Genomic DNA, 121,896 nt, shown 5'->3' with positions numbered 1-121,896 from the left:
TGGAAGAAAACAAAATGTTTGAAGAAAACTTTTAGTTAATAACTAGTAGTTTTTTTTCTTAAGCTCATCTCACTTTATAATATAGGCCTAACGTATCATTAAAAATAGTGCTAGTAATTCATATAAGGATATTTTGTGTTATGTCTTGGGAATAATGATAATACATATACAGTTTCAATTTATATTGAACATTAGATGCCAAAGCTGGGGAGTAGGCAGAGATAAGTGGTTAGGATTTGGTTAAGTTTAGGTTAAATATCATAAAACACAACCGGTTAGGGTGAGAGTGATAGTTAGGCTCAGCTTAAGGTAAAGGGAAATAAATGTTTAGAGTAAAACTTACTTTACTTATTCTACAACCTACTCCCGAGTTTTGGGATCCAACGATAAACGCTGTGTTGCGTCTTAAACATAACAACCAATGAAAATCGCTGATGTAGGGACGTGAATGCTTCTGTCCAGTCATCTCGCGTGTTCTTCAAGCCGCGTCATGCTAAGGAAGTGCAGACGTGCTGAAACAGAGGCGTGTGGCCCCAGTCAGCTCTTCTAACACCATAAGTCAGGTCTCCTGGGACAAAAGTGGGTGTCGGTCTCACATTTTTCATGTAGGTAGACACCTGGACCACCTGCGGTCTGATAATGGGCGCGAACAACAGCACCCGGCGCGTGTCATTTGAGTCAGATGAGAACGAGAACATAACAGTGGTGAAGGGCATCCGGGTAAGTGACTTTATACAAACTTGCGCAGTGTTTAGTAAACAGGAGTTGATGCAATAAACTTTTGAACGTGCTTTTGGGAATGTTGACGTTGACGTCACCAGCCTCGTGCCCCTCTTGGAGTGAGTGAATGAATGAATGAATGAATGAAGACCTGAGGTGGGTTGGACAAGGCGCTTGTGTCTGCGGCTTTAGGTGATGCTATTCTGGGGAATTAGCGTTTAAACAAGGTGCAGACGTCAGTGACCTGTTATCGTATGGAGGGGTTGATCCCGCCTGAGGTACTGTCAGCTGATGGTAAATATAGACTGACAGGCTTTAGGCGATCAGATGAGACTTTAGTTGTCACAGCTATGTCTATTATTACTCAGCTGTCAAGCCGATCAGGTGAGGTAATGTTAACTTTCAGTCTGGTGTAATCTTGTTTATTCCAATGCTGAAATGTTTGTGTAAACAGATTGGAAATAAAGCTTTGACTTTTCTGGTTAAACACAACTGGGAAATGTTGAAAGCAGGGGGAGATCACTGTCTGTCGATCTGTACCTTTAAATCAACCAAAAGATACATTTGCACCTAAAAACTAGAAGTCCAGTTGCCAGGACTCAGCTTCTAGACCGACATACTGTAATGTGTTTATTATGTCAAACCCTTCCTTTAAATTTCAGTCATCTCTTATTCTCATAGTTTTGTTGAAGCTTGTCTTTCACGTTCCTTTGCAGCTTTCTGAGAATGTCATCAACCGTATGAGAGAATCTTCAGCTCCTCCTAAACACCAGAAGTCTCCCACTCAACTGCCTTCCACAGCACCTGCCCTAGCTCCTTCCTCTCCCTTGCGGACAGTGCCCCCCCTCTTCCATCCGATCACCTCCTTGCCTCCTCCCCCTCCTGTTGCACCTCCAGCTCCATTTGCCACAGATAATGTGGCTGCACCTCCGCGACCTCCCCCTCAACCTCCTACAGAACAGGTAGCAGCACCCACCATAGCTGAAATGGTGCTCCCATCCTCATTACCTCCATCCACTACTAATAATGTTGCTGCTCCTGCTTTTGAGGTTACCCCAGCACCTCCTTCTCATCCTCCTGCTGCTGATAACCCTGTAAATTTGCCTGTCTCTCTCCCTACTCCTCCTGCTGCTGATAACCCTGTAAATTTGCCTGTCTCTCTCCCTACTCCTCCTGCTGCTGATAACCCTGTAAATTTGCCTGTCTCTCTCACTACTCCTCCTGCTTCTGCTCATGTTGATCCCTTGATTCCTGCTCCCTTTAAAGCTGCAGCTGTGGTGGAAGACACCCCACTTGCTCCTTCCCCACTTGCAATCGAACCACCTGCTCCAACCACAAATCAACCCATTGCTCCATCATCTGTATCTGAACTGCTTCCACCACCTCTTTCTGTCAAGATTGAACCTAACCCCGCTCACCCTCTTCCTGAATCAGAACCCCTGTCTTCCCCACCTGTGTTCCTGCCAGCCCCTGTACATCCTTCAGGGGATACTCTGTCCCCGCAACCTGCTAAACCATTTGCTGCACCTCCTCTGCCTGAGTTTATTGCTCCTTGTGACCCAGTTGCACCTCATCCTCAGCCACCAGTGAAGCCAGTGTCCCCTGCTCCAGTCACTGAGTCAGTGTCACATCCAGTCCCACCACCTCCTGCTGCACCAACTGGTAAGTTTTATTCCAGGATGTTGAACATTAGTAACATTTATCATAAACAAATGGCAATGGAGGATGTTGTCGAAAAGAAAGCGTGCATTAGATTAATTGCTTTACGATATATATTGTGTAGTCATATTGTATTGATTGAGACTGCATTATATTGTGGTGGTTAAAGGTAGTTTAATCAATGTTGAAGAATAAATAATTTGAGCAAGATCTTTTTAAAGAAGTGAGGATGGAGGAACTATGGGGGTTTACTGAATGCTTTTTTGAGTTAATACTGTTTGAGACCAGACACATTTTCCATCTCTGAATTTCTGCTTAGTCTTAGAGACAGCAGTGAATGCTCATTTATAAAAGCTGAAAAAAAATGAATTGTTCTTGGTAATATCTCATTTTATCCTGAAAAGTATAGGCCGCTTCTTTTGAATAATTAGAAAGCAAAGGTTATGAGGGAATGAACTGTCCGAGGATTTAATTTTTAGTCCGGCTACATGAAATTTTAATGATGTTTATTGTGTGGGTGTTTACTTTAAGCCTCCTTAAGCTTTTTGTCCCCAACTTTTTGTGTAGATTGTAATTAGTCTTCATTTAAAAAGTGGGCCTCACTTTAGCCATGGTCATATTATGATTCATTGCCATGCCCTGACTGTTAATGAAATGATTAATTCTTTCTTGTTGTAGTATTAATAAATTGATGCTGTTAATTAGTGGACCTACATTCTGCTTCGTCACTGTTGAGCTGAAACTGTCATGATAACCCTTCTTCTTCCTGCAGTTGTGAGAGCACTCAAATAGTGAGACTAACCTCAGTAGTAGCCTTTGTTTTTTGGCTCATCTGAGAACATTTTTACTCAACCTTTTATAGTTTTTCTTTCAGTAAACTGGCGCTAATTAGTATTTTTTTTTTTTTTTTTTTACCAGTGGATTGTGGTGGTTTATACATGAAAGGAATCACTTGATGTGAGAAACCCATAGAGAATTATTACTTAATTCTGCAGCTTCTGGCAGCTTTACAGACCCTAACAACATTCTTTTGTTTTGGTTTTCTGCTCTGCAGCTTTACTGTTTCAGTTCACACTCTGCTCCACTTTCAGTCATCAGTTTTCACCAAACTCTTAAAAACACACTGCACATCTGTTGACTACCATACAACAGGTTGATTAAAATTAGCAACTAGCTTAGGACCCAGAGGTTCTCCTCAAGAGTTGAAGATCAAAAAGTGACCTCAAGAGAGCCTGAATATTGGATGCACATTCACCAGGTAAACAGATACATAATGCAAATGATGATGATTAAAGTACAAATTGCAGTGATATTGCAGTATTAATTGAATGGCATTGTTTTAGATGTGCATGGATGGATGCAAACATGCAGACAGACTCACTCTTTTCCCACATGGCTCTGTCAAAGTAAAGTTTTAGTGTTATTGTATCTTTAGTGTGGATCTAATTCCAATCCCTTGGCATATCTGGCAGAGGACATTTGAATGTTACCTGTTCATTACGTAGTGCTGAATGGGCCGCGGGTGCAGGTTCTTCAGACGCTGGCATCCAGTGGGTGAGCAGGGTTCCTCATCCTTGACTGTGCTCAATCAGTGAGGTAATTAAAAAAGGCCAACTTATGCCACGCCACGCTGACTCCAGTGATTAAAACGACACCTCTGCAGTTTCACACAACAAACCACCGGCCCCCATTAAGGAAGGGAGCTGGTGAGTGCGCATGTGTGTGTTTTCATGTGTTAAATATGTATTTGACCATAGCGCTTCCATGATATGACACTGACTTTTATATGAGTCACTTGCTTTTTTTATTTGAGCACATTAGTAACACAATTGGACAATAAATGGACATTACTCATGCAAATTCAACAAAAACACTTCTTTGTCAGTCAGTGTTTTCCATTTACTCTGGGGCCACTGTCAGAAAAGAGTTTCATTTTTCTCCTTGTTGAGTAAATTTATTTCTCCATTGTTTGCACTAATTGGTTTTCAGATGAAAAGATAAACACAACAATATCTCATTTAATTCGGTTACATGTGTGGAGTGTGTTGACTGTAGTTACAATAAGAAACTGTCGCTTTCACAGCACAAGTGACTTCGAAACATCACAAATCTATTCATCTATTTTCTCTTTAAGTGGTCAGTTGGGAGAGATGAAATTGTCATTTTATATCTTTTCATTTCCTTTCTTCACTCTTTGTCTTAAAACACTGATGCGGAAATTTAGAACAGGACAAAGGTCTTCGAGGACCAATAAAACAAAAAATGAAATTAAGGATGTTTTTTTCTCTACTCTGTATCATTTTGTGTGTATGGTATATCTGCAAGGTTCAGCAGTGAGTGTTTTTATGAAGTTTTTTTGTTTTTTTTGTTCACTATGCAGTCTCCACCTCAGTTTTCCATAAGGCTTTATTGCTATAAGTTTCCTTATAACTGTAAGTAAAAGGCTTTTCACGTCCTTATCTTTGTCTGCCCCAATGCATGTTAACATTTAGTAAGGTATTTTCAATGTACCCTTCTTGCAAGGTCACCTCACAGCTTAATATGTACCAAGCTCACCAACTATTATAAAGGAAAGGAAAAAAGCTCAGCAAAGACAATTGATCAAGCATGCTCTTTTTAAAGGACCATAAAACAAGGTACGATGAATGTGAATCTCGTTAAAAAGTTGCAAAGTTCAGCCCAATCCCAAAAGGGTATGCCCTTAATGAGGCTGACATTGATTATGTGTGTTCACGAGAGTTGTGTATTGAGTGAGCAGGTCGACTGTCTCTAAATCATGGCCTGAGATGGTATGTCTGCTGATTACACCATAGTCAAGGTTGAAACTCCTACACTTTCTCTAGTGTGTTATAAATATTCATATGCCAAAGCCCACACACTGTGCTGGACTAATAGTCTGCTTAAAGATGTCTCCCAGGTGCCACATGGAGAACAGGCAAATGGGAGAGACAAAGGAACCCAATGGGAGAAATGTGCATACATAAATCTGTTTGAAACTGACTTTGTTTTTTTGTTATCTTGTGAAAATGTGAAATGATTGGTTTGGTCCTTTTCCCTATTATGAGAATGAATTAACAGGAAAGAGTGTGAATAAAAGAGGAAATCAGAAAGGGCACCTGCCTGCCGGCGCTGAAAGCTTGTTGTTGGCGATTCTTTTTTTTTTTCCTATTTAAATGTAGTGAAAGGTGTGTGGTGACTGGCAAGCTAAAAACGTGAGGAAGTGGTAATGTTACAGATTATGCCCTCCACGCAGGTCATTGGGTTAATGAAACTTCTGATGAGAAACGCAATTTGCCTTCATCTATTATCTCCACCGCCAATAGCCTGTTCTCCACAGCTTCTCCTCCTCCTCTATGGGTTTTTCCACAGGGTTTAGTGCGTGGTGGAAATGGAAAGGAGAGGGACACGTCTAAAAAGATGATGAGTTTTTAATCTTTTTAACATTTACATGTTCCTACCTAGCATTGACAGTCTCTGTCGATCTGGAATTGTCTCTGACCCTAACCAGCCTCCCTGAAGGACCCCAGACAGTGTTTATCATATCAGAACCTGTTCTGTGGCTGACCCTGTGGGCCTACTAGCTATCTGAATCCTCTCTCTGCTGAGCTGGGGAGGATGTGCTTATAAATGAGGAGTTGCTTAGACTTGTCTGAACTTTTAGGACTTTTAAAATTTTACTTTTTATTGTACAGTGCTAAAGGGTATGTATCTTCAGTGTAAGTGTGTGATATCTGAAAGGCCATTTGATAATGAAATGTCAGTCTTACCTAATGGAAAAGGTTCATAATGACATGGCTTGACCTCCAGTACACAGTGAATTAATCTAGTGTAAGGATCTGTGAATAAATAGGAAATCAGAGGTTTCTATCATAGGAATTTTCCACTGTTATAAAGCTGGTTTGCAAACATTTGCAGTTACCTAATTACAAAGCAGAAATGCACCAACTCTAGCATTCATTTGAAATTTTGAAGTCATGTTTTAGGCTTTCTGATAGGTTTAAGTCAAATATGACCCTCATTTTATATGTGGTTTGGGTCCCACTAACCTCTGCGGGAATCTTCTAAACTGCTAAATGTTGTAGATGGCTCCTAATTTTGGCAATCTGCAGTTTAGTGCATAGTAATGTACATATAGTAGCTTTTTTCACGTTTTATCACTAGAAACAACTGCCTGCTGTGGCTGAAAATTACACTGATAAGAATGCTGGATGCACTAAAACAGGAATGTTGCAGGCCATTAGACCAAAATGTGTTGGCACTAAAAGAATCTGAAGAGCTTAAGTGGAAACTATGGTTTTGACACCTTGAGTGACCCTTTTACAAGACACCTAGTCACTCGTGATGAGTTTTATTTCTCTAGCTTAACTAGGAATACCAAGTTAGAAATAATTGAATTTGCTGGCACTGCATTGTAATTGCAAAATTTCCCTACTACATAGCTGCTATGATATCATGGAAACTAGTATAAGGGTCATATATATTGCTGAGCTCCCATGTAACTATAGTATGGCTTCCTATGACAGCAGTTTTTCCCCTGCCATTGTGCTGTAGTTATTAAGAGTTCTAATTAGAGTCTTTGCAGTGAGATCAGGGGTGTTTCTGAGTGCTGTCAAACATGACGGATATTATTTCTTCATTCTCCGGACAGTAGGTGACAGCAGTCTCTGTCTTTGAGGATACACAATGCAACAAAAAGTTGTCAACTGTCAGTCACCTCCTCTGTTTGTGCTAGTGTTTCTTCTGAAGCCCTGTCATACTAAACCTCCCTCTACTGGCGGCTTATTCATTCTCTTTATTGTACCAAATAGGTGTTGTACTGTGAGTCCTTGTTATGCGTCATTTGCTGCAAAGACAAAGGTATATTGTGGTTGGAAAATTGTAGGGAGGATGACATTAACTTTATTCTTGTTTTGTATGTTTAACCAGGGATGGCACTTGAGAGCATAGTATAAACAGTGGGTGTGACAAAGATGCTGAAGAAGACTAATGTGACAGGGTGAGGGAGAAGTTCTTTTATTTATTTATATGTACATATTATTGTTTAGGATGGGGGAAGGATGGCGGGGAAGGACAGGAGCCCCTGAGGACACCTGGTCCAGGAGTCAAACCAGTGCCACTGCGTTCATGGTTGGGCATGTTAACCACTACACCACGAATAGACCCCAGAGAAGTTTTTCTTAATAAGCAGAGATTATTTACCAGCCAGTGAGACTAGTTGCATTATCTTAAGGAAGGTCTTGGTAACTCGTGTTAACTCGTGGTGCCTCAGTGGTAACAACTGGATTTTTATTCACTCTTCACAAAAAGCAGAATCCATCGAATGCAGTGAGGTTCAGGTCAGTGCAAGCACCAGTTGAGACTATTCACTTCCCTAGAAAAAACATTTTCCTATGAGACTCGACAGTTGAGAATTTCTTTCACTTACAGGTTTTATGCAGATGGATTGTGGGGCTTATTAGACTTCATGAATCAGCAGTTTTTAAAGGATACTACCGCCACAGATAGAGGAAAGCACTTTGCAGCCAAGAACTCTGGGCCTAATTGTTTTTCCCCAACCTTTCTCTAAGAATGGTCTGTAGTTTGTAATTCTGTCTCTGTCCACAAAGTATTTCAGATGCCTTTAACTAGATTTCCAGGACAACTGGTGAACAGGCTTTAGGCCAAGTACCATTTAAAACATTTAATTAGACCATGATATTGATCTGTAATTGGGGGTTCTGTTTTTAGACAATTACCTCTTTTTTAGGTCCAAACAATGAAGCTAAAGTAGATAAACTTGAATTGAAATCTTAAGGGCATGTTATTAAAAAAAAAAAAAAATCAATTGAAATTCACATTGAAATAAAAGAGGCAAGTTGAGAAATTGTTTGTGTATTAATGCTTCTAGTTGTGAAATTGATGGAGCCTAATTAAGAAATGAAGCCACCACAAACACTACCAAGAGGGACGGTGAGTTTTTTTTGTTTGCTTTTTTTTTTCCCCTTTACCTGTATTTGTTTTACAACCTCAAAAATGGCTTTGCACATTTCATAGCATGTTGTAAATCTGATTTAGAGCTTTCATATTTCCATGTCTGCCTTTAAACTGGCCTGCTGTTACCACATATTCCCAAGTAATAAGTGACTGACAGTAGGTATTATACCTTCTAACTAATGCTGTCAGAGAGCGATCTTGACACGTTCAGACACTTCCCCCATCACTGCAGCGTTGCAGCACACCGCATGGCACTTAAGTCTTCAGAGCACGTTTTGGCCTGGTCACCGACTGGCATCTTTACTTTCATGCCTAATTATCTGCCAAGATAGACCAGTGCAGACATGGACTCATACATGTATGATGACATGTATATATGGAGATAGGGTGATGACTGTGGTGCTGTGGAGGAGGATAGAGGATGGGAAGTGTGCCCGTTTCTGTGTGTGTTTTGCGAGTTTATGTTTAAACGTTGAAATGTTATGGCTTAATAATGCAATTTCTTGCAAGTGTGTATTCTTGTTGTTCTTCACACACACATATGCGTACACACACCTCATATCCAGCTCCCCTAATTCATAAGCATATATATATATATATATATATGCTTATGAGTTATATATATATATATATGTGTATATATATATATATATATATATATATATATATATATATATATATATATAGCCAACTCAACAAACAATCCAGCAGATTTAGCTATACAGCAAATGTAACTCTCCTGCAAAACAAAAACTCCTGTTGCTCAGTCCTGATGGTCCAAATGTTTATTCTGAACTAAAGGTTTTTTGGTCAGTGCAGATTTTCCAACACCTGCTGGAATAACACCCACCATTATTCTGTGTCCTAACAAATGCAATATGCCTGTCAGAAAACAAATCTTCCTCTTTAACAATCTTCCTCTCTGGTTTTCTTTCTTTCTCCTATGTTTGTCCCCAGTTGATGAGGAGGCCCTGAGGAAGAAGATCACTGATGAGCTGTATAAAGGCTTGGAGCAGGAGCGGGCCAAGGCAGAGCAAGAGCTGCAAGCCTGGTTAGATACACGCACAGAAACACATACACACACTGTTTTAGTCTGAAATAGAAATCTTGTTTTTGTTTCAGACCTTGCACGTGTAGTCGTGTTATTTCAGATGTAAATTAATTTCTGTAATTTGTGCATTGGAGTTAAGGTTAACGTGTTTGAGGGTTTGCTGAAGGTCTGAATTTCTTGTTCCCTATGTGGTTTGCGTTTCTCTACCTTTCTCATTGCTTCTCTTCTTCTTCCCATCTCTTCCCTACCTTCCTGCTTTTGGATAATGATAAATTGAATTGGGGAACAATACAAGTGTCAATTCCTGTTCCAGGATTTCATTAGGAACCAGAGACACTTTCAGATGGGACAATCTTCTCGTTTCATTAATAGTCAAAAAGGTCACCAACGATCCCCACTGTTTCCAATCTCTCTCTCTTCTGAAGCAGATCAGCACTTTTTCCTCCCAATTTTTTCTTTGCTTCTCCTCACCTTCTCTTACTCTCTCTGGATCAATTAATCATGCCTAAGAAAGGAGGGCACCATGTTGAGGTAATTTCCTGGATGTTGAGTGGGCTATCCATTAGCCCTGCCTGATGAAGAAATACACTCTTCGTGTAAGGAGTATATTCTATTCTCTCTTCTTCTCTTCTTCTTGACCCTAAAGAAGCAGGTGCACATGCCATTATGTCTGATAATCACATTGCTCCCCCTCTTTAATGGGCTTGGATCAACTCTAGCAGATCCTAGTGAATGAACAACTGTGATTAGCCACTAAATGTGCCTTTGTACTGTATGGGCTAAAAAAAAATGCAACCTTTGTTAGTCTAGTGATTAGCCTCATTTTTGAGGCTCATTTAAGAAGAGAGAAATTACTCAGTAGTGTTGAGAAATCATTTGTCTATTGATTTATTATTTTTTTCCTAGGTATTTTTTATTTTTTTTATGTAACTGCTTCCTACAGCTTACTTATTGATGTCTGTTTAGAGGAGTAAGTGCTGCGAAATTACACCCTCTTTGCAATTAATTGAAATCATGGTGGCTTTCAAGACCTCAAATTTTGTTTTGTGTTCGGTACGGGCTGCGTTTTTACTTCAGAATAGTTAACCGAACATGGAATGGTAAATAAGCAATCGTCAGTTACCAGCAGTTATCAGTTTTTACTGTGGTCTTATTCGCCATTTTTCCTCATTTTTGGCACTTTTTTTTTTATGTGCATCTGTTTTCCTCACTGATCGGCAATAATACATGGAAAAGTCATTGGGATACACTGTGGGAACTGTAAAACTGTAATTAAGCTTCACTTAATATTTTAATCATTTCTACAAGTTGTGCTGAGACTATTGTCCAGACTCATCCAAAATCTGATGAAAATTAAAAATTTAATCACATCAATGTGTTTCTTAACTCATTACATTCTTTATCTTTTTAATTTAATCAAATCAAAAAATTTGTATATTCATGTTAACACACCACCGTCCTTCAAGATAGAAAATGTCCTTTTACTTCTTTTTTGCAATTATAGTTAAACATTTCTATTTAATTGTCATTATAATTGAAATAGACGAGAGGAACACGATGTCTTTTTCCCGTCGGGGCTGTTAAGCCATAATTAAATTGCGATGGCGTTTTGCCTTCCTGCAGTGCAGGCAGTAACTACAAAGAGTTTTTGGTTGTTGAAGACAAACAAGGTACAGTGCTTATGGCCTTTACTGCGACGGAAGGCTCAGTAAGAAGATTGGATAGGTTTTCTTGCAAAATTGGAGAAAGAAGTGAAATATTTTTTTTTTGTGTCTTCGTGAGTGTATCAAAGCTCAGCTAACAAGACTGCGTGGTGCCTCGGTACTTATAGAACCCTGCAGTGAAACTGCTGCACAGCTTGAGCCCAGAGAAATGGAAGAATATGTGAACTCCCAGGTCACCAGAAAAGATCATACTCACACACACATAAACTTATACACACAAGATACATAATAAAAGTTTCAAGGTCATGTTCAACCCCAGTAATTGCTCTGGTAGTTCGCTGGTTGTTTAAATGAAATGTCTGCTATTATAAATCATGCTGCTAAAATAAATAAATAACAGATAGTAGGTAATAATATAAAGTTCTGTTAAGGGGATAATTAACAGCAGGGAGTTGTGTCTTATTTTACCTTTTCAAATATTTTCAGTCTTTTAGCATTTAACTTGCAAATAATTGGCTGACAGAAAATGGGAACGAGAGATGTTTGGTGAAGGTTGCAGTACATGGTATATGCTATGCAGTAGGGTCCATAGATCTAGGGATTTTTTTGAGGAATAGTGGTGTCAAGATTAGGCAGTATTTCTTCTGTTTGGCTTTAAGGCCATAAATGAACTCAAGAGATCTGGCTTTGCATGTTTTCCTCTGCTAGGAGTGAAGTAAGTGCTCTGTAAGGAGTTCATTTGGGTGCAGCCTAAACTCATTTGTAGTTAGGAGTGGCTGCAGGGAGCAGATTTGCCTCTGCTACTTCTCTGTGAGGCATCAGAGCAGAACAACTCAGAGAAAAGGATGAGAGAGGAGGAGGAATCTGGGGGAGCGAACTCCTGCACCATTCCGTCTCTCCTCCCTCAACCTAATACATCCTGTGGCACCCTTCGATACAATTTTTTTTGTATTCTCTGAGGTTTTCCTTCACCGTGCCTCCCTTATCATATCTTTTTCCTTGCTTTTGCCCTTTGTTTCAGTTGTTCCATTTTTTCTGTATTCATCCAGACATCTTCTCTGTGTGATTTTCAATCTTCTCTTTCTTATTTTATTCTGTTTGCTCTTCATGACCTCTTCCTACCTCAAACTCCCATCCTGTGCATGAACTGCATGTGTAATAGGTCATCACAAACTGGTATTACCAATTTACACACACAACTTTCAACTCATTTTATGTCAGTTAAGAAACGGAAACTTCCTGACTCCAACCTGATTTAGGCAGGATTGTATCTGGGGAGTTGGGATTCTTCTTTAAAATGCGTCTGAATCAGCAGCATCAGCAACAGTCTTTGATCAGACTTCATTACTGCACTTGGATTTACTATTTCTGCATAGCATTCAGCACTGTAACTGCTGTTACACAGGAGCAACCGCCTGAAGACAACTAATTAAATCTGTCTATGCAAAAACAAACGACTGAACCACCTAACAACAGCATAGCAACCATATAGAACACCATACCTACCTGATAATGTCTTGATGCCTTAAATATTCTTGTAATCACTTACTGATCATCAATCCAGTGCCATCTTAGTAAATACATGCAAATGCTACAGCACCAAACACCCAGGTTAACTATCTACACCACCTGCAAAACACTCAGAACAGAAACCGTCTACCAGCAACCTATGGAATCTCTTAGAATAGTTAGCGACACAAATAAATGTTATTTCTTCGTACTTTTCTTTGTTGGGATGTATGTTTGTGTGTGATTTGATAATCTTTCACATCCTACATGAATAAATGGGATTTCACAAAGCACTTTCTTCCAGTTGAGGGTTCTTCAGGTTTGCTCTTGTAAACCAGGTCATATCATAGTGATTCCATTCCCAGTGTATGAGGCCATTTTAGTCATAAAAAGAACAGGCACTGAATTGTAAATACGCTGTTTTGGGCAGAAAACTATATTTCTCACTGCTGTAACCTGATGCCGGCCTATAACAGTTATGGTTATTGATTGTGTCCAATCCCTTAGCAAATCTACTCATTTTGCTTTTGTATTACTCATTCTGCTCTTGAATAGATAAAATCAGTTGGAGGGAGTTCAGTACAAACTTAAAATAAATTCTAATGTCATCCCAGTGTTTAAGCTCCATGAGACACCCTGGTAGTGACACAGAATAGTAACATAACCATCAGCACTCTGAACTTATTCCACATTGCTAATCAGAGGCACTGTTTGCTCTGTCACTTTCACTGTATTGAATGAATGGATGTTTAGAGTTTAAGCTTCAAGCATTAGATCTGATATTCAGTATTTAAATGCATCACTGAAGAAAACTGCGATTTTCTCTTTATAGTTGTGGGGATGTAGTAAATGTTCCTTCTGCAGTGTGGAGGCACCTCTATATGAATCTTCTCATTTTAATGCCCTTTGTTTCCCATACATTTAATTTTTCACTCTGTCGAATCATTTCATAACACTCACAGTCAAATGTGGTGTTTGTGCGAATTTATGTGCACACATGCTGCATGTGTGTATCAGGAAGAGTGTATAACTCCATAAAATATTCATAACCAGCATTCAGCAACATTATTCCTAACATCAATATTGCATTGGGCCTTTAAAGGCCTTTGTTTCAAGGCACTTTGGTCAAGTCTGCACTATTATGCAGGTCTGTCTGAATCAACCCTACCAGGCTGACTGCATTGAGACACATCTAGTGTAGACAACAGGAAGCATTAATGGGTGAAAAGCTGAAGAGAGAGACAGAAAGTAACTGATGGAGAGTTAAAAGGGGAAAAGCTAGGAGACATGAATTAATTATTTCTTTTGTTTTGATATTTGTGCAAGGGTAATATTTGATTCCCTGTTGAGTACTTGGTGATGTATTAGACTTTTCTGGTGCAGTACTGACCTTAGCACTTTAAAAAAAAAAAAAAAAAATTACCATTGGTATGGGAAAATGTGTATATGTATACATATACAGTACACACACATATAGCTTATCCAAACTATGTGAACTTAACCCCAAGTTGTATTATCTCCAGTGCTTCACCTTCAGATTTTATATATAAACTGCCACAGGTCTAATCTCTATCAGTTTTAGAAGTTGTGTCATAAAAGAAATGAAGTCTTCCCATGTATTTGTGTTGGTCAGAGTCAACTCCTGAAAATACTGGTACTTCTCTGCAGTGCAGTTACATCCACTTGCACGCCACTTCTCTTGAAATTAATGATACCTCAGTAGTTTTGTCTACATCTTTTTGTTTTCAAGACTTGATCCACTGATACATCAAAATACAGGTTACTGGACCAAGATCATCCTCTCTATCCCTCCAGTATGTGCACAAACATCATCCACTCATCATCTAAAAACATAATATTTTTCTTTTCCATACATAGGTGCTGTCTTCTTTCTGTCTTTGTCTGACTCAACCACTCTCTAGCCTCCCTTCCCGTACGCGGTGCCAATCTTCTGCAGTTGAATGAAAAATGCATCCAATATCCCAGGGAGAGGGCAATAATGACTGGAAAGCAATAGAGGTGAAGCAGACAGATAGCATCCAGCTAGTGATAGCAGTCTTTGCTTGGATTAGCACTAGTGAGGAAGTCAGGAGACACTTTTTTGCTAAGCTGTCTTTTTTCTTGGCCTCATTTCTCTCACTTGTCCATCTTGTGGCTTCTGGTCACTATAATCCTTGAAATGTTTCTGCTTACTTTTATGTAAGAAGTAGTTTTTTTTTTTTTTTCATTCTTTTGTTTATTTGAATCCCTAAGAACAAAAATCATAGTATTTTGGTATTAGGCTATTTTCTTGCCTAAAACCAAAATACAAAAATGCCTAAAGAAGACCTTGCTCAGTGGGCATAACTTGATTAGTCTGGTTTGGTTTCAGTTTTGCTTCACTGTCTGTCTTTTCTGTATTTTCTTATGAAACAAAAACGCAAATAGAAGTAGTTTTTGCACTCCTGAGCATTTTGCTGACGAGTGGCTGTGGGAATGTTCTTTAAAGATTTTCATCTGCACATTAAATATTGCATTGATAAGAGGTCGGCATATAAAGAAAATAAGGCAGTTATTTGTACTTTGACAGGACAATTTTATTTCATTTTAGTGTTTATTGTAGATTTTGCTTGTTTCCTATTAACAATGGTATTGCAGTTTAAGATAACTGAAGTAAACATACATTTGTCCAAAAGGTCAGGGGAACACATTCTTGTCATAGAGGTTGAATTTGTTGCTTTTGCTGGTCCAGAGTCCTTTTCTCAAAACTCTATACATCACCCATTCTTTGTCATAGAAGTAGCAATAGCACAAACCTAAGCTTCGTGAGTGAAGGTAGCTTCAGTGCATTAGTAGTGAAGGCAGGGAGGCGTGGATCGTGGGGAAATGGTGAATATAAATGGCCATTAGTAGGCTCCCTGTGTGTGTGTGTGTGTGTGTGTGTGTGTGTGTGTGTGTGTGTGTGTGTGTGTGTCTCTCTGTGTGTGAGAGAGAGAGAGAGTCGCAACCTGATGATGGATAGAGTGTGCTGACGTGTGCAGCCCGGTGGACTGTGAGACTGGACATGGCTGGTCTCTCTTCGTCTCCCTCCATCTCTTTCTCCCACTCTTTGCCTGACTCCCTCTTTGCTTCAATTCCTCAGGGCCAAACATGTCATATCGCAACTGCTCACACACGTTTCTTCCTCTCTCTTTTTTTTCGTGTCTTTTTGTCTGTCTCCTCATCTGATCTCAGCTCTCCCCCGCTCTCTGACATGCAGTGGTGTTGCAGAGCAAATGGCAGCTTTAAGACATCAGACATGTTTTTATTAGTCCTACCTGTCACCTGCTCAAAGCAAAAGTTGTGGGATGGTGATCGCTTCGACTAGTCTGTCCACCACACTTCATCACTGTCTAAATTATGGGTCTATTCACAAGTGAGAGAAAGGGTTAATTAGATATTTGCAGTGGAATAACAATTCAAAACTCTTCACATAATATATCTATGCCTGTTACAACAAACTTGAAAAGCAGGATGAGGCACTGAAATTATCATAATGAGCAATGCACAAGCCTGATGAGGCTGTAAATGAGTAATGCATTTAACTTTAGTGTTCATTAATATGAAAAGTCCTCACATCTTTTCAAGCACAACTTGAAAAATCTTCGAAACAAAAGAGAAATGTATTATTCTAATAAATCACTATTATAGCTGTTGTGGTTTAACAGTTTATCCACTATGAGCATCATGATAAATTAGCCCTCTAATAAATGATATATGGTGGCTGGGGAACATTCGTGTATGGAGCTATTTTCCTATCAGTAAAATACATACATCCTACAACATTCACCATCACTCTTAGGCAGCCTTCTTGTCATCAAGTCTATCTTTCAGGGCTCTCTTAGGATTTTTCTTTCGCTGAAGTTTATTAAGATCCTCGCCATCCCCATTCAGTGTGTCATAATTCACGAGGCCCTCTCTCTGTTCTGTTTATTTTACCTTGCCACCAATGTTTGATTCCTAGCAGTGAAAGACTTTCAGGGTTTCAGGGACGTTCCTCCTCATCTCCAATCAAGCACACTGTCGCCTAGTAGGGAGTGCGTTGCTAGGCAACTATGAGAACCCATTGACAGGGTTCAAATGGTGGTCTGTGTCTGCACACAGCATATTGCCTCTGTCTATATCTTTCCTTCATTTGACTGATGATTCATGTTTCAGGGAAATGGTAGTGTCTATTACATATTGATACTTAAATCACTCTTCAGTGTAAATTATTTGGAAATCATATGAATTGATCAGAACTGTTTGACAGATGTTAACTGGCTTTTTTCGACACTGGAGGAGTAAGTTCAATTAAGTATGACTTCTCAATGTTGCCCCCTCTTTGCAAGCTGTGGAATAGCAATGAGGTGTATGGATGAAACATGAGGATTTAAAATCAATAAACAAGTATACTGGCCTATATCCATGATTCATTGGCACTATAATTGCATTTGTGACCTTTTTAATTCTTTGCAAGACTGTGCAGCATGTAGTACAACAGATGTATATATGTGGCTGGTGCTAGCAACACTAAAAATAAATTTACTTTAAAAAACATACACATACTGTATTGTTATTCACTACCAGTGAACTACTAGGTAAAGTTTTTAAACATTGGATATATAGATCTGGGTTTGTTTTTAAGAAACACACAATAGAGAACATATGCAGAAAATACAAAAGGACATCATTTAAATCTATTGCTGATACTCCACAGGCTGGAGGCAGAGAAGGCCCGGGCTTCAGCGCAGGCTCATGCTGAGGCCCAGTCACAGGTCCAGGATGAAGTATCAGGGATCCTGTCTGCCCAGCGGGGCATGGCCCAGGAGAGCCTCCAGCAGGCCATCATCAGAGAGAGGATTGGCATGGAGCATGAGAGGCGCCGCGCACAACTCTATGTAAGTCTGTCCACAGACAGCCTTGATGTATGGTGGCTACTGCGAACTTTACCATCTCATTTTATCTCACCAAATAATTTAAAAGCCTACATTTTTAACATTTGGTTCAGATGTGCACTACGGTGTCAGACAGACATCGAACGTTATGTTAACTGTATGACATTGCAAGCACACACTCATTGATGAATGCCATTTTTACATAAAGACAGGTGCCATTTTGTGTGTATCTATTCCTGCTCTATCGCAGAGACACACAGAAGTGAGCCTATTTGCTCTAATCGACAGGTCATGCCTGGCACGGTAAGAAATGTCAAGGCTCTGCATGTATCGCATCACTGTGAGCAGTAATTCTTAGCACTGGCTTGACTGTGTCTACGCTCACTCCCAGAAACATAAACCCACACCTACAAAATAAATCACATTTCATTTTTTCGTGTTTTTTTTTTTTTTTTCAAGACTGTTTCTACATGATAGCCTTATCTATGTAATGCAAATTCATAGGACAATTTCAGTTCCTTTTAAACAACACACATTAAGTAAACCTGTCTTCGCTGTAGTTCGATATTTTTGTCCTCTTCCATATCTCTGCCTCTTCATCCTGCAGTATTATGAAAGCTATCTTCATTTTGGCCAGCCTGTGTCTTTATTTTCTGTAAATTGTCCTTGTAAACATTGTCAGATGAGCGTTTCTTACCACACATGGGCAGCGCTTTGTTTTTCGAAAAGAAAACACATTTTCCCTGGAGTGCCGCTGCTGTTTACAAACCTATGCTGTTGATTATATAGCTCATTTCACACGCTCATTGCCATAATAGAAAAATGAATCATTTCGTTGAGAAAGAGAGAAAGAGAAGAGCATTGACGTGATTCCTTGCCGCAGGACAAGTGTATGAGGGATCCCTCATTTGGAACGGCGATCAAATCGAAAGAAAAGAATGCAGGGAGATAGTAGGGAAACGCATGATATGTCGTTTTCCCTTCAGCATCTGTGCAGAAAACTGTTGCAGTCATAGGTTTTCTGTAGTTTGAATTCTGTTGTTTTTTCGTAGCAAGGGAGACAGGAAAAATGAGGAGAGGAGCTGTTTGGAGGGCAGGAAAGGCACAAATGTAACACCTGCTTTGTATTTATATACTGTATATTAAGCAGCAGCATAGGTGGTGGTGGGTCTTACTGAACTGTAACAGAGCAGAGTCCTTGTGCATGTCATTGCCTGCGTACTCCTAAACTACAAACTTTAGAGAACTTTTCCTGCTATGCACTATGAAGCTTTTGCTTGTAGCCCTAAGGCTAACCTGGGGCAATTAGCAACCTTTGAATCTTGGCTATGCATTCAGTAAGACACAGAGCATATACCACATTCATATATACAGTGTGTGTGTATATATATATATATATATATATATATATATATATGTGTGTATCTATATCTATATATATATATAAAACGCAAGTTATAGACATAACTATAACTTGCGTTTTCTGTATAAATTTGATATATTACTTTCACTCTACCTCATAAATAACACATATTGGAGAAAAAGGATCATTATCAGAGGCTTGTACTGCTTTAAAATCCTGTCTATGTTTGCCAGTGTGATTATTTCTTCCATTTTAGCTTTCCGTCCCAGTGCGGGTGTTTCAGTAGAATCTGACAGGTCTTTGGAGTGACAGTGAAGTGCCGTTCGCACCACTTATGTAATTTTCAAGTCAGGCGCTTCCACAGAGCCGCCGTTCTATTCAATTGGAACTGGACTTTTCCTCTTGAAATGACAGCCTTCACTTCACTCTTTGGGTAGTCCTGTAGTTTGACAAGAGACCTCATCTTTGATGATATATAAAACAAGTTATATTTTATACTTTTTGTGGTCCTTCTGTCTCACACGTCTCTTTCTTCCCCTCTGTGTTTTAGTTTTAGGCTTTATTTATTTATTTTTTTACCCAAGAAGAAAAAATAAAGTGAAAGACTAACATAAGGTTACTTTAGCTACTTTTGTCAGAGATACAGTACAAAACCTTTTTTGTGTAGTTAACCACTAAATTCATTTTCACTGGTGTAAAGCATATGTTGTAATTGTAAGGTGAAATTGATTGTGATTGCTGGGCAAAGTCAATATGTATATAGAGAAAGAGCTCCAGGGAGAAGTTAAGGTTTGCTGTACTAAGCACATAATCTGGTGGCTGATAAAGCTTTCAGAGAGCATTCATTCACTTCTTTTCCTCAGTAAACCTATTAACATCTCATGTATTATTTTATATCACTATATTAAAATCTGAATTATTTAGATAGCTATTTATGTATATAATATTAATTTGGTTTAAACCCACTTGTGAGTTGTGATATTCTTCAGTGGTGTTGAAGTTTAGAAACCCCCTTTAAAATTCATAATTTGTTTGTTCATTTGGTTTGATAACACACACCCACACACACACACACACACATATATTTATATGTGTGTGTGTGTGTGTGTGTGTGTGTGTATACTGTATATATACTGTTCAGATAAAGTTCTATGTTTTTTGGACATTGCTGCAACAAGTCTTTTGAAAACTGCTGGATTTATTTCAAGCCAGTGGCAGTTTTGAGAGAAATGACATTGTTTTTTTTTCCACCAATGTGGGAGGTGAAGAAGTTGGGAGAGCACTGACCCACTTGGTAGCTGTTACATCTGTCAACAATCAACATGGCCTTCCTGTACAATTGAAATAAGAGCTCTGACTGTAGCTCAGAATTCAAAGGCTGGAAGTGTTTCTTGTTGCTTTGTCTGTCTTATTAAGAAACAGGTCACATTGGGCAGCAGGACCCTGCACACACATCTACTTCACACACAATGAGGGAGGTGCTGTAAGCAGTTACGCCTCCCCAGCGGTCACTTATAATGGCCTTAACCTCTGCGACTATAGCTGCACCAATTAGACCAGAATTACCAAGTGCTGCAGGGTTGGCCATCTTTTAGATTTTATCGATTTTAGATTCTGCTTATAGATTTTTGTTCTTCCTGTATACGCTATGGTTCACATTCTTGCCATGAAATATAATTATTCTCTTCTGTCTGCACAAACAGGTCGAATGTGCTTGTACTCACTGTGTCTTTTCATATACACAGATGAGACTATTTTAGCAGTGTCTTTTTTTAAAGCATCAGGTATGTTTTAAAATATATCACTGTGTTGTCAAGTGTAGCCAGGGTCCTCGATGGTTCCTACCACCCCAGTGTGAGTCCAGCAGGCTTTGCCATCACCAGTCATTCCCCTCCCTGTCAGACTGACTGGCAGCAGCCAGCAAGTCTACCAGTAATTGAAACTTCGCAGCAGTCCAGGCAGGGGTGTGTGTTGTCATTGCCGCTGTTGTTGGGTTCCTGGGGTTCTGTTTTCTGAAGGGAATGTGTTCTGTGTCAGTGTTCACACATGTTCTGCCACTCAGGGGGGACTGCAGTAAACAAAGGGGAACATGGCTGCACTCGAGGGGTTTTTATTTTTTTGGTAGTTAGAAGCTCAGCAATGTATTTGAGTTTTCTCCTGTTGTTTTGTTTGTGTTGATTATCCCCACTAGTTCACAACCGGAGGAAAATAGTACTTTAGATCAAAAAGAACTGAAAATATTTGCAACAAATGTGTTTTCAACATGCTCAGCAATCTAAAAAGACTCTTTCCTCATCATGTTAATCTCTATAATTTCCTAATGAGTGTGATTCAGACACCCCATTGTGGCAAATCTCTGATTGGTGGTTTTCCTTGGTCAAGATGGTCTCATCAAGGAGTTCCTTAGTAGAATCATTACACACAAATAAACACTTAATTAGATAACAGGTCACTGCTTAATTACCCAGCAGAATCAATTAGGAATATGTGATTCTTTTAGTAGCTAGCAGCTGAAAGTCACTGTGGAAAAGACTGGTGTATGAATGAGCTCAATGCAGATATAATCTCGTCTTTATGTGCTGACAAATGAGGAGTTCTGACAGTGATAAACTAGCACATGGCATGAACCAGTCACGCGACCCTCTTATTCACAGTCTACATCTCTTTGTCAGTCCAATATATCTGCGTTTTAATGAAATCATAGACTTCCACCGTCCCCCTTTTGATTTTCAACAATTCTGCTCCCTGCAGCGCCAAACTGGCCCAGTGGCCAATCAATCACTGGCCGCTGCATCTCGCCCAGGCACAGGCTCTAACCCAGAGGCAGACTTTTCAATCAAAGCCTGAGTCATCAATCTTTCCAGGCTCAGAACAGTGGCCTGGGTGGGGGAATACCTGACGGCAAAGGCTTTGTCTACTGTTGGCAACTAGTCCAAAACACTCAGCTCTTACATTTACTTTTTTTTTCTTTTTTTTCACACTATAATCTGACACTGACGGAAACATGCAGCATTACACAGTCTATAAATATAAAACTGTTGAACTGTATTGAATTACACTGAGAGCTTTTTCTGTTATTTAGCCTCACCTCATTCATATAAATGGGGTGAACAATATAATAGAAACGCCTATAACATAACTCTGTAATACAGACCACAAAGTGACTGTATGTTTGAATAGTTGATAGTGCTTCTAGTAATAGTAGTAATAGTACTTCCCTTAAGATTCTCAAAAACCAAAATGTTAACCTTCATGCAGGTGTGGTTATTTCAGGGCTCTTGAATCAGACTTCATGTGTATCCCTTCCATACATTATTAAAAAGATTAAAAAAAAGTTTGAATTTTTGTGTTACACATAACACAGTTGAAAAATTCGGCTTGTTGTAAACCCATTTACAAAAATTACCAATGCAGTTTAACCTTTAAGAGCAATTGTTAGATTCCAATTTTAGTCCATGTATTTGTTTTTCACTTCAGTTTGAAGCTGTGTGCACAGTAGCTTCAATGTCAAAGCATAAATAAATAAATAAAATATATATTACAGATATGGAGATAAAGCACAGTAAGACTATAATACAGCATGTGCTCAAATCCAGAGCCTCGTTCCACCTATCAGCTTTGTTGTTGTTTATCATGCTTTTGTTGCTCCATCTTTATCTCTTTCTCTAATACACTCACACACACAGACTGACACCAGCCGCTAATGTGATGTTCCATGATTTTTCCACCAACTCTGCTTTCACAGCAAGGGATAATACGGTACACCAAGAATGTTTGTTTGCTCCCTATTCACACTCACACACACACACACACACACACACACACACACACACACACACACACACACACAGACGCAGCCACACGCACGCACAGGCACACGCACACTCACCGTGTCCATCCTGTCAGAGCTCTTGGAGAAAATCAGTACCTACTCTTTCCTTAAACTGTGTTCCATTTGATGCTTGGCTGGCTTGAAAATGACTTTGGTTAAAGCTTAACATTTTTAATGCAACAGGCCCCCCAGCCCCCTCTGCTCACACTGGTACTCCTCTCAGTTCCACCCCTCTAAAAACTGCAGTCTCCAGCAAATACTCTGCTTTTTTTGGTCAATCTTGCGTACTTCAGTTGTGCACTGTTGCGTCTTAGATACAGACGACTGGAACCGGCTGATAATGGGCTGACAATTTAATTTCCTAGGTATTAAAGGAGACTCGCTGAGTTTTGAATTGGTGCCCACTGGTGGTATTTTTCAAAAATAAAAAAAACATTTATTTTTCTTTCAACATTTTATTTTTTCTCTCCACATCAGAGTATAAGGAAGATTGAGGGGAGAAAAGGTCCTGATGTCTTTTACTTTTGAAGGAGATAAAGGAAGGTAGTGGTACACTGTGATTTACATATATTTTGGATTTGCTCAGCTCGCCAAGGACAAATTGCATCCTATCTTTGGCTACAGTTCTTTGAGCTGTTGTAAAAGAAACCCCTGCCAGACTTAATGGAACAGGATTTAAGATAATCGGCAGTCTGTTTGATTAATATGAAGTTAAAAATGTGTTTTGAGGTGTTTTTGCTCTATAGATGGATTAAGATTTGGGCTTAGGGTGATGTGGCACAGACCACAGGTTAGGTATAGACCCAAAACGAAAGGCATCATAAAGAAGTAAGAACACCAGCATGCCACAGAAGCAGAATCACTTTGTTTCTCTTGTTTATCAAGGACAACAACATTTTTCATCTCTGACAACACTGAGTAGATTCTGACAGGTTAAAAACTATGCTGCAACGTTGTCAGAATTTCAGTGATTCAGAGAGGGAGCTGCAGTTACAAACCTAACAAGCAGATGCTTATAGGTCTACATGTAGAGGAGAGACGTACTAGCCATGCGAAACTTTCATCCTTCAGCTTTGAAGATTTCACTGCCTGAGGAAGTGGCGTGTATTGTTTGTATTAGTATTTCTCAGTTTGCTCAAAGGATATTACATAAATAAATATTTGTATATTAGAGTTCATTATTTCTTACTGGCAGCAGTAAATGTCCTGTACATATCAGTGTTTATTTTTTCCCCTCACGCTCTCTCTCTCCTGCATTGTAATGCTCTCGCTCGTCCTGAGGTTGTCCACTCAACTGTCCTTTACATATGGGTGGCCGTACCTCACCCCTGCCCAGGGTGTGGCGCCCACACACCGTGCCAGAATTAGGGTTAGATGGGAGGTCAGGCTCTAATTGGCATGGCCCGTGGCTGGCACTCTGCACTAGGCCCTCACCTTGTCAGCTAATTGGCACTGTGAGTGGCCAGCAGCGGGGCTGGGGTACGGCAGCATTTCGATTGATGGATAGATACTAGTGTCAGGAAAGCTTCTTTCTGATTAGAAAGCTTGTGCAGCCAAATTACTGCTTCAGCCTCACTGGGCTGTGTATTTATTTGTGTGTTTTCATCCTCATTTGTTCTAAACAATGACCAGAGCTGAGTAGTTTTCTGCTTGTGCTGTGTGTTTTTTTTTTAAGTTTTGTCTGAGCAATGAATAGATTTGATTTGTAATTGAAGGTTACATTTTTAGGTACATGTTATTCCTACTAACACTGATATACTGTATGATTTAACTGTTTATAAAATGTGTTGAGCCTGTCATGCCCCATTTTTGAGTTGTAAAACTGTAATGTCAGGGGTACCATAGCTGGAATTTGTCACAACCTCTCTGCAGCCTGAAGTATTACTGAACAGTTCTACAATATTTTCTTATTATTTCTTTTCTCTCTTTCAGTTGGCTTAGCTGAGACTTAATTGGCCACATATTGAAGTGCAAAGGTTAGAAAACCGAGTGTCTGGAGTTAATTTTGCCGGAACATTGACTGTGTACAGTATGCGGGGCTCAGTGCAGTAGATATGTTGGATAGGTAATATGACAGGTATTTTCTTCAGAACTCGTCCTTTTCCCTTTTCTTGGTCGTATTCTATGTTTTCCCCTTTGGCTCTGACAGGAGAGAAGTATTAATGAGGTTCTATGGTAGTGAACATTGAGCTCAGCTAATGGTGCTAGAGGGAAAGCTTTTGATTGAACGGTGGAAAAAACTTAAACATATGGGTAGAACTAAGACAAGAGGGGAGTCAAGAAGCCCATGAATACAAGACAGTCTGGATAGGATACAGAAGCAGTTAGATAACGGTAGGCGGATAAAAGATAGGTGAATACATAGAGGTGCATGGAAAGAGCAGACACGAGAGAAAGATATTGATCGATTCACAAAGCAGTTTTCAAAATAGGCTAACAAATTCCTGTTAGGATACAAACAGATCAAAAACAGCACCTAATATAGTAAAAAAAAAAGTGTGTTTTGCGGTAGGAAACAGCTCTTTGGGACATGATGAATGTATGATATAAAATAGTAACTCCTCCGCATGCAGAATGAATTATTGCTCTTATTTGGTTGCAATTCTACTGGCATTTAAAAATAGATATGCAAATGGTGCTCCGATTGGTTTAAAAGGGTTAAGGCAATTGTGACGCACAGGTGGAAAGGATCATTACAAATCATATTATATAAAATCACAGTCTAATTTGTGGTTTGCGAGAATACTACATCAAAAGGTAGCTCTCGGTGACTACTAACAATAAGTTAAGTAAGGTATAAAAGCAAAGGGGAAAAGGTTGTATATTCAGCTGAAGAGATTAGAAGATTACAGGTGATCCTGAGTCTGCTGGCATGGGCCTGATAAACAGACAGGTGGACTGTTTCCCCCTGCCAGCTTAATCAAGCCTGGGAAAATCTTCTGCTGCTGGGTGGAATCAATATGCAATAACATGTTAAGCACATATCATTGAGAAATGCCCACGGCCATAATCACGCAAAAATGTTGTCACATATGCTAGGGTGTTCCTAAACATTGAACTCTGATTCAGGTAGAGTCACATGCTGCAGGCATGTGAAGCTCGAGTTGTCCAGAAGGTCCCATCTCAGTGACACATCCTGAGGCTGCCTCCTTTTCTCCGTGCATCTCTTTCCCGGTTGTCTGATCTTCAACATTCATCCACCTTTTTTCATTCTATACATTGTTCCTGTTTTCTTCTCTACCCCACCAACCATCTCTCTCTCATTCACTCTGCTCCCTAGGGACATCTGTTGTCCAAAGGCAGTATGCCTCACTCCACTATCGGGTCATTCAGTGTGTCCTCTGCCGTCAAGTAAAGGAATTTTATGCCTTTGGTTTTTGTGTCTGAGTAAATGCACGCTAGCATTCTCCACACTTGTTTTTGTCTGCCACCTTCTTCTCCCTGTATCCCATTACGTTCACTGCTGGCTGTTAGACAGGGATGTGGTCAGGAATTATAAATAAGTTGAGGTCCAAAAAAAGCATAATCCTGAACATAGAAAATACTAGCAGAAAATGCAGGTTCACAGCATAGTTAGTATGAATCCTTTCCAAATGAAATACATGAAAGACACTTTTTATATGTCAGTATATTTTGTATTTGTTGAGCGTGTTTGAACAGGATTTCGATCCTTTTTATTTTTTTTATTTTTTTATTTTTTTATCATGAGAACGTAGCTCCCAACTGTTTTCTTTCTGGAACAGTGTTGTTCTTGGCTTGGACATGCTCCTTCCTCCTCCTGCCTTCCTGTATATCTGTAGCTCTTTCTCTCTGTCTAAGCGCTAAAGCATCTTTTCCCTTCCTTTCATCTTCAGCCTCTTTGTCCCTATGTACCTGTTGTTGTCTCGACATGCCCCCTGTTCCCATCTTGGCTGAGACTTCCTCAATACATGCCCCCTGTGTCTCAGTAATGAACCTACAGCTTTTCATCCCTCCTCCATCTTCCCCTGTGTGTTGGACATGACAGATGACTGGAGACCTCCAGAGGTTTGCTCCCCAGGGCGCTAGATAAAGGCAGCTCCAACCACAAGATGATCAATCAATCAGTTTACACCGTAGGCGCCTGATCAGCCAATTAATCAATCTCTGAGCCAGCAGATGTTGTTGCTGTCCCTCAGCAAAGGGGGGAGCAGTGGAGTGGTGGAGGTGGTGTCTCCAACAAAGGCCAGGGGGCTTGAAGTGTCTGAGAATAGAAACGAAAGTAATTTTTTATGTTTCTACCAGGATTTCAACCTTCATGGGCTCACTAGTCCCATTTGTTTTCACTGAAGGATAATTTCTTTCCTAGTGTTTCCCATGTTATTCTGTCCCTTTCATTCCTGAGAGCATCTTACAGGATGCATGACGTAGTTATCTCTGACAAGCTAATGATTACCAGAAATGTCTGTAATCTAATCTAAAATATTATATTTTTGATGGAGACAAATTTCAGCGAAGTTTAAAAGATGTGTTAAAAAGAGGGTGGACACCCCTGACTAAGCATCATTAAAGCCACCTGCTCCAGATCAAGCCCTCTGTTGACCCCTGCTCACAGTCAATGAGCTACAGGCTCCAGAAGAACACTTCATTTTAATGTGCCTTTAAACAACCAGGAGTTAAGATATACGCAGAAACACTGGGAGACCCACACTCACCATCTACACTTCTTGGCCCCTTGGTCTCTGTTCTGGCCCCTTGGTCCCTGTCCTAGGCAGGTCAGCCCTTTGACCCACCAGGTCATTGCATCATTACTCACAGTGCTAAGAGATCCCCAAGGAGAATAACCCTGTCTGTGGCCTTGGCTTTGTTGTCTTTTCCTACCAGGATGGGCCATGCTTTGATTATTTGTTTGTCAAATCTTAGGATTCACCACAGGCTGTGATTACACTTAAAAGTGATGTTGTTTGAGTCATGCTAGTATCAGATGCAATTAACAAAAACCTATAATGACAACTAACATAGTCTAACAGGGTAAATAATTTACTGTACGTGGTCATTATATGCTAGTAGATGCCCCATAAGCAGCATCGGAGCACTGCTGTCATTGGTGACATATACACGTCACGCTACCTACCCAACAAAGATGGGCAAATCCTGATTACATAACACTCAGAAGGTAATGGCTTCAGTTAGAGCTTCTTGGCCACCACAAGATTGTTTTCAGTGATTAATGATACAGCTGTTTCTTTTGACTTCATTGTGACCATTTCAAGCTCCACTGACCTATGTTCCCAAGAAGAGGTTGTTTTCTTATGTTATGACACGGCGGCAGCGCTGTCAGGTTCACTGCAGGATGTCCTTGTTGTCCCGAGGACACATATAACTGATTTGAAAGCAAAAGTTATCCTTTTCTGTAAGATAAGCAAAACTCGCCACGGTCAGTGATGGTAGATCTTTTGAACTGCCTTTGTGTGTTCTGAGCTCTAAACACTTTTGCCTTCACACAAGTGATACAAACTAGTTTGTTTCAGTCAAATCTAGCCTTTATAAAACAGAGGGCAATGTCTTTATAGTGTCTTAGTCTCAACTTGGTTTAAATGTCAAGACATGCCTGTTAACATGAGTAGTTAATGAGAAGTTAATTACTAATATGTATGAGACAGTCAACTTAAATTTTAGTATGTTGAGGCACAACTTTCATTTTTAACATTTCAAAACTTCTAATAACTTCAAAATAATATTTCAATACCCCTGTAGTAGGATTGTTCCATTGTCCTCAGGTGTCAGTATGTGTATAAATACGCATTTGACAGTGTTTGTCCTTTAGTGTTATCAGTCAAGGTTAAACCCATTAACAGGCCGTACTATATCTGACACGATAACATCGCCTATAAGCCCTTTCATGGAGACTAAGAGGGAGCTTGAACCTGTTATGGCTGTTCAGTAAAACCTGATGATGCTAATTAACCAGCCAAAGTGAATGGTTTGGGGCTTTATATGTAGTGCTAGCAGGACTTATGTTTTATTAGTGACTAAAAGGGGTAATGCCTGATACTGCCAGTAAAGTCTGTATTAGGTGATATCATTTTACACTCCATCACTTAGATTTGATCTGCCTATGATAGCTTTTAAAAATAGAGTTGCAATGGTTTTAGAGGTTACAGGATGTGCAAGGATTTGCCTGAAACAGTTTTTTGGGCATATATTTGTCTATCGATGCACAAAAAGTAAGAAACTGTTTGTGTTTTTCATCAGATGTATTTTTTAAAAATATTCTCCTATCCCCAAGCTTGATATGACAGTTCTTCTAGCCACTGTCAAAACCCAATTCTCCTTCCAACTATCTTGTCATCCATATTCCATCCACACATTGACCCATCTCTCTCACACCCTTTCATGTTTTCGACCACATGAACTTCCCCTCCCCTCCTTTCCCTCAATCCATCTCTAACCTCCCACATGCCACCTACACCTCTGCTGTGCCAATTAACACTAGAGCACGGTCACATTGTGCTGCTCCTTTGACCCCCTCCCTGCCTGTCAGGGCACTCAGGACCCGAGGCCCATGGCTTCAGTATTAGTTTGTCACAGGGCCCTGTCGTGCAGGTCTGTGATAGATGGGTCCCTGTGAGCAGCTGTGACCCACTGTGCTGCAGCACTCACTTGGGATGGTGTGAGGGAGCATTGATTATGATGCTGTTTGTGACGGGGTGAATCAGGGCTGAGCTGATGGTGGCAGGACGAAGACAAAAGAGACCAAGGTTATAGATGAGGTGCTGTTAGTTAGTAAATGTGATGAGATTTGATTTGTGCTCTATCGATCATGGTGTCCCACAAGATTATTTTAATCTAGCATGACTTTCTAAGCCTGTAGCGGGCATACAGTGTAATGGTAAGTCACCTTTATATACAGTATTTAAATAAGGATGGCTTCCTTATTGATTTGTTAAAAATGTAATCTGTACAGAATTGCTAAAAACCATAACCTAATATTTATTCTTAAGCAGTAAGAAATAGTTTTTTTGTTGAATTATAAATTGAATTCTTTGTTGTTTAGGCTAATACAAATTGATCTTTTTTTTGAGTAGAATTCTTCATTTTAGAGGAAGTCCTCCAAATGACATGACAAAATATGTTCTTGATCTATGCCATCGACAGTGGCAAACCATTGTTTTATGATTAAGCAAATCTTGCAGTGGTTTAGGTTGAAAATGTCAGAGGAGAGTTTAAAGGAAAAAGGAGAGCAGAGTGTATCTGACTAAATTAGGGACAGTTCAGGCAATGTGTGGGAGACCTGATGCGGCAAAATCCACCTGTTTTCATCCCTGGTCCATCTTCCTCCATCTCTTCTCCTTCGCCCTCACTCCCAGCTCAAACTGCTGCACTTGGCTAATTAAAAAACATGACTGTTCTTAATTATTCAGCGGCTGGTTAATTGATATTCACAGAGGCGTTCACCTCGCCTAAACGATCCGTTTAATCTGACCACCACGGTCTCACTCTCAGTCGCTTGTCACCCTCACCCATTGTGCTACTGTACTTAATAAAAGACCGGGGGAGATGAGTACAAGAATGGAAATGTAAAAGTTTGCTCTTTATGTTAATATGGTTTAATAGCAGAGTGTGGACTTCTGGATGTTGTTGATGAGTGATATTGTGAATGTTTGTGTTTTTACTAAGCTATGTTTTTCCTGTACCAAGGGTATCCTGAGTGGGGCTGATTTAGAATTAGGTTAAATTCATTGCACCATCCTCTAGGCTTGTAAAAGTTTGAAATTGTTCATAGTATCAGGACAACCCCATGAGAGTCGTTAACAGTTATTTTGACTAAAGTAAATATTTTCTGAGAGATGTCTGGATTTCAAAGCTGGAAATCTTGGCCGTCCCCCCTTTTCCTTTTTTCTCTGTTTAAGTTTTCCCTTCTTTTCTGTACTTTGTAATCATTTTCTCCCTTTGAAGTCTTTCTGAAGTTATAGAGACACTTGACCCAGGCTCCATGTCTCATCTAACAGCCAGTTCTCCATTCTTGACACCTCCAGTGCTATATCACCTTTTATTGTCCTCTTCTATTTGTCTCTTATCTCTCTCTGTTTTTCACTCTCAAGTTAGCTTCCATTTTCTTGTCTAATTCTGCCCTTCTTGTCCTCTTCCTCCCCCCACCTTTAACCCCCAGCTCTCCGCCTCCATCCATGACCGCCTCTTCATTAGGGGAACAATAGGTGTATGGGCAGCAGTGAAGTCTGTCCCATTGTTTGGCCTTTAGTATGATTAGATTATCTTTTAGTTCTGCTGAATGGGGTTAATCATTTGGAAGTAATCCTGACATAGTGTGTTTGTCTGGTCCTGCGTGGTGCCTGTCGTCAAAGACGAGAGCCAACCTGCTCGCATGGAAATTGAACACATGCACAGTTGTATGTATGCATAAACATTCTCACACACACACACACACACACACACACACACACAGAAGTGCGCAAAAAAAAAAAGTAAATCCCTGGGTACACATTTCTGTCATAACCTCTCCTCCTTTAATGACCCCTTTAGTCTCGCCTTCAGCACACATTTATCTCACCACCCACTCTCTGTGGGTTCAGCTGCTCTGGCTGGTGTGTGTGTGTGTGTGTGTGTGTGTGTGTGTGTGTGTGTGTGTGTGTGTGTGTGTGTGTGTGTGTGTGTGTGTGTGTGTGTGTGTGTGTGTGTGTGTGTGTGTGTGTGTGTGTGTGTGTGTGTGCGTGTGTGTGTGCGTGTGCGTGTGCGTGCGTGCGTGTGTGCAATGTATGCATTTCAGATCACTGTCTGATCCGTTATTTGTGTCTCGGTGTCTGTGCGCATCTTTTGTCTTTCTTTGCAAAGCTGCAATTCTTTAGTCGCCACGTATCAGCATAACGTTGAACACACAAGAGCTTGAACACACTTGTGACAGTACACAACTCCCTGTCAGTCCTCTCCTCTGTGTTTCACTCCATCCCATCATGCCTCTCCTCTTTATGCTAAATTAAGCTGTTGGTGAAAGACAGTTTTTTGGCACTTCTGCCAACTTAATCCAGTCTCTTATAAACTTTGCCAGTGTATCCTAGAAGCAATGATTGCACACTTGGAATCAATAACACATTAAAGGTCATAACAGTGCTACTTGTGGTATACTTGGTGTGGTATGTATACTTCTAAGAGTGTAATTCAGGGTACATTCTTTTACTGGTTTCATTTCAACATGATCGCATCGTGACGTGGCCACACAATAATTGAGCTTTGTTAGAGGAAGCAGTGGAGATGAATGTCTGATCAGTAAGGCTGGGGAAAGTTAGGATCTACTGAGAGCAACAGGGACAGCAGCAACTTGGTCATGGTATTGCTGTACTGTGCACTGTCGGGAATGCGATGAAGTGGTGTGCTGGCATGGTGTTTGTCTGGTTCCGCAGATGATAATATGTGTGTGTACATATTTTGCCCATGTTTTCCAGTGTTGGTTAGTAGTTCTTGTGTAGTGAGTAAGCTTTGTCTTGAAACTGCCCCCAGTCATCTCTTGCGATGACAGCCCCTCTATGAGATTCTTCGCCGCTCCTCATCACAATGCATAGAGCACACAATTCCACCTGCAGTGCATTGAGTAGCCTAACACAGATGGCTATCAGTGTAGTAGAGATTGGATGTGCTACTGCAATTTTTTTTTCCTCTATATGTTGTACTTTCTTCATACTCCACCTTTTCGACATCCTATAGTACTTTAAGCGAAGGATTCAAGGCTCTATCTCTTAAAGCAAAGAGTTCAAGGCTGTATCTGCGTGGCTGCTTTGCATGGGACAGCCTTCTGCAGTATGATGTGTGTGTTTCTGAGTGTGAACTGTGTGTGCCATAAGTGTATTGTGTGTGCATATGCACCAGTGTGTATATGCCAGTGAGAGAAGAGATTGAGAGGATAAAAGTGTGAGTATTCAAGCAGAACAGTGTTGTAGCCAGTCACGCATAGACTCTGAATACTAAGCTTCTCCAAATGTCACTTTGAAGAAGTTCATGGATGAATCAGTGCCTCTTTACATTCTTTCTCTTTGTCTCTCTGGTTTTCTTTAAATGCTTCCCTTATTCAGGAGATTGGATGGAAGGTAAATCTAGAGGTCTTTACCTTCTCCAAGACTCTCCTACTCTTCCTGCATGATAGAGTGAAGGATTTCTTTTCCCTTCCAGTGTCTTTGACATGGTACATCTTTCTTTCTCCCAGGATCTCTTCCCTGCTCAGCTCTCTTGTTCCATATGCTTTATAGAATTATGGATGAGATGGTTGTTTCTGAAGACGTGTTAACAGAAAGGAACAACATGCTTTCAGTTGGATGCTAAGAATCACTGCATTTTAAATAATACAGCTCTGTGTCTCATTAAAAGATTTTTTAACTATATTATTTTATACAATATACTATACATACACTTGTTTACCTGAAATTCTCCAATGTAAACCTACTGTTTGCTTACCGATAGCCGACCAGGTTTAAGTAAAAGTAGGCCCAGTTCTTCTTAAATCATTGGCCTTCTGTCAAAGTATAAAGGTGTGTGTGTGTGTGTGTGTGTGTGTGTGTGTGTGTGTGTGTGTGTTTTATTTTCCTCTCTGAGAGTGGATACATCCAGGTCTTATCTGTCCTGTATATCAGTCAGAGAGTCAACCATACATTTAGTGAAGGTCACGGTAGAGGAGAGGACAGTGGAGATAGGTAGGCTAAATATATACACCAGACCATGGTGCTCGTTTAAACTGAGAACTGATCTTATCCTCTTGGCCCAGTAGTGGTTTGGCTGAAGACTGACAGCCAGAAGACAAAGAAGATCATATAGTACCTGCGAATACTTGAGCAGTCACACACACATAGACACACAGAATTTTCTGCATCTTAAGCAAAATGTGCACAGTGTGCACACAAATCTGCAACATGCAACACACATTCACATGGTGTCTCTTGTGTTATAATGTGTTTGATTTTATACACTGCCCTACAATGCCCTACACTTGTGTATGTGTTTTTATGGTTTTGTTAAAATTGGCAATGCTCCACAGAGCACATAAGTAATGTTTTTTTTTTTCTCCTCTTCTGTGTGTGCATGCTGCATGTGGTGCACGTACATGCGTGTATGTGTGTGTGTTTAGGCCAAGCAGCTGGAGGCCAGAGAGGCAGACCTAAAGAAGCAGGATGCTTTCTACAGAGAGCAGGTGGCCCGGCTGGAGGAGAGGGTAAGAAACTGTCTGCACCATAAGCCAATATGAAAAATGGACTTGGGTAATATAAATATGTAACCTAAAATGCAACTCGGCTTTTCAAGTCACTGAGGTGATGATATCTAATTTATCTTACAATAATGACTTGTTTTCATGGTGTCACTTATGATCAATATGGATTTTATAACCCTATAATTCTCAGCCAAAAATGGAGAGACCATTTTAATGGATTTTAAGCTTTAAGCATTTGATTCTTTATTCAAATGCCTTACATAACTACAAGGATAATATAAAAAGTCAAATAAATTATAGATAATAAGCACTAAACTAAAAGAATGAGAATATTTTAAGGTGTAGGATACATTATCCAAAGATGAATCCTATTCTAACTTGGATTTTACAACACAGACAAAGTGGTGCTTTATACAGACACTAAGCAAGATGACAACATTGTTATTTTCAAGAACGTACTTTGTTGATACAAAGCGTATACAGAATATGTACAGTATATACAGATGCATGCATGGTTCAGCCATCATACACAGTGAGCTTGGTTGCCCAGGGAGTCAGCCTAGGTGCAGTCACATTTATTCATTTTTCTTGATCCTATTGCCCCACTGTTTTTGTTATCATGCTTCAACTAAATCTCTGCATGTGTTTCCCAGTGTGGTATATTTCTCTCTGTCTTGTTCTGTGCCTTTCTGTAATTGTGTCTCTGCTGATCTTTTGCTCTTTTTTTTTGCTTTAATTTCCACACTCCTTTCCTCCAACTGAAGGATGTAGGGTTAAATCTCATTTATCCCTGTATGTGTCCTCCTGTATCTGACAATGACACTACCCTGATGTTCGTTGTCAAACCAGTGTCCTATGGAGTGGGGCAAGGGTCAGTTGCCGAGCTTTGCCACCTTCAAATGGCAGCTCCATGCTGGTCCCAGTGAGAGATGCCTGCAAAGCAGGGGACCAGGGTCAAATGCCCTGTTAGTCTGTTTAAAAGGACAACCTCATGCCGCTTTCAAATAGTAAGTGTATCTTAGGAAGGATACAATGCCCTATTTAATGGGCTTAAAATGACACCTTCATGCTGGGAGGGAGTTTTCTCACCTCTGGAGGGTGCAAAAAGTCAAATGCCCTCTATAGTGAAAGCCAAATGGAAATTTCACACTGTTGTAAAGACAGATATTCATTGTGATGAGGGAGGCACTCGTACAGTATGTTCTTATTCTTAAAAACCCATGAGTAGCAAAATACCAGACACTCATTGGGCACATTGTCTTCAAAAGAACCTGAGTCTGAAATGTTTTTTGTCTTTATCCACATGACTCAAATGTGATTTCTTGGTGAAAGGATGGTGTTTTATATTGTGCATGCATATTTATGCATGTGCATACATCATTATTAAGGAATCTGCATTAAATATACTTTTTATTTTTGCCATTTCTTAATTTTTAGCCAATTAAACAAACTGCACACTTGTAATAATTCACTGCTGCTATAACTGTTGCCTGTTTAATTTTTTTACTGTTTGTTTGTTACTTATCATCATGGACAAGACTTTCTCCCTTTGGGTCAATAATGCTTGCAAATTTTTCTTCCTTCACTGGCGATGAACTCTTAAGCCAAGCCAGTGGGTATTGAGTCATAGTGGACTTGTGTCAGTAATTGGAAGTGCATTGGTCTGTGTAGTTTTGGTTAGGGGAGAGGAGAGGAGACAATTTATTCCTTGCAAAAATAACAATAACCTTTTTTTTTTTTCTTTCTTTTTTTTAGGTTGATAGTTTAGCAAAATAATATGAGATGTAGATATTTGAACTTCCACAGATCCACTATACATACGAAATTCTGTCGTACTGTTCAGAGCAAATGCAAGTGTTGATGTCAGAAGTGATGAGTCACAACTAACACAAGCATTATCGACTCCCGGCACTGGCCATCCATCAGCCATGTTAGCCTCTGGTCAATATTCCTTAGATCAAAGTGTCAAAAAAAATCACCTTCATACCTCAGAGAGAGACAGAAGATTAAGAGAAGGATGGGGGAGAGAGAGATGGATAGACAACAAGAAGAGAGAGTGTATTGAAAATGGAAGCTAGAGGAAAAAAGGGAAAAAAGAAACCGAGATGCAGAACAGTATATAAAGGGAGATACAAATTGGAATTAAATAGATGTCCTAAGAAAATATGATGAAGTGATATTTGTACATGAGTGATAAAGGATACGAACAAGAAATAAAGGAAGAGGTAAACAGATTAAAAGCCACTGAATGACAAAGCACAGTAGTAAGGTAAAGTAGATTTAAAGCATCACTGGATAGAGAAAATAGGTCTGAGAAGATATGAATGTGAGAAAAACGAAGGGTTTGATTTATTTATTGATTTTATGTATATGAATTAATGACAAATTAATATTTCCATACCACATGATCCTAACAATCTGCAAACAAGAACATCATTTCAGTTTGGAAATGATTCTATTTGGACCTATCGCCTGTGGAGAGAAAACACACAACATAAGTAGCAACAATGTGTGTGTTTTATCTGATGGTGTGTGTGATCCTGTGTGTAACTGAGGATTAATGGTGGGCATATTGCACGTTGCCTTGCAGCACAGAAACGGCTTGGGACTCCATAGGGAGTGCAGTTTGTTTGGCCTGTGTTAATAATGCTCCTTTTTTTTTTTCGTGTTCTGGCCACAGTGCCCCATTTGGCACTCAGTCCATCCTCTCTTCACTCTTTGTTCCCTCACCCAATATAAACCCTGCAGCATAAAAAACAAAATCACTTTTGGCGTGTTCTGTTGCTGTGTACACTGTAACTCCCACTTGATTAATAGCGAAGGAGCTCAATACATAAAGGCAACACAGAGAACACATTTACAGGCAAATACAGTTATAGAGTTAAACGAAGATAATCAACGAATGGTTTACGTACAGGCATGTAGATTGAGAAAGTATAGTTATGAAACAGCTATACACCAAACATCCACATCCAGGTCAAAATGTTATTGTATGTTAAGGGGTTTGGTCTGACTGTTCCTGTGCTATCCAGTCAGTTCAAGACATGACAGTGTGAAGTATACTGGAATGAATAAATAGTTTGTGAGAAATTTAATAAGTTTATGTGCATCTATTGATGGAGACTATATTTACAGCAAGTGTTGTGTGCAAGACAAAAACAAATAGCAACCTTTGTGCGGCTCCAGCTTCTCAAAGAGAATTTGCTGCTTTTATTGGTTTAAATCAATGTAAATTGAATATCTTGTGGTTGTAGACTGTTGGTTGGACGAAACAAGACATTTGAAGACAATACGTTTGGATCTGAATAGTTGTCACGAAATAGTTTTTTCCATATTTTCTGACATTGGAGTCAAATAGTCAATTAATGGGGAAAAAATGTCGACGCTATTATAGATCATAAGAAATTGTTAATTGTAGCCCTGTTGTGCACAGTATCCCTGTGTTGCAGTCTAATATATTTGTGTGCGCTTCCTCTAACCAGTCTGTGCACAGTGCAGCCATCAAACCCCAATGCTGTATCTCGTTTTAGGTGCTAACCTGTCATTTTTCTAGCGTGAGCGCAGCAAATTTGATTTCAGTTGGATACCACCAGCTTAATATTATCTCCCATCGCATTCTTCACCTTCCCTCCATCTGCCCTCTGTTCCTCCCTTTACCTTCAGATTCTTGCAGCATCTTGCACACCAGCAGAAGGAGGCAGAGGAACCAAAAGATACAGAGAGAGAATATAAGTCTGATATATATTACATGTCTGTTCCAATCCAACATGGCCATTCATCAAAGTGGCTTCAAGTGACAGCCCATCACGATGCTCCCAGACAGCTCAGGCTGCTGCTGCTGTTCATTGGGGCCACAACTACCAAATAGCCTCTGAAAACAATATCTATATATTTATTACATTTTCACTCAATACCTGCCCTCCTGTAAAACAATCCCATATTTAACAATCAACTTGCCCATGTTGTTTTTTTCCTTTTTTTTTTCCTATCCTGTCAGGATCCAGCCCTCCCTCGCTTTCACATCTGTCTCTCTCTCTCTCTTTCTATCTCTCCTTCTTTGAGTGCTGTATTTTTTTCCTCTGCTTCAATTTCATTTTTTCTGAAGAGATTTTCCTCTTTTTTTCTATCTTTTTTTTTCCACCTTGTATATCGATGAAATTGGATTTTTCTGCTCTCCCATGGAGGACAATCACAGCAACAATTGCCATCTCATCGCAAAGTTCCACAGCACCATGAACGGAAGAAATACAGAGAAAAGAGCATTAAAAATCAGTAATGGCTTTTGTCTCTGTCTGTCTCTGCCACTGACTTGCTATCTTCATCTCTCCCTCTGTAATTCTGTATCTCCCTCCTTCTCAATCTTTGCCCTCTCTCTCTCTCTGGAGACTGAAGCGAAATTTCTAGGTGCATTTTCGCTGTTTGTGTGTTAATATTAAAAGTAGAAAGTTAAAACAGTTATTTGTGTTGTTGTCGTATTAGAAAAGTCAAGATATTTTAGAATTAATCCTGCACCATAAAGCGATCAGTGTAGGCTCTGCTAGTTGTATAACTAGAGAGACAGTAATCCAAAGTGAAGACATGACAGGGTTCTGCACTGTGGAATTATTGTTTGCTGTTATTGCTGCATGATGGGGTTCACAGGGATTTAGGAGGAACTCTTTTCATGGTGATTTCACAACAGAACAGCACATTCATTTATGTAAAAAAAAAGAAAAAAAAGTTCTACAGCAGTAATGCTCCACAGGCTAAAATAATGAATGTTGCAGCACAACTTTTGAAATGTCAGCTTGTAGGGCTCAGTTTTTGTTGAGCTAACTTTAAGTCACAGAGATGTTGACTAAAGTAATGCCAAATTTCACTGGGACACAGTTTAGAGTGGTGTTGTGTTGTACAGCAATTAATTTGAAAATCATTATTTTGTTGTGTCCTTAAAAAATGAAAGTGCACCCATTTCCACATTTTGTGCTTTTTATAGTTTTACATGTTCATGGAACAAGTGGACAGTTTGGAATGTCTACCCAAGGGCCAAAATGTGAAATGCTTAGTCACTTCATTTTAGGCAGAAAATGCTTCATACCAGTTGATCAGTCTTTTTGTTCCCCTTATGAGCAAGTTTCACTAAGTCGCACAGCAGAGGTCCCATTTTCTCTCGCTCTGCAGAACAGTAATGTTGGCCATGGTAAGGTTTCTCCCCATTTCAGCCCTCCTGCTCAGCAGCAGATAAGAAAAAGAAGCCATCAGTATGGGGAATTATTTGTTTTATTCATTAAAAATTGGAGGCTTTTCCTCTAAATTGAGCTGGAGTCTGTGTTGGGGTGCAGCCTCTATCTTCTCAATATCGCTGCAGCACATTAGCAGTAATGACTTAATTTGTCTGTGACACCCCCTGCCAGTATTTTGTTTGGCTCCAGATGAGCTGAAAACCTGGTGGAAAACAAGTAGAGTAAATAAGACAAAAATAAACAGAAACACCGTTTCATTCAACAGATGGTAGACATTTGATTGGGGATGGTGAAATACACAATACCAGATACTAAAAGCTTCACAGTTTTGTTCATCTATTGATTTGCAAAGAATTGCTTGGCAGTAACCAAAAACCATCTTTTAGTCAAGGTTGTGTTTTACAGCTGCTAAAAAGATTTCATTTTTATCAAGAAAGGAATGTTTTCAATCAAAAGGAGCATGGTCTCTCTTCTCAGGGCTAATACAAGGTCAGGGCAACTCTGTAAATCAGTTGGGGCAACAGCAGGAAAGCACAGTTTGAGACCTCTCAGTAATCACACAAATTGCACTCTTTCTGTCTTTTGGGGAGTATTTTGTTTGTTTCTTTCTTTCTAACTCTTTTGCGTGTGTGTCACTTTTTATATCTAACCACCAGAGCATATGTAGATGCTTTAGGCAGTGTTCATACACGTAACCATACCATGTGTGTCAGCACCATGTGTGCATGAGTATTTGTGAGTGCTCGTGCACTGTTTGTGTGCACATGTATTGTAAGTGATCTCGCACTCCTTGTCACACACGGCCTTTTGTCCTCCCAGGTGGACTAGTGTGCTGATTAGTGCCAGCTCTGCCATTTAGACAGGTATTATTACCTTGTACTTAATATTCCAGACATAGACCCAAACCCAGCTCTTTCTATCTCCCACTTTCTCTTCCAATGGCTCAATCTCAGCACCCAGGGAGAAGTCTTATTCTTGCCTCTTTAGCAGTTCCAAAAATCTCTTTTTGGTCTTTTTATCTGCAAAAAAAAAAAAATCTTTTTGAAATCCTTTTCCTTAGCTCTTGAAAGTTTCTTTGTCTACATTCATTCAATGCCAAAAGTGCAAAGATGCAGCATGAGCTGGCAACATAACTCTTAAAATTTGTGTACAAATTAATATATGCCCAAGAGACAAGAGAGTCAGTAAAGTATTGAGACGTCTTTGGTTTTAATAAAAATAATTCTCCTTAATAATCACCTATACCCTTCAGATAATTCATGCATGAGAAGGTAAAAATTATATATCGAGGGTTTCTTTGATTTTATAAATATAAATATCAGTCATTTCCAGTCTCGTTCTTGACACACATAGACACAAATAATCTTAAGAGCGATACAAAAGAAAACAAAATGTATTTATAGAAGAATGCTAGTGAAAAATGGAGTTGTATATTGTGTATGGTTTGCATATTAATGTCTAAAAATAAATTACTCTGCAGAATGTGAAAAATTAAATGACTGAATTCTTTGAGTGAACATCCAAACGAAGAGGACTCAAATCTGTATCAGACCTTTTGTCAGCGTTGTCATGTTTCATCATCTTTTAGCTTCACAACACATGACTATTGATCTTTTGACCAGGTGCAGTTCATTCCTATTGATCTTTTCTGAACTATGATGAATGTCTTCCCTGTAAGGAGGTTAAGTTGACGCAGATAGGACCAAGAAGATTACATTTATCACATTTAACTGTTATTATTTATGCAAGGCAATTTAAGTTTTTGTTTTAAGTTCAGTTGCATCACACAGTACTATATTGATTTGTTTTTTTACATTAACCTAACAGGGAATGGCCCATAACTTCTGCTTACACCAGTTAAAAAATCATTATTTGGTGAATTCTACTTTTTATGTGCAAGTATGACTGATGTCTTTTTAATCTGAAGTCAGTGGCTGTGATAGACATTTTCTAATATTTAACCCTGCATTCAGCCACACACAGCTCTCAATCAAGCTATCCATCACACTTTACAACCTCTCACTGTTTGATCATAAATGTGCACAACATTCACTGAGGACTGACAAAAAAACTCTTTCTAGAATAGTATAAATGGTGTAGGAGCTGGGTTATATGGCTGTGTTTGAGGAGGTAATTCAGGTTGAATGGTCCTGCTTAAAGGTTCATTTGCTATGAGTCACTGGGGGATTATGACCAGTGGTCTTGTACGATGTTGATTAGTGAGCCCCTGACCTTACAGGATTGCACCTTGTTATTACAGCAGTCTTTTGTGAGAGGATAAGCACAAACACACACAAATAACCATAATTCATACACCAACACAAAGAAAAAAAAAAAACATGCACTGTGTGTACATGCTCAAAATGACATAATATATAGAGTATAGATAAATGGAGTTACCTTTTATGTTGTGGAAACCATACTACTAACCCAACTACTAATAGACTTCTACCCTTAATGTTCCTCTCCATAAAGTTTTAATGAAGTTGAAGTGATGGTCAATTAGAGCGGTGTAGGCTCAGCTGTACTGTAGGTTGGTACAGTGGAGGAGTCACTCTGCTGAAATGTTATCTTTTGCCTAAATAAATTCAATTCAGTTGTGAATAAGTTGCATGGATTTTTTTTTTTTTTATACGAGATTGGAATCACTCTGATGCATTTCTGCCTATCTCTGTTTTTTTTTGCAGAGTGCTCAGTTCTACAAGGTCACCACAGAGAACTTCCATAATGCTGCAGACCAAGTAAATGCCAAGTTCAGGTAAGTTCAAATAGTTGATCCAAGGTCAGGCAAAGTGTTTAGATCATATATTAATCATTTATAACCAGTTTCTTAGAGTCTCCAGCATGAATAGGATTTTCATTATTGTTGTTTGTTTGCAAAAAGCATCTTTTTGTTGTGCACAGAAACTTCGTGAGCTTAGATCTTGATAAGCATCATGTGTACATGTCACATGAAGGAAGATGAATTTGCTGTGAATACACTATTGAATTATGCTAGCCACATTCTAACCTACGTCTTTCAATCAGAACCACATTAGCCCGCCCCATTAGCTGAAGCTGACGATGCAGTTCACTGATAAGCCTTGATCGCATGTTGGTGATAGCTTAATAGTGCTTTTCCTTGTGTTCTGTTAATATTTGTTTTAGTTTATTTTGTAAAACAACCAGACAACAGGATAATTAAGTCATGTGTGGCAGTATAATCACATGACTTGGCTTTCCTAAAACCCATCAGGACACAAAGGCAGGCTCTGTGCTACATATATTTCAGCACCTGTGGTCCTTACTGTCAGCACTTGGAGTGCAGTATGCTCTAAATCCTAGTTACAGCCATATCTTGCAGTGCAAAGAATGATTGCTTAATTCAGGCTGTTAGCAGAGGAGGTAGTTAAACATCCAAGCCATTGTGGATGTAGCACATATCCAACACATATATGTAACTCAAGAAGATGCGGAATCCATGTTCCATCTGTCTTTCTATTAAGGGGCCATTAGGCTCCATAGTAATGTAGCGAAAGTGGATGAGGAGCCCACAGGAGTTGGGGCAAGAATGGGCCCTGGCTCTGAGCTCTTCTCCAGGGACGCTAGGCTAATTGTGTTAGCTTGTCATTAGCCAGCGCTAACACTGGGATCATTGTCTCCCTCCAAAATGCTGGAAACTGATTAGCCTAGCCCACGGGGGATTTAGCGCTAGACTGGTGGAAGCTGGAGCTGAGACTTCCCAAATCACATTAAAGAAAAAAAAAAAAAACACTGGAATAACATTAGCCCCAAATGACGGTGCGAACTGCAAGTGAATGTTGGGCTAACTAGCGGGTAGTCATGTGACATAGGCCTTTGCACGAAGATCAGTGATTGGTGGATTGGATTATAGGGGGTGCATTAGCAAGGTTGTGACTGGATTACAATAGTGGAAAGGTAGGAGGGGGGGGGTATCTGTGTTTGTGTGCTAATGAAATAGCAGCAAGGTCTGGTGTTACAAGACAGGGCAAGGATGCATTGAGGGATCAGAGCAGAGGGTTAATTGGATTTAACAGGGCGTATTTGGCCCATCTTTGTTTATTTGTGGGAGTTCATGCGTGATATTGTATGTTTGAATGTCTGAGTGAGCTCGAATGTCGGACATGTTTTGTGGACATAATATATGTGCTTCTCCTCAAAGCTTTCTCTCTTATGACAGAGACCCTACTGAGATAAGATGCTATCTTTGGCCTCCATTGAATAATAAGAGGAAATATTTTTCGTCTAACACAGGCTTTTGATTTCCTCAAAGTTGAAAATGTCCTCCAGAGATACAAAGGCAGAGGTCTTATCCATACGTGATAGAATTAACATTTGATATGTTAATGTGAGGATGTTATAAAGTGTGGGAGATAACATCTTTCTTATTAGAATATCTTCATTTCCTCACTCAAGCTCATGTCAGTGCAGCTATAGAGAGAGTTATAGTACTCCAGGGATTGATTAGTGTTAGAGCTGATATTAGCCTATGGTTTATTATACTAGAGGAGAAGATGTGTGGGACCAGAGGAGGTTGTCTGTCGAGGGTTATAACATCTGTGTATTTGCTTTTCAAAGAGCTAATTAATTAATTTTGGTTGGTTTGAGTTTATTGTGTGCATATGATGTATCAGCAGGGAGTTTGTTGGATATCTGTATGATGAAGCTGTGATTACTTTGTGACATCAGGATTGGAACAAGATGGAAAAAGCAGGTCTCAAGTGGATGGGATTTGAGAGGAATTTATGTGTCAAAGGTATATGCAGCACCTGTTACCTTATACAGATTCTTCGGCTTGATGCTTTATAATAGTCAACTTGGGAAATAATGACTTTTTTTTGAAACAGGATTGGTAGTACGAGTGGTTGGATCGAGATAAGACGTTCTGTAATGAAAATTTCACTCCTGTATTTCTCCCTTGAATATGATTCTCTGGTGTCAGTAACAGTTGTGCCTTTTCAAATGAGTTTGGTTTGATTATTGCATATGATGTGCAGAAATTAACCATGTAATTCACACACAGAGGTCAGCAGGTAGCCAATGTGCATGTTTTGATCATACAGCAGCAATGGTACAGTGTGGTTGCTTCGCTTGAGGAAATAGCGTAATGTGTGACAGGTAAATATTTCAGGGAGGTGTGTGTGTGTGTGTGTGTGTGTGTGTGTGTGTGTGTGTGTGTGTGTGTGTGTGTGTGTGTGTGTGTGTGTGTGTGTGTGTGTGTGTAAGTGTAAAAGAAAATGCTATATGGGATTGTGTATGTGTGCAGTTGTTTGTGTAGGTGTGCAGTACAGGTGTTCCCTGCTGTTCTGCAGTATTCCCGTTGGAGTTTTCTGAGAATAATTGAGCTCTCCCAACTGCGCTACTGCATCACTGTGACCTCATTACATCCACACGTGTACAATCACAGTCATATAAAATTTATGTACCAGAAGACCTACATACTGTATTTATGTATTCTCTTTATATCATGGCTGTACATAGCAATATAAGTACTATTGTAAAGGGATTTTTTTTTTTTTGGCATTTCTCCATCATGCTTCAAAAACCACAAAATTGAATGATATTTTGTGACAGAAATATATGTAAGTATAAACAAACACTTCTAAAACTGTAAATAAAAACTACCCCTCTAATGTCTGAAAATGTTGCCAGAATCATAAACTGCAGGTTATCAACCTGCTCTCAAAGACCTAGACAAAAAACATTTGTTCTACACTTCTTTTACACATGCATAAACGCAATAGATAACTTAACACAGTATGTTATGCTTAAAGACATACAAATAAGAACAAAGCTTTTATTCACTCTTCCTCTGACACGACTGTAGATAAGAGTTCCCAGTTGCCTGTGGAGAAGGAGGCTATCTCTCTGCACATGATTTATATGCTGCCACATTAACCACTAGTTGTTTATCCAACTCTGATGCATTATCAAACCTTCCAGTTCAGAATGTGTGACCTTTACTGCACTACAGAGAGCCTCCGTATGTGTACTTTTTACTGTTAAAATGAAAGCACGTGAGTGCACTCACATACATGGATGTGTATGTTGACATCTGCATAGGACTCTAATATCTTGACAGGTTGCAGTGACCCAGTGGGGCTTTCATTTGAAATGGGAGCTGGCAGGCATGGAGGAAAATGATAGATGTGAGATTATGCGAAAAAGATGGAATGGGAAATGAAAGAACAGTAGCACAGTCCTAAGCCCTCCTGACTCTGCTAACCTTTGGTGGTGCTGTGGGCTTCTTTGTTGAAGCCAGTTATTCTGTTTTTGTCCAGGCTGCCTGTAAAAGTGAGATGAGACAGGAACATCACATATTGTTGAATGGGTGGTTCTGAGAAGACTGTGTAATACCGAAGGACTGAGACCATCATCTCTAATGTCCCCTCTCTGAAGTCTCAAAAACTTGGACTCCTCTAAAGTTTCTGCCTTGATGGTGACATTTGTCATAAGATCTGAAAAAGAGGTGGATTTTTGTGTGCATGTGTGTCTCTGAGCCAAGCGTTTTCAGTTCATCCCATACAGTTGGCCGTAGAGAATAAAATCTCATTTTGTCTGTCACTTCACTGTCACTCCTCTCCTCCCTCAGGCTGCAAACTCACTCCCTTTGTCTGCTGTTTATATTTTAGCTCTTTTGAATAAATCTTTTTTAATTTAATCCAGTTGACAATAACAGCAGCCGCAGTCCTCGCTTCGTCTCTTCGCGCGCACACAAAGGTGGAATGAGGAGGCGTGGAGCAAAACTTGTTGAATGTAAATGGCTCGTTGTTTTCCTTCATAACACTGGTGTACTGTACTGGCTTGGTTAAGAGACCACACCTGGCAGTCTGTCTTCTCCTCCATGCCATATGGAAGAAAGTAGTGCCCACTCATCTCTCTCTCAGCCCATTGTAACCACAAACATCCGCTATAAACACCTTCAACAACCCCTCATTTACATTTATTTATATACTGTGCATTAATGTATTGGCTAATATTACAAGCAAATTATACCTTGGTATAATTACAGTATACAGACTATGATCAGTTTTATTGCAATTAGTGTCACTTAAGACTTTAAGACCTAGTCAAATCACTGATCTTGATCTGTGGACACAAAATTGGTAATACTGCACAATTTAATGCAATTTCAGTTGCATTAGCCCTACAACAAATCATTGCAGTACTATTGCGTTGTGCATGTTTTATCTTTCACTTTTCTGAAGGGGATAAACAAAATCGAGGTTTCCTGCTAAGTCCACCCTGCTGCTACAGAATGTAAATAAGGTCTCGAGGCAGGTAGAGGCTTTCTGTTTTCCTGGCAGTGCTCCCATTTCTTTAAGGGATTAATACTGATGTCCTAAAATTAATGAAGTAATGATTTATTGATGTTTAATTGTGCCAAGCACACTGTTAATTACAAAAAAAAATGACAGGAAATAATTTAGCAGGCAGGTTATTGCCAAGTGCTACAGCTGTTGACGTAGCGATGTTTCTCTGAGAGAAGTGGTCGGCAAGGTGAGGCAGACTGAGCAGTGAGGCAGACTGCACAGTGCTTTGACCCCTCTGTCAGGTGAGGGTGAGCCACAATTCTGTAGCTAGGCAACCGGGGCGCAGATACAAGATAGTGGTCAGCTGAGGAGACAGAAGTCAATAACTGCTTTAAAAGCTCTTCTTTTGGTCTTAAGAGCTTTGCGATGCTGGCTGTAAAAAGCTCACCAAATTCAAGGGACCTTGTGCGTGGGTGCATACACAGACAGATAATGCACATCTCTTAGTGGCTGATTTTAGTGTCTTCATGGTTGAGAGTGCGACTTACAAGTGCTATTGCTCTCCTTAATGCATATATAAATATATACATAAACATATCTATATATCTATATATAGATATATATAAAACAGGACTGTGGAATAAATGATTGGACTGCAAATTTGGATACCTTGTAATTTTAAGGTGTCTCTTCTAAATAAGTATCCCTGAGCCAATGAATATATCTCCACAGTATTTGAATATGTACTTGTGAAATATCTCAAACCTGTCTTTTGTATGAGGCCAGAAATGCACAGCTTCCTTTCATTCACTCATCCTTCTTTGTCCCCCTCGCTGCTCACTTAGGAACAGTGTTTTCCGTCTTAATTTAAATCTCTCACTCACTCCATCTTTGTTATTGTCTGCTTTTGCCTCCCTGACTCCCGCTCTCTCTCCATTCTTTGACAGTCTTTTATCCCTTACGCCTTTCTTGATTCTGTTTTTCTGTGTCCCTTCCTCTTTCTCTCTCTCTGTCTCTCTCTCTCTCTCTCTCTCATTCAGCCTCCTATCCATGCTGATGGATTTCACTGCAGGGGGTCACTCAGGTCTGCTTTTAAAAAGCAGTGTGAGCAAAATGTGTGTCATTTTTCTCCTTAACTGGATCATTTGTATTTATTTACCCCCCTCGGTACTGACGCCTGCCTTAACTAGAGAGAGCATGAGGGCTTTTTAAGGAGGAACCAGCACCCACCCCTTAACCCTATTAACCCCTAAGTGGACCCAAATGATGATAAATAGACAATGTGGTGATTGGGAACTCAATCTCGTGGCAGGCTAAGGTAATCCATACTGTCGATGCAGTTACATTACAGTACATGTTGCTGTTTTGTATGTGTGATGGGGCTTTGTGTATTTTTTGTTTGTCTGTGAGCAAAGAAAGGGGTTGGACATGAAGTAAAATGTTTTCTGACAACATAGCACAGCTCTCTAGACATCAATGTATGTGGTTTTCTATGGTCTTTTTTTCATAGTTGTAATGTATCTCAAATTGTGACAGATGAGTGTACATGTTTCCAGATGTGTCTCTCAGTTTATTCAACTATTGAAGCATGTTCTGTCTTTAACAGAGATCTATCAATGTCATTTTAGTGCACAGCTCTACGTGGTTATAGCAGATGGTAGTCATGGTCAATATATGTTGCCCTGAAAAATGGACTGATACTTTTCCTCACTCTTGGCATAACACATTGATATTGTATGAAAATCCCAACATCGATCTCAATACATCGTACTGCTTGCAGTCAATAATGTTCTTTTGAAAAATGAAGCCATAGCCATAAAGGCTTTGGAATATGTCCCCTCCATGGAAATGCGCTGACTGGTACAGCAGGAGGCTTCAAAGAAGGGATTGTATTAAATGATATAGGGACACCTTGAGGAGGGAGACAGACAGTGAGAGGAGTTAGCAGGTAATCTGTTCTCCTTTATTACATGTTAAATGGGACACGTTCACCCTCTCATATCATCTTTGCCCTTCCTCTCAACCTAGAGGAAAACTTTGCAAAAGGAGTGAGAAGGGAGCTTCACGAGTTTCCTCTGCTTCTTCCATACTTCTCTATCCATATCTCTCAGCATTTATAGTCTTTCACCACAGACTCAACTCCTCTTTTCCATTCTTTCTCTGACCTGGGTTTCACAAACACACATTTTCTGTCTCTGTTTCTCTAACCAAGCATTTTTTCTCAACATAGTTTCCTCCCCCTCGCCATCTACTGTTCTTTTTCCACTCGCTCTTTCTGCTTTTTGATTTATGACAGAGCTATGAAACTGTAATGTAGATATGTAAACCAACCTTGCCCTTCCCTTTGATTCCTCTCTCCTCTCTCTGTTGGGGTTCGATTGGATAAGATGTTAAGGTGAGACCTTTATTGCTACTGATGTCACAAGGCAAGACCCCTATATGGCTGTTTAGATTTACTGTCTCTGGGGAACAAGGTTGCAGTGTGCACATGCTCGCATGCTCTCTCTCACACAATCACACACACACATGCCCACACAGCAAATAATAACCAACTGTATCTGGCTAGATGGATCTGTTTGTTTTAGATTCCCCTCTCCACATGGAGTTTTATTAAATATCCCATGAACCTCTGGGGATTGAGGGAGGGAATAAAGGAAATATTTGGGTGGTGAAGAAAAGAGAGAAAGAGTGAGGCGATGTAGGACATTTATGTTTAATGTCTGGTTCCCTAACCCGTAGAAAAATCTTTTGATTTGTGTGTGTGGACGTTTGCAAGGTGGCACTATGATTTCTTCCTGTAGATGTATGTAATATGCATGGGTAAGTGATAAGCATGCTTTTGTCTATGCTGAGCAATATGTGTGTGTCCGTTTCTGATGCCTGTGTGAGAGGTCAGAAAGGGGTTAGGATCTGAGGGACTATTGTGTATTCACTTTTCTCGCATTTAATTCAATTCATCATGAACAAACTACCATGAATCTTAATGTCTGGTTATGTATGTGATGCAGGTGTTTAGTAAGCAAAATCCACACTAGCTTGTATAAAATAGAACAAGGGAATGATAACTTGAGGGTTTTTTTTGTAACAATGCTGCAAAAACTTGATATTCTAAAGCCAGTGACTATCTACTCAGGTGGCGCTGATACGTTTTGAAATGATCGTGATAGTTTAAGTGGTTTATATAAGTATACAAGGCAAAAAAAAAGGACTGTCTTCTAGTGGTTATGGTTTATAGTCTATTCATAATATGCCATGTCCGCTATAGCAGTCTTACTGTAGTAAATGACATCAAGGCGCCTAATGTAAAACTGAAGAGGAGGGAGTCTCCGTGTGGTTGGTGGCAGGAACTTAATGTTAATCTTAATGATAGATGATAGTGGATGCAGCGTGTCGCCACAGAGTATGTGTGACAGGGTTATTGTCTCCATGATTAACTCGCCCAATGTCTCAGTCCCTTCCACACAGAGAACATGAGAGCAAGCAAAAATAGAAGTAGCACTGTCTAGTTTCTCATCAAGAAATGCTCTTCATTTCTATCCACCCCCCCCACCCCCCACCCCCCCCCCCCCCAACCCATCCTCTGTCCTCCTCCCTCCCTCTCTTCCTGCGTCCTCCTTTCTCTCTCTCAGAGGCCATTAGTGGTGATAAACACAGTGGTTTGTATCAGCAGGATGCACCTGGCATTAACGCAAACGCTTAAGAAAGTAATTAGTGGGTGTATGTGGCTCCTCTCGTCCCTGTAGAAGCCCATAGGCGGTATAATAAATGAAAGCCAGGATCCATAGGAATAGGATGGCAGCAATTTCTGCTAGCACTGCTGTCATCGTTCAGTGCCCTGACGCAAAGCAATGGCCTTGTCATTCCTCCTGGCAAATGACTGAATTCATCCCTGATGGATCCACAAAAATTGAACCTTCTACACAGCCACCACCCTAATATTCAAGTCTTCTCTCAAATTGTAAATGTCAGGAATTGTTCAAAGCATAGACTTGCTCCCCAAACTTTTAAGGAGGTGTTATGTTTGCTCAGTTACAGGTAGGTGAGAAGATTGACACCTCAGTACATACAAACATTTACAGCCAGTATCCAGTTAGCTTAGCATAAAGTCTGGAAACAGGGGGAAAAGCTAGCACCTTTAAAGCTTACTAATTAACACATTTTATCTTGTAGAAAATTCAAAGTGTTAAAACAACAATTAGATGTTTTACAAGTGTCAGACTATTTCTTGGCTAAGACTAGTAATTTCCCAGTCTCCACTGATTACCTTACGAACTTTGCATATGCTTGCTGTTTTGCTGTTTCCAGTCTTTGTGCTAAGCTAAGCTGTCGGCAGTAGCTTTACCATACTGGCATAGTATTAAGCTTCTCAACTCACATTGCCGAGAAAGTGAGCAAGCGTGTTTCCCAAAATGTCAAACGGTTCTTTTAAGTGTTCAGATAGACCGTTCTTATTCTTCTCATTAGCTTTTAGATATCCTTGTTCTGTTTAGTTGATGAGCACAACATTAGCCAGAGAATGATGAATTGTATCGATTATTCAACCTCTGGTTATGGAGGGCACCTTTCATGCTGTCACTGACCTGTACGTACAAGGACTATAGATTTTTCTGGCCTCCCTAGCAAGTTTGATTGGGTGGCGATGTACATATGTACACATCTTCACTGCACCAGCCTCCTGCTGCATTGCACCCTGGGTAATGACCCATGCGACCAATCCCCTACTTTGTATCCAACAGGGGGTAATTTTTCACTCCAGGGAGCAAATCAAACATCCAGTTCTGACTACAGGAGCTCAGCTTCACCCCCAGTATTCCTTTGAGGTCTCCAGAGTTGCTGATGGGCAAAATCTCTTTCCCTTTCACACCCATGCAAATGTGTTTAGTGAGGCAGATGGAGTGTCCTGAGCGCTGGTGTGAACAAAACGATGACACCACCATTAGCATAATAGCCCTCGCATGGGCATGTGTCGTCATTATGGATTTTTATGGGGGCTGTGAAGGGACAGACAAAAGCAGTTAACCATCGACAAGGCACCAATGCTGTTGGTGCGTCCCACTTCTTAGATGGGCGAAAGGATCCCGCTCTTGCATACATTTAACAAAACAGTCCCATTTAAATGCACTGATGTTTAGCCTAGCATCTGTCATTAAAAGTCCTAGCATCTGGATCGTACCAGCTAAGACAGCAGCATTAAAGCTCTAGTAGGCCTCAGTTTTGGGAATGCTAAGCTAGATGTGTGGCCTACAGCCAGGAATATTAGTATCCTATTAGTAGATTTATTGTCTATGACAGCGATCTCCTCTTTGATGCTACAGTTTGACATTTAAACAAGTGCAAATGATACAGTATCTATCCAGTCTATATGGAGTTGACACCTTCTGGGAGCATTTGTGTACTAAAGGATGGATTCCTTAGTACCCAGTGGAGTGATCAATACTTCTCCAAGGCCTTTTTAAAGGGGCTTTCATTGTAAAACATAAGAAGAGGGACCAATTTATCAGAACAGTATACTCAGCTTGCTGATTATTTTAACCTGATCATTATCGTCATCACATTGTAAAGCAAGTCAAACTTATTGCTTGTCTAGATTAAACCAAGTTATCGTCTCTTCCATACAGTCCCATGGCACCCATAACTCTATTTTCAGGGACTGGAGCCATTGTTGGAAGCTTCATTTGACACTTCATATTGTTCGTTTTTTTGAAACCCCTCTGGCCTCTTGGTTATGTTGTAATGCACAGATCAACATGGTCATCACACCAGGCTGTGGAGGCTGGATTGACCTTTGACTAACCTCTAAGCTGGTACAGTAATACTGAGTCTTGCTTCAGGTGTTTTGGGCTGGAATGACTGTAGGTTAGAAAATGTTAGTGTGTACACACTAGAGACTGCACTATAGCTCAGTGTGCTCACATAATGGATGACCAACAATATGTCCTTATTTTGCTTTTGGTATCGATTTGTATATCTTATTCTTGTTTTGTCAGTCCCTCCACATTGCTCATCTTTAGGCATTTTGTGTCCATCTGTTGATCCTTTGATTCTCATTTCTCACTCCCAAACTTATCACACAGATCTTTTTTAGATTTGTATCCTGTTTCCTTATCTGTCATTTCTCAAACCTTTTTCTGCAGCCCCATCTTCCTCTTTAACACCATAGTTTTCTTCATCTTCATGTTATTTCTCTGCCCTTTTTACCCCTGCAGGCGATATGAGATGCATCCTGTGTGTGCAGACCTGCAGGGCCAGATCCTTGCATGCTACAAAGAGAATGTCGGAAAAACACTTCACTGTTCCAACATAGCAGCCCTTTACCTACAGTGTGTCAACAATGCCAAACAGGTATGTATATGTATACTGCACGCTTGTTTGAAATGAATGAGCATTTCATTGTGTGCATACTGTTCATGGGAAGAAAACACAGAAAATTTGAACTTGGATCCTTAAAAATCCTCCAAATAATGTTTTTTTCCTCCTCTGAAGAATGACAAGTATATGCATGCTGCTTCATGGACAGATGATATGTAAGTTGTAACGCTGCCTAATCTTGTAGTGTCGCTTTCAGTTTAATCGATTTGCGTGTTACAAAGTGGCTCTATGTGTATTAGCTACAGTGTAGGTCATTGGGCTCATAGATTTGTATAGTATCTATGGTAGAACAGCCATTCCCTTTTTAAACGTCTAAATCAATTAGTATAATATACACACAAATACACACTAGCATCCATTTACATGCACTGGCCCCTTGCTTTTAGACACAAGAATATGATTTCCACTGGGCTACTGGCGCCTGAATAAAGCTCATTCTGAATAGGCAGTTTAAACCTTACAGTGTATTTCCATAATACCTGCTGACACAGGCGTTCCCCCAACTCTCTCTATGTGTGTTTTAATGTAATAAGACCAAGGGAGTAGCTGATGCAAGTTGGAAATCATTGTCCTCTCCATGCTCTCTCCTTTCATTGCCAAGTGCAAATGTTTTTTCACCCTCTGTCTCACATCGTAACACACTGTATGGTAATAATGATGTCACTCAGACTGATATTAACTTAATCACCCATCCCCCTTGCTCTGCAGTATGTAACATCCATTGGTCCCAAAAAGACTCAATTTACATTCATAGAGCTTTTCTATTAGATTTTTTTTGCAATTGCATTGTTTTGCCGGAAATGAAGAAAACTGAGTTTTGTGTCTCTCTTGCTCGCTCTCGTGGGTATTAGTATTAGATCTAAAAGTTAGATGCAGGCAGATTTTTAAGCTATACATCATGTAAATTGTCCATGTTTTATTCATCATGTGGATGTGGGTGTGTGCGTTTAAGCAAGCTACCTGTAGCCTCGTCAAGATTCAGCAAGGGTATGTTCACAGTCCGGATCCTGTTATAATCTTGTAAATTGTTTGGAAGCAAGCCTGAGACGATATGGTAATCCGCTTGTGTTTATCACCCTGCAGCAATCATGGCACACTCCTGTTCGCCTGTGCTTATCTGTATAAGACTTGCTTTTAAAATCATTAGGTGCAAAAGAAATAGTTCTGTGATAAGGCTTTAAAGGAGTAATATGCAGAATTACGCTGCTGACAAAACGAGGGAAGGAATGAAGTAGAATTGATATGAGCTGATGCAGCTTCATGATTAGGATGTTTACACAGCTTTATCAGAGCCAAGCAGGAAGCTGCACCAAAAGGACATGGCTTTGACCTCTGAAGATCAGAGGTCACAAGATCCAAGTGTCTTTCACCTTCATGCTGTCTTTCAGACACTTGATAACATAGCTCAAACAGCGAGACATCTTTTTCTTCGCCCTTCCCTTCAAATTTTAAATTCCACCAGAAACTGCACCACAGTAGAATAGGAATGCCCAAGATGTGATCTCAATGAGGATAAAAAAAAAAAACCAAATTCCCCAAATCTGTCTTACAATAATGACCACTGAAACTGGAATCAGCTGAGACAGGGGCATTGTCAGCATCCTGACTTTTGTCACTGATAATTAGCGTTCTTATCACAAGAGACAGTGATAACGTTGGGACCTACTTTCTCTTTCTTTTGTGCCCTTTATGCCCCGCCACCATCCCTCCTTCACTCCCTCCTTCGACTATCCCTTCATCCCCAGTCACATTTCTAATGCATTCAGCACTTAACAGGTCTAGATAGCAAACAGTGAAGAAGAGGCATTCGAAGGACAGATAAAGTGTCTCTCTTTCTCCCTCGCTCTCTGTGAATAAGAGTTTATCATGGCACCCGATCTCTCCATCCACTGCTTGCGTCCTCATTCCATATTCTTGTTGCATGACTGCCTCTTGCTCCCTATCTTTTCCTTCTCCACTTCATTTTTTAAACTGACCCTTCCATCTCCCTTTTACTCTCAAAGGGCCAAGCTAGATCTGTGTTTGTGGTTTCAGAAAGTGTTATGTTTGCAAAGATTGAAATGGGAAAGGTGCAGGCTTGCATAACTCCTCCCTTATCTTGAAGATGGACACCATTTCAGTCACTACTGCTCTTAAGTATACACTTAACATAGTTTTAGTGTGCAGGGTTTGTTTGTTTTTTTTTTTACCGACATTTGAGATGATTTGGTTTTTCCTCTTCCCTTTTTAGAGAAACTTCTTTTATCCCAACGCAGGATATGTGCCAATCCCGAGTACTGATCCTGTCCCAGTGTTCTCTATACCTATAATTAAAAATCTGTAAACGACTCTGCATGAGCCTCACTGGACTCATTTCTGTTTCAGGTAACATGAGGGCAGGTGTTGATGCAGCACTTAAAAACTGAGTCAGTGGCGAGGCTCGGTGAAAAGATGCTCAATAAACTTTGTATGTCTTGATTCGCTTAAAGCTACCTGGGTAAAATTTTTGATGACCAGCAGCATTAAGAGGAAATGTTTTGATTAGTGGATGTCTTTTGTTGTTGTTGTTTTTAAGATGTATGTTGAAGGGAGCACATGCACAAGACTGTTTACAAGCAGCTTCATTCGTTGTAGCGATGCTGCCATGTTTCCAGGTCTCAGCAGTTACTGTAGATGGTGTCTGAGTTGTAAAAAGGTGTATTCTTCCTTAAAGTGTTTTCTGAGAGCAGCAGCTGATGCTATTTCTAATGATTTTATGTTCAAATCAATGCCAGAGAAAACTCAAAGAAATAAAATGTTACTCACATGGACTTATTCAATCCCCAAGACCAGTATTAAGTTGGCCAGTGAAGAAAAAGACATTTTCCTTTCTTTATTCCTGTCTACCATATTCTCTCTATGCCCCTTGTTTTTCCTCTCCCCCACTTTCCTGTCACTCATCTTAGGCAGTTTTCATCCAGTGGCATCAGCTGCAATAGACCAGTTCAAATGGTTATTGACAGGGAGTGCTGGGGATTTGTGGCTGCACTTATCGCTAACATGGAATCCAAAGCCCTTGGGTCCTTTCTCTACTTCTTGAACTCACTCCATCCTCTTCCCCTTTATTGTACTCCCAGGTCTTCCTCTTTCTGTCTTTTCTGTCCTGTGTGACATAATCTTTCTCTCCTGTTTGTTTTGATTATTTCTCTTCTTTTTTTTTTTCTTTTTTTTTTGCTTCTTCATCCTGCTAATGCACTTTCCTCCTTTTGTCTGCAGACCAAGTTGAGGACTGGAGGTTAAGGAAGAGAGAAGAAGCAAAAGGGAGCAAAGAAGAGTTTATTGTGTGGGATTACTGATTATCGACCGACTGACTGACAGACCAAACCAAACCAGAGTGGAAGAAGAGAAGAATGAGTCAGCACCCAGACATTCACCTTCAAAATCCTAAGGAGCTCTAACCCTAGCCCGACTAGAGGCATTGAACACAGCACCCTGAGTGAGAAATAGACACCCTTTTTCCTTGATTCCTATGTCCTTCCCCTTGTACTCTTTGTCTATCTCTCCCATGAGAATGGCAGAGGGGCAGTGATACTGTCTGCCATTATGGAGTTAGTGGTGGCAGACGCAGCCACAGGCCTGAGTTTGGCTTGTTAAAAAGGTAATAAAGACGAACCAGAACGACCTCAAGCCACTTTAAGCCATCCCCACTCACTCCAAACACCTTTAGGGAAAAAAAAATCTATTTTTTCTAATAAAAGTCAGTCCTATTTTGTTGTCATCAACTCACTGTTTTTCAGCTCCTAATGCACTAATGCACTATCCTGCCCACAGATACGTACACATACAAATATGTTTCTTCTTTGCATCTGGTCATGTGAGTTAGTGTTCATTAAGACCAACACTTGTGACAGTGTCTGATCCCAGGAAATAAAAGAAACTATGCAGGAACTGTTGTTGAACTTTCCTCCATAAATATTCAGTGGACTCCCTGTCTCAACTGTGTGTGTGTGCGCGCGTGTGTGTGTGTGTGTTATGCTAATTACAGCAAGCATTGTACATCTTTGATGGATGCGTGGCCCTCATGTTGTCAAGGCGACATTTTGCCAAATAGAGTGAACGAGCCCAACTGAAGAGGACTGAAACTCGGGGGAAATATTCGTCCCAGATGTTCTGGTTCATCATTTATCTTCCTCTCTGTTTCACTTCAGTCTTTCTTTATATAGTTCAGATGTGTGAATCCTCTGTGTGCTGTAGCTATTCAGCAAAAAGTGTAGTGATGTCTACCTCTTCTTTATATTCTCATTGTCCCTTTTTCTGTCATTTATCTACTGCTCTCTGTCTTTCTCCTCCTCACTTCTTGCATTGTGGAGTATGTTTCTTCTCTGCTCAGACTCCCAGGCTAATGTTGCCTTGGAGGAGACGGCTTCTCCACGCTGTCTGCACTCTGCTAGACTCTCTGGGTAGGGTTTAACTGGATAGACAGACACTGTAGATATGCGTGGGTGGGGAGATAATGCAGCCATCCACGCACTTTTTATAGATGCAGTAACACCGTGTGTGCGCGTGTGTGTATGTGCGTGCATGCGTGCGTGTGTGGACGTCCAATGCCCCCACATCTGCGTCTGAGGGACACCATCTGGGTTTGATGTGGTAGCAGGCAATCGCAGAGGAGACAGTATCTTAATTCTGCATCGGAAGAAGAAAGTGTGCGTGTTGGAAAGAGGGAGTGAGAGAGACAGTGTGTGTGCGTGCAAGCATGTGATTCATTGTGACTAATCCCCCCTCTGCCTGTCAGTCAGCTGTCCTTTTGCTTTTTGACTTCTGGACTCTCTAAGGGGTTAAGGGTTGACTTCCATTATACAGCGTGTATGTGTGTTGGAGGGGTTTTCTAAAGGTTGGTAATAATGGGTGTTGGAGTTCATGGCAGGTGTTTCTCCACAGAGCAGTCTAAGACCCCCTTTCTTTCCCATTTCTCTTCTCACTTGTTTTTTTTTCCCCCCTCTGTGCCTCTGGTAACAAGCACAGACGCCTCTCTGACCGAGTGCCTCTGAGCCAACATGAGTGATTTAAGGGCGTATCCAGTCTGTGATGAGATTATATGACCTGTAATATAATTTTAGAATCATAAGGTCTAAACATTGGGCCTCCATCATGACCTCTTTAAGATGTATAGTTTCTATGAAAGAGCTTCAGGCACATTCGCTTTTCCAAAGTCACAAGGAAAAGGAGTCCTGTGAAACAGTCCATTAGCAAAGAACGCAATGCAGAATTGGAATTATTCAAAATTAATGTAGTGTATTTTACATACACGCCTCCCAATAATTTCTTTCATTTATCAGGTAATAGAAGAAATGAGATTTGGGTGTGAAGAAACATTTTGGGGAATGAAAAAATAGTAAATACTGAAGTGAAGCTGTAGGCAGTTTTCAGGCAGTGAGTTTGTGAGGTGCCCCCAAGGCTGGTCACTTCAGGGTCAGGGTTATGAGAAGCAGTGGAAAGTAAAATTTTAAAAAATAATCACTGTGTGAATAAACACACCAGGTTATATAATGAACTGGTACAACTGTTTTGTCTATAATTAATCTGTCTATAATTAACTAGTCCAGAATTTTGGTATTCTCTGATTGTTTCTTCAGACGGTCAGCCATGCCTAAATGAAGTGCCCATCACCATCATGACTCACATACCCAATAAAAACACTAAATTATTTCCTCTGCCAATGCAAGTTGTTATAATTCTTTCAGTTTAGTAGATAAGGGCATTTGTAGGGAGATATTAAATGATCTGCAATTGCTGTCAGAGAGAACAGAGTTTATCTTATTAATCGCTTATTTGAGACATCTGGGAGAGTGTCTTTTCACAGAATAACGAAATACTGAGTCACAGACATGTGCCATGTAAAGAGAGAGAGAGAAATGTGGGAGGGATAGTAGGAGTGCCGGATCCCATCTCGAGAGAAACTCCACAGTGAAACCACTTCCCTTAACGGAAGGAGGAGTGTGGTTTAAAATCCTAATCTCATTATCAGGATGGTATCAGTGTCAGTTTTACTGGCTATTCCATGAACTACAACGCACCGGTAACAATGTTAGTGTCTCAAACTGTATCTCCGACTATACTATCCACAAGAATGTCCATTATGCTTCAATGCACTATATGACTTCATGACTTATATCAATACATGTCCACCCGTAAAAATGAGTCACACAACCAAGCAGATGCCAAGAATGATGTGGATGTACAGTGGCTATTGTATCTCCTCTTATCGGTTATATCGATAACACTGTCGCTCCTCCATCACCAGCTGTTCCAGTGGTCGACCACCCTATCTCAGGTGAGAGGCTCAGGCAACTCTGTTACGATTCAGACTGGAGTTTTTCAGTTACTGTTCAAAACTACAGTGGCTTCTGGACTGACTGGGCATATAGTTGTATTTTCCTTAAATACATGAAGGAAATTGTCCATTAAAACTTCCCCCTCTGTCCAGTTTAAAGCCTATGGAAGCAAAGTATGTCAGTGTCCTCTGATGCTTATAATTATTTCATGCTATTCGTTGAGTTCATTATAAGTACTTCATGTTGTACCTTGTAATTTTGACTTATTTGTATCAGCTTCTGTCAGTAGGCTATGGCTTCCATTGTCTTTTTAAGTGCACTGTACCATCTGTCTGTTTGAACAGTGACACTCTGTGGCTTTGACTGTGTAAAGTGATTAGGAAAAGGCTACTGTTGAATTTTGATGCTTTTATATTTCAGACCTATATTGCCTTTGTTCTCCAAAGAAAAAAAAACAGAATCCACTGAACGCTGCAAAAAAAAATACAAAAGTCAACATCCTCCACACTGATGACTAATCACATTTGACTAAATGACCTTCTCTGAGGAAAAAACATCATTCCCCTTTAAAGTTTTCCCCACACTCTATCTCTGGTTGTTATCTGTCTGTGCATCTCTTTGTGCCTGTTAGTGTCTCCAGGGTCTATCCCTATTCTTGTTTTTGCACTTACTCCCTTTTTTTAGTTCTTTTATTGTCTATTGTCTTACTCTCTTTTCTCTTTTCCTTACTTTTTTTCCCACTTCTTTCTTTCTCTGGCTCTAACTCATCAAGGATGTTGAAGAATAGGCCGGCAGCCTGAGGGGCGGATCTGTTGGCAGTGATTGGCTCTCCTTGCTTGCCAATGAGGTGTGAAGCGTCTGCCACGCTGCTGTAACTCTTCTCTGAGGGCCACCCTCGCCTTTGCGCTTGTCTGCTGAAACACACATACACACACACATATACACTAGATACAAGCACTTGACAAATGCATTCACGCACACAAATTTAAAATACGACAGAAGACGCTATGAAAAAGCCATTATGGTTATGACCAAAACACCTTGTCCTGTTCGGACTTAAGTAAAAGTGACCACACACACACAGGAAATGTTTTTGATTGTCAGCACTGCCAGTGGGGCCCTGCAGATGAGAGTAGACTGTCCTACACTCCATTCTAGTAATGGGCAGGCAGATGGCAGGCTGCTCTGTAGCCTCTGCTTAGGCTGATGGCTCTATTCATCAGGCTGCTTCACCCTCCCTGTAGCCCTGCACCAGGCTACAATTTATAGAGTTCTCTCTCCCTCACACTCCCCTCTCTTCTTTCCTACTCTTATTTATTTGCTCTTTTTTTTGTTTTGTTTTAGTCTGCTCCTTTTCTCCTCACTGAGTCTGTGTTGGTGTCTGTCTGCTTGGCGCCGTAAAAGTTAGAACTTCTGCTCGTGGGGTGAGTTATTGGATTGGTGTTACAAAGTGTTGCAACTTTTATTTATTTACTTATTTATTTGGAAGACTGAAGTTTTGGTCGTGCAAAGATGTTTTGGAGACACAGTGAAGCTGCTTTGTGGCAGATAAAGTCTCCACTGGACTGGGTCAAGTCTTAATGGTTTTAGGGCCAAAGCCAGTTTACTGCAGTGGAGTCTAACTTGGAATACAAAACACGTAATTCAACATTTTTGGGAACATACTTACTGTATGTGCTTTCTAACTAAGAGTTAAGTGTAAAGATCAATACCACTTTTCTTACTGTAGCCTACACTAAATATGAAGCTGCAGCCAGCAACAGGTTATCATCCCTGACAAATTGTGCCCGGCAGCACCACAGGACTAGTTCCAGGAGCAGTAACTTCTTCAAGGGAGTTAAGAAGTGACTGCTGTCAGACAGGAAACAGCCCAGCCCCTAAAACTGATTACTTTTCTTGCCTAATTATCACTGTACCATATGGATAAAGAGTCACAATCGTGAAGAAATGCAGAGTTAAAGTTAAAACAGAAGGTAAAACAGCAGAGCAACTAAGGATGAACATCAGGTATCACGTAAAAAAAAAAAAAAATGTGTTTAAGTGCTTCTCTTCTCTTTCCAGAGTTTAGTCTGGTCTGCAACAGCTTTTTAAACTGGTGCCAGCTCTGTCATGGGGACAAGTGCAGCATGTCAGGTCAACTTTAATAATGTAGAATTCACTGGCTTTGGTGTCCTGCTGTGGAAAAGCTACAGTACAAAGATAAAGGGGCATGTGTTGATGAAATGATTGACTAAAGGCAATAGAAAAAGAGAGGAAGGTAGATAAAAATGGCATGATTGAAAGAATGAAACAAATAAATGGTTGATCTCTATCATGAAAGCTGTATGAAAGATTTGACATCAGTTATGGTGCTGTGATGGATAGCTGTGTGTATGTGTGTGCGAAGGGGAGACTGAGGCAGTGAGCGAGAGCTTGGCTTTTACTCTCAGTTTCCCTCCAGAGATAAAGTGAGCAGTAATGAGGCCCTGGGCTGTGCTGAAGAGACAGTCGGACCGCCGGAGGAGGGGGGTGACCTTCAAGGATACACTCACACACACAAACTTAAAGCAGTCAAACTGTTTATTAAGAAGTTCACTTGTGAAAGCTAATGTTTTTTTTGCCTTACCATACATGAGGTTAAGTGCAAAAACATCTGTCACGAAAAAATACCACGTTGCAGTCGATTTCAACAAACTGTAAATTTGACATTGGCGAGGCACGTTCAAATCGTGAAGTGGCAATTCACCTTGGTTTGTGTTGGTGTCCCACTGCTTGTGGTTTTTGAAAATACTGTATGTCTACAGTATTTCCTTCAGAATAACAAGACACTTTTTGGGCTACTGGCTTTGTTGAAAAGCTGAATTCAGAAAAGCAGTACTCCATCGCTGACACAGAAAACTTTATGGTTGTTTTTAGTTGACATATTTTTACTGCAAGATGTAAACTTTGCAGCTGCATTGGTAGAATTTCCATATTACTTATTGTTATAGTGTATATTGCCCAATTCTACATCGTGGTAGTGACTAATGTCCCATGTCATTTGTCATAGCATTACCTGCGTACCTTTCTCTCAGAACAAAAAACAGGAAAAGTGCTTAGGTACAAATGTCTTTATCAGCTGCTATAGACTGAATGGGTGAGAAGCCCAACTAAAATGTCTAAAGGCAGTAACTTACCCACATATGAAGGTTAGATACTCCCTACATGTTAGAGAGGCATTTGGCTATGCCATAAGCCAGTGGCTACTAAACCTGTTACATGGCCCCGCATAAGCCTATTCATCCGTGACCTGCGAGGAGCCAGTTTAGACTAATCCTCACAACTGTAAAAACTGTTTTCTCATCCTTCAGAAGAGGATTTAAATTACTTTACACTTACAGCTTGCTCTGTGGCTTGCCTGTGCAGCTGCTGCCTGGAGTGATTGTGTTGTTAATTTTGTCCACAAGCCCAGTACCAGGGCCCGTTTTTTTTTTTTTTTTTTTTTTTAAATGTGCCCGGTGCTTACACTGTCTCCGCTGATGAGAACCACACGTGCACACACTGAAATGTGAGATGCTTTAAAATATAAACACATAGTGGCGCTGAAGCACACACATACACACAAACCTGTACACTTGTTCACAACAATACCAAGTCAGACAGAAGCCGAATGAAAAATACACACAGCTATTCATCTTTTACTATAGGTCGTGCACATTATAAGCAGAGGACTAGTGGGTGGAGAGGGGACACTGCACATTAAAACACACATGCATACTCTGTGTGTCTCACCGTTGTGTTCGGCGATTGTGTGATGTGCCTAAAGGCATTCACAACACAGACACACACTCAAAAATGAATATCTCCGTTTGATGCCTGTGACTGGGTCATTTTAGGACATCATGGACACACAATCAGCAGTATAACCCAGGGGGACGTTAACACACACTCATCACTCCATCCAGCACTGTTAAGTATTATAATTTGCCATTTAGCCCAGTTGATATACAGAGTACATGTGGGTCCATTTTTAAGCAATTATGTTTGTCTGCTACTGGTCCAGAACATACACTAGGAACCCAGAACCTTTTGTCTAAGTAAATGAACAGCAAAATAAAAGCATTACTTAAATGCATAATTACATAGGTAACTAATTACTGTGCCTAACTTTAACTGAATTAAATACTCAGAAAATATAACATAGTGCAAGCAAAGCAAAGGAAATAATGCTGTTGGCAAGGACACCAATCAGATCAATTTTATAATTTAGTTTCCCATTAAAAAAAAAAAAAAAAAAAAAAAAAGAAATAAACACTCACCTTCTCCTCAACAGCTTTCCCATCAGGCCCTGCAGAGCTGCTCTTCATTGGAGTGAGGCGTCCTGAGTGTTGACTAATCAAAGGCCCTTTCACGGGGCAGAGACTGATGGCTTAATTAGGACGGCTAATGTTAATCATACTTAAATATTTATAAGGAGAAATTCTTTTGTTTAGGCTTGACCTTTCTCTGGAGTTCATTAACACGATTATTATTGCTGCTGGTGTCGTGCTGTTGCTCTTAAACATGGCCACAACACTCGCCCCGGGGCCATTATTGATTTTGATGGAGCAGACACGGTGCTGTGTTAACGCTTTGTGTGAATGACATTGCCTTATCAGTGTTTGGAGGAATTAACCCTGGAGGTGTACGCCTCCTCTGTGCGTGCGCCTCCTGTGTGTGTGTGTTTGGGCAGCCTGAGGGGACGATGGGCAATATCTTATCACTGAAGGGAGCTCATTGTGTTTAAGTGGCAGTGAAGGTAATAGAAGTAGTTTCGTAAACACAAGGATGCTTCTTGGCTTGTGTCAGCTCAGCACTTCGACTGGATATCATGAAGAAAATGGAATTGTTGTTTCTAATGCTCACACACACACAGCTAAAGGCAAAAGGTTTCATTACTATAGGATACAGTGGAGAGCATAGTGCTTGTAGCACTTATGGGTAAATTGCAGAGGAATTGTAGAGCAGCTTCTCCTTCAGTCCAAAGGTGCACCAGCATAATCTGTAGCAGTGCAGCAACACATATAGCTCCTTATTGCTTGTGTTCAGCATAACAAAATTAATGTATCTGTTTAAGACACCAGAACCTTATACTAATGACATGCTTTAGGGTAATAAACATCTTATGCTCTGAGGAAAAATTATTGTGGTGTGCAGTTTTAATGAAAACCATTAATCATTCATTGTTATTCTCTCAATTTAATATGTTCAGAGTAAGTTTCTACATTTGTGGTTTTTGTATTCTACTTAAAACACACCCCCCCTCCCCAGACTTCCCAACTTTAATTCTTTGGGTTGATGAAACACAGAACAGAACTTCTATACAGGCCTTTGTTCATTGTCTGTGTATTTCAACTAGTAGGTATTGGTGTTTATCTTAACTGTGTGTTTAGCATTGTGACTATGATGACAATTTTCTCTAACCTTATGGAAGTTCTTTAATACTTTATCCTGATGCGTTAAACTTGCTCTAAACCTAGAAATGTAGTTTTTGTAGCTAAACTTATCTTAGTTTTACCTGCATGTTTCTTATTGTTACCATGATGACAGAGGTCCAGGGAGTCTGGTGTGGGCAGGTTTATTCCTGAGGACAGGGACAAACAGCTTGTGTGGTTGTTTAGGTTGGAGAACTAGATTGGCACTAGAGTTGTGTAAATGTTTGTTGTGCATGGGAAATAGTTAGAATTGTACCTAATACGTCTTATAGCAGATGTGTCTATTTGATACCATGTGCATGAGTAAGAAAGAGAGAACTTAAAAAAAAAAAAAAATTAAGAATCAAAGTTATTGAATAACACTACCACACTAAATGCAGCCACTCAGCTCTGCAGCTCTGTAATCACTGAATGCCGTTTGGGAAGTGGCCGTAAGCACTTCAAACCACCTACGTGTTTCACAATCAGCCCAATGAATAAAAGATTTGAGTTTTAAGTGCCCACATTTGGAATTTAAAATAAGTGTGGATGTGGGACTGTGGAACAAAGCCAAGAAAGGACCAAATAGAGTTTGTGGCGACTCCTGCTGACCCTCCTTGTGCTTCATACCACTTGTGGAGGTGGAATTGAAAAGCTGTTGTCAGTGTATTTGCTCACTGTCTCTGTCTTTAAGAGTGAGAGGGGGAGCAGGTGCAATTTTTTTTTTTTTTTTCAATCTCAAGTTATCTTTTTGATGCTGTAGTGATTGCTTTAGGGGTTTGTTTGGGACTGTTATTTTTTCCCCTAATCCCACAACCACCCGCTTCCACAGGACTTCCATCCATTACTGCCGGAGATTGTTGATTTTTGTAATATAAACACATACATTCATAGATCCTCGGCCATTTCATAAGCCACTTTAACTGGAAATATTAAATTCTTTTAAAGTTAAAAAAAAAAGCTTCAGCTTGAGATAGTCAGCATCAAAAGTGGGTAAAAAAAAAAAACATTATGAATCTTGCTCTGTTTATTTGATTCACATTTAGTTTTCTTTCCCATGGCAACAGATGCAAAAATGCCACACATCATTAGCAGCGAAATTGTCATTGTTTACAGATCAGGTTATATTAGCGAAGGCTGCCTTTAATGTCACTGAGGCATAAATTCCATTTATTTCACTAGTTACACAACTAGTTTATTATGAGAAAGACTTCAGGGGGCTAATAAGAGTAAAAGAAACAGATGAAAGTCAGACTTTTAGTTTGAATATAACTTTATTTAAAAACATATTTGCAAAAGCTCAAAGTCCTTTTTATTGTAAAGTTTCACATATGAAATTGGTAAAAACCCACACTCATCCTGCCCAATGCTGCACTTATTACAGGAAATATGTCTTTGGGAGTTTTAGCAACCTGAACGTCTACAGTTCAAAACTGCACTTGGTAGATATCTTATGAGTTTTAGAGGCATATTTTTAAATTTGTCATTTCTTTTGCTCTACAATAAACAGATATATCCAAGTATTTTCAGCATTTTCCCACCAGAATTCTATTTGTGAGCGCGGAGAGCATGCTTCTATGAACAGTTTAATTTTTGGAAATAATATTTTTAAAACTAAACACATAGAAAAATTTAGAGAATATAGAAATAGTCATAAAAAATCTGAGAAATGATATTTTTGTCTGGTCTGGCCAAATTGTGTTTGAGTGGTGAAAGTGAAGGGTTAAACAGAGCTGAGGACAAGAGAGGGTGAAAACACATGCTTGTTTCTGATTAACTACTACAGAACGCTTGTGTGCGTAGTTTGATCTTTGCATAAACACCATCGGATGCTCATTTACACACTCTTAAACGAGGCCCTACAGGATGTGAGCGTGGTATTGTCTCATTATTTATCGTTTTTCTTTTTCACCTGCAGTTGAGCAGTTGAGCGTGAATTTTCCACAGCCAGCAACTGGACAGGTGTTGAGTAGGACATCTCTTCATCTTTAATAACCACAGCAGGAGATACAGACACACACATACACAGACTCTTGCCAGAACAGCAGGTGGATTGCTAACAGTGTCACTGCACTTGTTCAATGTTCTGTCAACACTGGAACTCAGCTGTGGATCTACAACGCAGGCAATGAATGCAGCGTGTTTTCACTTCCTCATTTCTCTTTTTTATTTTTTATGGTAACTTTTTTGTTTGGAAAAATAAAAATAAAATAAAATAAAATAAAAACACTGTGAATGAGAGATGGCAGAGCAAGGTAGCATAGCAGGTACAGAAGAAATAGCGGGTTTGATCACAGACCAGTAGGGGTCCATATGGTTGCAAAAGCCAGCAGACTAAATGTTATTTGATCTCTGGCAACCTCAATCCCTCTTCTGTTTGTAATTTTGTTCTTTCATTTCCTCTCTACCTTCAAACACTAGCCTCTACACAGATATATGTATTTTTTTTTTGTTTGTTTTTGTTTTTCCTCATTCCCCTATGGGCAAACATAACATTTCCAAGAGCAATAGCCACCTGTGAAGGCACATGAATGTAAAGGACAGGTAGATTCATTACCCTGAAGCTTCTCACATAGGCTGCATGTGTGGGTGGCTGCAGTATCTCATGGGATGAGGCATGTTCCTGCCTCACTAAAACTCTGTAGCTGAGGCTGCTGAGACATTATAAGCCAGATCATGTGCATGTTTTTATGTGTTTATGTGTGTCATTAGTAGCAGTTTTTTTGCCTCAGAGCAAACTCTGCAGACATTACTTAGGGCCCCTTGAGATGTTTAAAAAATATATTACATTTATATTTTGATTTAAAGGGTACAATGTGTCATTTTATTACCCTCTTTAAATTGTGCTTGAATTAAACATCAATCAAAGCTAGGCTGTGTGTTTTAGTCTTATAGACTTTGCATTCCTGTATTTTTGTCATGTTTTATTTTTATTGTTGCCTGTATTTTGTGGTTAGAAATTGTATCTTTTAAAGGATTAGTTTGTCATTCTGGGAATTACAGGGTACGCCTGTTTGCATTCTTCCTAGAGTCAGATAAGAAAATTAATACCAGTCTCTTGTCTGTATTTATAATATGTAGGCACTATACACACTGCTGCTGGTTTTGTTACACAGGGACTGAAACCACTAGCTTTGATTTGACCATCTATATACAACCAGTGAAATGATTGTTTCTGGAGATTAAGTTGTTAGTATTTTACTCAATGGTGTAAGTAGGTAGATTTTTCTTTACTTGTGTGTATGTTTTGTGTGCATCCGCATGGTCCTGTGTGTGTCCTTGCAGCAGGTACAATGTCTTAGCTGGTAACATGGAAGGGTTTGAAAGGAAAATGGGGATGGAGCGAAAGGAAGGAGAGAGAGAAGATGACAGAGATTAGGGATTGATTATCGATCACTGTGGAGTTGGAAGAAGACTCGAGGACCACGGCCTATTTTCCTTGTGCTCATGTTATCCCCCGCCCCACTCTCCCGTTCATTGACTGTGGGAAATTGGTGGAGAAAGGGAGCTTGCACTTCTCTTGTCACTTCTCCTTTATTTGCCCTCTCTCTTTCACTGTTTGGTAAGAACCTTGTGTTCCTCTCTGTTTTTAAAAACGATGAATTAAGAATGAAGGTTAGGTAAAAGAGACAACACATGGCATGAAGAGGGATGAAAGACCAGAAAGAAGGAAGTACCATGGACAGATGAAATGGGGAAAAAAAACAAAAAACACACACACATATGCACGTACACAGCATTTACTTTATTATTCAACAGAACGAATCAACATGAAGGACAGGCCTTGCAGTTTCCAGTCGTTAAAACCTTGCCATTTCTTCCCTAGCACTTCCACAAATTCATGTACATTTCACCCCAAGATAGAAACCAAACATAATCCTATGGTTCATTTCCATTCAAATAACACAAATCCAATGGATTCTTATCCATGATCACAATGAATGTCCTTCAGAATTTCTCAGTGTGAGCATGTGTGGGTGTGTTGATTTTTTTTTTTTTTTTTTTCATATGTGTGCATATGTCAATAGAAGCCCTAGACTCAATTATTCCATTAAGGAAACAGTGCACAGTAGCATGTAGTGACTAAATCAACAATCTCTTACACACACAACTCTGTTTTAAACACTGCACAGTCAATAAGCCATTTCCTGTTAAGGGTCAGTGTGTGTTCTTGACTGTGCACGTGTGTTCGCGTGTATGTGTGTGTGTGTGTGTGTGTGTGTGTGTGTGTGTGTGTGTGTGTGTGTGTGTTTATGTCGTTCTTGAACAATGGGTGTTCTTATTCTTTGGTAGAATTTGTCCCTTTTCCCGTGGCTTGTCTCCTGGAGCAGTGGGGAACATAAATCCATGTCAGCCTTTGTAAGTTTTGTGTGTGTCGGTCATTGTGAGTGTGCATCTGTAATGTTCCGTGTGTGAGAGAATGTGAGTGAGAGACAAAAAACAGTCTATGTTTCTGATGTGAATGTGAAAAATGATGTGAAACCTGATGTGAATGTCTATGTCTCTCTTTCACACCTCTCTCTCTATCTTTCACACACACACACACACACGTGCACACACTAGTTCTTGTGTGTAGACTGCAGCACAGTGTCCTGCTCTCTTTATTCTTTTACGGAAGGACTGCACACTTAATGAGTCATCCTGGGACTTGAAGCTGTTTAAAACATACACACACACACACACATTCAACACATACACATTTTTTTTTTTTACCTCTAATCTTGTGAGGACTATCGTGGCTTAATATATTCCATAGCCCCTTATTTTCACCTTATCCCAACTTACTCATAACAACAACCTTTATCCTAATTCTGACCTAAACTTAATTTTGACCTTAACACTAAAACCAAGTCTTAATCCACAAAGGTTAATAATTAAAACATCCAGTTTTCAAAGTTGTACTTCTTTTCGGTTCTAAAGCTCAAGCTATTTTATGTTGCATATGGTCTAATGTTAAGTCAATTGATAGTAAAGTGTCTCAATGAGAAAAGACTTCAAGACTTTTGAAACCAAATCTTATCTGATGAAAACAAAGTCAGTGAAGTTCCTATCAAATGAGTTGTACTACAGTCCAATGTGTGTGACTTTTGCTGAAAGAAGCTGAAAATGATCAAATTCGGCTCATAGGGGACTGTGCATACACTGCTGAGAAGTACAACACTATAGAAATATAGGATGTAGAATGAAAACCCTTCCCCTGTGTCTTTTACTCACACACACACACTCACACACACACACACACACGTATCCTGATGTATAGCTATTGTACGATTGGCTGACGTTTCCAGAAGAAGGTGATAAACAGCACTTAAAGGAGCCATATCCTTAGTGTGTGAAACTGTCCTCTAAATGTCACCTCATGGAAACCATGCACAGACCCTGGCTGGCAGGCACTGCTGTATGCAAACACAAGTACAGAGAGAGAGAGAGAGAGAATGAGAGAAACCATTGTATAGGGCTAGTAATACTGTATGTACCCTAAGGAATACATGGGAGAGCATAAAAAAGCAGGCGCGGAAAGTATGTATGTAAATATGTGTGAGGAAGGGAGTGCGGATGAAAATGGGAGAAAACCGCTCACACCATTTCTCCTCTTTCAATCAATAACGCTGTGATTCTAATAGACATTGATTGCATCTGAATCCCAGATCCCAAGTCACAAATGTGATTATAAAATGGCCAGTCTTGACACTTTATTGAAAACAATGAGACTGGAAAGAAAAAATTGGAGAAGGGAGGCAGTGGGAGTGAGTGGCTGGAAAAGATGGATTAATCTTCTGCTTGTCAGCTTGCTGAAGTCTTCTCCTTCATCCACTTCTTCTTTTGTGTGTTTGTGTGCATGTGTGTGTTTATGTGCAAGCAAATGTGCACATTCTTCGCAAGGACTTTGTCTTTGTCATGACTGGTGTGTGCACTGTAGAGTGCTGAACTATTGAAAGAGCAACAATAGTGAAGAGTTACAAATATTCCCACTGCAGCATGGCTGTACTACCCAACAGTGGCCCTGCGGGGGCTGGACCTATCAGTCTCCATGATTATATCTCAAAAAATTAAAAGGAAATATAAAATACCACAGTGTGAACTTGAAGCTCACATTTGGTCACGTATAACCACATACACTGATAATAAACTCAAATGACTACTAATATTCCTGCAAATATTTCTGATGTAAACAACTTTTTTATGCTGTGACATCAAAAAACATGAATAATTTAAATATAGTTTTCATGTTTGGTAAGTCGCCAAATTAAAATATCTGTCAGTTGCGAGTGATAGCGGGTTTCAATCTTATGTTTTGAATTTTGTTGGTGGTGTTATGCTATTTGGATGAATAATTATGCTTTCAAAAAAAAAAAAAAAAAAAAAAAAAAAAACATCCACCAAAGCAGTAATTCATCCATAATTAATCAAACTAGAAGTTACACCAATACAGCTGTTTCCAATGTCATTTTAAATTTAAATGCCATTTATCAAATAAATAAATAAATAAATAAAAATAATCCCCTCATATAAAGCTGATAGCTATCCTCCTCTGAGTGGTGGGTGAGGAGCCGTAATGTTAATAATCCTAATTCAGAATTTGAGAAGTTAAACAGCCTTTAGATGCATTTACTCTCTGCTCCAGCCCTGCATTGCATTATAAAGCCTTTGTGTGACTATGTGTGACTGCTCTCCATTGTACATTCATGACATTTTCATTAAATGTGTGTGTCGTGCATGCGTGCATGTGTTTGTATGCATGTGGCGTGTCTGTGTAGGTGTATCAAATATGTGCCTGGATTTTCACCGAATGTTGCCAGAATCATCAGATGCCTGTGACTGAACTGCTGTGTGGTTTGGATGGTTCTGGCAGATATTTCATACCAGTTTACATAATTCCCTCTGCAATGAAAGCTGTAACGAAGCTATTTTCCAACCCCTTATTTATGACACAGCTGCAGACTAAAATGTCAGTTTCACCTATTGCTTCTGCAGCTCTTCTCTTCCTGCAGGTAAAACGACTTTAAAAAAAAAAAAAACAAGTGATGGTTTCTTTTGAGCTGTCAGAATTTAAACTTGTTAATGCAGGGAAAGCTCCGGTTTTATGTCACAATACGCTCTAGTCACCAAAAGCTTACACTGCTGTTTGAACAGTTTGTTCCTACTGCAGTGTCACTGTGGAATGATCAGAATTGATTTTCCCTCCTGATATTAATATAGACATGGAAGCTTGTACATGTACGGTATAATGTTTTGGTTTGTGTGCTTGGTGTTGTTTTATTTTTTTATTTTTCTTGCATTTATTTATCATACGAATATCACAAGAAATACAGTAGGGGATTATAAAGTATTACTACAACTACAGTACAAAAGATTCACTGAAGGATTATCAAAGGCAGGGCCAATCCAGGATGAACGCATTATAAAAAGGATTTTTTCAGCTACCTTGACTGTGCCTGCAAACAAGTGCTGCCTTTTGGGGATCTATTGAAATTTTTTAATAAAGCTGCTCTCCTGCATATTGTTTGACAAACAAACCTGAATGTGTTGTTTTGGTGCATTTTACTATGTGCTCTCACCTAGCTTTTGTAAGTCAAAGAGGTGTTTTGTCCACATAGTTTTTGTTGTTGTTGTTGTTGTTGTTCTTGTTTTATTTTGTCTTCATTCATATATTCATAGCTTTGGCACCTAATATTATCAAATATAGCAACAGTGTAGTATGTTGCCTGCATGCCAGAACATTCTGAGTTGTTTGTTAACAAAGTGCAGCAGTCCCTCTGTCAAAGCCGCCGTGCAAAATAAATATGACACAGTCTGTTGCCCGGTGCTTATGGTAACACATACTGCACTTTCTGGCAGAGTGCAATGACACTGTAGGTTTATGACATGAATTCATGCATGCGTAATTACACCATTTACCGCTCCTCTGTCAGACCTCGAAGACAATGATCAATTTAAAATGTAAATGTGTTCCCTCCGTGTTCAGTCAATTAACAATGAAAATAACATTTGTGGGTAATTTAATGTTTTTCCTTCCTATTCCTTCCTCCTCACCTTATTACTGCTGCTTATCATATGTCATTATGCATTTCCTGAATGAAAATTAAATGCCATTAACATAGTAAAATGCATGTAATTTCAACTATATTCAGTCAAGATTTTCTTGACATGCATCTCATTTTTAGCAACCATATGATAAGTGGACAAAGTGGGATGCAGGTTCAAGGACAGAGGAATTGTGTGAAGTTAGTCACACTGCATGTGTTTAATTCAGCAAATTTGTGTGCTTTTGGGTCTCTGGGTTTTTTGGGGTTTTTTTGTGCTGTCATTTCCTTTTGAAACTTTCCTGCCTTTGAACATTTAACATGATGTATTCAGACACATGTCAAAATGATTTGAAGTGACACGTGTTTGTGGGAGACAGAACTACATATCTGTCTTGGATAGATGGTTTTGCTACAGGTCACAGGGTCCAGAATAAATTTGTTACATGCACAAAACATCCTTGGAAATATTCTTTCATTTTAGCCAAGAATATCAGGATAGGTAAACATCGCAAGACAAGAATACCTGAAGACACTGACTTAGAAAACCAAGGTATTACGGAAAGAGGATATGAGTACATACATAGCTTTGGCCAATGGATGCATTCCAAACAGGAAGTGGAAGGACGAATAATGATAGTGTGTCAAGTGGAACAGTGCCAGCTGATATTGTGCTGAAAGCTCCTGGTCAAGTTGGTGAAAGATGCTGTCAACAGATTATGTCCCCGGACCACAGCAATGGCTTCCCAGAACCATCGCTGTTTGTGTGTGGCAAAAAGACAGGATATAGATGAGTAAACTACAAGCTCTCTCTCACACTGCACAGTCTGGCGCTGTCCTTATCAGTCTACATTGCCATGTGATGAAAACACTGTTATCATTTTATTGGTGACAAAAAGGACTTCAGGACAAATCAAGCCAAAATGGGCTTTCAGGAGCCAATGGGCCATCATTTAACTCCTATGATGGACCATAGCCTCGAGTTTCAGTGGTTTGTCCAGTCCTGAGGCCTCTGCTTGGCCCTTATCGGCCACTGTTTGGCCATTTGAGTGTGTTGAATCTGTGGAGACACATTTTTAGAAGGAACTCTCTATCAAAATAATGACTTTGCACACACTGCAGTTACTCATTACTTTTCACCCTCACCTCTTGTCTTCTCTTTTTACACATACAAAAGCCCAGTTAATATCAATACAAAGCAAAGCGAAATAAAATCTAATTGAGGTTGTTCGGATATTTTACCAAAATAGTATTTATAAGTATAAGCAAGTAGAAAATGATTGATTGATCATGAAATTTTATAATGAAATGAAACAACTGAATTCTAATTTATTTATGTCCTCTCTTGCACATGAGAATATATCTACATAAACGTATCTATACCTTATATTCCAGCACGTAGACTTGATACATAATACACAACTGAGACAAATTGGTTGTGACATTTGTTCATTAGTTTTCTGAGGTCGGTTTGGTTGCTGTGGAAAGAAAGGGATGAGGAGAACCTGAAATAGGGAGAAAGAAAATAATGGACAGGACTACACAGGCATTACCATTACCAGACAAAAAGCTTGATATTGGATGGTTACATTTAGTAATGTTTTTTTTTTTTTTTTTAATGTTTGTTTTCCACAATTCTGGCGCATGGCAACCCCGATATTTTTAATATTAGATGAAAGATTGTGGTTTTGAGTGTGGTTAAAATGTGGCAGATAAAATATTCAGTAATGGTTAGGAAACGATGGTTAATAAAAAAGTGAAAGTTGATGAGGATGTGAAGTTTGCACAGTGATGTAAACAGAGAAACTGTTCTGGTCTTCCTGAGCTACACGCAGTTTAATCACTTTACATTTGATTGCCGTAGATCTTTGCGTCTATATTATGTGTCCCTAATCTCCAACCCCCTGACCATCTGCACTGCCAATCCCAGTGGAAGAGTTTAATTCTGGGGGGACAGAAAGAGGTGCAGTGGGGGTGGCTTGGTTTGTATCTCCATGGACATGAACTTGGATCTCTGGAGAAATGTCTGGCAAAACATTGACTCACCTGGCTCTGGGGTGTGTGTACACACACACATGCACACACACACATATAAACACATGCACATGCCCACAAATATATGGACAGACAGACAGGCAGCTGCTAGCCTGATGGGGAGGCTGATGGAGATAATACATGGATGGATAAACACACATATGACATGAATAAAAACTGAAACACTCACGTGCACACATTTACACAAAAAGCTGTAAGTCATCAATATGCAAACTAACTAATTATATGACTTATGACATATTCAACACACTCATTACACCACTCTCATGCACAGGCCCATGTGCACACACGAGACATACTGAAATGTCAGCTTCAATATAATTTACCATCCAACAGCTCATGATACACCCAGAAAATTGAAAACCTATTTACAATCCAAATCAGCGTGATATCACTGTGTCATTCATTGCGTCCACACAGCGTATAAAACTTCATTAGCTTAGTGACACACTAATAGATTTTTTTACAAAAATTTGATATCATGCATGAGACTAACATATCCAGTGTTTCAGTGTGATTTAAACCAGGAAGAAATAAGCTTTTGAGAGAGAGAAGGAAATGGAGAGATACTTTTATGAAGATGGACACACTGATTCCAGCATCACCACTGGTAGCTCATAAATATTATCATCTCTGGGATAGAAATGACTTATAAATTGACCATAAAGCCGATATAGACACCCTTGGTATGCTTGATTTTGCAGCCTGCTGCATTAAGGAATATACTGTAACAGATGTGTGATGAATGTCTATTATGTGGCCGATACAGTGTGTGTGCAGGGTGTGTGTATTAGGGCTTGCAGGGGGGAAAGGGGAAGACCCCTGGGAACACTGTACCACTGTGGGGTGATCTCTGTATCCCCACAGGCTTAAGATAAACCATGTACAGCTGTGTTTAAAGGGGTTCACTGAGTTAATTCAAAAGGAAACACGGACGCAATGCAGGCTTATGTGTAGACACACACGTGCACACACAGTTTTCAGCAAGATGAGGAGAGCTGCTGAAATAGCACTGTGCCAGCTGGCATCAGGATCCACACAAACACACAGATAGACACGCACACCTCCCTCCAACTCATTTGACTGCATTAAAAAGGAGGCTTCATCAAAGCTATTCATGTTGCCTCCATAAGTCATCATCTCATTTGCAAGACAAATGGGGAAGTCAGATTGGTCAGTGCATTCTAATAAAGAGCCAAGCACCAAGCTAACATCCACTTCTCCTCTGCCCTTGCAGACACAGGCTTTCACACAGCATGACCAGATTTGCTGCACTCTTACTGTAATAAACCAACATTTAAATAAGCTAGTGGATCCTGTTGCCAATTATCACTACACCCCTAATTCATTTGATATGTTTTTCGATCAGTGTTACAAATTCAAAATCATTTAATGGAGATTGTATTGGGTTAATGAGCAACTAAGTCCTATAGCTTTCATTCCAAAACAATGCCCCAAATGTCAGAAGTAACTGCAGAATTTTAACACCATGTACAAGAATTTCTTAAAACGATCGAAAAACATTTGAAACAGGAAACAAACTGTTGTCTCCTGTGTGAAAGACCCACGTTTTACTGTTGGAAAAAATTTTCCAGAGCAAATAAACAAAACGCTGTTCAGAGATGAGCCTCTAGGAAGCAAATAAATGTGATTGTCTATTGAGAAAATGTGTTTTTAAGCTGTTAAGGCAAACCTGTGTGTCCTTGGGCTGAGTGAAAATAGGCTCATTCAGCACACAGATTATGACAACAATAATTATACAGAGCCATTATCATCTGGTCCAAGCATAGTTGATCTATAAATGGACCAGTGACCTTAACATTCATTTCATAAGGTCATACAATCCTGACCCTTCATGGAATTACTATTGTCACTGTAGATTGCAGCATTATTGATTTGCTGTGCTTTGAAAACTATCTGATATTGAGATCTACAGACTGTTGGTTTAGTTGTGCTTGTATTGAGTAATTAAATTAAGTCAATACGTCTGTTGATATCTATGTATTTTCATCCACCAAAGGACACAGAGAGATGCCCTCAGCATCTGTCATAAGGACCTAAGTATAATAAATGAACACAGGACTGACACATGCAGAAATCAATGGGCTGTCGAAGAGAATTTGGTGGTAAACAGCAGCCACACACAGATGTTGATTTATCGTGTGAATTGATTCACAAAGAGACCACCGCCTGCTTTGTTTAGATGTTTATTTGCTTACAAAAGGCTATTGTAGCCCATTCTTTGTATCGAGCTTTAAACAGCTATGGAATAACCTGTCAAGAGGGAGACGGCCTTAAAACATATTCTGGTCCCACCAGCAAGTGCACATACCACCTTATCTGGTGTTGTCAAACATTTCAAACCCACTAAATTTTTTTTTTTTTTTAATACTGGTGAGTTTCCAGATATACCAAACAGGCTGAGTGATGTTGCTTTTTATGGAAATGTCTAGAATATCCCATAGTGCATGTGTGGAAAAAGTGTAAAGTTAGGTCTGCAGACTAATTTTATCAGGACTATTTTCGTTGTTTTCGACCATAAATTAATTCAACATATTGAGCTAAAGTCATGTTACGTGTTCGACGAAGCATTGTGGGTATTTTACAGTATACGGTACTTTGACAGTATGTTCACCCTTTAGTGTGACCTTTGGAAAAAAAACTGGCACAGGTGGGCAAGATTACAGTCACGTGACGCCAGACCGCGTCAGTTTGTTTGGTGCTAGCGCTTTGTTTACGTCCATTGTCACAAACTTTGATATAAATATTATTTTAAACACCTCAACTTGACCTGAAGGTTTTGTCAAAGATGTGTTTCTTCGGCGGGGTTGACTTCTTGGATACGCAGCTGTGGGAAAAATTCGGGGTAAGTGATTATTTTCTGCGGAAATCATCTTTTCCTAGTAGGCTAACCAGGCTCAGCTAACTTCAGCTCCGTGTTTGTTGCGTTTACCAAGCTAAAGTTGGTGTGTCGGCGCCACTATTTACTGTTTTGCTGTTATTTTTGGATTTGTATACAATAACAGTCCTTTTGGTCCTAACTCCACCCGAAAAACACGACTCACCACAACCTTGTACATGGCGTTTATTCCTAAAACAGCCCGTTTCCATATGTCCTGTTTTATTTGATTTTACCTTAGAGGATGTTTATGAGACTTTCTTAACAAATATTCATCGTTTATATTTACTCGTTGTAAATATTTTCTGATTGCTTGACTCATTGGAGGCTATATTTACATAAATGCAGGTTTTGCACAGTTGTCCTTTTAAAACATTTTTGTTAAAGTTCACGAAAAACATTAATGAGCTGTGGTGGTAAATGGTCAGAGCACTGCAGAGCCAGCACAGCACTTTACCTCGGCTTGTATTTGTCATTGTCAGGAGCTGTAAAGTTTATTTGGCCTGTAGGTGGGGCTCTGATGCAGTGTTTGAGAGCCCAGGGACCCTCTGAAAGTGAGAGCAGGGAGAGGCAGAGAGACGAGGAGGAAAACAGGGACTGTGGGAGAGGGAGGATTTTCCAGCAGGCATGGATACCTTCCCTCCCTGCTCTCTCTCTATTCTCCAAGTGAACTGGAATCGTTTTATTTATTTTTTTTCTATCTTAAAGTTGTTTTTATTTCCATTGCCAGCTCCTCAAACTCCACTCGTTTACTATTTGAAATGCTATTTCAATCCAACTGGGCTCCGTTTTTAATCTAATGATAACGCAGGGAAATAAAAGAAACTTCTAAGTGACCCAGTACTGTGCCCAGTATTAGACCATGCTGACTCATTTTTAAGTCTTTAGATGAAGAGAAGTAAATTCAATAGTTTGTTTTATGGAAAAGACTGTAGTCATGAAGGCACAGACTGCTTATTTCGTTAAAGACTTGATTACATAATTAGACGTCTTGAATATTAATTACTTAATGTATGGGTGAGGGATGCACTCCTGAAGCATATTAAATGATCATCAAAGAACAGAAATGCAGATGCTAATCCTCTCCAAATCTGCAAGAGTCGTAATTATGCTGCCTAATCTCTATCTTTAAATTATCCTGCGATTAGATATTCAAATCCGATGATCTGATCATTTCACTCCGGTATTGTATTGTAGTGTTTTTGGTGTATATTCCCCTTTGGCATTGCCAAATCCTGTTCTCAGCGGGATAAATGCATTACATAAACCTTTGCCTGGCTGCAGGACCCATGCCTCAATGCATAAACCTATTTTAACCAAGCATAAAATCTATTTAATCTCACATGCTGTGCCATATCCACTGACAAATACCAGTCAAAAGGTGGAAGTGTTAAACTTAAGAATCTACTTTTTTCAATTATTCTCGTTAGAACAAGTCTGTGCAATTGTTTAAGGAGGCTGACATAAAGAATTTACGTGGAACTGCAATGTTCGCTGGTGGGATTGTCTCACTTCCACTGGCACTTTGTCACTGCCTTTAAAAGACATTAGATAATAAATGTGATTATGGTAATAAAGGGCTTGTTGAGATGAACTGGATTGTTTTGTACAGTCCATATTAATGTGCATTTTGCCTCTTTAGGGTAGTTGCCAGAGACTTAAACTGTAACCCCAACCCCCCTTGCCCCCCAAATCCGTGCTGTTACTGCGGGTGAGTCAGGATCCTTGTGAAAACGGTCGCATTTTGCAGCGGCCAAAGCGCCATTTACTCAGTCCCTCCCGCGCTTCAAGATCCGCTGTGAAGCTGCAAACTCCGAGGCAGCGCGCCCCTCTCTCTCCGTCCCTTCTGCACTCCCTCTCTCTCTTTCGCACTCCGCTGCAGCACACTCAGCACCTCAGTTGAGCAGGAGCACCGCACTGAGTCACATCTATACACGCACACACATACACGCGCACACACGCACACAAGCACAGCCTCCTGCGGTATCCCATACGGCGCAGCGGCTTTTCCAGCGGCATACCAAGTGCGTCCTCACCGGGAGATGGGAGGTGCAGCTCCCGGGTCTCAGAGCACTCAGAGCGGCGTAGTAGGGTCCTGCTGATCGGGAATGGTGCTGGAGTCTGCTGCTATTTCTTTTCCCCGTGCAGGAATCGCCTTCCAACTACACATCTACTGGGGATTTAAAGTGGACAAGCCGTTTGATCAGGATATAACACTATTCTAAGCATTTCTCATTTTTGGGGGGAGTAAACGGAGTTGGGGATTGCTCTGGACTTGCCTTTTATCCGCAGTGTCGATGCGGCTGTGAAGTGATATCTGCATAGATTACAGGTAAGGAAAGGGGCTTGTCACTGCGTTAGTTCCCACAGCCAGGACTGTTTTTAGTGTGTTTTGGTGCCATTATAACTAGGCTTTGGGTGTGAGGTTGCCACTGCACCAGCCAGGTGACGGGAGGCATCTTGCACCTGTTCTAGCTGCGCCATGCCCGCTCTGCGCACTCCGGGGATCGGGCGGGTTTCATTCCGAACCTGCCCATGTGGATCGTCTTATCAGCGCAGGGGAGAATTGCAGAATATTTGAATGACCTGCTATTTCTCTCAACTTGGGACCATCTATTGAATGGATTCAGCGCGTTTGGCGCTTCACATTATTCATGCCCTTCATCCACCGTGAGCCAGCGAGAGCAGCATACCCAAATCGTGCTTGGTCCTCTCGCCGAGTTAAACTCTGAATGTTATAAACTGAAAGATTTACCGGGGATTCCGCGTCGGATTTACGCAGTGCCTTCTGGGACAAACCCAATGCGAAGGACTGGCTTGTAGCGGAGTGTAGACTCCTGGACTGCAATTAGGATTTCAGTCATGGCTCGGCTGTAAATCGTGGAAATGGACAAAACTATTCTCCCACGCACGGTTTTGTCAGGGTGCTTTGTATTTAGGCAAGTTAAAATTAAAATTAAAAGGGGGAAACATTGAATGGCAATAATGAACACCGCGTGGTTCCTTTTTTAAAAAAGTTAGTTAATCCCTGCCGTTTTGGAGCATGCCCTGCACCTGATCTGGAAAAAATGTATGTAGCCTGAAACTATCCAAGCATGGTACTACGAATGACCTTTCTAAACGGCTTTTTAGAGTCGGGATTTCACATTTGGATAGTCCGTAGGAAGTATTTCCTCATATTTTTGGATTTGAATGCCCCTTTTCAGCCAGTTTATGACCACATTTTTAAAAGTCAGCCGTACAGTTATCATTTTGAGTCCTTGTTATTGCTGTGTCTTGATTCGTAGGAAAACGCGATGGTGCTTGATGTAAAATAAACCGTGACACATGTCTTCCCGTGTGGATCGAGGGTCGGTGGGATATGGCAATCTCCTCTCAGAGCTTCTGAACTTGACCGACGTGTCACAGGCAGGGCTCCTCAAGAAGAACTTGACTTTAGGGCTTCTCATGTAATGTCTCTACAGGGACCTGCTCTCAGCGGTATGCAGTAGGCAGTTTAATCTGACCATACCTGAAGGCGTATGGTTTTATTGTAATATTCATAGCGTCACATGGTGGGTGTATTTTAAGGTTAAAGTAGGTCTCGTCACAGTATTAAAACGTTTTTTTTTTTTAAGGGTTTTGCTTTGATGTTGTAAAGAAAACAGGATTGCTCAATGCATGCAAAGTTTTGTGCTTGCGGTATTTCAGTCTAAAAGCTTCATTGGCGTCTTTCTGTATTAAGCAGACGATACATAACATGTGGTGGTCTGCTGTCTTCAGAATACAGAGAAAACTAATGAGAGCCAATCTGAACACTTAAGTCACAGCACTAGAGTTACTACATTTCCGAATTGCAGTTAAACAATGACAGTCATTGACACAGTCAACTTTCAGGTAGGTCACCTTCCCCCTTATAGCTGTCCACATATGTCGAGCTCAGTGACATAGTGATGAGCAATAATGAACAATTTATTTCTGCCTAAGGTTAACGATAGAAAGCGCTCTGTAAACAGTAGTTCACTTTGTGTCAACACATTGGTTGTTTTCTGTAATTGTCATGACCATGTGGGTTATTTACAGACACCAGTGTCATCTGTATTTGAGTGGGAAGATTTCTTGGTCACTGAACTGATTTCTAGACATTTAAGCAAAGGCTGCGACAGTGCAGGTTGATCTTTTTTATTGTGCACTAGCTCTTCTTCAGCCAAGTAGTGTGATAGTTAATAGGTTTTTGACTCCAAATGCGGCTGTTGCACTTTGTGCCCTTCACTTCTCTCCTCTTCTGCCCCCCCCCCCCCCCCCCCCTCACCTCATTTCATCCCACCCTCTCTTGCACCTCATGCACAGAAAGCAGCTGCTCCAGTCTATACAAAGTGGAGATCTCTAGTACAGCAGTCACACTGGGTATTCTGAGCCCCTCTGCTGGTTCCTGTCTCGCTCTGTCCACCTGTACTACAGACTCAATGCATCAATTCAGTGTTGCCCCTTCAGTCCCTCCTTGATATCATCATATACTTAATATACAGCATTATGTTATTGTTCTTATACAAGTCTGTCACAAGTAAAAGAGTTGTACATCCTTAGACACTTTTATTGATCCTATACAAAGGCCTAAATACTTGTTTGGTGCACACATAAGAGTGTGGATGACGGAACAAGGTTATATGCTGGAAAATCCATGAGGGGCAGTGTGGCTTCACAGGCTGGTGCAGTGAATAGACTGATCCCATATAGCAGGTTTTCACTGACAATTTTGGTTCTTATATTATACTATATATGTGACTTAAGATACATATGTTGATTAGACACAGTTCATATTTAACTTTTGAAAATAATCATTCAGTAGATACAATTTTTCTGCTTTCTGCCCTGACACAAGTTGACTGGTGGTTCTTAATTGCGCAGCTGAAAACATACTTAAGAAACGGTAGATATTGCTGATTGACGTGCGCCCCATTAGTTACTGTGATGGTGAGGTAAAGGAAGGTAGCTCACGGCTAAGTGTCTTTACTGTAGCTGAAATTTGTTTGCTTTTCTGTGTCAGTGTTGCTGTGACTAGCAGGCAAGCCTGTGTGTTACTGCCTGTTTTTCATTGAGAGCGTGTAATTTAGCTCATTTCTGAACGTTAGATTGCTGTGCTTCGCTTCTTAGAGTGTGTGTTTTATTGCTGTCAAGGTCTCAAGGAAGAAACATTTAGTTCCTGAACTGCTTGATAATCCTATCTCATCTGTGTCTAGCCTCCTTGTACTTTCACCAAATTCCAGCTCAGTTGTAAACTCTGAAATGCTGTAAGAACACGTTCTCCCTCCCTTCCTCTCTCTCCGTCTCTCCCTCTCTCCCTGTGTGCTGTCCATCAAGGCCTGCCTATAGAAATTAGAGCAGCAGCCTTTATCGGCCTGTAAGCACCTCACATTGACATACTACCCCCTGTCTGTCAGCCAGTGTTACGGCTACAAGGCTGAGTTTGGACCTGGAGAGCATGGCCTTGTCAATATTATGGCTTGCTAATGGATAAACTCTCACTCCAACCTTGGCATTAAAGACATTCTTTACATTTTGGGGGCAGTACACTTACAACAATAAACTCCATAGAAAATCGCTGCATTGTGTTCATATCAAGTGGTAACTCTGATTGAACATGACTGAGGAATCTTGGAAAGATCCTGTGTGGTGGTATAAATGCCTTGTAGCAGTGTAGGCAAGACTCAGGCGGAAGTGTATTTGTGTGGGTGTGAATGATGCATCTGTGACTGGCCTGGCGAGGCCCTATATGAATACTGGTCACAGAGATGTATCATCATGTCAGACTGAATGATGTGACTGTGGATTGGACCTGAATGGAGCTCTCTGTTTGTTCTCATTCCCTTTTTGTTGCTCTCTTTCTCACTTGATGTCTCTCTCCCTCTCTTTCACCCACTCACACACACACTAGCACCCCTCTGGGCTGTGACAGGACTACCAGACACAGGCTAGTCTTCCAGTTAGACCCCCCTCCTCTCTAATGCCACCAAACACCACAGAGAAGATTGGAAATTGTGTACTATGTCACCAACTGTTCTTTGCCCTATAATCTGTCTCCCATGTTTTAGGACAGCCAGACACATGACTCTTAAACAATAGTTTCAGGGATAATAGAAAATTGGGCATGTAATTTTTGGGGTGCTACTTTTTGTTTTTTATCTGCCACAATTAAATGTATAGTGTATTGCTCTTTAGACAGTGGACATTTCTTTGTTGATGATGTGCATTGTAACAATTTAGAGTATAACTAGAGTAAAGTTGAATTATGAATTATAGTTATTTAAATTTTTCTTAGACCTTTACAAAAAGCAGCATTAAGTTGCCTGCGTGGGCTTGATCTCAGCTTGGGCTTCAACCTTGGTGTGGAATATGTTTTAGTTGACACTTCATTAGAAAGATGGTATCATTGACTGACGACTTGATAGTCTTGAAATTACAATGTGGGGGGAGAATTGTATGCTACATTAAGAGAATAATTACTTACAACTATGCAATTAACCCTTTGGTAATGCACCATAGAGCTGCATATTGATGTTTGCCACAGAGGAGATCTGCAGTGAGGCTCTCCAAACAATAGGTGTTGTGAAATCCATGGGGAGAAATCAATACACGTCACAGAGTCCAATTTAATGAGAACCTGTATTCCCCTCTGAATTGTTTACTCAGCAATAAGTGTGACCCCAGAGGAGCAGATACATATAATCATATATGTCTGTATGTATCTGCGCACATATCCTACTTTTCAGAACTTCCTTTTTCACAGTGGCAGCCAGAGTCCTATTAAACTGTCATGTGCTTTTCATAATGGCACCCAATACATGTTCATGCACCTATATCACATTCGCACCACTTTTATTTTCTCCCTCCAGCCTTTTCTCTTGCTTTCTTTCATCTTTTTTTCTCAGTTCTTCTCTCTTTCTGACTGTGTTCTGCCTCTAGCTCTCTCCACCCATATCTTTCTGCCTCACTCTAAGCTACCAAATACATAACTTTATCTGTTTGTGTTTGTGTGTAGTTGGGCCAAAAATCCTGACTGTTGTGATATTGGTATGACCTGTGAGGCAGGATATAAAGTGAGAAGAGGCATGGGATGTTGCTGTTTTAGATGGGAATCGGGCAGATGTGAAAAGGCACCAACATATCACTCTGGGTTTGCCAGACTGCTCCTTTTGATAAGACCATATTAAGCGTTTTTTCCAGGTCTCTATGATTCATATTGAGCTGTGAGTCTGATATATAAACAGCTTTCTTTGATGCAGTGGCAGATGACATGCTGTGGCATATTGGCTCTTATGTTTGTGTATGCCAAGCCGAGCATGACGAGCAGTAAATTAGTTTTGTTTCAGATGCGTGAAATGATGGGAAAATTGCAGGCAGTCTTAGGGCGTCCCCCCCCCCCCTCTTGCTTGCATTCATTTGCTTTTGCAGTGACGCCTTAAGTCCACGCAAGGATTAGACCCCTAATTCTGTTTTCATCCTGCCTGTCACAATGAAGCATGGACATGCATGCTTAAGTATGTATGCATGTGTGCACATATATTTTATTAATCTATATCCGACAATACCTTAGAGATCTTAATATATAACATGTAACCTACAACCAACATATTGACTTGAACAGTGGCTTGTAATTCATCCCTTAGGAATTGTTTTTAGGCAGATACTTCTTTAAATAACACTACAGGAACAAACCATGCTTTGGTTTCATGTTGCATAAGTATGCACATATAATGGTTTGTATTACAGTATTATGACTGAGGCCACATGCAAACACTTTGAGCATTATGGTAGTAATGCAGGTTAATATTGGTTTGTTGATGGTAACTTGACACTCCACCCTGTTCCCACCCCTCTTTGACCTTACTGGTTGTAGGAGCTTTGGGGTGACATTAATGAGCACAGTTCTTCTGTTCTGTGAGAAGTTACAGTACCACCTCTGTCTGTGTAGATTCTCAGTCATCCAGGGGAGGTTATCTAGAGGTTGAGTCATGGCAACTGGACTTTCCGTTCTTTAAAGCTGAAACATTTCGCCACCCATCCAAGTGACTTCATCAGTCTGAGAGAGGCTGGACTGGAGCCTCCAAATTTATTTCCCAGGTTAGTTTCACTCCAACCTTGGCCCAATAGGCTCACTAAGTGGGCTAAACAAATCAGGTGAGAGTCGTTAGACCCACATCGCTGAGTTGGTTTCACTTGACACCTAGTCTGAATAGGCTCGTTAAGTGACCAAAGGAGTGAGCTCAGGTGAGGATCTACTGGTGGACTTATTCTGATTCCCCAACTGTCTGCAGATTCTGTCCTTCCTGAGAAACATTGGATTTGTTCCTTAATTTGCTGGGAACAGACGTTACCACCTTTGAAATAAGTAAATGACACCAATATTACTCTAAAGGTATTGGTAGATCCATGCACCAAGCTTTTATTAGTCTGTCAAGATTTATTGTGAAAGGTTATGTTACCAGCACTAAAATTACCATGAAAAATTACTGTATTATAGCAGCTGTTTAAAATAGTTTGTCCTTACTGCAGACTAGTGCTGCTGTGATTGACAAGTGTTTTCACACCCCTGTAAGAATGTCCCCATTGAGCTGCACTTAAAGTAAAATATACAGAGAATATGATTACAATCTTTGATTACTATATTTTTACAGTATGATATTATTTCTTAGCAGGGTGATCCTCTGTTGGGATTTAAAACTATTGATATCCCATCACCCATGCTCTCTGTCCCACTCTTTCTTGCCCCCTCTCTCACCCTTCTTGTCTGCTCCAAGTGTCAGTGTTGTCAGGGGGCATCAATATGCAGTGTTACCACAGTAATTATGAAACAGCGGGCTTAGGGAAGACCCCTGCTGCATTATAGCCAGAAGCAGGTGGGATGGAGGGAGGCTCTGCTTTATGCTAATACACTTCCTACATCATCCTACCTTCTCATGTCTCTGTCCCTTCACTCAAGATATATCGTAGTTTAGCAGAATAATGTTCGGGATGCTACTGAGTGATTTAACAAGGCTTACAACAGGGTTTTCCTGTTATTCTACTTTCTGTGTGTTGCTCCCTTTTGAGTTTGGGATTTTGCCTTTCTTGAGTGTTTTTTTTTCTTCTGTTGATGGGATTTGGAATGGTTTGTGTCTGTGCAAATGCAGTGATTGACTCTTAGCCAGGACCCAACTCTTGCCAAGTGCTGGTTAGAAGTTTGTTGTTGTCTTGGAACACAAAATGTTTCATCTGCCACTCTGCTTAAGCCTCAGACTTTCATCACTGATGGTTATTGATTTTTGATTGCTGTGATAAAACTTGCTGATGCACTTGAAAAATCTTGTCATGTACCGCAACAAGTCTCTCTTTCTCTTCCCGAATTGGTGAATCACCAGCATGGTCAATCTGAAATCTATGTTTGCTCATACACATTATTCCATCAACTCTGACACATATGTCATCCTTTCCCACTCCAGCCCCTGTTGAGAATCATAAACAGTGCACCACAAGTATACTGTATCCCAGTTTGGCTCAGCAAGGACCTATTAAATCTTTCCACTTTAGTGACACCACACCCTCCTTACCTGCCACCCACACAACTAACTGTGTTCCTATGACAAGCTGATTTGTCAACTGAGGACACCTCCACAGAGATTGTTCTCACTGCTGCACTTTCCTAGGAAAAATAGCAGGAGGCACTAAAGAGATGTGATGGGTTGATAATGTAATGGACTTTTGACCTTTCATATGACAGCAAATTAGTCCAAAACACTTACTATTAGCATTTTTATCTGCAGTGGGGAGAAAAGCACTGATACCTCTTGACATTCTCAGCACTGATGACGACTGTTGCATGGCCTGGATTGCCTGGATTTTGAGCTGCTTTACAACAGTAGAAGTCTTCTTTGTCTGAAAACGACAGATTTTTCCCATCTTCTGCTAGACAGCCTTCCATAAGGTTGCAAGTAACACTTATTTTGTCAAACATTTTAATGATTAAATAATTTCACTTATAAAACTGCAAAAACATGAGAAGTCCTCAAATTGCTCAGTTCGGCTAACTAGTAGCACAAAACCACAATGATATTTATAATACTCGAATATAAGAAGCTGCAACTGATCAGTTTCTGAAATGTATTTAAGAAAAACTGTGCCTAATGGTGTCTGTATGGACAAAGTTTGGCTGTTATATGCTTTTTGCAACTGAGCACACATCTACTCCTTATGCTTCCTATGCACAGCATTGGGAGTTGCTGTAGACATCAGCATCCCTAGATGACGTACTAGAAGAGGAAAGGTGAACCGCTTTGTTGTGTATTGCATCAAGCAATCCTCCCTCTGACTTTTTCTCTGTTTGCTCACAGAAAGGCCATCTTCTCCCTCTGAGTCTAGGAATATAGGTGTGGAGAAAGCTCTCAGAGAGATTTTCATCCCTTCCTCCACCCTTCGCTTTCTTTGTGTCCATCCGTTCTGCATTGTTATGGCGTTCCTTCCAGTTGCGCTTTGATTGGGTTGTTTTGAGCCCACCGGCAAATCTGGCAACCACATAGTGATGTAGTTTGTCTGTCTGCGTGTGTTTGTTTACTGTCCGTGTGTAAGTCAAAGTGTGTAAGAGGTTTTTCTTCATGTCTCTGGGAAGAGCAATGCAACGAGGTAAAGCTTGCAGAAAATCAAAATATAAAAACGGCCATGACCAGTTGTGAAGAGACCAAGGCAGGGGAGGAGGAGAGGGAGGAAGAGAGGGGGGTAAAATGCTGGATAACAATTTGCATCCTCTCACTTGCCACTTTGAACGACAACTGGCTTGAAAGCTTGTCTGATGTGTTTATGCCATAGGCTTTGTGGAATGGAGTAAACGAGACAGGGAAAAGTTTGAGGGTAGGCGAACTGTGGGGTGGGAGGGGCTGTGGAAAAGCATTTAATGGAGTGTAAACCTGCCTGAACTCAGTTTACCCACCCCTGAGTTTGTGAAATGGCTTATACATTTGTAGCTGTAAGCTTGTACACTTAAGAGTATATGTTATACTACTCAGTGTATAGAAAATATCTGCCGCATGATTTTTTTTTTAAAGAAAATTAAATTAACTCTATACTTAACTGTATATTCAGATTTTATCAATCGGTATTCATAAAGAGCTTCCACAAGGTTATCACTATTACTAATAGAATACTATCAGACATACTTATGTGCCTCAGACTTTATATATTTCTGTACGCTATCTTTACTACACTATTTTTGCCTGTATGACTTTCATTGAAATATCTTTTTTGTTTACATCTCTTTAAAATTTACATGTGTTTTGAAAAGTTAAGTACAGGCAAAGAAGCCATACATCCTGAGTAATGGCAACCTTTACAGTGTACTGATCAGTCAATGGGAACCCATCTTCTCCTTTGGCATCCAAATTGAGTTTTACATGAAAATGTGCCAGATCAACTGCAAACAAAATCCTTGTTGAAGAATGAACAACCCTAGAAGTTTTTATTGGGTTATTAAGAATTGCAACAGAGCATACAGAGCACCATTTCTCCTTAAATATTAATGGCTCTCTCATAAGTTGAAAACATGTTGCACCATGTTTTAGTGCTCAGAACAGTGTTCATGTACGAGGCCAAAGAGATCATGTGGCAGAGAGGATTGTGTTGTTAGAATATAATTGGTTTTGATTAAAAAAAATATGACAAGCATATACTTCAATTGACTCTAACACCCCATGTAATGTATTTTAAGTGTCCTCTTGCAGTTGCAGTGCAGATATCTTTCAAATCATGCAGTTTTTGTAACGTATGGTAAGGGTCAAATGTATAATAATTACACAACAAAGACTGCAGGAGAAATGTGCCCATATAGGATGTGTGTAAGTTTGTGCATAGTATTAGGTGCAGGCTAAATAATGTCTTTGAATGCTTTCCGTTTTTAGTTTAAATTCAACTTAATGAACACGAGTTTGAAATTAATCTAGAGCATGAATGTCTCCTCTGGTGCCTCGTTTGACTAATCAATTAAATATTAACATTGTCAACATTTTTATGACAAGCCCAAAGAAACTCTGTACTCTGAATTACTGACAATGATTGTAATTATAGTCAATTACTGCCAATTATTACATTTTATGGCATCATGCCAACATTAGTTTTAGTAATTTAGATAGATGCATATTTTCCCCATTAGGAAGTGAAACAATGACATGAAAGGGGAGAAATGTTTTTGCACATATATGCACAGTAGTTAATGTGTTTAGAGATAATTGGAATAGAGTGTGAACATATTTAGTTTGGAGAACAGCTTAAATATCACATTAGTTAACCACCATCATTTCTTATGGTAATGACTTTAGTGTTATTTCTTAGCACTATGTGAAATCACAGACTCTTAACTTTTTCTTTTACTCTGACCTTTTAGGGAAATGGCACATTCACTTCTTCACTTCTATTCATTTAGTGTGCCAGCTGTTTCTTCCTCTGTCTCTTTGTCTTGGCTCTTTCTCGGGCAGTAGTTATAATACAACACTATTTGCTAAATGTGTTTAAAAATTGGATATCTCAGCCGTTGGAAGGGCACTTTTGACACATTCTGTCAAGCTGCAAATTTTTCCATTTTCTGGGGCTATTACTGCAGGGCTGCAACTGTAGACATTCTGTTTTCACTAGTATGTCCCACATTCTCCTTCCATCCCAAATGGTCTGTACTTCAGTAATTTACCTTGGATGGGCGTGTGAACAGGGTGACAAAGTATGACATATACTTTTTCTAAAAAAAACAAAAAAAAAAACAATGACACATGCTTTAAAGTTAAGAGCAAAATGGAGTCAGAAGTGCGTGAAAGATGAGACCCTTGATTTGCTGTATAGGATTGTGGCTCAACATCCCTGCTAAACTCTAGTACTGTGACTGAACTGTTAGTAAACTGCATCTGCTAGGCATCAACACAACAAAATACAGTACATGGCTCTATTGCAAGGTTCAGTTTCCTATTGTGTCGAATAATGTTTATTCAAGTCAATGGTAATTTGTGATGCTGTGGTATGGCATGTTTTATAGTTGTCCTTGTTATTTTGTCCACCTTATTCATTTACCAAGAAGACTACCAGGTACAAATGAAAAGATAAATAGTAATGGTTAACTTGTGTATGTGAATTACAGAAAAAAAATAAATTATTTAAAAGAGCACTACAGGCCAGTTGGGTGACCTCATTCCAGCTGTGCATTGTAAAAGAAGAGCTGAGATCTTTAAGACTCATCTTCATCACCACTACGGATTATAAGGGAAAGCTGTAATCCATGTGCTTCAAACAAACCAAATCAACCACTGCACTGATGAGGGTCACAGATGTGCATAGTACTCTTCTTTTGTGTGAGTGATGGAATGGGATAAAATCGGATAGCTTAATATATGGTCTTAGTTTTATCCAGTAGTTTTTTTTCCTTGTCCTTTGCACTGAGCACAGCACAGCACAAATGCAGACATTTGATAACACACATACACACTTCACATAGTGAATTCATCTTGGTACATACCTCACATATGTCTAAACAAAAGAACAATACAGAAACACTGATTGATCAGAGAAAAATTTAAGATGCAGTTTAAGTTTTTATCACCACCACTAAGCCTTCTAAATTATCAGGCTTTCATCATGTCTAAGAAGTTAATCTCAAAGGTCATGTCTGCTTTAGTTCTGTTCAGCAATAGTAATAGAGGAAGATGGGAAAAGCAGCAGATACAGACAGGTCTTTGAAAAAAGGATTTAGAGGGACAGATGGGCAAATATGGATAAATATGAACAATGAATGAAAAGAAACCGTAAAGATGCCTGTGTGGTCAATGGTCAGTGATCACTGGCTTCATTTTTCATGATGAAACATGAACTGGGAGAGACCTGATCCTGTTTATAGCAGTTCAGCCAGAAAATCTAATTTATCCAAGATTGAGTTCAGAAGGAGTTATTTTGGCATGTAAAAGAGAGTTTTTTTCAGTTTCATATTTCTGTTTTCATCATGTTGATGTTTTAGATCTGAGAGTATTCAAATGTTATGGTGACAATTAAGATGTGCTCTTCCTGTAGGCAGTAGTACTCTCTGGGCTTGTCTCAACCTGGATCACAGCTACTCAACTCTTCTGCACCCTTCCCTTAGGCTCTGAGCTTTTGTGTGTGTATATTCTGTGTGGGAGGGTGCATGTCTTTCAGTATTTCAGCATGTACTGCTATAGGACTTTTTTTTTTTTTTTACTGCTAACATTTTGGCATGCCATAGCAAAAGTACATGTGTAGTCAAAAATATGAATAATAGCTAAATCACATTTCTGTTATTTATGTGATGTTAAGGTTGACTCTCTGGGAGAGCTTACTGGAACACTGATTATTGTTGTTATTGGTTACTCCTGTTTTTATGCTGTCAACTGTGAACTATTTGTTCTCTGACTCATTTTTTGCAGTGACCTCTTCCTTCCCCTTTGCCCTCAACTGACCGGTTTTGTGCATCTGTGCAAAACACAGTAGTATCCCAATACAACAATACAACTTTTCTCATTAGCACCCTGATATCCATACCACACATTTCCATAGAGAAAATATAATTGTTTAAATCAAACTGTTCTGTGTGTTCTAAGTCTTACCTCTCTCCCTCCAAACACAAGCTGCATGTAGGGCATGATGATTGCCAGTTCCATTTCATAGTGGTTTCATTTTAACATTTTCTCTTCTAGCTCTATATTTAGAGGGACACCTTAAAAAAGGAAGATACCCAATTTAAGGGAACCACCAATAAAAAACTGAAGATAAAGACAGAGCAATAGTTCTTACACTGATCATCCAACTTCCTGTCTTCTCATCTGCTCAGTTCTTGGTCAGTGTGTTTTACAGACTTCACTTTCTTACTCTGCCCATTCACATTAGCCCCACTGTGAAGTCTTGAATAAGCTGTTTAATATGATTGGGACCTACTGTAAGTGTGCTGTGTGCAAAATGAAATGTTATAATTCCTGATTTATTACCTGTTTCAGTGGCACTGACGTGCTGGGATATTGCTAAATAAGAGAGGCTGGGAAAGGGAGAGGGGGGCAGAGAAGAGAGAAGCAGAGTGAAAAACTAATGTTTAAAAAAAAAAAAAAAAAAAAAGAGCTTCAAAAATGTCACCTTTGCTGGAAATTAAGTCTTACCACAACTCAGTGAGTCTGATTGCATCACAATTAAAACCTCAGAGGTCACACCATGCCTGTGTATGAGTGTGGATCGCTGATTGGAAGGATTTATTCGTTACCTCAGTCTATGTGTGTGTGTGTGTGTGTTTGTGTACCATAAAAATAATTGAATTTTAGGGTGATGTTTAGCACTGGGTTAAGGATTAAGCTTTGGCTTTTCTGTACTTCTGCATTTCTGTGCTGCAAATTTCTGACAACACTGATACTGGTATTGATGCATATATGATAAAATTGTTCTGCAATATTACCCATGGTGATGTAAGAGTCATGCTCAATTATGATTGTTTAGCAGCAGCACAGCACGATATTGTCTTAAAGGTAACAGAAAGCAAAGCCATTTCTCAATCTTTAACCAAACCACACATAGACCAAGTTACACGGATATATTTCTTATACTGCAACAAAACATTCACTCATTCCAGCTTCAAGCAAACTGCAACTAATTAATTACTGTGTCAAGAGGAAAAAGGGATACTGGAAACCACTAAGACACAACCAAGTGTGAGGGAAACAAAGGGAGGATAGAATGAGTGAGGGCAGAATTTTCACTTTCATGAAATAACAGAAGAGGGAAGAGAGAGCTGGAAGGAGAAGAGGAACAGGGAGGGAAGAATGGATGGATGGAGAAAGAGAGGGAGGACGTGTTGGGACATAAGATGGTGCCAGCCGTCAGCCAGTAGAAGCAAGAGCTGATTTGTCTACATGGCCCTGCATTCCGGTCTGCCCGTTAGCATGGGGAATAAGGGAATTGGGAGAGAGAGAGATATGGAAAATGAGAGAGCTAGAGGCTTTGAATTTGTTCTATGAAAGCAGCTGTCAGACAGTGCCTAGCAACATCATTTAAGAAGGATTTTTGGCTGCATTTATACTAATTACTGAAATATATCTCTGTCTTCCAAATGAGTGTATATGGCACAACAAGGCTTTAACTGGGGGGCAGTTTGAAGAATGATCACGAGGATATGTTTTTAACACAAAATGTATCAGTTCTTTTTAAAAATAGATTTTAAGGGAAAGGGAAGCTCTGTGTCACTCTTTTCATCATAACATTTGAAATTGTATGCTTTTCAAAAACACAGAAATAGATTATAGGAAGTGAATGTTTATAGCATTAAGTGTTTAAGGTGTTGATACTTTTGTTTTAATTATGTATTGGTTGATTTTGCATATTAAAGATTAATTAATCTATAATCATTATAATTTTCTTATAAAAAAAATCTTGTGATTGACTTAATATCATTTGTCTGATTACCAGTCCCTAATGCTCACTGATGAGTTGCTTGTGTGTCTTCATCAGGACTCGGTCTTCCTAATTGAATCCAGAGCTTTATTAACATCATCCTATAAATGGCCCAGTCCATTGACTGTTATATGTTTTGTGTCAAACTTAAAAGCCCCTCCCATTCAGATATCAGACACAGTCTAACCCAATAAGAGTGAGGCGCTGATGGCAGGCCAGTGGGCTCTTCAACAATCTTCCTAATGATGTTAGAGCCTCTTGATCTGCACTGATAATCCACCACCAATTTCAGTCTGCATCAGCACCCACTGCACAAAAGCTCAACCTGAGCCAAGTGTGTGTGTACCTTATTTTCCATACTTGTGGACACACAAACCAGGAGCCCACTCACATTGTGGAGATTTGCCTTTGTCATGGTCCCCTGTAAATCATTGAATTTTAGGCTGATGGCTTAGTTTAAGGTTAGGGTAAGGTTAGACTTAGGTTTAGGCATGTAGTGGTTATGGTTAAGGTTAGGATTAGTCTCCAGAAGATGAATGTAGGTCAATGTAATGTCTCCACAATGGAATGGAAACACAACTGTGTGTGTTTGTGTGACCTTACTTAGGAAAAAAGGACTGTTTGAGTGCTCTACTCCCTTAGGGGCTATGTTATTTATTCCCCACTCTCATTGCAGTGTAGTAACGCCACAAGTGATATTGAAACCAAAGATGCAATGCAGAGATTATTATTTTCTTGTCAGAAAAAATTCTGGAGAAGCCTGACTCGGTGTGTGTTTTAGAAAAATAAATGTGTTTAAACCCAGTCTTACTAGTAAGACAAGTCAATCTCAGATGCAAAAGAGGAAAAGAGAAGGACTGGCAATACTGAAAGACTTTGAGCATGGAGAGCGGATGGGCAGATGTCAGCTATTTCTCTAAAATCCAGAGGGGTTGTCCAGTTGGATCTTTGCCTAGACCACTCTTTGAAATGGTCTGACTCACTCTGTGAGTATGGAAAGGACAGAGACACAGCAAGCTAGTAAGAAAGCAAAAAAAAAAAGTGACACAGACATATTTACGCTTGACATATTTAGACTGGAAAAGTCATTTGCTGTGACTATGCTTCTTTTATACATTATCTTTTCAGGACAAAATTGTTTCTGGATATTTAGCTTTGTAGAAAAGCATGGTTCTTCTGATACACGTGAAGCCCTTAGTCCATTGTTTTTATATAGTAACACGGGCCACCATTGCATGTTCTCCCACCCATTTCAAACCTAATTTTGCTCAGAAACCCTGGCCAATCTGTATGTCTCTTTGCTAGGGGTATGATTTCTCTTAGGGTTCCCACCTACAGTCCATGCCAGTTGTTTTTGGTGGGGCACCTGGCCAAGCCAAAGGACTGCTTTTGAAACTGACACTAAAGCAGTGTTTTCAGTAAATACTGAAAACATGGCACTACCCAAGTGCCTCAAAAATCATATTTTAACTCTGGCTTCTTATTAAGGATAAAGACCTTCTTCTTCCTCTCACTAGTGAGAAATAACTAAATAAACTGAGCTGTTGTTTCAATTGTAATACCATTGTTTGCATGTAATTTAAAGCAAACTGGTTAGGCTGAAAAAAAAAAACACTTAAAGACGTGGTCTAGTCAAAGCATAGTAGTTAGGCATTGTTTCTCTTCAATGTAGTTTATTTCAATGGCTATACAGCTGCCTTTAAATGTAAACTCTGTGGTATATCCACTTTTAACAGACTCAACATGGGGAGATCATTTCCCTTGAAAATTGTAGCTGTGGATTTTAAAATTCAGTACTTGCTTTAACAATTAAAACATAATGTATCATTTTCAGCGTGTGGATGCTTGTAAACACAGACTTGATTGCTACATCTGTAGTTCATAATGTTGGTGTCTCAGTCATTTTTCTGTCATTCATATATGTACCCAGTTGACATTACAATCCTAAGGCTTTCTTTGTAATATCAACAGCTCTGTGGTGGATTAGGCCTCCTAACCCCGATCTAGGCAGGGTATCTGGTGACAGTAATCCATGCTGCTAATCCACGTCTTGATGTAAACACCAAGGACTGCTTTTTCTCTATATCCTCTCTGTCCTTCTTTTTTTTCTGTCCTACTGTCACCTTCCTGAGAGAGATCAGTGTGCCATCTGTTTTGTGTATCAGCAGGGGTTAGCTTAGCCTGATGGGCATGTTGGACCTGATCATTTAATCATTACTTCCATATTTGTCTGTTTATTCAACAAATTGTGTGCATGTGTAAATGAAAGAGAACCACAATTATTTATTGTAAATCTTAATGTTCTGCTGCTGTGCTTTATAAAAATAGAATTTAGTCACAATGATGTATTTATCAGTGTTTTTGTTTCTGCAAAGGTGTTGTACCTGCCAGAAAAAGTAATAATTTTACTTACTGTCTAAGTTTGAAAGCAGTTGTTAGCAGCTGCTAATTTGACAAATGTCACTTGAGAAAGTGACAACATATGTTATGACAGCTTAGATTTAGCATTATGTAGTTGTTGCACAAATTTAGCCATACAGGTACTGACATATACTTGCTGTACAAGTATACTTGTCCGTGTTATCTGAGCTTCATTGGTACATCATGTTCATTGGTACATCTATATATGCATTCATAAATGGAAGTTGTTAGTCAAATGGGCATACACTTTAGTCTCTGTTCTTAATTAATATATGATATTGTCTGAGAGAGAAAGCATGTATCTTCAGGTTGTTAGAATGGTAATAATGAGTTGGGAATCCTCCCTTGCTCTGTCCCTTGTGGATTCTTTTATTCCTGCAGGTAGGCAGTCTGCACTGCACTGTATGTGTTGCTGTTTGGGTTTCCTCCTAGCTACAGCTTCTCTTGAGCCACAGGCTTGGCCTGCACCTTTTTTTTTTTTTTTTTTGTGCCTTAGTTTGCTTTGCTCTAGGTTAACGTGGTTGTTGGCACTGTTGTAGTGGGGAGCCTAAGGGTGGGGGCATAATGGAGTTTTGTCAGTGCCACCGTATTAAGTCAGTTTGTATGAGTACTGGGAGGGCATCCTGGTCTCTGTGCTTGCAGTGTTTGTCTATATTTTATGTAGAAGTGTCAGGTTGGAGTGTATGTCTTGCTGTGTTGCAGCCTGCCTTATGTGTGCGTGTATGTGTGCATTTGTGATTGTGATTATGCTGGGTGAGTGCAGGGACACAGTATTTTCCTCCAGTCCCAGTGTGTGGCTACAATGCAGAGTGACGCTTATTCCTCTGATCACTGCCAGAGCTCAGCAGGGAAGGGGTGTGTGTGGACGTTTGGGGTGGTGGGACTTCACCACTCCAGTCAGTACATCCACTGATCTGGGACACACGTCAGTCTGCTTGTTTTCTCTTTCTTCATCTGCCTCTGTTACTGTCTCTCTGTTCTTCTGCGACTCCCTTTCTCAGTTGTTTTTGCTCTGTCTGGTTTCAAAGCCATAGTCCCAGTTACATACTTAGACCAATACATACACTACTACTACTACTTCTACAACTGCCACTACTACAACTTTATGGCAGATTTACAAAATGGACAATCAGAATGACATTATAGATTATAAACATATACAATATGAAGAATATGATTTGGGAGGACATCAGGCAGTTTTCAGGTGCCAAAACCCTGCACCAATTCCCCTTTGCCTTTTAAATTATAGTTTGTAAATGCAACAGAGAGCTTTTGAAGGAAAAGTTACTATTTTACATGCCATGATCTGGGTTTGGCTTGTTTGGTTTGTTAGGTTTTGGCTTGTCCTTGGAAATCAACAAAAACCAAAAAAAGTTCTAAATATAACTGGATACAAGTGTAATCTGTAGAATGGGAGATATATGAAGTCGTCGTTTGGACTGAGTGGAGCTTAAACATTCTCTAAAAGTACTTTTTTTTCTGTCTTTCATCCATATAGCCATCAATCTGTCATTCCCTCAGTCTCTCCATTTTAAGCAAATGGACTCACCTCCTTGTAACTGGTGCAAGACATGCTCTTAACATCTCCATTAAGTCTGTGAAACATCACTGACCTTTCTCCCTTTTCACTTTGCATGGCTGGATCCAAACTTCACTTTTCTCCACATTCTGTTGTTCCCTCAATAAAATTTTGTCAAAATTGTGCATTTGTACTTTTAAATGCCCGTCCTTTTCTGTGTTGCCCATTTCCTCTTAAATATTTTAATCTATTTACTTGTTATGCAGTCTAAACTGTTACTGTCTTATATACGTGCCAGCTACTGTCATTGATTCACCTCCTTTCACCCTGTGACAGATTACCCTAGATAAGTGTGCAAAATCAGTCATTTTCTTTATAAACATAAAGGATTATGTGTAATTACCCTACTTCTTACTCACTCATAATCTTCTAATCCCATTTGACTCATAGTGTTTTTTTTTTTTTTTTATGAATGCGAGTTATTTTTTTTGAGTATTTTTTACACTGAGAAGTTAAGCTGTTTATCGAAGACTTTGACAGTTTCTTCAATTGCGAGCCATTTCTTCCACACAAATGCTTACTTTCCATCAGACTTTAAATAGTAGGAGATTATTATGTCGAGGATTGCTTTTGTTGTGTGCTCTCCAATTGTCATGTCTGGCCTTGACTTTCCATTACACAATCATCGCCATAGCAAAATGGCTCCTGACATATCTATAATAGCTTTGCTTAATACTGTTGCCCCTAAAATTAGCTTTGCAGCATCAAAATGCTTTGTGGGAAACAAGGCAATTTGGAGCAGATGAGTTTTGAACTCAACCGGTTGTTTGCTTCCTGTCTGAAGTTTTAAGCAATATTTCTGACAGCCACACTAAATGTACAGTATGTGTAACAGACAGGACACAAAAATTTATGTTAGGGTGGAGAGACTGCCAACACCTTTCTGGTGTGTAAAAGTGTCTATGCCACTTTACTTTATGGAGTTCAGACAACTCTATAGGAACAAATCAGTATTTGAAAATCTCTTTTCTCTACATATAATGTGATTCCTCATTTGAGAACACAGAAAATGAAACAGGAAAATAGAAACATCCCAGTTATTTCCAAAAGACGTCTCGTCTCACAGATGGAAATAGTGCATAGTGTTATTTATTTATTTGCTGCCAGTTCCAGCTCTATTAGAACTAATTCTGTGTGTTTTGATATTTGAGTATATCTGGCAGCTATCCCAGAGCGGTCAGCTACACACTCAGATCAAAACTTACAGCATCCTCTAGCTTTTCTGTCTTTTCTGCCAAATTAGTGTATACTATTATGTGGATGTTACTTTGGATCTAAAGATTAAAATAATTCATGCTTGCTTTAAGTGATAAATTAGATAAACTAAATAAAGTAATCTTACTGACAGTAATTTGCACTTGTTCGGAAAAAACACTTTATATTCTTTTTACCACCAGTATCACCTCATTTCTAAAATAAATATATGGAAACAGCTGTGAGGCAAAGCATGTACTAATGGCACTACTCTGTGTGTGTGTGTGTGTGTGTGTGTGTGTGTGTGTGTAATGTATAAATCCTCAAAACCAAAGCATGCTTTAATTAATGGCGCTTGATGATCAGCAGGCAAAGGCAAACAGCAACTAAACGAGCTTGGCCCCCGTCAGGGAGGATAATTGCATTTCACCAACAGATTCATGTGGCAGACCCACACTGCCATTGCAGGGTACCGTTGATGAGGATGTTATGTTTTTTTTTTCAAGGTTTCACCGTTTTATGTTTGCAAATCTCCCATTTATTTCTCAAGGGAGACTTTTTGAAGCCTTTCTTTTATAATGTTTTTGTTTTGTTTTTGGATGTCAGCAGTGTTTGTGCACGACTGTGTGCATGCACATGCCTGGTATTACTCAGTGTGTGGGCAGGAACCTGTTTATAGGCTCATATTGCAGAGACTAGCATTCCCCTTGGGGACTAGATTCTGATCAAATAATAATAATAATAATCAAAAATTAGAAAATCTTCAGCTGTATTCTTCAAGGTTAGGGTTAGGTAAGTTGTTAGAGTGAGTCGCTGAGAAATTAAAGTCGATCAGTGTAAAGTGCGCACTAGGAATGCAAGCTTGTTATGTGTGTGTTTCTGATACTCATGAGAATAGGTGGATATGAAGGTGGTACCACAGCCTCTCCCTCTGTCTGTCACCGTGTCTCACACCCTTCTTTTCCTTCCAGTCTCCTTTTGTTTTCTCCTTCCTCTTGGTCTTTTTTAAAACTAATAACTACTGAATATATTGTAGTTTCCTAGGAATTTTAGACAAACATTCTATTATGGCCATCCTTTCCACCAGGTAAATGAAAGGTTGGAGCATCAGTGCTGTTCCCTATGTGAGATATTCATCTTGTAGCTTGCCTTTTATTTTTAGAGGAACATTATGGGCTCGCTGCCCTGTCATTATTCCTCAAGTAGCAGCAGCAGCAGCATCTTCTAACTCCTTTCTCCAAACCCTTTTTCTCTCTCTGTCTCTTGCACTCACTCTGTCTTTAATGGTGGACACAATATCACAAACACCTTTTAGTACAGCTGCTCTGCAGCATATATTAATTTGGTGAATCTGCTAATGTTAGGTCTCTCCCATCAAATTCAACTCTTTTGCAACAGTGCTTTTGGGAGTTCAGTTTCTTACTTACAACATCTATTATGTGTGTCACTGAATCTACATTTAGAATTTCTGTTATTACAGATCTGCATTTTTTTATCTCTCGCTTCTCTATCTAATGAGTGCCCTTTGATTCACACTCATCTATACAAAAACACACAAGGCAAGTGCACAAGGCTTTGTCTTTTCTATCTCAGTATCAGTTTTTATCCCTTTCATCATCCTCACTGGTCCTCTTATCATGTGCTCAGTGGCTGTCTGCTCTGTTCTTTCTTTCTCTGCCTGCCAGGAGATAGAGCGGAGATTGATAAGATTGCAGTGAAGTTGCGTTTGACACTACCACAACTTGTGATTCCTTGGGTTTGAACCTGAGATGAAATCTGTTGCCGGATAATGTCAGGTAGCCTTACCATTTATGGGTGCAAGCAAGCAGTGATTGTAGTAAAAAAGATTCTACAAACTTTTGTATAATTCAAAATAAAAAAGTTAATATTTCATCAAAATAATGAAGTGAAAATAATGTAACCCCAAATAAAACTTTTCAAGTTTTTTTTCTACTATGACATGAAATCTCTATATTTTTTCATTTGCTTCATTTTTTCCCATTGACTGGTATTTCCATTGAAATACACTGACATTCATGTGCTGACACTTCAGAGTTGTAAATTGAAGTAGAAAAGAAGTTTGAGTTACTTGTAGTATCTTCCATCCATCCAAGCACTAATACCTAGACTGCATTCTGCAATCCTCCTTTTTACTGTTACTGTCTTGATTTAAGGTTGTTAGACTATTTTTATTTTTTACCCAAAGACAAATCAATATATATAAGAGAATATTCTATGTTTTGTCATGTCACTGTGATGGTATTTTGATTTCACGATGATGTGGCTTGACTCCACCAAAATAGCATTATGGCGTTTCAGTGCAAGATGCTATTTAGGTTACTGATGAAGGACATGTATTCTTCTGTATATCTGTGTAAAACAAATACATGAATACTATCCAAGTTGAGACCATTCCTTATATAATACCCATCTTGCCACTGGAAAGGTCTAATGAGCAGAACACACAGAGGACCACCGTGTTTACAGGAAATGCTGTCAATTCCTTTTGATAATCTGTGCTGGTGTGATTCTTTTCTATACTGCCAAAGTGCCTAGTATATAGTGTAACCGTTCCATTCATGAAATGCAAAATTTCCATTCCCATCAAATGGTATATGATTTTACGTTTATGTGTGTGAGTGTGTGTGCGTGTGTGTGTGTTAGGGCTGTATGTGTAATGCTAAGACTTGCAAATGATCTAAGGACTATAGGGAAACATATTTTTGCAACCACTTGCATTTCCTTCCTAATTGTTCCTCTTCTGCCCATAAAACTCCTACTTGTGTGTGTGTGTGCTTGTGTCTGTATGTGTGTTAGGGAACTGCTTTAAAGAGAGAAAGAAGGTCCTTTTCTCTCTGCTAGCAGTGTCAGCAGGTGAGCTGCCCTATTGGGAGAAAAGAGAGAAATCGCCAAAGCATGCAAATTGCTACTCCAGGGGGAGAATCAATTAGGTGCATAGTGGCTGGAGCAGAAAAGCAAGGAGAGGGCAGAGAAGGGCAGGGGTCTGTGGAGAGAAATGGTGCAGAGCCATGCTGATCACCTCCTCTGAAACAATGCATTACTCCTCCTTCTCTGTCCCATCCGTTAATCCATGACCCTGTCCTACTGGCTGATACTCTGCACACCCTTTTAAATTCTCTGGTGTGCCTCAACCTCAGTCCGTTTTTGTGTTGCCCATTTCTTCGTCTTCTTCTTTTCTCTGTCCTTATCTGTGCCAGATAGATTTTATACATAGATCAAATTGTGTTTTCATATTCATGATGTATATCTGTCAATACCATGTCAAAGTGGCTTTGATTTAGCAATTTGTTGGTAATGTTTATTGTTGTTGTGCTGGTAGTCACAGGTGTTTGTCTCTTTCCCCTTTAGGTACATAATGTCCTCCATCTCAAGACAGGCTTAATCCTGATTGGCCAGCAGTACTGGACTGTGCCTCCTTCCCTCTCCTCACTCCCAGCATCAGCACAGCCATGACATCCCTCACCAGGACACGGACCTGCTTTTTTGTATGCTGCTTTCTGTTTAGTCTGACGTTTCCTGTGACATCACAAACAGTTGTACAAGCATCACAGGCTCACAGTGCCGGCTCCCAGGTAATCACAGCGTCCATTCAGCAGGAGGAGTATGCATCATTTCGTGCTGAGAACCCTGAATGGACATTCAACCATCTGGCTGTGGACTATCGCAATGGCAATGTTTATCTGGGAGCTGTCAATCGCATATACAAACTGTCCCCAGGCTTGGAGGTCCAAGTGTCCCATGAGACTGGCCCAGATGAAGACAACCGCAAGTGCTACCCACCACGCATTGTCCAGCCCTGTAGTGAGCCACTGACACTTACTAACAATGTCAACAAGATGCTTCTGATGGACTATCGGGAGAACCGGTTGCTGGCATGTGGCAGCCTTTACCAGGGCATCTGCAAACTCCTTCGTCTAGATGACCTCTTCAAACTAGGAGAGCCATTCCACAAGAAGGAGCACTACCTCTCTGGTGTCAATGAGAGTGGCTCTGTGTTTGGCGTCATTGTTTCATATGGCAATGCCTCTCCGGATATGCTGTTTGTGGCCACAGCAGTAGATGGCAAGCCAGAGTACTTCCCTACCATTTCTAGCCGCAAGTTAGCCAGAAACTCAGAGGAGGATGGCATGTTTGCCTATGTCTTCCATGATGAGTTTGTGGCCTCTATGATTAAGATCCCTTCAGACACCTTCACTGTCATCCCAGACTTTGACATATACTACATTTATGGCTTTGCCAGTGGGACCTTTGTCTACTTTCTAACTTTGCAGCCTGAAATGGGGGGTGGGCCAACTACTGGATCCTCCTCTGCTGGTCGGGAACAGGTCTACACTTCCAAAATAGTCCGCCTTTGTAAGGCAGACACTGCCTTCAACTCTTATGTAGAGGTCCCTATTGGATGCATTAGTGGCAACGTGGAGTATCGGTTACTCGAGGCAGCCTACCTGTCCAAAGCTGGTGCGATCCTGGCACGTTCACTAGATGTGGCACCTGATGATGATGTGCTGTTTGCTGTCTTCTCAAAAGGCCAGAAGAGACGTCCACGACAGGCCTCCCAGGACTCTGCACTCTGTGTTTTCTCCCTGCGGAAAATCAACGAGAAAATCAAGGAGAGGCTGCAGTCCTGCTACAAGGGTGAGGGCACGCTGGATCTGGCTTGGCTCAAAGTCAAAGATATTCCTTGCAGCAGTGCGGTGAGTAGTACTTTAATGAAGACACATTCTTTTTGCCATTTTTGTTAGTGTGGCAATTTAATGACAGCACTGGGGTAGATTGCAGTTTGAGATACACCTCAAAAATTCCAGATGTTAATATTGCAGTATAGAATAACAGGACTCAGGGCATGAGGGTCCGAGCATTTCAATGGCATATATAAATGAAAGTCAATAGTGTGTGAATGTGAAAAATGATTTGGCTGTACTAGTGCAACTGACTCTGAGTTCCTTTGAGTTCTCAGTTTGTAAGTATTGGGAGCATTTTATCAGTACTTGAAGAGAATAGTGAGTGAGAATAATGGATTGGAAAGTGTGGATGAAAGAAAGCTAGTCTCAGTTTATTTACCAGAGTTGTTATATAGCTTTGTTTTCTTATCTGCTTTGTTTTCTTCAGAAATTCTAACACACTAATTAAAGTATCCAAAGACCTCAGACCTTTAGAGTTTTATTACAGGCTCCCAGTGAAGAATGAGAGCCACTGTAGCCCTAGTGATGTATTTACAGCCGTACTATCCAGTTTATATTTTAATCTCATACTTTCTAGAGCAAAGTGAAAAATACAAATACAAATGAATGCAGTTAAATTTTTGTTGGTACTTGTTAGTGTATCTGTTCAGTTAAATGTATTCTTCTACAAATTATCATAGTTATTGTAACCTTTGTTTACTATACGGTTCTTGCAAAGAGACACTTGCCATTTCCAGATCGATTTTGGTACATATGAATTATTTTAATAACAGTTATTCAGCACACACAATATCCAGGTGGCAGCTTTTTGTTTCAAAATTTGTTAGCAATCTTCTACTTCCCGTGCACATTTTCCCACTGGTTATTATAATGAGCTAGTGTGCACGGTGGGAGGCCTTTATGAACACTTTTCCGATTTGGGTTCATGCTCCATCCCATTACGATGTGATGTTAACCATCGTCTGCCTCTTTTAATCCGCTCACCCTGTAAACAATGCAGCTGAATGCTCAACCAAATTACTATAATTCTATTCTCCATAATAGCATTACAAATTCAGTGATTCACTTCATTTGATTTCTCACTTTATGCACATAAAAAACAAGGTTAAATTGGGTGTTACATGTTTAGACCACCATCACAAGCAGCCAAGCTGTTTTCATGCATTTTTTTCCTTATGTCGTTAATAAAAGCTGCCAACCTTAAGAAATAAAAAATTACCTTGATCAGAGTGCAGTTGTTAGTTATCATGTTCCTCTCCATAGCAAGCATTGCTAAATGAACTATGTGTTCACTTGCCAATGTTGAGTTCAGAGAGGTGTAGATAATGGGCTAAAATAAGATGACACAGAAGAGGTTTTCTAAGCATATAAATCAATTAAAGATGTATTGTTGCACCTGAATGGCTTTGGTATAATATTCGTAATTGATGTATGATTTGTGCAACTGCATGTTCAGTATTTCTATGCTTTATAAAATCGTAGCCAAACGGCATTCAACTTCTTTGTATAGTTGCAGAACTCAATATAAACACTGGTGAACAAAAATGAAATTGTCATTCAGTAACTTTAATCATGAAAAACTATCATATTCACTAAGGCCAATAATTGTTACTATCAACAAGACTTACAAATAAGAATTTCTAAGGCTGGAAATACTTTAACAAGATGTTGATTGCTTGTTCATAGTCATATTTCAGAAATGTCATTTTGCTGCCTGGTCCATATGGTTCTGACCTTAGCCATGCACTATCTTGAGAAATTATGAGCCTCCCTCTCTTGTGTTTGGTTCTGGAATCACTCTGTTTATCTATTAATCCATCTCTGGCACGGCACACGTGCCAGGGCGCCTTTGTCTGGTGCTTGAGGACCTGATAAATCATGCCTGGGGTGGAGCTGTCAGCAGGGAGAGGAAGTGTGAGGGAGCACACAGGGGTTAGCGCTGAGGAATGATGCCATTTCAGCATGCGCCACAGTATCACCACCGTCACCGCATAAATTAGACCCTGCTGAACAAGTGACGGTGGACTCTGCAGGAGATAGATGAGTTCTGACACACATACACACACACACGCGTGCCACCACACTTGTATTATGGCTACTGCAGAGATGGAGGTAATGCTTTTTTAGTTTTTCATAAAGTAGAATAATGACCATAGATGAATTGTTATATAAATGTCTTATGAAGTGATCTATCAAAATGCAGATCAGATAATTCCAGGCTGCTTCAGAGTGGAGTTGCCCATAAACCTGGAGTCATATTAATATACTTATGTGGGCAAACAAAACTCATACCTCAGAGGTTGATGGTCTGTTGCTTGACCATTAGGAAATTAATAGATGGAAATGGCATATCTATTGACTTTTTTTTTTTTTTTACATTATAAGCATTATATTAAGTTGTGAGTACAAATAACATAACTTATCACATGCATGTGTCTGTGATGAGTGGTTGTCTTTCTAATATCCAATTTTTAATTTTTATGAATCGTTGCCTGTTAGCTTGAGATTAATTCCTTTGCCAATTTAAATGATGCATGACTGGGTGTGTAGTGTCTCTGATATCATCAAAAATGCAGTTTAAACTTGTGGTTCACATCTTCTCCACTCCGTGCTTCCCTCGGGTGTACAGTAGCAAGCCAACATAGATAGAGCGTAACACACACACACACACACACACACACACACACACACACACACACACACACACACACACACACACACCAAACGGGTTTACTTGGAACTGTGGTAGACAAGAGTGCAGAGTTCATGTTCTCCCTGTATCTGTGTTGGTTTTCTGTGTTGGTGCTTTGACATCCTCCCACAGTCCAAACACAGGCACGTTAGGTAATTGGTGAGTCTAAATTTCATGCAGGTGTTAATTTTTCTCTATGTGTCAGCTCTGTGATAGACTGGCATTCCCTCCAGGGAACCATGTGGAATTGGCTCCAGCCCCCCAACAACCTTTGATAGGAATTAGTGGTATAGATAATGATAATAAGAGACACTAAGGATATATTTTGCAAAGCTGTGTAAAACTAATTCATGTATAGGTCCTGTATGTGCACAGTGTATTTGTGTGTATTTTCAGATTAACCTATTAAATATTAACTAAAATGGACTTTAAAGTCACAGTGAAATTTTAAAATAATATATCAGGGGGGAAATTGCAGTGGCTATTTCTCTGGACCATATTAACATCGTATTTACTTTTACTCCCAGTATATTTTCCCAATTTCTGTTACTGGAGGCATTATCCTAGATGGCAGCTTTGCAAGATCTTGTTTATTATAAACTGCAGTAGTTAATGTCCACTTAGAACGAGAGAGCCAACAGCTTTTTCTTTGTGACATAAAATCACTTTATCAGTCCTTTTAAAATTATTTTTCAATTAAAAATTAAGGTAGACAAATTCCCAACAAGCCAAAGTGATTTTCAAAGCCTTTCCCTTTAAATATCAAAATAATTGACATGGACTAAATAAAAGACCATTAAAATAGTTTGAATAGTGGGAGGCATGTCACTGCTGGTTGTTGATGCTAGAGGGAACAGAGATGAGAGGGAGCCTTCTATTGAGGGTACTGTATGCCCCTTTATCTCGCCCTTTTCCTCGCTCAGTGTTTTCTTCTCTCACACCCTCTTCTCTGTTTCTGGCTTTTTTTACACTCTTTTTTTTCAGTCTTTCAAACATCATATTTTGAACTTGAAGTGTTTTTCCTCCAATTAGGGAGAGGATGAACAGCCTCCAGGCTCATTAAAGTAGCCCAGCTATATGGAGCAACATGAAAATACATATTTTTGATATAGATGAAACATATTCAAGCTCCAGACAGAGAGACTTTAATTGTACACACACTCCCCTCCCACCCCCCATTAGAGCATATACATGACCACAGTACTTTCTCACTATTATAGTCATCACTTTTTACTAAAATTAAAACATTGCATCACTTTGTATGAAATTATGAATGCTACAAAATATTTATGTGATTACATCCTCTTTTCTTTACAATATAGATGTAGATTTAGTGTAGTTAATGAAATCAATATTAATTTTGCTTACTCCACTATATGTTCTAGTACACCAACTTTAAGAGGTTTCCAGTTAGAGCAAGAGAGAAAGAAAGAGAAAGAAGTTGAGCGGACATGGAGTGTACAGAGAACACTGATGAGTGAGAAAGCAGTAGAGTGGATAGATGAAAAGAGAAAGAGCAGGGGGATGCCTCCTTTCTCCCCAAAAGGCTACGCTTGGCCGAACCACATAATGCGTGCTCAACAGTATAAGTCTGAAATAAGCCTGCATGCATAGATCATTGTGAAGTGGCATGTGACCTATAAAAAATCCTGCCTGTTCCCTCCATGTTCACTGTGTCAGCAGAAAAAAACTGAAAAAACAGAACAACAAAACAGTAGCATCGCAATAAATTTACTCTGCTCTTTCATCCTTGATTCATTGTTCAGTGCCTGTGCCACTCTTTTCTCCATTTGCCAGTTTTTCTCTTCATCTTGTTATAAAAATAGCTGCCACCATCCCATCTTCTCATTCTGTTATATTCCCTTACTTGTGTCCACCCTTTATTCCTGCTTATGATGTTTTCCATAAGCACATAGTGAAAGGCTGTCTCTCACCCCTCCTCTAAACATCAATGAGAAAATTACAAGGTCGACTGTAAGTCCCTGACAGGCCATGGCCATCCCCTCATTCCTTCCGCTAATGATCATTAATTACATGTCATTAACTAACATGCCACGGGCTATTCTTCCACATTTGTCATATGCTATCGATGTCACATTCTGAATTCACTCCAATTAATTAGATTATTCTACTCGGCTGCTGCTGTTTCTTTGAGTCTTTTTCTTGATCTTGGTCACAGTTTTCCTTTGTTTCATCCTTCTCTTCAAAGGAAGTGTTTAATAAGACATCCTCTGTCTTCCCTATTCTCATTTTTGTACTATTGACTTTTTTCTTTCTTCTATTTTGTTCCATGTTTGACCAGTCCTTAAACAGTGTTGTCTCCAGCACTGGCCATCTCCATCCCTCCTGCTTCTGATTGCTGAGCTTAATCAGTGGCTGCTGTTGCTGCTGCTGATGAGTCAGTCTGGGCCACATCCTCAGGAAGGGAAAGGCTAGTGGATTCATTAAGAACATCCAGACTGCCCCCCTCCCCACTTCACCCCACTCCATCCACATATCCGCTATCCTGTTTGCTGGCTGGCTCACTAATTAAATCTCCATACATGATACCACTTGCTAAAGGTCAGAATCCATCACAATATCATTATTCTGTGATTAAACAAGTGTCTCCTGCTTCCTTCACTAGACTCAGCTGGCTGCCCACCTCATGCAATCACTAACTGAATTTGGTGCTTTAATTTCTTCCCCTACTTTGTTTTTGTTTTCTTTCTGGCTTAAAATTCTTATGTGCTCTCCTTCTCTCTCTATTTTCACACTATCAAATTATTTCACTTCCCAGCAAACAGGACTCTGCAATATTTTAAAATTAATTTGGCAAAATATCCTGAGTTTCCAGTGTAATGCGTTGGCTACATCTAGCTACATGAAATACAATCCAATATGACAGTCCTTCCCATGAATCATATGTTTCTAAAGCTTAGCTTATTCATAGTTTTTCTTGATAAGATCCTGACCTGCTGTATCAAAGACTAGCTGTCATATACATTTAGTGGTGCACAACAGTTTGATCCAAATTATAGTGCAGTGGAAGTACAGTATAAAGGAGCTTGAAATTAAATGTTAAAGCATAATCACTTCAAAATTGAATTACACCACGTGTAAATGTCCATTGCAAGAACATTGTAACATCATTCTGCTGCTATTACAGCTTTCAGTATAATGCAGTACAATACAAGTGTAATAATAAAAGATAGTGTCAGTTATAATTCCAGAAACAAATAATGAAATATATTCCACTACTACACATTGAAGTGGAAAACATAAGCCTTTCTCTTCATGCTATAGAGTTAGCTTAGTCTTTAGCTTCTGGCTTGATTGGTGAATTTACTTTATTTTCCATCTTGTCTCTGCTCTGTCTCAGTGTTAGAACAAAATCATCATGTTTCATTAGTTCCTGATATGATTGTTTTCCCTAACCAGTATTTATTATTTGTTGTAACTGCTCAGCTAATGGTTAGCAGGTGCAAAGTATCTGCAAACATCAATGTACAAAATATCACAGGCTTCTCAAAGCCTGCCTCCCCAGGTTGTTTCAAACGCAGGAGTAATGCCTTTTTAGATTAACCAGTTTTCATAAAAATAATATTATTATATTTTTAGCCTTGAATTAATCATATAAATTTTCTAATCTGCTAGTAAAATAAGAAGAATATCTGAAATGAAGAATAAATAACTATTGTCATATATTTTAGATGCCTTTCAATGAGAGTGAACAAAGCATTCTCCTCTATATCTTGATATGTAGATGTAAGCAATGAATACAATTTTAGCAGATGCCTCACTTCAGAATGACCCACTGTTTTTCAGGAGTCGTGCAGCTAATGTTTTATTATAGTGAAATTGAATGTTGACATTATAGCTTACTATGAACACTGCAAACCCACTTAGTCATGCCATAATTCTGTAGTGCTGCCAATCATCCTGGCAGGTCAGTCATTTTGCACAGTAGGGCTGGAGGAAAAATACTGTCTAAGTGGGTGATTATACAACGACTAACCAATAGGATACGTTTTTCATTTTACTCCTCCAGTTTTTATAAGGGAAGTTTTCACATGTAATCATCAAAAACGCTTCAGTAAAACAGGCACATGAGAAACAACAAATATTGCAGGAGGACATTCATGTAATAAAGTGCAGAATCAGCATTGTAAAGTCATTGAAACTGTCACATGCAGTATAATAACTGCAATAAAAAAGAAGTGTAGAAGAACAAGAAAATTGACTCTTAGAATCCTTCAACAGTTGAGCAGTGACATGTAGCAAAATGTCGCAGTGGTTTTATGCGTGTCATTAACTTTGTGAACTTGCAGCCAATGGGATTGGGCCTCACAACAGTGCAAGACCTGATTAGGTGATATATCGGAGAGTGTCAGAGAGTGGATTTCTTTCAGTGCTCACTAATCGCATTGAGAAACTTACTCTCTTTTGCGTGTGCCCACTGTCTCTTCTCTTTCTCTCTACTAATCCCACTGCACAGTCCAGAAGAGAACTCTCTTTGTGCTGGTGCTGGCAGGCAGATAGAATCAAGGAGATAGATACGTCTGAGAGTGACCTGATTCTGCCTCTGTGCCTGGCCTCTGTCCAAATATAGACACTCTGCTCTCCTGTCCCTATGTCTTTAGAGAGGAACCCTCTGCCTTTGTCCTCTGTTGCTACACTGCGGGATGCTGGCTGAAATACCTACTAGACTTTGCAAGAATAGTGTTTCTAGTTTCAACACATTTGAATGGTTAGTCAAGCTGATTTTGCACACACAGATAATCATTTATATCATATCTGCAGTACCCAGGGATATAGTTTGAAGGCACTGTGACTCATTCACTGTTTTCTTCACTTTTACACTTTGTGTTTATAGAAAGTAATGAGAGATAAATAAGCTACTGAAAGTTTTCACGATTGATCTTTATTTTGGTGCATTGATAGCCAGCCATCGAAATAGGTTAACACCCCAAAAAAGTAGTGATTAAATGTGTGCAATAAAACTGCAGGAGTGGTTGATAGCACTTGTATGTTTTTTTTTTTTTTTAATGCAAACTAGAAAATTTTGTTGGGTTCTACAACAATTCATGACCTGTGTGCATCTCATGCTGTGTGCCTACAATCTCGTGAGAGAGATCCTTAGTAAAAGATAAGAGTGGTGAAAGAAACATCAAACAATGCTTGGACAACCTACAAAGACCACTGGTCATCTGAAGTTAAGACAAAAATATTTAAGAGATGAAGGGTGAAAATGCCTTGATGAGATGGGTTGAGAGGAAAAACATAAATGGTGCAAAATGTGATGGAAGCCATGACAGCAGTGTCTTACTGGATACAGTGATATTATTTGGTATTTTGAGTAGGGGCGTCTTTGGCATCACAACTACAAATGTCATGTTTTGGTGTTAGTGTAATGAAAATGTGTCTGCTTCCTGAAAGGGCTGACAGACAGAATATATTTCATTAGATTGCAAAATGCGAGACAAAGATGACAGCTATGATTGGCAACCAAATAATACAGCATGTGTTAGTTACAGGAGATAAAAACAGACACATACACAGATTTTCACACATACAAAAAAATCCTCATCTTACTCATGTGCCACTCTTTGCTTTTACAGACACACTCCTACATGCTGACATATGTAAAGTAAGTTTTAATGTTGAAAGCCACTTTTACTCTTTTTAAGGAAGCATTTAATCATGGAGGCACCAAATGCTATAAAATACTCAGTTTTGTTTTTGATAGGCCCTGTTAACCTTTGAACCCTGGAATGATGACTTTATAACTGATGAGAGCAGAGATTTCCTTCTATCACAAAAGCAAGTAACAGGAACAAATGCATAGAAAAACAACATTACCACTTTGGAAAAACATGGAATAAGTGGACACAGAAGGAGAGCAGTGTTGGCATATTAGTATGCCAGAGTTGATGACTGTGAAACTTTGTCTTAGATAGGGCAGGTTAGCATGAAGGGTAACAAACCAGTGATATTTCACTGTGATTTTACAGAGTGACCCTGGTTCTCATCAGAGCACCATTAGTCATCAGTTGTAGAATAGAGAGTGCTCTCTTGACAGCCGTTCATTCTGAAAAGGTCGGGGGGGAAAGCAGGAAGGGGGAGCGAAATAGGACAAAAGAAATTTGCCCACTTAAACATGTTTTTGGTGTACACCAATATTTTATTTGGCATCTCAACCCGCATTATTTATCATTTTTCTTACTCCTTTCCATCCTTTTCTCAACCCTCTAAACGTATGACATGATCTTCACCCGAATTCAGGTCATCTTTATCGATCAATCATATCACTTTATATAACCCCATGTTAAAGCCTAAAGCTTATTATGGCCTAGACCAGCCATGTTCCATTTGTCTAATGAAAGCAGCTTCTGTGGCTCAGTCTGAGGCTTCTGATGATGATGGCCTTTAGTGAAAGGTTGTGAGGAGTCACTTGGTGCTTGCAAGATTGATCGAGAGCCCAGGGGGTGCACTTCCAGGAAGAAAAATACAAAAAAACCAACAGACCCTCTTCCCCTCACAGCTTTTCACCTCTGACAGGTCAAACCACAAGGCAATTGTAGATTTGAAATGGTTTCATAGGTTTAAAGCAGAATGCACGTCAGGATCATACTGTTTGTTCACCTTTCCTTTCTTGAGTGCAAGACATTTTTCATAAGCTTGATTTTTCCCCCTCTTGCTCTGATTTATCTCACATGCTCCTTTTGTTAAACTTTAATTTCAGCTGACCTTGTCTTTGATTTCTGTTCCCCAGCATTCATGTCAGACCAGTGTTGGTCATAATGTACTGCAAAGGCTTTATTTGAACCTTCAAATTGATCCAGAGTACATTGCTGTTCATCATATCATTACAGTAGTATGTGGACTTCATACCTCACACGCAGTATCTAAGGACCAATAGTTTCTCTGGATTTTGAAATTCTCTTATCAAAACCTAAAAATCATTCTGCCCACAAAAGCTAGTTAATATCGACCTCACAGGATGTTGCCCAAAATATATAGTGGGAGTCCAAATATAAAATACACTCATATGTATATAAACACCTCGGAGCTGTGATGGTGTAGCACCTTTTTTTATTCACTCAGTTCACTTTGAATCATTTGACACTGAATATGTTGCAGCACTGGCAATTCTGCCGTTGCTGTTGCATTGGGTGGACAGTGGGGAATTGTGCCTGACAGAGCAGCCTCTGGCACGATTATAGAGCTTGAGCTGACTGCAGTCTTCTTCTATCTTCATCTCTGCCTTACTTGTTTCCACATTTGCCGTTTCTTGCATGTGAGCCAGCAGACGCGCACACACAAATGACACATTTATTCTTGCACTTCAATACACACATACTCAGACACAAAGTATTAATATTTTTGTTAACATTGAGCTCACTCTTTGCCCAAGCAGTGTCTTTCACCTTAAATTTGTATTTTAAAACTTTTGTAAGCCTAGTGTTCTTGAAGTAGCCTGAATCAGATTTATGTTGAACTAATCCCTCTTTTTCTTTTCCATTGTAGCTCCTTACCATTGACGATGACTTTTGTGGCCTTGACATGAATGCACCACTGGGCGTATCTGAGATGGTGCGTGGCAAGCCTCTCTTCTCAGATGCTGTTGACAAAATGACGTCTGTCATCGGCTATGTCTACAAGAACCATTCGCTGGTTTTCGTGGGCACAAAGAGCGGCCGAGTCAAAAAGGTGAGGAGGAGGAATATAAGTGGGTAGCAAATGACTGAGTTGATGGAGGTGGAGATTTGGTTTCTCCCTGCTAGAATGGGGAGAAAGGTCTGGGAATTGGGGACTGCTGGATTGGAGAAAGAATTTTAGTAGTAAAGCAGATAAACTTTCAGGCAAATCAGCTGAGTCAGCTGTATCTGCAGGAAGAAGAGGTGTGTGAGTGCATGAAAGAGAGGGAGAATGCAAAAAAGGAAGTGTGTACAGTATTTCACTGTGAAGAGAGTGTGTGTGTGTGCGTGTGTGTTTGTGTTTTTGAGGAGGGGGAAAGCCCCTGAGGGGGTTTTATTTCTAGAGCCAAGTCTGTCTCGTATCTTTCACCATCCTCCTCATCCTCTGCACCATATATCACACATACACACATATACACCCGATATCAGGAGTATCCGCTGTACTTTTCTCCACTTTGGACTATGAAATCCAAAGCCCCGTGGGCAGATTGTAGCACACATCAGCATGTTGCGGAACTTGCTAGACAGCACAGATCAGCATGTTGCCAACTCAATTAGACAAAGTTTTTTTTTAAATCTGTTTCTTGAAGCAAAATGAGGAATCAGAATAGGGTGAACTATATCATTTATTAAGTGACTTATGTAACTTATTATACTGTCAGTATAATATATATATATCAGTAAAAAAGTCTGGATCACATTTGTTTTACATTTTTGTATGCCAAAAACATTCACTGATTTTTGTTATCTATAGCATCTTTGACCACAACTGTCTTCCTTGCAAAATCTGTCTCACTCTGTGTGACAGTAAAGCCCTTGGCTAAATAAGATTTGTCCCCTCAGAGTTAAACAGCACTGGATAAGCTGGGTTTTGGCGTGTTGTGGCTTCAACCTTTAGACTACCCTCATGCTCCAGTGTCCACCCCCGTATGGCAACCCTTTTCTGCGCTAATGGGATGATGCACTGCTGCTAGGTGTGATAGAAGGTGGTAGCTCCTGTGCTTTTACCCTCCTTTATTCACGCTTCCACATACACATGTTTTAGGGCCATGACTGAGACTAATTCTAGGGTGGCAAGGCCAGTGAGCTTCATAGGCTCTGGGAAAACAGCATTATGCTGAGAGGAGAAAAAAGAGAAGGTTGGAGTGAGTTATTGAAGGAAGCAGGGGAGAATTCAGCTGGGAGGTAAAAATTGGGCAAAAGTGATATATATTCCTGAAATTCCTGTCTTAAATGAATGAAGATGATTTTAAAAAGTTGTGAATGGAAAGATGAAGAAACAGAGATGATAGAGTGGACAAAGTTTCACAAAGATGTGATCAAGGACAGAAGAAGTGACCAGGGTTGGCAAGTATTTCTACAGTCAGTCAGAAGTACAGATTTTTATGTTGTTTGTTTTTGTTGATTACTGTTTGTCGTAATGTTTTTGTTTCACTTAGGAGCAAAGTGGTTGAGGCAGTGGTTTTCCATGTTATATGATGCGATGATGAGAGCAAGCTGGGAAGAAGAAATGTTGTGGCTTTTAGTCTTAAAAGCATTACAAGCTGCTTTCAAGGTTTTCAGAGTATTCTTTTTGCTTCACAATGTTAGAAACAAATTCTGCTCCTGGTTGTTTTTCTGCTTTTCTTTTCATTGGCCTCTGTCCAGACATTCCTCTCAAAACCACATATTGGCACTCGAGAGAATTGTGTCTGCAGAATTGTAGCGTTATTGTCATTCAGAGTTGACATGAATGCGGAGTAGATTGTGCACATATGGTGCAAAACCCACAGACATATGCCATTTTTGACAAAAGGTGATCAATATCCTTAGTCAAAACAGGCAAACACATAGCCCCATTACAACCACATACTCCCCTCCCATGTACGTACTTCCCCTCCCCTGTCGTTAACTGTATACCATTAGATGACATCACAGGCAATAAAAAACAAGACAATAAAAGGTCTGAGCCTCAGTCCACCTCCTTCATCAGTGACTTTATAACCCCTCAGCTAATGGATGTTGATTTATATACACTCCTCCACCTTACTTGTTCCATCCCTCAACTCCCCTTTTTTCCGATCTTCTTGCACAAGCTCTCATGGATGCTTTGGTTTTTTTTCCCCACTGTTATTTATGATCTTGTGACTAACACGTCACCCTGAATAAATATAAGTATTACGGTAAAAGAGAGTGGTTGGACTTTAATGCAGTGCTGTTTGGGTGAGCTCTATGTTAGTGTTTACAGGCTCTCATTTATGACATCATGAAGTTGAACAGGGTAGGAAACTGAGTAAATTACAACTCAGTTGGCTTGTGAAATAGTTTTATGTAATGGGGGTTAGAGTAACATTTTGATAATTTAATGTGAGGCCTGTGGATTGGAGTATAGCAATGGTTGTTATTTCTGTACTGATGAGGACCATCTTTAACAAACTCTAGCACTTAGAGTTGTGTAACAACATTACAACACAGAAAGACTTTTGCAATTAAGCCCCATTACTGATGAGTATCTTCATGTAATTAACGCCCACAAAGAAAAGAAAGAATGCAGGTTATTAACCTTAACCCAAGAATCAACTCTCCTCTCAAGAAGATCTCTAAATAAGTAAGGACGAGCCAGCATTTTTTTCACTTTAGTGTCATGGTTTACCAATTCCAAGTTCATCTTTATGGTGATGGTAGTACGAGGCCACACACAGATTTTAACACATATACAGAAACCAATGCTTGCCTCAGATGTGTCAGATACTAAGTGGCTGTGTGGTGTAAAGACCATATTGACACAGTCTAAGCTGAATTTTATAACACCCTACTGTCAGCATAAATCAAGCAGTGCTGTTGAATCAGTACAGTTCTGTCCCATAGCTACAGTCATGCCTGGTCTTTACCCTCATACAGTGCTGAAAACCTGCACATCACACAGGGCTAGTATGATCTTCTTTTCTTCAGTGTTTTTATTTCCACTCCATTTCTGGCTCTCCTGAACTGATAGAATGTCCATCTCTGTGTACCCTCACCAACTCTTCCTCCTGTTATTTCTTTGCTTCCTATCCCTTTGTCCACCTCTGTTTGCCCTCTCCTCATAATTTCCCTCTCTCCCTCCCTCAATCTGCCTGTCCATGGCTGAGTGGAGATACCGTGAGAGCTCTTTGATAGCTACCTCCTGCCATCGAAAGTGAATGGACCATATGACTTCTGTCAGACTGTCTGTCGGTCAGTTTGTGTGTGTGTTGGTCTGTGGGTTAAGAAGGAGATGGAGATGTGATGGAGATAAAAGGCTGTGGCTGGGTAAGATTTAAACCCATTTACTACAGGTCAGTGCACAGCAGCAGGTCAAGGGGAAAACCTTAACCCCCCTGCAGGCTTTGGTTTAGTTTATGGTCATCTGGTCATTCTACACATTAGCATGAGCGGTACACATCTCTGTGGACACATGCTTGATATTCACTGAACATGACTGCATGTATTGAGATAAGCACACATGTATGCATAAATGAACACTTAACACCCACACACCAGCCTACATACACACTGTTGTGTAAAGGATGGGCAGGAACCTCCAGGGGCCAAGAATGGAGAGTTGGACTAGGAGAAGAGAGGGAGGTGAGGAGAGAAAAGAAAGGCAAGAGATGACATTGAGTGCCACATGCCAAGGTGCTAATGCATCTCTCCTCTTTCCATCCCAATGGGGGAGCATTGGCGCTCAATACAATGAGCAGCTAACCTTGAACTTGACACAGACACAAAAATGAGCAAGGCATGGCAAAGCAAAGATAGTGAGATTGAAGAAGCTAAGGATAAATGTGTGTTTTTTAGATATTAAAGGTAGTGTCTGCAAGAACAAGAAAAAGCAAGAACATGCATGTTTTCTGGAGTGATGGTACAAAGGGGGGTGGGGGAGGAAAAAAACATCTTGACCAGAGTCAGTATTTTGCCAAAGGCAGAGAGCAGGATGTTGAATTGTGACAATTTATTCACCTCAACAACTGCCACTACGATTTAATCAAACAGAGGACATGGAAGATAGGTCAGCTTCTTGAAAGGGACAAGAAAACCTTACAGGACTTGTGCAGATCAAGTGGGAAATCTGTCAATTAAGGTTGCCATGGGAGATGACATGAGTGAAAATCTCATGCTATATGGTTAATATTTGTCATTGGGAAGGGAAAGGTCAGACTCTCACTTCTGCCTCACCCTCTGTCAATTTCCCTGTTTCATTCCAGCCTATGCTCTGTTGAGTGTCCCATTACCCCTCTTTCTGGCTACAATAATCTATTTTCTTTTCACTGCCTGCTGACCTCCTGAAATCAAAAATAAACATAGTGTTTATGTTTGATTTAAATTTTCCTCTCACTTGTTTTGTCTGGAAATATCTCTGAATTGCCTCTCCCATGCCCTCTATGTACACCTCACATCTCTGTCTGAAATACTCAATTCTTTAGGCCATTTCTTTTTAAATAAAGATTTCCCTTGAAGATATCTGCATTATAGGCTCCAGCAGATCCCTGTGACCCTGGTTAAGGAATGAGCAGGTATAGATAATGTGTGGATGGATGGATATCTGCATTAGATAGCTGCATCACTTATAACAATAATGTGCAGATAAAATCATTTTATTCCATTGTGTTGTATTCTATTTAACACATTTCTAGTATAAAGTAGTGATTAAAAGCTAGTGCTAAATGTCCATAATAATGAATATTTATGCAACAATATTATCAATAAGTTGACTTTTCCTTCTGTATGATCTGGCTGTGAAGATGTACTGTATGAAGATACCAATTCCTGGTTGCAGCACAAATGCATTTCAGTATCAATTTAAACCTACCAATCTCATCAGGAATCAGTAGCCGCGATCACAGAGCTACTGATTGTAATATATGTACTATTATTTTCTTTTGAACTTATAGAATTAACATTTCATTTCTGAGGCAATCCCTGTCTAATAAATAAGTGGGGGCTGTTCTGCGAACTGACTTCTCTGTCAGCACAATAGATTATGGGTGGATAGATTTATTTGTGTGTGGGTGTGAGAGCTTTTACTTGAGATATTTATTGCTCTGGACCAATTCCATATGTTTTGTGGGCTGATTGTGTTCCTTTTTTGCATGTGTGTGTGTGTTTATGTGTATATGTGATGGGTTGGTTAGCCCCAGATGCAGATTAGTGAAATGGGCTGAGTTGAGCTGTGGTCAGTGGAGCAGAGGATTAACTGCTTAGAGCTAATGATGAAATATGCTTTAGAATGGGCAGGCATCATGTGCATGTGTGCTGTGTGTGTGGACAGCGGTATATAATTTAGACCCCCCCTCCCAGTTTCTGTTATCCCTATAAACACAATGCTCTTTAACACAGGTGCACACATTTGCACACACTGCTATCTCCCTGGTCAGTAGCCAGAACAACCGCACCCAGTAGTCAATTCATTCTAGCCAGTGGTCTAAACTGCTGCTGTATTCAGCAAGTATTCCCAGAATGTCAATGTTCCTATGGTGTTAAGTATTCCTCAGCAGTCTTCCAAGTTGCCTTGGCACTGTGTGTGTGTTTTGCTGCTCCCACACCAGCTAGTGCAGCAGCACACACTAAACCATGCTCCGTTGTGAGTTGCCATGGTAGCACAAGCTGCTCCACATGCATAGGACATAATGTATAGGAGGCATTGACAGAGGGAAGACACATGCACATATCAGAGTATAGTTATAAAAATATGTATTTAATTTCATTGACGCTCACAATACTGGACATACAGTGTCAACATTATGTTGATAGAAATGGACTGAGTACACACTAGGATTAACTAATCTGAGAATAGTGGGCTAGTGTTTGATGACAGGTGCTGTACACCTTAGAGCTGTAAGGCAGATTGAACACACAATATTACTGTGCTGGCATTTTGTCTCGCTGTATTAACTCCTGACTGTTACTCAGTTTTGCTTTGCTATTTGTTGTGGAGATAGGAAGGTGTGTCAAGGGGAATCAGTCAGTGGGAACCCCCCAGCAACGCCCGCCAACCCCCTTCACCTTATGCTTCTGTTTTCAGTTCTTGTTTTACACCATTACTCCTGGCCAATTGTTTCTCCATGCATCTTCTTTTGGTAATTGCTTGCTGCACAAGATTATCTTAGGCTTCCATCCAAATTCAAATTCCTTCTGTAGATTTAGGGAGTTGGTGCATAGTCTGTGTGTGTTTCATACTTGTATATGAGTCTGTGAGTTAATATTAGTAAGTTCTGTGCAGAAAACCATGGAAGCTAATGAGAAGTGAAGTTCAGTAATGGCCTGGGAAGAGGATCAGAAGGTAGTGCCCACAATCCCCACAATACTTGCCGTGGCTGCTGCCAGCACAAAAAAGCCTCATCCAGTAGCCAGGCGGTCTGACTGGGCAGCCTGTAGAGCCCATGTTGTATTCAGTGAGGAAGCCTTAGTGTTTGGTCTTAGATGGAGCAGGAAGGAGAGAGGAATGCAAGATGGGGTGGAGAGAAAGAAATGCAAGTAACATGGGCATGTGTTGGGGGTTGGAGGATGGAACTGATGTGGAGTTGAAAAATACACAGGGAGGAGATGAAGAGAGATGGGTGGAAACATGATTGAGAAGTAGAAAGACAGATGGAGAGATGCAGAAAGGGATATATCACTTGGAGATTGAATGTGTAACATATGGTGGGAGAGAGACAGAAGATGCCGAGATAAACTGCAGGCTAAATATTTATTTTAAAAAAGTAGAAAGGTAGAGGGACAAGAGAATTAACTAGAGGTAGAAAGCAGGGGCCCTCCAGGGAGTGATGAAGTATGTTTTCTAGACCATTGTGGATTTTACCTGCATTTCTGGATGTACATACACATCTTAATTTTTCCATTTGGCCATTCAGCAAGACACAGTGTTTAGATAATGAAAGGTACGAGGGAAGAGAAGAACACAATGTCTTCTCTTATTCCTCTGATTCAGTGTATCACAGGGAGCTCAGGTTAGCAAAGAGCAGCTGGTGTGCACTGACTAAATAGATACAAAATGTGCCCTGATACAGTGGGTTGACACTGTATTTGCATATTTAACTATCAACCTTTATATGTGAGTGTATGTGGTTGTGTACAAAATAGCTGTTCACCTCATGCATGTCATTCAGGTGTGTATTTATAGATGCCATTGCTGTAGCTTGGCCTTATCCCCTCTTTCCAGGGCTCCTTTATAATTGATGAGCTGCCAGTGACTGAGCAGGGCAGTAGCGCACACACAAACACAGTCAACCAACCTTAGCAACCGGGTGCTTCCCTGCAGGTTGACACCATGTTTGCACAGACATGCATACTAACTCAGAAGCACTCAGTTGCTTTAAGTCCTTGTACTGCTGCAGCTAGTTGCAAAGGTGAGCCTCTAGCTATGAACCATGGTCCATGTAGTATTACAGCCTCTATGCTGTTTATATTACTCTGACTTGCTGATTAGCTGAAACAGTTCTTAGAGTGAAATGAAACTACCTAAGAATATCAACTTGCTGTTGTGCTACTGGATAATTTTAATGTTTTTTTTTCCAGCCTCCCTCTGAAATAGAATTAGTATCTGACAAATATTTTTACACATATCTTTTCTGAAATGGGATGCAGAAAGCGAGTGGGTGAATAGGTACAGAAAGGAGAGCATGGCAGAGAATGAAACAGAGTAGAGGGCAAAATTGGTGTGCAAGAATGATGGGCAAATGCCACAGAGATGGAGAGAATGTCGAGATATGGTAAAGGGAAACAGTCTGATGGGAGGAAAGGGTGAGAGTGGTGAAATAGAGTTTGATGTTCATTTCACTCTCGTGAGTCTGCAACTATTGAGAAGAATCCCAGTATGTGGCAGGCTATTGAGCTGTGAGTAA

General features: G+C 39.9%; 2 protein-coding genes across 2 annotated transcripts in view; both read left to right on the top strand.

The window, feature by feature from the left end:
• The first annotated feature begins 493 nt into the window (after positions 1-493).
• On the top strand, positions 494-56,586 carry chchd3a (coiled-coil-helix-coiled-coil-helix domain containing 3a). The gene is made up of 9 exons (XM_026327402.1): positions 494-720; positions 1,437-1,682; positions 2,301-2,382; positions 9,310-9,403; positions 17,294-17,474; positions 33,756-33,839; positions 41,746-41,816; positions 52,518-52,653; positions 55,915-56,586. Exons 1-9 carry the CDS (start codon positions 640-642, stop codon positions 55,936-55,938), a joined length of 999 nt encoding a protein of 332 aa, XP_026183187.1. The 5' UTR covers positions 494-639; the 3' UTR covers positions 55,939-56,586.
• A 22,731-nt stretch (positions 56,587-79,317) lies between these two features.
• Positions 79,318-121,896, top strand: part of plxna4 (plexin A4) — a 205,264-nt gene continuing 162,685 nt past the window's right edge. Inside the window, exons 1-3 of the mRNA XM_026326876.2 lie at positions 79,318-79,694; positions 102,351-103,696; positions 113,886-114,068. Of these exons, the coding sequence (XP_026182661.1) occupies positions 102,452-103,696; positions 113,886-114,068 (1,428 nt within the window). The 5' untranslated portion in view covers positions 79,318-79,694; positions 102,351-102,451. The remainder of the gene's footprint in view (positions 79,695-102,350; positions 103,697-113,885; positions 114,069-121,896) is intronic.

Source organism: Mastacembelus armatus, chromosome 23, assembly GCF_900324485.2.
Source record: "Mastacembelus armatus chromosome 23, fMasArm1.2, whole genome shotgun sequence".
In the NCBI taxonomy this organism is placed as follows: domain Eukaryota; kingdom Metazoa; phylum Chordata; class Actinopteri; order Synbranchiformes; family Mastacembelidae; genus Mastacembelus; species Mastacembelus armatus.
The sequence above is the reverse complement of the archived record's forward strand: the minus strand, read 5'-3'. Positions and strand labels throughout refer to the sequence as shown.

Bases quoted from the DNA above. Each gene is read 5' to 3' on its own strand.
- chchd3a (XM_026327402.1), top strand. From the start codon at position 640: ATGGGCGCGAACAACAGCACCCGGCGCGTGTCATTTGAGTCAGATGAG. The intron at 2,383-9,309 runs GTAAGTTTTATT...GTTTGTCCCCAG, and splicing joins ACCTCCTGCTGCACCAACTG to TTGATGAGGAGGCCCTGAGG. The intron at 52,654-55,914 runs GTATGTATATGT...TTTTGTCTGCAG, and splicing joins GTGTCAACAATGCCAAACAG to ACCAAGTTGAGGACTGGAGG.